The 144,179-nt window shown below is 40.4% G+C and overlaps 1 protein-coding gene across 5 annotated transcripts; it reads right to left on the bottom strand.

The window, feature by feature from the left end:
• Nucleotides 1-83,092: 83,092 nt before the first annotated feature.
• pbx3b (pre-B-cell leukemia homeobox 3b) lies at nt 83,093-141,473 on the bottom strand. 5 transcript variants are annotated; one of them, XM_069178502.1, is made up of 11 exons: nt 140,052-141,473; nt 139,380-139,453; nt 95,939-96,180; nt 94,793-94,983; nt 93,615-93,750; nt 92,770-92,799; nt 88,655-88,820; nt 88,000-88,077; nt 87,408-87,520; nt 86,426-86,515; nt 83,093-84,802 (listed from the first exon to the last, which is right to left on the bottom strand). In XM_069178502.1, exons 1-11 carry the CDS (start codon nt 140,297-140,299, stop codon nt 84,710-84,712), a joined length of 1,461 nt encoding a protein of 486 aa, XP_069034603.1. In that variant the 5' UTR covers nt 140,300-141,473; the 3' UTR covers nt 83,093-84,709. The 5 variants fall into 5 exon arrangements, with proteins under 5 accessions (XP_069034603.1, XP_069034605.1, XP_069034606.1 ...); XM_069178504.1 differs by lacking the exon at nt 92,770-92,799; XM_069178505.1 differs by lacking the exon at nt 87,408-87,520 and having other exon boundaries at nt 84,711-84,802; nt 140,052-141,470.
• Nucleotides 141,474-144,179: the final 2,706 nt, after the last annotated feature.

Genomic DNA, 144,179 nt, shown 5'->3' with positions numbered 1-144,179 from the left:
TGAGGAGAAGAAGGAGGGTGATATGAGGTGCAGTGGTGGTGGTGGTGGTGGTGGTGGGGGGTTATATACAATAGTAAATACCTACAAATGCAGCACATTAGCAGTATGTGCAGAACCCGAGATAGCATTAGCATGCAGGATAAGGCTTTCTGTTGGACAGCCCATCTCCGAAACAAAATAAAGGTCCTATGTGTTGAATTTTCAAAGCCTATTTCTTGTGACCTGCGATGATTTGTTCCCTGTATGAAACAGACTGATGATAACAGCCCTTTTAAAAGTAATTTAGGAAATCAGAAAATCCCTAAGTCAAAGTTTGACACTTTATTCAATACTGTATACTGTAGATTCTTGACATTATAGGAGGCAAAACAAAATTATTATGTACAACAGATAGCTGAAATGATTGTGAGGAAGTGGTTTAGAAAATAATATAGGAGTGTCATCGCATTTGTTTTCCTGTTGAAGTGAGGTGCATAATGACTATGGAGCACGACCGACTCTGAACTGTTGCTGTCAATATGGTAATTGGGAAGTAAAAAGATTCTGAATATCTATATATTTGGCCATTTTGTTGCTTTCAAACACTTGTGACAAATGAAAAACTAAAACAATACATTACAAAGGGGAGGTAATGATTATTTAAAACTTTTGATAAAAAAAAATAAAAAAAAACACAAGCAGAAAAATGTCTAAATTGCCCAGAGCATCTGTTTCTGCATTATGTTCTGAAAAAAACCTGTTTCCATAACAGCACCTATTGGTCAACATGTCGCTACTGATACATCTGTGACGGGCAAACATCAGACGATTCAAAATGGCCAAACGATAAATGTGTGAGGCTCAAAATGACAGTTTGTCAGTCAAGAACTTGCTTTTCAGCTGTTAAGGTGTAGTTTGTCATTCATAGTCAGTTGTTGTGATGTTGCTGTCCTGTGAAATCCTTGTATCTCTAAAACTTTTCATGAGCTAAGAAAAGTGGCCTTGTTTCCAGATAATTCTTTGTCGGTTTTTGTTTTAATAAGGATTTGTTCAGCCTCAGAAGGAATACTATTCTCAACCCTTAAAGGGAACTTTTAATCTTTCACTTTTTCATATCATTATGTACTACAATAGTCATTGCTTGTCATTCCAAGGCAACTTCACAAAATACAACCTGCACTGACTACAAGTGTGCATCATTAGTCTGCTCATGTTTTACCACAACACTCGTAGTAATTGTTGTCAACATGCTGTTGTGGTAGAAAAACTCGAGACAGGCACTTGTTGGTGTATCGCAATGTATTTTTTTTTCCTTCATCTGAGAATATTCACAGCTGGGGTGTCTTACACACCGTATCCATACTAGAATATTAATGGCCAGTTTTCCTCCATGTCAGCAGCTTGTAATTTGATTTCTGGTTAAGTAATACCGTTTTGGGTGGCAGATCTCCCAGTGAACACTGGTCCCTAAGTTTCTCCTCATCTTGCTCCTTCGGGGTCCCGGGGGACGGTGGCTTGGGGAAAGTATTACATAGCGATGGTGCTCCTCCTTGGCCTGGTAAAGATTGGGGGGGGGGGGGGGACGCGCAGCGGGACAGGTGTTCTGAGCTGCACACAGGGGAGTCTCACCAGGCTGCAGTGCCTGGCCTACATCCATCTCTGTACCTGGGGAGATAAATGGAAAAATGTGACCCAAACAGTCCAACATCACAGCCATGGCAGGAGCATGTTCTAACAATGGGGAGTGGGGAGGGTTCCCCATATCATTACTAAAAATGAGGCACAGACTGCAATTAATTCCAGGCCTAAATGAATGTCTGCTGCTTGCAGCATACCTCTCTGTGGCAATAGAAATAGATTAATAGTCCAGAATAGAGGAAAATAATCTTTTTCTGGACGATGATGCACTGATATAAAATGGGCTTCAATGCTTGGCTCATTCCTTGATCAACATTTTTTTTTTGTTATCTTGCAAACCTACTTTTTCCAGCCTTTATTGTATAAAATGGTGTGATCTTTCGACTGCCCTTTGTCTTGGAAGAAAAATTAATTCTCATTTGCATTACCACGTCTAAATGTCAGCCACCGATATTTTGTTAGACATTAGTAAAGCTGGCAGCGAGAGGCGCTGGATAATTGCACTCAGCCTAGCAGAGGGATTTACATAATTTCAGATAGCAATTAAAGAATCCTTGGGAATTTTCTTGCTGGCCTCTCTCTCCGGCTCACTTCTACAACAGTACAAAAGAAGCATTCGTTTACATTAAGCTCCATGCTCCTTGCTGTTCATTTGCATGAAATTAAAGGTTTTCATGATCTCGAACAGCGGGGGTAACATTTAAAATGCTGTTTTAAAGCCTTCACCTTGGAATAATGAAACGCTCCTATTTTTTTTTTCCGAAGGCAGTGGGAGTTCAATGACTGCCTGTCCACAGCAAAACTTTCTCGTTTCCCATTCACTCATACCTTGATAATGCTTTCAATTAATTCAAAATACATCTTTTTTTCCCTTTTTCCAAGGTCCCCGTTCTCTTTAATCTGACCGTGCCTCATGACCATCATCCCACCTCACCTCTCACCAAGCCATTTTAAAATAGGATTTGATCAAAGAAGAATTGCCTGAAAAGAATACAAATTTGTCACTCATAATTCTCCTCCACACATTAAATAACAACTAAACATATATTTGAATCTGCATCTGGCCTTTTTTTTTTTTTCTAGGCTAAACCGTTGTGGGGATTTTAGCCAGTGCTGCAAAGATAAACGTCTCATGTACAGTATCTTTAATTAAGTCCCTGTGGGTCTCCATGTTATCTGCCATCCTGATTACAATGAACATTAACTTGCTTTAGCCCTCGGTCTGATAATATGCATCAACGTGTGGTGACAAGAGTGCTAAATCAGAAAGGACATCTTTTTGTACACAACATACTCTACTGTTTTTGAGCATACGATATTTTCTTGAGCTGTTACTATATTATTTTCGTGGTAGCAGCAAGCAAAGCCACATTGCTTTAAGTCCTTCATGCCTTATTGGCGTAGCCTGGATGACACATTTGATATGGGTATGGATCATCAGGATTAGTTAAACCAAAGCCTTCTCTTGGGAGGTCTGTGGCTCAGCAGTCCAATGTGCATAATATCACTGTACTTAAAAACATTGTGAGGTTGCCAGCTCTCACTTTTGTGTTTAATCACAATACTAGCCAATAAAACAGAAATGCTGTCATTATAATCTATAAAAAAAATTTTTTTTTAAAAAGAAGCCTGATGAATAGTAGAGCTTTGTTAAGACAATAAAGCTTTGTCACAGAGCTTAGAAATAAATACAAAGCCTCATCAGAACAATACCCTTCACACTTCTTCCTTGATTCCCTTTCCATCCTTAAAGGCATCACAGAACATTTTCACACTAGTCGTCCCACCGCTGTGAAATAAATTGTGACAGTAACTCAATATGAAGTGAAATAGCTGAGAAAGCCTTGAGTTCACTTGCGCTGACAGTGCTGTTTAATTCCATCTTGTGCCAGCCTGACATTTCTGCTGCCACTAAATATTAAACATGTGTACCCGTTTCATTTGCATCTGGTAATGAGGTGGGAGACAGCGCCCAACTGGTCAAGCCTCTCTCTCTCTCTCTCTCTCTCTCTCTCTCTCTCTCTCTCTCTCTCTCTCTCTCTCTCTCTCTCGCCGGATTGCATCTGTGCTACCTCCAACACAGTCACATGGACAAGGGTAAACCAACAGAAATATTTAGAGAGAAAGAGGGCTGAGACGGAATGGAATAGGAAAAAAAAAGGGTGGGTAGGTATGAGGGGGGATAGTGAAGCGTGTGCTTGTGTGTGTGTGTGTGTGTGTGTGTGTGTGTGTGTGTGTGTGTTCGTTCGTTCGTTCGTTCTCCAGAATTCTGAAATGACCCCGGCTCTCAAGCAGTGTCTGCTTTGGCTGACATTTCTCCCTGAATCTTTTAAGATGCATTCCTTGCTGCAAAATGCATTAGTGGAGAGAGGAGAAACAGAGGCACAAGAGGAGAGGGTTAAATGTGATTGCTCTAAATGTCATCACATCTTCATAATGCAATATATATTCATGATCTGGCAGTCCAGGAGGGCAGACATCACAGTTGTGTTCTGTAATTCAAATGTTTTATCCCAATTTTGATTCACCATACAATTCGGGGCAGACATTTCAAACCAGGATATGCATCCGTTTTTTTTCCCCGGCCTTATACATTTGGATGGACCGGTGGCATCTGAGGTGGACGCTGTGTGGTGCGGGTGTTATTGAAAAGGCATTAAGGTGCTCGCAGAATAAGCACGTTAGATCCACCAGTAGCCACATAGTGTCTGTTTTATTTCCAAAACGAACAGTGTTGAATTGTATTTCAATTTAAGAATTGTAATTGAAAGTAAACGAATAGAACTCACAGTTCTGTCTTAAAGTGGCGATAATAAATGCTCTTATTACCAAACCTGTATCGTCTTAGCTACATATAGTTTTCAAGGACTTTTTTAGCTAACTGCTTTGGTTTCCTGGCTGACAACTGAGCAGTTTTGTTTCCCTCTCAGTGCTCTAATGGTGTCGTTTGTGGTCACAGCAGGTAGCTTTTCTTTTGCTGAGAAGCTAGTAAAACCAGCTATACACTACATGGCAAGAAATAAATGGCACACAGTTAGCAACAAGCTAGTGAACACAGTTCAGGAGCTGGTGAAGATTCAAAGCAAAGTGAATATTGGACTTCCCTTCATCCTGTGTTTTTCTTTCTTGTTTGCGAACAAGCTATCCATTTCAACTTGCATTTTTAATGGGCTTTTTTTCTCTCTTTGTGATACTTTTAGGAAAATACAGACAAGTTGGTCAATTTTATTTAGTTTACTGTAAAAATAGTACACCGCAATTATTCCAGTATCACCTCTTATGTTATCAGGATCAATGAAGCAGCAATGAAGCAGATTGTTTCACTTCCACTCGTTACCTGCATAATATGTTAGTGAGCCGTGCTGCTGTCAGGACCATATACCTATCATCTGTTTACTTATTGGTGAAATAAAGACCCGGTCAGTCTGCACCTCACCTCTGACCCAAATCTCCTGCACTCATAATGCAGCTGCTGTGGTTCATCTTAATAAACTCACCAAAAAAAAAAAAATCAAGTCAGCTCTTTGTTTAGCTGTCTGTCTCACCATTTCTGGTTTTAGCAGCAGTAGGTGGCTGAGCTACAAAAAAAAAAAAAAAAAAAAAAAAAAAACACCTCATCTTGTCCTACCTGCATAAAAATGGCAAACAGACAAAATTAGCAACCATGCAGGGTTGGAGTTTAGTAACGAAATATTTATGTATATTTCCAGAAACAGAGCTAATAGAGACTTGCATGTGTCATGTAGCTGTAACTCCTTGATCTGTAAATTCACTATGTTGGTATGTCAGTGTTGTGTTCGCATGCTGGCAATCTGTGGCCAAAAACTATTGCAGGTTTACTGAGTATGAAGTAATATGATGGAAATATTCAGTTAAGTATAAGTACCTCCAAATTGTACGGTATTTAAGTAAATGTACTTGGTTACCTCCCACCAATACAAACAATAGAATATTAAAGGAAATATAGTTACCTGCACGCATATTCTTTTATTATATATATCTATAATATTTGTCTTTATTATTAGTACTATACCAGTATCATAAAGTGTTCAGCATAATTTCACAGTAATGTATTTATGAAATTGTACCTGTTAATCCGATTTGTGTCGATCACACTACGTGCCTCTGCAAATCGTCCCTCAGGGACAAATGAGCTTTTTTTTTTTAATTCAATTGAACACTAAATAAAAAAAATGTCTTTAGTGTGTATGCTATTCTGATTCTTTATTGTGCTGCCAAGTGTTTATGAACCCCATCTGATTTTTCTCAGACTATTGAATAGGCCACAAATAGCCAAAGTATATAGGCTATAATTGCGGCCTCTAGTCACTGTTGTAATCATGAAGGTAGTCAGGTGGAAGAAGTCAGGTAAAGTAGTTTATAAAGCGCAATGAAGCCTGTCTAAATAGGCAGGTTGGAGATGGTTGGATGCATCAAGTACAGGGCTTTCACCTTGGAGTCTGGTGTTTGTGTCCCATGTAAAAAAAAAAGAAAAGAAAAGAAAATCAATGTAAAACAAATGTCAACTTTGATTTATTATGAGTCACGTAAAGTTAACTTGCGTAATGTTTTGGTGCCTAAAGAAAACTGTGACCGTGCCACAATGTTTACCACGTGTTTATTAATGTTACTGTGACATCAAAGGGTCACCAATAGGATTAGTTGGCCCCTACAAGCCCAGATATTTGGGACAGCTGTGTGATGATAACCACCTATCGTCTGACATACCGGGTCAAACCGGGTGGTTTTGGTTAAAAAAGCCAGGTTCTTCTAATGTTGTTGAATGAAAGCACAATATTCCCTTTCCTCTGTCAGACTCTCATGACAGCGTGCAGCCACAACCACTTTGAAAAGAAATCAACATCAGTACAAGGAAACTTTATACATGCGTTTCGTTTGTATGACTTCTCAGGCATGGATTTACCTTCTTTTGCGGCGAGTGTGAAAAGGAGACGTATTTCTGTCGTTGCCCCGTTCAGCGTACTGCTCTGCAACAGTTAAAGTTTACAGACACCGTGCTTCTCTGAGGGCTTGTATTGCTTTCATAATATGTATCAGATATGTCACAAGAAATCAAACCTTGATCAAAACCAAAACTGACTGTCATGGAGCAACAGGGAAACATCAAAGAGCTTACAGTAGAAAGGCAGAGGTGGTTGGAGTTGGATGTATGTGTGTGTGTGTGTGTGTGTGTGTGTGTGTGTGTGTGTGTGTGTGTGTGTGTGGCGAGGAGGGGTGTGGGTGGGTGGGTGGGGGGGGTGTCTTCCCACTTCTTGTTAATTCTCTTCATGAGAGCCGTTAAGCACATTCAGCAGTCATAGAGAATCGTGTCCACTCGCAGGCCTCCGGTGGGACTGCGTGTCCTGAGGTTTACTGTTGCTAGCTTGTCATGTCCACGTCAACAGCACTTATCGCCTTCTGTCTGAGCGCTGAGACATTTCCCAGGCATTTAGCTGCCTGTTTGTCTTCTCTTGATTTCCCCTCCAAATCTGTCACACATAGTCTTCACCTGACACCTCACAGAGGGTTCTTCTCTCAAACACTGTCAAAACAGGGAGATCCAACAGGAAGAGATAGCAGCAGGGAACCACAGATTGCCAAATGTTATACACTGATCAGGCTCTGCAAATAATGACCTGTGTAGGCAAAACGGTCTGGGATCGTTTACTTCATCAACACGCTGACTGCCATCCAAATAAGAAAAAATGAGCAGTTTGTTTTCACAGTTTTGGTTTTGCAGTTCTGTTGGACTCCGAAATAAGTGCGGCTTTATGCTGCTCTCACATTGTCCTCTACATCAATAACACCGAGTCCAGAGTTTTCACATCACTAAGACTTTCTCCGTCCTTTTATTTTCTTGGAGTAAATTCACTGGCATGAAAACAATGCACTTCACAACGAAGGCCTGGCGAAGAATCAAACACTTCTTGTTGGTGCATTTTTCTTTCCTTGCCTTTCTTCCCTGGCGAAAACCCTTCTATTATTTCAATAAGCTCTCGGTTTTAATACATTATTGATCTTAAGGTTGAACTACGGGCCACTGCATTACCAGGATTCTAAAGCCCATCATGGCATGACACTCATGTACTTGTGAAAAATTATACCAATTATGAAATCAACCAACAACTACCTCAAAAAGCAATCAATTGTCACATTGGAAAGCATTTTGTCCCACAATACTATTGGCTTTGTGGTTACACAGAAGGAGTGGGCGTTGGATGTTTAATGACTTCCAAATACTGATTTCTCTCTCTTTTTTTTTTTCCCAAACACTTATTACTATTCACTCTGAAATGGTTTTGCTCTAAAGCAAAGCCTTCGATTATGTTTGATGCTCTACGTTGAGCGACTGCGTGCCAATAAGACAATAGCATTTGCAATTGATTAGCCTTTATGGGCACTGAAGGCTCAACACCACCATGTGCACTTAAAAGCCTACATTAAGGCTATGAATTATGATTAGTATACTACATACCAGTGCATTAGGAAAGGATATACTCATTTTAATTCTGCAAATGCCACAAAGCTATCTGGGATAGAGAAAGCCATTTCTGGAGCCTCTAAAGTGGTGGGGGCCAGACGCTGAGTGCTGGCGGGGTCAAGTGCAAGCCGTGTCTTTGACAGTGGCTGCCTGCCCGTGTTTCCATATCACAACATTCAATCATGCAGTGCCCTCATGCAGAAACCTTTAACTCAATGCTCATAAATGCAGGGAAGCAAAGCTTACTGTCTGCTCCAGCACCAACCAGCAACCTCTGTGCTTATATTTGCTGTGGTCAGTGGGTACACTTTATTGTTTTGGTTTTTTTGCTTAATGCAAGAAGATAGTGTTTTTCATCTGCTGAAGAAGAATCAGCCAACCACTGCTACTTACAGAGAACTAGATGTGGGTATGAAGAACTACAATTAAAGTCACCTTTATTGTTTCCAATCTAAATCATCGGTGTGACATCTAAATGACATTTTAATGAAAATTTTAGACAGGTTATTTTGAATAGTTTCCTAAAAGATGCAGAAGGTTGAGCAGTGGTGAATTGCAAGTGTCTTTGGGGGGGAGGACGGGTGGCTTGACGGGCGTACAAAATCTGAGCCAAATAAATGAAGTGGAGATGGTAATACAGTGTGTTATAGTGGAGAGTGACAAGCCCATTCCTCCCATGAAGCAGCTGAGCTGGCATTAAACAGACAAGACATCCCGTTCAGTCAGTTATCAGCCCAGGAATAATGAAGGAACAGGCCGGCAGACCAGGACGAGTCACCCTAGTCAGCCAAGTGGAGAATTTAATTTCGTGCAGGTTTCTCTGCAGCCAAGCATTTCCCCATCGCAGGTCCACTGGTGCTTGGGTGAGCATGGACAACTCAGTGCACCCGACTCCCGAGTCTCTCCGGCACTGACAGAGATGTGTGGTGATGGATTTTAGAGTGGCTGGGGGAAGAGGGTGGACTTAAGTTTGGGTAGGGCTGTTAAAGAGGAGAGAGAGCGATGACAAGCTAACTTCAGAGAAAACTAAGAAAGCGATCACTCGTGTTCCTCATTTTCCAGAGTATGGGTGCATTATTAAATCAAAGACAGTGAAATGAGAAATGGGTCCTGTCTGACCCAAAGATATGTACCAAGGAAATAATACTGTCTGTGCTTAATGTTACCTCTGCTCCACCGGCAGCCACTCTACCTAACATGGCCACCCGATTTAAATATCAGGACCTCCAAAGATCTAAACATTCTCAAGTTTTCACCATATACTTCCACCTTTTTATTTGAAGTCTGTATTGAATGTATATCAATCCTTTCCATTTGTCTGAAAGAGAAATTTAGGCAAATGCACTAAATGGATTGCATGTTGGCTTTGTTTCTTTTTCTCAATTGACATCATAATTTGTCCCCTGAGGTTTTAATCTTGCTTTGGCTTTTGTGGTCACATGAATGCGCGTCGTTTCCAAAGCATGTCAGCTGACAGCTGATGCCCTGAGCCTCTGCCCAACACCTTCAGATTGTTCATTCCCTGCAGCCATGGTACTGTGTCCCATCTATGTCTTTTCTTGCAGATGTGTGAGGTCTGTACATCACAATGGCCTCGCAGGCATGTTGAATACAATACAGATGGCTTATTTACTTGCCAATGCAGTGAAATTCTAAATTTCTGATTCTTATGTATACATCAATGGTATATTTGTTCACCAAAATACGAATGTTTTATTTAAGAGGGGGGGTACTCGAACAAATTGAAAAACACTTCCTGAGTATTTGGCTAGCATGAGATCAGTTGTGAAAGTATTGCTTTCGGTAGAGGATGCTGCTTTTTGCGAGGCAAATCTCTGGAATGTGAAACCCATTTATTCCCATTATCCAGTATACTGGTGCATTTAATCAACCTTTGTTTGAGCCTGGCAAAACTAGGTGTTTTTTTATGCAATGCTGTAAAAATTGAAATATGGCTTTGGCTGTTAAAATTAACATTTTGCCAACTTAGAATTTGCAAGCTGTCTCCTGGTAATAAGTACATTGAATGCTTTGTTATCCATGAGGCAGCTATTATCTGAGTAAAAAAACAAAACAACCTCTTCAATAAACAGACGTAGGCCAAATAAGCAGCCATGCTGTATCCCCCAGGGGGTGACTGATAGCCCAGTATAAGCCAAGCTAACAAAAACACACTGAAAAGTAAGTCTGCCCAAACTGGACATGTTTGCATGGCAGTATTTTGTTGAAAGCATGATGACACGTGTATTTATAGACCATAACCCAGCAATTTAACCAAAACTACAGTAGGCCTGCAATAGGTAATATGATCCAATCACCTAAAGCTCTCTAACTTACATAAGAAATATCCGTTTTTCTATCTGTAGTTGTGGAATTATTTGCTTCAGTGTGCCAAATACATAAAGAAAAAAGCCAGAGTATTTATAACTCTGTCATGTGACAGCTTATTTTCAAGCACTGGATGTAAATCTCGTCATTCACTCTTCTCCACAGTAGCATATTTACACAGAGTGGGACTTTGATGTCTTTTATACAACTTTCTTTTTTTCACTGATATGATTTGGCAATTGCAAATTTATGGGCATTTTCAAGCAAAAATACAATTCCATATGAAAATTCTATTTTCTGTGGAGTTGCACTTCGAATTGACATCTAATGTCACATGTAAAACATGTTTTACCAACGCCTACTTGCAACAAGTTCTTCTTTTCCTAATGTTGTTTAATAACAGATGGCATTAATGCATTACCGCCACCTTCTGGTGGTAGTTTCGCATAAGATATATAATTTATTTTTTATTTTTTAATGACTGAAAATGTGAAAATAATGACCTATTCCTAGTAAATTCCCAAGCATCTAGCCATTTTCACTGAGGATAGTAACGGCAATTAACTTGGAGTTTAGTCTCTAGTTATTCTATCCTCTAAAACCTGACATCACTTAACTCAAATGACTTTTATACATTGCTATTCAGTGTGTATATAATATACATGGTTTTGAATGAAAGTTGCCTTAAGGATTGTTTGGTAGAAAACCAAATGAGAGTAATTGTGAAGAAATAGTGAACCATATACAGTACAGGTACAATGGTGTCCAAGATATGTTAAATCATACTGTGGTGCCTGATGCTGTGCCAGATAACTGACAGATGTAGCTCTTTATCTCACACTTTTACCTGACTGTGGGTCATTTCCACACTTTCACTTGCGGATTTTTGATTGAGAGGTTGTAGAAAGATTATCGCGGAATTTAAACATTTGCATGTGACCATATGAGGTTTTTGGATATACAGCATGTCTCAGTTTATTCATATGTATAGATAGAAGTCAAAATGAAGAGAAATTTGGCTCTGAATCTTCCTTTACTGCACTTGCAATATTGTAAGAGGCTTTCTGTCTTATGTTTGATCATGTGGGATTTCCATCTTTCTGCTATCAGGGAAAGTATCTTCTCAGACAACAGCAGAATCTTCCATAAATGATCCCATAATCTGGGATCGTGCTTGGCTTTAGAAAATGACTATGACTAACATTATCACCTCTTTCATACGTTCAATATTTCATCACACTGTGTGGATAAGGGAACTGTTCTGGCAAATATTGATCCTATCAGAGAAAAATATCACAGGATTAGGGAAGTTACACAGATTTGTTCTATTAGTAGTTATTAGACTTCTTTTTTTAAACTTGCAGAACAGCCATAATACTTGAAAGGGCCTTCTGTGCTGTGAATCTGTTGCTGCCAGGCTCAAGTCACGGCCAAGCATTTGTGGATAAACTGTGTTTTTAATTGTTGCGCACAGTATGGGTATTCACAAATCTTTGCTTAAATATGTTTCCTTATTAGTCCGGTATTAGTGTATGTTTTTGTTGCAGGTGAAAGGCTGACTTTGCACCAACAGCCACCGCTCTTTTGGAAGCAAACCAAATGCCTGTGGCTGTAAAGACCTGCCCAGGGTTCAGGTTCTTAAAGCGGAAATAATTGCAGAGGTGCACGCTCCATTAAAAGCAACTATTTAATACAATAATCATTCAATTAAAAATCCCTTGTAGCAGCTGCCATAGTTGATTTGGATCAAAGGAACATGTTATTTGTGGTATGAGGCAAACTGTTAGACCAAGGGCCACAAAACAGTCTTTTTGCTGAGATTTATAAATGTACCTGCAGATTGCTTCGCTGGAAAGATGCTCTGAATGATTCTTTGCTTTACTTTTTTATTGGTAATTCATGTTTTTTTTGTCCACACTCACCTCTGATTTAAGTGCATCTCACTGTATTCTATAGACTAAAGCCAGGAGACTGCAGACTGCAGTTTCAGATATAAACTGTAGGAGACAGAGCTGTGTTGGGGACTGAAAGGCTCTTGTTTTTTTTTTTGTGGTCATACAAGTCTGTGCTTGTATGAACACAAGCAGATCTGTTTCCTCTGCAGTGAAGCATTCTCTTCTACTTCCTGGCAAATCTGCTGGTATATTAACAATCCCACAAGATGCAAGAGCACCTGGTTTTAAAGGGAATGGGAGTCGACACACTGGTTTATTTCATGTTGCGACCAACGCACAGCTATTACTAATTAGATGACTAAATATAACCCCTTCGAAACATGCATCTTAGTTTGCGCTCAGTTTATTTTCCATTAAACTAGAAAAAAATGGATACGCCTTAAATGCACTCGCATCAAGTGCTTAAAATTATATCAAATGTCCAAAAAGTTGATTTTGCCGGCAGTTTTTAACTTTTGTATCGTGAGCACTCTGCCTTCAAATGTCAAACAATATTGTTGTACTTTAACATAAAGTTTTTGCTTTTGAATTTCAACTTGATGTATGCTCCAGTCTTATCTGTATATAATGCAGTAAATATTTGGGTTTACAATGTAATTCATGGCATGAATATGGATGATTTTGAAGAGGGAGATAAATACACCCAAAAAAAGTTTTAGAAACAATAGGAGCCGTTTTACAGTTACTAACCAAATGGCCTTTCAAATTGGAAACATCAGACACCATCCTGCTGGTGTGCATCCTAGCCCATTCTTCATTATGGAGAGATGGCTTTGTGTTTTTATCTTGTTGAGTGCCTTTTGAGCAAAGGAGCACATTACGTGGAGTCTTTGTTTTATTGTGTTCAGCAAATTAATAAATGGGAAGCACAGTGGGAAAAATAGATATGAAAATGTGTACTTTGCATTATTGAAAAGCCCATCCACTAAAGGTTACCAGCAGCTATTGTAGTACAATCTGTGAAATGTAATTAGAGTGTGTGTGAGAGCAGCACAGATAAAGCTGCCTCTGCCATTATGGACTCCCTCATAACATTTTGCTTCCCTCTGAAACTTATTCTCTCTGAACTAATTTTGCATGACATATTGCATTTCTGCTTCAGCTATCATGAGGCTACCTGTGAATTAAACTGGGTTTGCAATACAGCAAATTTCCAGATTACATTTTTGACATGCAGATATTTTATATTTTCTCTGACTTATTAATTCAAACCAGACAAAACTCACAACATTACTTACAGTTGTTATTGCTGCTGCCCTGTAAATATGTAGGATACACGGTGGATAGATGTGTGGAAGAGGAGTTAGAAGATTGGGGACTTCTTTATATGAGGGAATATGGAAACAATGGAAAAAAATCTGAAGGTTTCAAAAGCAGACATGCTTTTGGACTTAATTAGCAACAATATAAATGCAAACTCCAGACATTCACTGGCATTTCATGAAGTGCTGTTTGATCGGGCAAACATTCAGCCAACATAAGTATACAGTTTGATTTGTAAAGCTAACCTATCATCATAATTGGTGGTTGTGTTTCTCAACTTTGATTTGATTAAAGCCTCAATTTGTGTTGGAATAACAAGTGTATAGAACTGAATTGTCAATTGAGTGGAGGGACTTTTTAAATGGACAACTATTTGCTGGATGTCACTTATTGTAACAGCTATGCATTTCTTCTTAAATGTATTAATCACTTTTGTGTTGTAAAGTATTTTAACCTCCAGACGACTGCAGTATACATACGAGACAAAATGATGCAACTCTTGATGGAAAAGAACTACAGACACTGACACTGGGGGAAATTAGGTTACCTGCCACTTAACAACATTTTTATAGTGAATGAATATCCTTGTTAATTTTATTTTTAACTGCATATAGCCTATTATTTTCCCAGTTATGTTTTATGGGAAAACATAATTGCAGCCTGTATTTTGTTCCCTGGCAATGGTTTTCCTCGTGTATAGGACTAAATAGTGACCTGGTTCACATCCTGACTTCAATGTATGGTTAGGCAGCAAATCTACTTATGTAATGGAAGGTTTGTGATTTTAGTTCAAGTTTAAGAAAACTGTCATATCCTTTTGTCTTAAACCTGCAGTGCGGAACTTTTGTCTCCCCCTACTGCCACTGAGAGTCATTACAAAAACACTCTCCACACATGCGTGTGTCATGAGCTCTGCCATATAGCCTTTTACGTCGCTGTTGTTGCAGCAGCTGTAAAACGGTCAATAAATTGTTTTGAGTGACTCAACCCCAGCGAAAGGACTTGTCTATAAACTTGATTCCTTTGGTCCAGTAACATCCCCAACAAGTCTAGAGAAGCCTAACCGGAAGCCAGCCGGCTCATTGGCGTGCTTGGTCAGATGAATACCCAGGATGCATTCATCTGGCCTGTGTGATGATGGTCTTAATCTGCATTGTGTGAACTCCTTTGCCAAAGGCTTGAATGTAACAACGTTAATGTATAAATCGCACTATAGCTTTAAGTTACTGTTGACTTTTCAGTATTTTACAAATATTGCGATTTTACTCCAGTCTTAACCAAGTTTTGTGATTGCTGTGATTTTTATGATGAGGTTTTGGCACTTGTGAGGAGCCAGTGCTTTAGTAATAATATTTTAGCTGCTACAAACAGTTGTTGTATTTGGAAATATAAATAGAATGGATTGTCACTTAATATTTTGCAAATACATTCAATATCAGTATTTTGTCATTTGGTATGTACATTAATAAACACCATTTTATTATGTTGATAGAAAACAAACACATTTGTTGTTGAAAATTTGTTATAAATAAACGCAATTTCTGATTGCTGTTTACTAATGGGAGCTGTTAATGCTTTAACAATTTAAATGCTTGAGTGGATTTTGACCACAGCACATGCAATGTAAAATTATGTGATTGGTTTCCTTTAAACTTTGTTTGCATCAAATATTAAAGTACTTACTTCCAGACCTTTTTTAACTGCTGATAAGTGCTACTAAGTGCTATGCAATGAAATATGACTCGCAGTCGTAATTGTCGTTTTGATCGTTGTTAAATTATATCGTGGTTCCTTTCAGTCAGAGGTTTTTATAGTTTTTTTTTTTTTGGAGTGGGGCAGAAAGACTTATTTTCCTGTTTGGAGCAGCTCATTTTTAATTCAAAGGCCAAAGCACTGTTATATGATTTAAAAAATTCTTCCTGTCTTTCAAAGATTAGCTTCTCTAATTTACAATATTTTAGCAGTCATTAGAGTTAAAAATAAGAAAACAGTATGCGTTTACATTTCCACGTAGGTTATTGACGGTCATGGGAAATTTCTATCATAATGACCCAATGAATTTCTTTTGCATGCTTCCTGTTCATAGATAAGCCAGCTCTTCTTTTAATGGCGCCTCTCCATGAAAAGAGTGATAATAGAAGCCAACCAGGCCAAAAGTTGAGCAAAAAGGAGAAATGATTAAGGAACCTTATTAAAAGCAACCTTGTAGATTCAGACGCGTGATGGAGAGCACATTATGAGGCCTGATCCTTTTCAAATGACACCACGGTTTCCCGAACACGCTGAAAAACCTGATTAGGGTGACAAGCACTGAGTGATACTGCAAACCTGTTAATAACATGAAAATTAGAAGGGGCTCATGCAAAGAAAGGAGATTAATTTAGCTGGAGTCCATCTTGTGCAAATTGCGAAGTTGTGAATATGTTTTCAGATAATGAGCCTTCCTACTTGTCAGCTCACTTGTCATTTTCTGTAATTAATGTTAAGGAAGACTCCTTCCTGATGGTTCATATTACTCATGTACCAGGAAAATTTCTCCCCAGAAATAATTTACATTTATTATCATCAGTCTGTTTGTGTGGTTTATTTCACAGTGGAGTAATTTATTGCAGCACCATTTCGCTCGCCTTGATTAGTCACTCGTCAGACTGAGATGTAATTTTTTTTCTTGGTATGTCTGGTCCATGGAAATTGAAAGTGTTTTTGGCTCAGCGTGGGCACCTTCGCAGCTCTACCTTTTACTTCTTGTTTTATGTTTGTCTGTTTTTTACTGTCATTGTTATTTGAAAAGCATGTTTTTTTTGCAAAACAATTCTAGTTCTTATTTAATGTAAATAAGCAATATACAAGGCACAGATAGACTAGATGTAAAAGTTTATTGAACACTGATTATTGCAGTGACTTATGAATGGGAATTCTTCCCTTGGTGGACTTGATAGAAAATACAGTCAAGATAGAAGATATTTCCTCCACAGAACTTAGTCAAGTAGTAGGAATTTGTTCAGAATGACATAAGTTTTATATATGATTACATTGGCAAGTAATATTTTAATTTATCTCGCAGCATCTACATACAGTGTTGAGGATAATGAAATTACACATTTGATTTCTTTACACAGTGAAGTTTATTCCCCCGAGTCTTCACAGACACCAACTGAACAGATTTACCCCTCTGTGGTGCGTCCATAACTCAAAGAAATATTCAGTTAAGACAGATATTTAAATCAGCCTTGCTTAGCTACTAAGCTTTGCTTTTCTTTGTGCCAGTAAATTTATAAGGCCACTTCTTAAATGTATTATTCATCCAAGCATGTAAATAATGCATGCCTACTTCCACAGTAAATTAACCCTTTACCTTACCAGGGATACAGGAGTCATTGTTTTGAAAGGCAATTATGTCATTTAATTAATGTTGTAATTAATACTGTAATTAGCTTAAACACCCTGCAACCGGGTGCCACTACTAAGCTGTCTTAATTAAATAGATTGAACGGTTTCATATCTTTTTGCACTGTCACGTTGCAGGGTGCTGAGAAATATGCCATCTTATTTACACATTTCAACTTTTTTTTTTTTTTGTTTTGTTTTTTTTTAAAGTAAAACAAGGTGAGATAGCTCATATGCGCGTGTGTTTACTTAAAGGGAACGTTTGAAGAGTTCTGTCTTTAGAGCTTCTCTTCACAAAGAAAATTCCTACTTTTTGGACAATGACTTTTTTTAAACTACCTCTGTAAATCTCCTCTGCGTTCTGTATAACCCGCTTGGTCACAATTTGATATGCTATCACAGTGGGAGTCATTGTCTGCAAAAATTATGAAACAAAATAAATCTGATTCCTTCTTCAGCTTTCAAACTAAAGGTAAGGGAGCTGTGCAGGCCTGTGTGTTTTATTGCTGCAGCACGGCGGCGAGGAACAAGCAGACAGCTAATCCGCTAGTAGAGTTTTTTTTTTTTTTTTTTTTTTTTTTTTTTTTTATCCTCGCCCAACCTGACAGTGATAGAAAGTGTTTTCCCCAAACTAGAAAAATAGTTGAGAGAGGATGAAATAGCAAAGAGGTCAGTGAATACTGAAGTGTTTCCAGTCCACTCAACTCCGCTGGCTGCAGGTCCGGCTTTGTATTCATGGGCTGCGAGCATCCGTACAGCTCATCTATTGTGCATGTGTATGTCAGGATCATTTTTGAAGCCAGACGCCTCGGCACTAGCAGGAAGCAATAAGGAGGAACTCCCTGCTTGTAAAATTAATTCCCCTCAGTATGTCAAGAGTGTGGCTGAAGACCCCGGGAGTTAGCGGGGAGATATAAGCTGCTTTAATGCACGGGGATTTCTTTCTTTCTGTGGGGGTTGCTCACAATATATTCCCTCAACATGTAAAAAAAACAAAAAAAAAACATGAATAACTGCAAACATTTTAAGTGAATTTGTCCTCTGTATCATACGTGCATTAGTGGAGCACACTGGCTTTCTATTTGGTCGCAAGTGATTTTATCAATGTCATTAGACCATTCATTGAACTAAGTGAGGAATCCATCAAAAGCTGACAGGAAGCTGTAGACTAATGGCGGTTAGACCGTAATATTCTTTAATATGATTTTTATTTGCCTTAATTTCATCTTCTTTTACACAGGTCCCAAATCGGTAGATGGCTGCTGAACACCTGAGCACCGGGCACATTTTCTACAGCTCACAAAGCTTTACTCTCCATATGGATATATTCTGGCAAAAATAACTTCAGCACTTAGTAAACTGGAGTGAGAAGCACATTTTGTGACAATTGCGTTTCACTGCAGGGACACATGAAGCAAATTAGGAGGAGTATATATTATGTCTATGGTGGGATGCGGGGCGGCAATTTGTGCACACGCCGAGGCTCTGCAACCCTGTTTTTATCTCTTCATACTCCCCTGCTTTTGGGGGCCACCTTCATCATACACTCCAACACTCTAAATTAAAAATAGCTCAGCGGGTTTCAATTTTTGTGCTGACACAAACCTAATTTTACACCTCCTTTCAGTAGTTTCCCCGTGTTCTTACACTTCATATCCTCCGAAACAATCAACCGCGGCCCTGAAATTGCCTGAAACATAACAAAACAAATGAAATGGAAATTAATTTTTTGCAACAGGATTATCTACCCGTGTGACTATTATCTTTCCCTGCTGTTTATCTGGAGCAAAAGGAGGAGATAATTTTACAATTAATGGCAGAGGATTCAGAACCTTACTGTAATCATTAGATGACACATCTTGAAGAAATAGCCCTTCATATTGCCTTACCCTGGGCTTCAATAATCTTGACCCTGGGTATTAATGGATGAGTTAATGGCCTGCAGAAATCCTTTAATTTATGCCAGGGTGAATTAAGAATAAGTAATGGATTCTGCTTTTCAAAATGTCCAGACAAGGCATTTCCGTTCAGCCTATCTGAGAAATCAAATTATCATATTATCTCTTTGAATGGGTCTTCTGAACCCATATTTCACAATATCTGATGGAAATAGTTTTGACATTCATTACATGACTCCTGCTTTATTGTGGCTTGCTAGTACATGCTATGACAAAGGAGGATAATGATTTTCCGGCTGGCAGTGAAGAGAAGGGACAGTGGAAAAAAAAAAAGGAGAGGGATCAGAAATGACAAATCAAACTTTCAGCGTCCTAATGTAAATACAAATGTAATTATGAAAGTGTAAATTGGTTTGACTCTCTGGAGACAGGGCCACTACCCTCTTACCCCTGTCTTCATAATAAATTCACAAAACATGTGACACTTCTTGATAATAATATCTTAACAATAGGCACTCAGACTTTTCATTGGGTTTGTTACCTTATGTTTGTGTTTTTAGATTCACAGCTCCACTATGATATTTTAGAGACACTGCACTGCATGGTTATGAAGCTTTGATGATTACAGAGACTTGGTTGCATTTAGTGGAAGCACTTTCACACATTTAACTTATATCAGTTTTTATATGTAAAGAAGATTCCAAATGGGACTAGCTTCTCCATCATATTTCAGAGTGAAGTAAATCTTCAATTGAAGTCAATGCAGTTCATTGTTGTAATAGTTGTGTGTCCGTTTTCTCCTCATCTTGCATGTGTGTATGTACCCCACAATTGCTTTGTTACTGTCATTATGTACCAAATGTCCATACTATTGCTACGCTGCGCAGGATTAAACCTGCGTCGGTGAGCTACAACATTCGCCATGTGGCCTTTATTGGGGTGGCCCACCCACATACATACAATGTTTGGGTTTTAACTTTGGTAAATCGTGCATTAGAATGCATTATTTCACTCTTTTCGAAGTCAATTTTGTCTGAGTTGTGTGTGCTGTCGTAACAGGAGGCTTCGACTCGCTAGCATCTACTGACGGCGTGTCAAGTGTTTAAAGGAACATCAGTAAATTGGAATGTCTCGAGAGTTTCCACGCGAGGTGTTCAGGGGACATCTGAATTACAGCCACAGAAAACAACCATGGTTACATTCTTTCATTCTAAGCTGTATGAAAACTAAAGATTTGTAACTTAAAGTTTAGTGTAATTTCCTTTTTCTTAGAATACATTTTGTAAAATTTGTAAGTCAAGCTATCGGTACAGATACTGGTATTAAACATTTTTGAACAATACATATCCAGAGACATAAAATAAAAACGAACCTCATAAATGTCCACAAATGGAAATTAGCTTTAAATAAATATTCACATCCATCCATTCGAGTGTTTGCTGGTTAGTGTAAACCATCTTCAGTCTGTGTTTACTAATATTCTATCCATTCTCTGTATGCAAACAGAGGGGGGACAAAAGTCTAGACAAAGAAAACAACAAACAAATAAAATGACTCAAACAAAGCTGAGTCAACATGTCTTTGACACAACATTAAAAAAAATTAAGCATCACTATTACTACTAAGCTTCACAAAGGCACAGTAGGATTTATTATGGGGCTGTTCTAATGGATTGCATTACTGAACTGATAGCTCACATTAATATGCTTTAACTTTTACAGGCACAGAAGTACATCTCCGCACATCTCCTCCATTACTGCTCTGCCTGCTGTGCCTTGTGGATTGAAGACACTCTTGGGGGGGCCAGGCCTGCATTTTTATTGGATGATCTCATGCGCGTGTCAAAAGTTTGACGCGGGGCGCAACACCGTCGCTGGGAGTCGTCCTGCAATGATGAAGTCACCCATACACTCAGGTGAGACACATATCACTTGACTCCTCAGGTTGTACAACATCCGGTAAGTGAATTTGAGCCTCCTCGACCCCCAAACCCTACACACACACACACACACGCGCGCGCGCGCGCACACACACACACACACACACACAGACAGCAAAATCACACATACTCTCCTGTCACACACCAACACAACACTGGCAGTTATTTGGGGTTTGTTTGTAATCTTTTCGGGCGCTTTGTCAGGCAGGCGCAGTGATATTAGTGTGAGTGCACAAAAGCCCCCGAGTGGTGTCACGCACAATTAATGTCCCCAGGTAGCAACTCCATTAGTCTTATGAACTCAAGTCGCAGTGGGGAATGCTAATGGTGGAGGTGCCGTGGGGCATTAGGAAGGAGTGCAGCCAAAGCTCCCACTTTACCCTTCGATTTGACCAGTGTGCACCTCCGTCTCACTTTGGAGCCCAACAACCAACACCCCCAACCTCGACACTTTAGTGAGACACACTGTCAAGTAGCAAGCAGCCACCGAAGAGTCCACTGGCAATGCGTGCCACTCACTCACACAGCTGTGCGCCCTTTCCTTTTTTAATGATCATTTATATGTCCCAGGCATCTTATCCAAATGTCTCCAATTACATAACGGCGCCATTTATTGTGTCACTCCAATGGACCCTTTGAAAGTCCATATTTTTCAGTTTTATGTGAAAACACCCCTGCGTGGTTAATCATTGTCAGCTTTCATAAACGTTGACTTCAATCTCTGCAGCCTCAAATCCCACACGGTCACGTGACCTCCTCCACTACAGATCCCCAGCCTGACCTTGCTGGTGTAGAAGCATGGAGCGGTTCATTTGATCTAACAGGCCTACAGCTGAGCTAAACCCAGCGGTGAAGCCTGCCTGCCTGCTCCCCTGCTCCATGCCCGCTCTACCATGGATGTATTTAGGAAGCCTGGTAGCTACCTTTACATCACAGCTCAATAGCATCATGTTGCCTCCAAACCTACATGTCAATTCCGTGTCACACAGTCCGCGGAGCGAAAAAAGAGGTAGAGGTGGTCTGTGATAAAGAGTGAACTGACAGAAAGCAGAGAGATAGAAAGAGAAACGCTGGTAATTTTGGTAGAATGAACTCCGCATCGCCAAGCAACCTCCATCCAGGCATGAAAAACACACGCCTGCCATGACAGTGACTGCGAACGGCAAAAAGTCACTCTGAGCCTATTCACAGCCTTTATTACATTATCAATTACAGATTATAAATGTACTCCACACGGTCTGGTTCTCTAAGCCTTACTCCATCATGTTGTGCCGTCATCACTCAAACTGAGGCCCACACGGGAAGGCCGGCGGAGCTCTCAGGTTCCTAGGCGCCCTCTCACCGTTGCTATGGAATGCAGTGGCTGTTTTATTGCTTGTGGCAGTAATTGCACTTACATTTGACGGTCTTTTGTTGAGATAAACCCACCGCTGGCTCTCCGTTAGCCCCCGTTTGCAACCAGTAGAGTCACAATCCTCTTAAACAACTGTTAACCGAAAGCCAAATGCACATCTTTTACCTTCTTTGTGTATAGTGTGAAGATAATAGTTTGCTGAAGTGTGTGTTTTTCATGTAAGCCTGATTCGTTAAATGATTCCTGATTTGTTTCTATTCGTCAACACGAGCCTTTAACAACTGCATTAAAGCGCCTGCTGCGTTCATTTACTGGAAGGATCAGAAAGTGTCCACAGCTGTTTGAAGTCCACATCTTTGATTTTTACGGCCTGCCTATGAATGAGCCAAGCAAGTGTTCATATTGATTTGCACATTAAATATATTAGTAATAAAACAACATCCTGCTGCAAACCAATTGTAAAATCAATAGTAATTGGAACCAAAATATTATGAGTTCTTGGGCTGCAGTCTTATTGTCTCTGTAACTGACCGGTGAAATCCTGTACGTTTGCACGATAAATGCGATAAATATTGATAACGGTGTCAAATGAATGTATGGCTGTAATTCTGAGGGCCCAAATATAAATTGAATAAACTCTGTAAAGATGGTCTGTGATGGAAAAACTGGAGGTTAGCAAACCAAAGCAGAGCTGAACTTGATGAACTTGTACAGAAACTGCTATTGATTCACAAAAAATGCGAAAATGTGAAAGGGCAATGCGCTTCGGAAACCATGTGAGGTCACACTTTATATGAATCGATGTAAAAATCCCTGAACATAATATTGTAAAATTTGATGTTATTGGTTCCCAGGCTTGGCTTAAACCTGACTTATGTCAGCTACTACTATTGTATACCCCTGAGCTATGTCTATTTACAAAGGAACATTTTTCCAAATATAGTAACTTGCTCACGTGTGTCACGCAATGTTTAGACTCTGCGTAATCACTTCCTCTTTTATTTTGGCATCCTCCCCCGTTTGTGTTTATGCGTGCTTTATTTCCTGCCATTGTTCAGCTTCTCGCTGGTTTTTGTTCTTGCTTCCCCATCAGGTAGTTGTGTTTGTATAGCCCGGCCTCTTCACATCCCAGTTGCCAGACCATTATGTTGGCTTGTATTTGCAGTTCACTACTTTATCTTCATGTTTATTTCCGGTTGTGTTTCTGGACATTGATGATTTGCCTCATGGGAGTAAAATGTGTTTTTTTTGGTGTTTTTTTTCCTCCTTGTCTTCCCCCCCCTCAGTGTCATGCTGTTGGGTCTTCCTCCTTTTTGTGAATCTTCACAACGCACCCCCGCGAGGAACTCGTGCCAATAAACTGCTTATCCTTAAACCTGCAATACAACTTTAGTTGCGAACACAACAATGGCACTGGCAGTGACACTTTGTAAGTTGATATATAAACTTGGCAAAGAGTTGCTTATTTACATATCCGTCAATGAATTCACACTCACTTAAAGTCTGTCTTTTTGTCCAACTTGCAAATCTAACTCCCGTATTCGCTTTCTGTCAGGTGGTGACCGACCCCGCTGGGAGGATCTGGCTCTTCAGCTGCTAAATGCGCCACTATGTTGACCAGCTCGGGGCTCACTTTGTTTGTCTCAGCTTTTTTTGTTGTTGCTAAAAACAGTTACCTGCTGTGGCTGAAGAGACAACACTATGAGAGCGATGAACTAAAACATACTATCCTTCAATCTCCACGGTAAATATCAGTAAATGTAGGCCTTAGTTTAGCTTAGCTTCGATTATTTCAGCAAGGCAACCGGTTGTGAAGAGAAGAATGAGCTTGAGGCATGCTTAAAATGTTTTTTATTTGTCAACATATAAACATGTTAATTACTGAGCTTCAGAGGTGTAGGTAAGTTGATTTGGACAGAGACAGACTAGCTGTTGCTCGTCTTTGCTAATGCTAGTGCTTTGCTAAGCTAACAGGCCGATAGACATGAGAATTGTAAAGATCTTGACACCTAATTCTCATATTTCCAAATTCTTGAATACCTCCTGTAAGCTATTACTGAGGTTACCTGTGTTATATACAAACTGCAGTCAATTATGCACACATTTATTAGACAAATTGTTTCCTGTCAGAAGCAATTAACAGGAATGATCTTTCTAATAAAGTATTTTTTTTTTGTATATTCTCTCGCACAGAAACAGTGAACGACAGGTTTCTTCACCTAACAGAAGGTGCAGGCAGAGGTATACTTAAAATAGAAAAAACTGAGACACTGCTCCTTTTCTACACTTGGCGCTCCTCTGGTGTGGGATCCCATGGAGCAGGAAAACAAAGCATGAGGTGCGTGTTATTCTCCACAGAGTGCCCTGGGGCCAAGGAGTGAGCTTGCTGCCATCCTGGAGGCTTTGAGTGCTTTATAACAGCGTACACAAAGGACTAGCTTCCCACAGCCCAGTCATTAACAAGTGGGCAGTGGCGAAGGCAAAGCCGGTGAGGGGCTTCCCACTGTCCTGCCACCGCACCTGCTTCCACATTCACAGAGCCTGGCTGGCCCGGCATGAAGGATGACTTGTAGTGCGCTGAACTCCAGGGAAAGCAAGCCAGGGCTCTTGTCTTATTTGTTTGATATTTCAAGAATTTCTGACAACAGTCTACAGCTCAGGACCACAAAAACAGCAGAATTCTGCAGCTTAATCATCATTAGTCCCATCAGAAAGACAAACACGAGGGCTGCAACACGATCACAAATAATTTACACTTAGTACTGTCACTTATGTGAGCGGAGAACAGTGCAGCTCTGTCTATATATCTGATCTGTCCAACTCAGTATTTTGACAAACCTTCATTTTACAACCTTGCATAACATAAACTTTCACGTACTAACCAGAGTTTGTTGCCTTCATCCCAAAAACCAGTTGGCAGACACAACACAGGATTTGTGGATAACTTTGATCTTCCGTCTGTGTTTGGGCGCCATTGAAGGGAAGCATGTACAACTCAAAGCGCCTCCAAAGTCTAACAGCAACTACTTTAGTCACAAATGGATCTACTCCATTGTTCTCATTGCTGCATGTGATGAACATTGTGGCTTAACAATGGTGGATGTGGAGGCCTACGGTTGTGAAAGTGATGGTGTCATTTTCAGGGAGTGGTTCCACCAGGATTCTAACGCCTTCTGTGTGTCTGTGAATTTTAAATGAGCTGTGAATGTTCTTGCACAGCCACGCCTCAAAATAAATATTATTTTTTTTTTTTTCTTCTTCCTGGTGCATATCAGTGTGCTTGCGTTGTATACAGTCTGCGTGGTTTAACATGTTGTATTCCACGTGTACATCTGCAGAGGGGTCCTTGTGGACTCAATCAGATGACAAAATTTATTTCGCACAGATCCTTGCGGTCATACGAGGTGGAATTGTCCTTAACTGTCCCAAAGTAAAGCAGTTGACGTCCCTCCGAAGAATTACATACTTTACATGCCTTTAACTGTGAATACTAAATCTTTATTGTCTGTATTTTGCCAGGTCAGATTTACCACTACAATATTTTTCTACATACCGGGTCAGAAGAATAGGTTGATTCTGCAACTGTTATTGTTTATTTTTGAACAAACAGCAGTGAGGTCTGTGGCACTGCAGCCGATGAGGAAGTGACACCTTTGTCCAAAAAAAAGGGTTTAAAGGGTTAATTTATTTATATATTTCCCCTCTAGTCATAGGAATATGACTCATTTGCACACATATATACATAATTATACACACAGCCCTGAGTTACTGTTAGTTTAACAAGTCACACAGACATTATGGCATATAGGATGAGAAAAGAAATAACCTTATATTTCACACCTCCTTCTGCATAGCGAATGTAGATTTCAGTAGTTTAAGTTCTCTTCAGAATGACATATAAAAGGAAACATTTAATTCTGACCACTCTGGATCAAATACCAAACCTGCTATTTACTCAGCATACAGGGTCAGCGGACGCAGACACATCACAGACTGGGCCGAACTCAAATTTTGACGCATGTCAGGTGGAACTGCTTGACTTCAAGTGAAAGTGGATATGTGACATTTACTTACAGAGACCGCTCGGCAGCAAGTCACACTGTTATGTAAATAGCACACCTGTCCACCCGTTGACGAGCCCGACTTATGGAAAAACCTGTCTTTTAGGGTCGAAATACTCTATAAGCACAGCATTCTGTACCATCTGTGAGAATATTCAGAGAGGGGCTGTGTGAAAATGATGAGGAGGGGGGGCTGAGGTTTTTGTTTCACTTAAAAGTAAATAACATTTTAAAAAGGCCCTCCCTTTAAGAGCTAATGCGCAAATACAATAATTTTTGCAAAAGCCATTAACACGTTAGAAAAGAAATATTGTACTTTTTGAATAAAAAGTGTCTAGATATATAGTTTTTACTGTCAATGAATAAACATGCAGATGACTGCTCTGTGCTGCTAATAAATTAAAGCCCCATATTTTGTACTACACACGGGTCACAAATAATAAGAAACTGATAAAAAAAAAAAGATTGAAAATGAGCCTCAAAATACAAAAAATATTGCAATTCTGGCCCTCTCGTTCCCCGCTTATAATTTTCCAAAAATCCCCCAAAAAGTCAAACAAACATAGAGAAGTTTGAAAATGTTATTTATTTATTTATTTTTCTAATAAATCCATTTTTTTGAATCATTATCTTGCAGTTGACAGTGTTAAATCGTCAACAGTCCATCAGCCCTCGTAGCACCTCTTGTGATTAACGTATAATGGCCTCCAAACTGTCGTGGCACTGCTCGATTTTACCCGTGCCGTCTATAGCTGTAATAATGTCTACTGTCATGCCACCATGGTATTAACAAAGACAAATGCTGTCATTGTCTATCATAGTCAGGTTTTGACTCTCGCTTTTCCAGGTTCATCGTGTCTTTGAGGAACAGTGAAATATGAAAAGCGCTGACAAGATGAGATGGATCACAAGACCATCAATTTCATGAAGAGGGTCCTCACAAGCGAGCCAGTCAGAGGCATTTACTTTGTTAATATAGGGTAATAATGGACAGACAGCACAGACATGGGACAGCAGCTCAAACAAGAATTCAACTTTTCTAACCCTTGAAGCTGTATTGGCTTTACCCGATAAACAATGAGCTCTCTTTGCGGCAATGCCTCTTAGGTGCCCCACTTGTGTCTCTCTAATTACTTTGGTTTCATCAGGTCCTACAGAAATGTGGTGAAGAGGAAAATCCATACTCGATAACAATGAAAAATTCATATTGTTGTTCCCCCCCACCCCCATCCCTCTCTGTCTCTCCTTCTCCCCTCCTCTCACTCACTCACTCACATCCTGCTCTCTCTTATTCTGTGATATATTTAAATGTTAATAACCATTCATTCCTGACACCCTATCTACAAAGCCCCAAGTTTAACAGGAAATCTATTTAATCTGAAGAATCTCATTACATGATCATGGCAGCAGCTAAAGCCCTGACTATTGTCGATAGATGGGAGGTAGGAGGGAGGGAGAGAGAGAGAGAGAGAGAGAGAAAAGAGACTTGCAGAGAAAGACGACGATGCACAAAAAAAAATGAATTCAGGAATGGATATTTAATTTAATCATTGTGCATGAAGCAACATAAAGGAGGCATAAAGAGTCTTATTTCATTTGAGAAGATCATGATTAAATGTTTTCTATTGTGCTGTACAGCGCAGAGGTTTAATCATTCCCAGCGCCAAAGAGAGGAGGCTGGAAAACTAAAAGCATCACACCCTTTAGTGCATTTGACAGAATTCAAAATATGAACTTCTTTTAAGGCCATTAAAAGATTATCACTGATTTAACAAAATGCCTGTTCAGAGCATTAGCCACAGACGGTTCCCCAAACCCCTCCGAACACCATTCTCTGAGCTTCTATTATCTCATCCACCCAGCACTATTTAATTTCATTTCCATGAATATGCAATGAATTTAATTTTGAGCACTATTTTCATCTGCTCCTGTAATCACAAAAAAATGCCAGTGTAATTAGTTTCTAATTACTTGGTGTAATTGTTGTAGTAATCATTTTAATTACCCAAATGCACAGACATTAGATGCTAAAAGGAAAATAATCTGCTTGTACCTCCTACTGTGTCTCTCATTCTCCGGAGTTTGATATCTAGATTTTGACATGGACTGCTTCACAGTCAAAGACAGAGGCAATAGAGGGCTGCTGTGTGTGTGGATGTTTTATAGCACTTGATAGGGGAATCATGTACTGTATAAGAGGGAATGTGGGGGAGAGAGGGAGGGAGAGGCAGAGGCAGACAGACGGGACCAGACTTACATTGTAGCATCTCTGCAATCTGCTCTGTGGAAATTTGCATGCCCCGAAAAGCCATTAAGTTAAAATATACAGTTATTGTACCTTTCTGGGATCGGCGCCATACAAATGCTTATTGCATGTGCTTATAGCTCAGTCTACCAGATGGTAAATCATGAAATTTTATGAAATTATTGCACCAGTGAGGTGTTTTGAAAAGGAGCAGCTGTGAGGGAGATGGGACATTATAAACACTCACAGGTGTTCTGTCTTTCCCCACCGCCAGCCACAACATAAAAAATTAAATTATAAACAAACCAGCAAATGTTGTAATCTCCTTCACAGATACACTACTTACAAGAGAAATTGCTTAAACTAAGCAAAGAATTTAATTTGAATTTGTATAAAATATTTATTGTGGCTAAGAAATGTCATAGCAGGGGCTCGCTTACCTGCCAAGTTTTGAAATTGTTGAAATGTACATTCCACGAGCATCTCAGCGCCATGGATGAAGATCCATTAGGGAAAGCTCTAATGGGCACTTCACCCAAGCACATATGGGCAAGTACACCTAATAAGAGGGAGCTGGTCAGTGCCAAACACCACAACAAGCTTGTGTTTCTCATTAAGATTTTATTCCTTCCTTAGTATTTAATTAGCCAGTCCAGCACGGGGACCAAGGAAGATAGCTTCGCATCCACTATGTTGCCACCTTCCAAGTCTCCAAGATGTAAACTGGAGGTCTCCTGCTCCCCGGCTTACAACTAGTGTATTATACGAGTACTTGTTGCTTGGAATGGAGTCAGATTCTCTACAGAAACCATGTGGCTCTGAGGCACAATGTGCAAACTTGGCTGCTCTCAAAACAGCTCATTGCTGACATGCAGATACATCTTTGCTTAGTGTTCAAGTGGGAGTTGAGTCAATGGCCATGCTGACGTATACTCACCAAGGCATGACCTTAATAAACTGGAAATGATCAAAACACAGAAATGGCAGTGCCGGCAAAAAAGCATTATTGGAATGGAGGATGTTTTGACTTTGGAGTCATTATTCTGTGAGTATTCCCGACACCTTTGGTCAACTACGACTTTGTAAAGCAATCTTAAAGCATCACATTAATGGCAAGTCATTTCATTGAATACGGTGGGATTTTAAGGCTATCACTGATTGTTGACGCACCGGAAGAGGCTGCTGCAATTGTTTGTGTCGTCAGCTCTTTTCTTTTCTTTTTTTTGACATTTGCGTTAATGCTTAGAGTTGCAGACTGATACCATCCTTCAGCTGCACGGTAAGCATGAAGCTGTTGCCAGCCGCTAGTTAGCTAAACCTCATTGCCAAACAATAGCAAACAGAGTGCAAACTGTTAGCCTGGATTTGTTCTAAAATAATCTCAATAACCCCCCAGAAAGCTTACTTATTAACATGCTGTTTTGTAATAGCCGGCACACAAGATGCACACAAGTTGCTCTTTGGTTTTGGATCTGCGGCCACCTGATTTGTAGAAGCATGTCAGGTGTCTCCCTCGGGAGGTGGTTAGGGGTGGTCAGACAGAGGACTTTCACCCAGGAGGCCGATGTTTAAATCTATGAGACAGCAAACGTCAACATTGACTCATCATACGTAGCATCAGCAGCTAAACTTTGGTAATGAATGTAAATGAAGCAACGTATTTATTTTTATTTGAACCAAAACCTCAATCTTATCCTAAACCTAACCCCGTGGTTTTTGGTGTTTAGAAATAAGACACCCTTACAGTTGTCTGAGAGACCACAAGCTGAGACCAAATGTCGCTATTTGACGCCCTGAGATGAGAAGGGGTTACCTAAACACAAGGCTTTCAGCATTTTCAGAAAAGTGGCTGAAAAACACATTTTCTCCATGTTTAAAAACTCTTAAACATGAAATTATTGTTGATGGCAATCATTCACTGCTGTGCTCTGAGAACTCGGTGTCACTTGGTGTAGTTTTGGGTTATTTCATCATCATTTACCCAACCAAATATATTTCATGGACATGTATTTATTATGTATGACAGGGCCTGTAACATATTCAAATGAGATGCATGTGTATTCTTTCTCCGAAAAGAGGCTGGTGCCTGGACACAGAGTTGTGCTGCAAGGGTAGCTGGGATAGTCATGCATATTCAAATCCACTGCTGGACATGGCTGCCCTAAATAGGCGAAGAGCGTGCAACACTCAAGGGTGGTTTGTTTTCCATGTGGTTTTTTTTTGTGGTTTTTTTTTCGTCGTCTTCTTTCAAGCACCTCCAGCACATACTGATCAAGGCCCTTCCAGGCATTTATCCCACATTAGCTGTAGGCACTTCATGGCCCTGGTACCCATCAACATCACAGTTGAATGGAGCAGTGCGTGAAAACCAAACTCATCTATTTGTCTATCATGAACAAATATTAATGAATTATTCTTATGTGAACAGATGCACTCTGAATTAATGGGAACATCTACCAAATTTCTGCAGTGCAATTCATTGTCGTCCTCCCTTACTGTCGGCAATTGACACTTTGTCAGAGATCACACTACTTGTTCCAAGAGTCATATGTCATTCATATTGAAACAGACATCGTCCATGAATACATTTAACAATCAAAGAATTAGCTCATAATCATGAATTTCAGACCTTCTCCCTTATTACTGCAAGTAATCCAGCAAATCTGTCAATCTGTCTGTCAGTCGGTTACTGTTTATATATTGTCGTTTGTTTTTGACAAAATTTCTTCTTAACTTGAGGGATGAAAAACAACGCAAAGAACAGATAAAGAGTCATCGTGCCCCAAACCAGAAGTTTAAGAGGGTTTAACATGGAATGATTACTTCATTCGAATCCAAACCAGCGTATTGTTGATTTAATTGCAGCCACATAATTTTACTCCCCAGACAGTAAACAAGGACACAATTATGGTCTAAATAAACAAGTTGGAATGATGTATAGAATAGTAGAGTGTGCGGCTGATCCTTTAGGAGCAAAAAAGCACATTGTGGCATTTTGTTTATGAGGCTTTAAAACAGAGCAGCTTCTCACCCCTCCAACCGAAGCCTCTCACCAGGAGAATCTCATTATGATTCGTAATGACAAATTCACCCTTTGCAATTATTTGCTGCCATTTCAAAGCTCTATCTTGTGAGGAAGAGGATTCAGTTTGTGCATGGTTGGCCATAAACCTGGTGAGGTAGTGCACCAGGCAGGACAGTGATATACCTTCTCACAGCAACACTGCTGACAAATGAAATGTCATACATTGGGAATCGGTGCTGTTCTTGTCTTTACTGTACAAACCAGTTTCTACATTGCGTTGCACATATTTTGAGGTGTATAGTTTAAGGAATATTTAGTGGGATAATCCCATTTTTATCACACACACAGACCAAAGAAAATCAACTAAACCTATGGAACATGGTAATAGCAATGCAGAGTATGGTAATCAAACGTGCTTGCAAATTACCTCAAACTCATCAACAAGAGCTTTTAATGAAATAACATCCTTAAATGAACACTGGGAGAGAGTGAAAAGTGAGCAATGGCTTTTCAGGGTAGTTTGAATTTTTAATTGCCTGTCGGGAGAATATTAGATAAAGCTTGATTAGAAATAAATTGAAAATCTCTGCTGAATGCATCTACTGATAGACACACTAAAGGAGACAGGCGAGGAAGGCAGGACATCCATAAAGAAGCCTTGGAAGATTTTAGAAGTTGATTGATTTACTAACTATTAATGTTTTGTTTTTTTTCCTCCACTTATATAATATCTTAATAACCAGCTCCCTCATACATACAGACATGACAACTTACATTTTAAAATGAGTAATTTAATTCAAGAATGATGGCTCCCTAATGTCAAGTATCGACAGGAGATTTTCTTGCACTCAGATCTGAAACCTATTTCTGAGCATTTAATGGTGCAAATTACTCCACTGTGTCGAAATGTCTAGTGCTGTTGTAACCTGATGATTTTGCTGGACAGTGATGGCAGTTCACTGGTCCTCTGCTCTCCTCCTCTACATATGTCTCTCTCATGCAGGTTCCTGACCTTTGACTTCTCAGTCTGATTTATCCTGCTTGTCTGTAGTAGCTTCCCGGAGCACTTTTAATACCCAATTAAACATCCACCAGATGATTCAGAGTGTGGAAATATATTAGACCTCCAGTTATGTTATTTCCACTTCTGCTTCATGTGAATTTAAGGATTTTATTTAATGGTAAAATTCCTCAAAAATGTATTCTTTTACATTCTATTAACTCTCCTATTGATAACAAGAATATAATACATTCTGCTTCCCATTACTATCTGTTCCATTTAATTTTGTTCTCTCTTTTTGATTTTAAAATTGTGGCAGTTTAGTTTTTGGCAAATATTATACATGGATTTATGATGAAAATATTGCTTAAACCTATAGTTTGGGAGTTTTACAAATCAATGAACATCTGTTATATTCAAGCCCTTGCGGAGTGAATTCACAAAATGCTGATTGAACCTATCACTGCTAGATAAATTAATATTGTATTTATATATGTTTTTAGATCTGGTGTCTGGTGAGACATTCCCGCACCTGGCGAATGAATGAATACTTGCCATGCTTTATGGGTAGAACACCAAAGACTTACACCTGCCGAGCTGGCAAACTTTGATTTAGCCCTGTGCTACCTTGAATAGGGACAAAACAAGTCACTTGTGTGGCTCTTCTAGACTTTTTTTTAACAGAATAGATGGGTCAAATTCTGATCGTGAAACGAGTAATTGTAGGCGAGTTGTGCCACTCAAAATAATATCCACCATTTTATAAAAACAGCAGCGAACGAGCAGGTTACAGTGGAGCCTATGACGTAAGCATGCGTCCACAGTGTTTTTGTAATTACCGTCACTGGTAGAAATGGGAGACAAAAGTTCCGCAGTGCAACTTTAAGTTAACAAACAGTGACTTCCAAATAGCTTTTTGTAAAGTAACACCATAACAGTGTTTCAGAATGAGCAACAAATCATGTTGGTCTGACAATAAAGTTGTTGTTCATGTTGACGTTTTGAACTCTGCTTCGAAGCTTCGAAACCACAGATATCAAAGATCAACGGCTGGCAAATACACCTAAAATTACATAATGAGTAAATATATAGGTTAAGAAAATGAATATTCTGGTGGTGAGTTTGCTGAATAAGTTCAGTAAATAGATTTTTGCCAATTCCTGTCATGAAATGTATTTAAATAGGTCATTGTACAAATGTTGCTTTAAAGTATCAAATGTGTTCTGTAGTTTATGAATGAACCAAAAAAAAAATCTGTTACTTTAAAAAAAACAAAAATAATTATTATTTGTTAGCTTTCCAAGGTAAATAGTGATATCATAAATTCACCCTCTGATCATTTAGTCACAGCTGAATAAAAACAAAAATAAAGCTTTGGCACACTGTCCTGCTTACCACAACATTTTGGTCTCTAGGTAGACAGAACAATAAACCCTGTATACACACACATTGTCATCCAGGTAATTACGTTAAAAAAAAAAACTACCAACAATATAGACCACTGCATCAGTAGACAAGGGCAAAAGTACAGATGTTCATCCAGAGAGCACCTCGAGACTATTGATATAACAACCCCAAACTGTCTAAAGGTCAAAGAATTAATAATCAGTAGGTCAATGAGGACAAACAACCACTACTCTTACAACGATTTAGTGTGTGTTCATTTTATTTGTACAATTGAAAAACTTGTAAAATGGGGAATTTGTCCTCAATAGAAAGTAGATGTAAGAAAATTTAAAAAAAAAATCATTGCCCATTATCACTAATTTCCATCTGCACTGATAGTGATAGGGATTTATCAGAGTGTATAGAAAATAAAAAGCCTCAGTGTAAATAAAGTAAATTGCTCAAACTCCTCCCGGGGTAATTTTTCTAATGATTATTTTCAATAAAAGAGCAGCGGTGAGGGAGACCATCTATATATATGAAATAACTACTTCCAGATAACAGAGGCCATCACAGTGACAGGCGGGTCAAGAGGTCGGCAGACTGCAGAGCATGTGCAGTGGGCTGTGTGAAATAAAGGACACAGGGGACAGTGAGCTCGGCTCATCTGACCAGCCTCAAAATATAGGCTGTTCTTTACTCACAGCAAAGAGAGCAGCATAAACAAACCTGAGAAGACAATATCTACACTCTGTCTTTCACGGACAACATGGCACCGACACTGTTCCTGGTCAGGGTTGAAGCAGCAAGAAAATACTTCATATTTTTTACAATGGTGTTTATTTTTTTATTTTTTTTTAAATTAGCCAGAACTGTGCAAGTGAAGGCACCACTTTCAGGGCCATCACTGCTGAAGAAAGTCCCCTGAAAAAAGGCATCAGTTTCTGGTGTTTGGATCATTGCAGGTACACTGTTTATTGCTTGTTTTCCATCTATATTGAATTCTGCCTGCATCCAGACAGCCAGGTAAAAAACGCTGCAAAAAAATATTCAGCTACTTATTTAATCCAAGCCATCGCAGCAGTTGCATGAACAGAAATCAAGCATGGTGGACTATGTGTGGAGAAAAAAAAAGATCTATTGTTGAAATGTGTCTGTGTTGTTTCATATATCATTGATTAGAGAAAATAAAAAAGCCATAACATTGGGTCAGGAGAACACAGGGCATGGGTGCTGACATTCTATCACAGCAGACACATATTGACTGGTGCTCTGAAAGTAGTCACTCACTCATCAGTGTGAGGCAGGCTGATTGAGTTGCCAGCAGCCACTAAATGAGGCCTCTATCCACTGTGGGTCGAAATGAACTGCAATCTTTTCAGACCTAGTTGCAGCCAAGAGACCGAGGGAGTGAGAGAGTGAGAGAGTGAGTGAGAGAGTGAGAGAGAGAGAGAGAGAATGAAGAGAGAGAGGGAGAGAGGTTTAAAACCCAGGAGGATTTCAAATAAGTTTACTGAGGAAAAAAAAAAAAAAAAGAGAGAAGGGAGAAGAAAGCCATCAAAACAAAGCAAGCACACTTCTGAGTCCAGATGCTCCGAGTGTATTATTTCAACTGTATTACGCTCTCTTTGTAATCTTACAGATTATTCTTGAACTGCATCACTCATTAAACCATACAAAGACTGAAGACAACAATCGGTCACTATCTAAGCGCTCTTTCCTATTTCTTCCCCACATCCTTCCCCTCATTCTTAACTTGGACAGTCTTGGTATGGCAAAGACAGAAAGCATGCAGTTAATTATGGCTAATGAAAGCTTGTTTGAGCAGAAGAGGAGGGGTGTACATTAGGGGAGAGAGAGTCAAGCGGCTTGAACCAGAGGGTTCCACGCACAATTTGTTTGAACCTGGGTCCTCCTCACTCTCTGCATGCTAATTTACCTTGGGGCTGCACCGCCTGTTTTTAAATATCGTTAATTGACTTAAGAGCTCATCAACGTGCTTCGTCTTCATTAGGTTAATGAAAAGGCCCAGTGTTTATTTTTCGTAACAGATTGTGGCAATGACATAATCTAATCGGTTACTTCCACTTCCTGAAGGATTGAGTCCTTCTGATGTGAGCTGTGGAGTCGTTCAGATGTTCTGTGTTTGTGGGTGTCTGTCTCTGACAAAGTAGAGACGGGGGAGGAATTAGAATAAACACATTTAGCCCTTGGCATGAATCTATGTTGCCCTTCTCTAATCGACAGTGTGAACTAACAAGAACGTAATGGTAGTTTTGATGTGTGGGTTGTCGGTTGAGGCTGGGTGAAAAAGAGGGGACAGCGTCTGAAAATAGGGAGGGTTTCAGATTTGTCTCTGTAATCCTAATGGGTTGAAATAAATCAGACTTAGTGGAATGCCCATGACCCATGTCATGAACCAAAGGAGCCTTAATTCTGATTTGAAAAAATGAACATATTTCCTGCACTTCTCGGCGTCACTACCGTATGCATTTCAATACGTCTGTTTTTTTTTATCAACGGATGTAGCTTATGCTACACGTTTCAACCCTATCGTTAGACAATAACGTTGATATGAGGCGTCCTAGAGCTGAAATGATTCTTCGATTCGTCGATGCCCCAAACATTATTTGGCAGTTAATTTGATAACTTTTAAATTGTTAAAAAAAAAAAAAAAAAAAAACACTTTTCCAAATGGCATACATTTTTTTATGTTTTCATAATGTGGTTAAAGTAACTAAAACACTGAGGTGAAGATTCAGGACACTTCTGGACAACATGTGATCGCTGGTGTTCCACATTGAGGGCATGTATATTTTATAATCTGCAATCTTCTGGCTACAAGCAACAGATTCGCTCACCCGGTCTGGTGGGTGGATCAATCAGCAACCGGTGGCTTAATGTGATGACGCTGAAGTCATTTGTTTCTAAATGTAGTTACAACAATGTGATAGTAGAGCTAGATGAAGTGATATGAACTGCTGTAGCAAAGCTAGCAAATATCGAGGAATTTAAGCTGGTGCATGAACAATGCCTCAAATTTTCAAGGTCTCCAAAGGTCATTTAGCGACATGGTGTTGCACTCTTGTTTAGAGTTTGGTGAGTTTCATTGCACAATGTACATCATGTAGTGACCAATGCCAAATGGTTAAAGGCTACTCCAAATATTTTCAAAATGAACCCAAGGTCTATGCCCAGTCCAATCCAAGGACTGGAAACAAACCTGTGTGGGAGGGGCCAGACCCATATGTTCATGCAGTGAATTTGGTTGCGGGAATACCAGGCTAATGCATAGCTACGTAAAGTGCACACTATACTACCTGCATTGGTTCTAAACATTAGCATCAGTCACGTGGTGTGGAATTGTCCAATATGGATTTAGTACCAAAGGATATACAGGCCTAATAAATCCTCCACCTTTTGAGGTCATTAAAAGTGATGTTCATTAGAAATTGGACAGGGAATTGTCAGATCATAGGCACACCCTCTGTTTCTGTCCCTTTTCTTTACGACAACAGATCTAAAGATTTCAATGTAATGCTGAAATTTGACCTTTGACATTGTGGCAGTTACGCTTAAATGGGGAACTCGGGCTGATGTAAACATAGAGTCCAAAGTCAGGAGGAGCACACAATAAGTCTGAGCTGCTGTAACACTTAGGCAAAGCACGCTGATCTTACTCCTGAGGACAGTAACATTTGAGGCCATCTCTTGTGTTGTGGCCCATAAAGACTGACATGGTGGTAAAATAAATCACTCCCTCGACCCCGGACCTCCCCCGCCCACTCCCCTCCCCACACCCCACTGCTCTAGTACTGTCTGGGCCATGTGGCCATCAGAGGGCCACAAAAGCTCATCAGTGAGAACTTGAGAATCCTCTCAGGAGCTGTTCTGAGGTCAGCTCGGCTTCTCCACACCATAAACAGCTTCCGTCACAGTCAGGTTCATCACTGTTTCACCCACCCCCCACTCTTTTGCTCACTGTCCATCCTTGCACTCCCTTTCCGTAACACCCAATAGCAGACGTTTCCAATAAATCATTTGACCCCCTCCTCTTGCCTCTTGTCTAGAACCCCATGTCTGTCCCCGACTTGGCCCGAGATGATGCGTTCTGCTGAAGTCACTTAAATAAAAAGATCGCAGTGGGAGACATAATGTGTTAAAGTAATAAGATGGTCTCGGGCAGGTCACGGCCCCTTTCCCTGCTCCAGTGCTCCTGTGGAGGCTCTTTGAGTTAATGGGCTGTGGTCAGTGCACTGGTGAGCCATAAAGGCTGCCCTCCGAAACTGCAGCCCTATTCAGAACAGGGGATCCTCCAAAAGCCACTAACTGGCCCATCTAGATAACAGCACACCCAGCACTATTTCCACAGTGCATCTGACACTCCCAGGACCTGTAAATCTCTTGTATTTATCATCTCCTCTTGTACCTCTCCCTGCTGACTGCCATCTTTACACAACTGTCCTTCAGTGTCAGCTGTTAGCTACATTTCACAGTTTGTCTGTTGAAATGCAGGAACATGACTTTTTTTCCCCAGCACTTCTTTCAGCTTGTCTCCCGATTCGAGTGGGATCCAAGCCATGCCATATCCCCTTTTCATTTAAATCTTTTAACAGTGTGTGCAGCAACTGTGTTTACCAATTAATTAAAAGGGAAGTATTAGGATCGGGAAGCTATAATAGATTATCTTATTGCGTTTCCGCAGCAGGTTATTTTTGTGATGGCTAGTGTGACTTCACTCGGGTGTGCAGGCTTGCTGAATGGAGGGAGTGACCGTTAATGAATGTAGCTTAGGGGATTAATGAGAAGAAGCAGGGGACGTGTCATGGAGAAGTGTTCTGGCATCGTGACGACGACACCGCAGCCCCCATCTTCGTCTCCACTTACAGTGATTACATGTGAGCCCCTGTCATGTGCTATAAGTGGTTTTATGAAATTGTATTAAATGCCATTGTTTATGCCTCACTTTTCACTTGCTCATTGGTCTTCCACTGTCTTTCTGTTGCCTGCCTTTAGCATGCTTCATTTGAGTCTCACTTCTGGTTTCATCATCAAGGCGTTAGCATGCTAAGTCAAATTAACCAATTTTTCCTCATGCCAGATTTGTGGAACCTCACATTTTTTAGCCCACTGAATCGCTTTGCTTGTGAATGATTAATTTGTATGGTCCCCTATCAGTAACAACAGCAGGGAATAACTAGCTTCAGCAACCCATTTGCTGAAGCAGGTGGATTTTCCACAACAAAAACTTGTACCAACAAAGTTTCAATTCATTTAAGCCTGCAGAACAATCCAATTGTTGGTTTACTGGTGACTAGTATTAGAGCAGTAGAAAATGAGTACATATAATATCTTTTAATATGTGCTTCAAGTTTTAGGCTGATACAAAGCATCTTTAGGGCCCAAGTAAAACATTTATAGCTTCACAGGTGTAATCAATGTTTTTTTTTTTTTTTTTTTTTTTTGCATTAGTAAATGCAATTTTATTTAAAATCACTGAATGTAAAGAACAATCTATAAATGCTAAAAATGCAACAGAAAAATTTGCAACAATAAAAACCACATTTTATATTAGTGCCTTACCAATTTGATCGGCCAATATTGATCCATCACAGATAGACCTGTGTATCTGTTGTGCATTCTGATTTTTTTTATTTTTTGTTTTGTATTTGTTTTATAGAACATAATGAAGAAAGAGATGCTTGGGGTACATTAGAAATTCTTATTTGTGTGATTTTTAAAAAATTCATTTATAGAAGTATTACATGCAGTTTGTGCTTTATAACCAGATTTTGGCCAATGTATCATAAAAAAAAAAAAATCAGTTCCCCAATATCAGCAGTGGCCCCAAAAATCACCCCAAAAAACTGCCAGTCGGGCTCAATTTTATATCTATTAAACACGTTTAATTAGATTCAAATTTTTTAATAATTATGTACCAAATTTAATTAGATCCAACAATAAATGAGTGAAACATTATGTAAAAAGTGATCTACCTTGAAGTTGCTCATAATTGTCATGCTCATGAAGTCAGCCCTACCTGATATGGCCACATCTGATTGACTGTTCGCAACAGCAAAAAAAAAAAAAAAAAAATCACAATTGTTATTTATTAAGCTCACTTGGCATCAACCCAACCCTGCAAACCTTCTCTTTCAATCTACATTGTGTGTCTTTAAAGGCTTTCCCTCAGTAACTCCCCCTATCTGTGCAACATACAGACACATACAGAGAGAGGGAGAGAGCAGCGCTCCAGACACACCGCCTCCCCCCAGCATGGCTGTAATAACCTCCTGGTGTTGGAGCAGGCTCTCTGAGAGATATCCTTGAGCCTCACCTCCATCTCTCTAACAGGTCACGCCGAGATCCAGCAGATAGTGAGCTATAGTTAAGGTCCAGATCTGCTATCTAGACTTGAATGATGGAGGAAACCATGTGGCGACATGTTTATTGTCACCCAGATGGTCCACAATGCAGTGGCTTGGTGAGCCACATCCCTCCCTAATATAATTCATGGGGTGGCACCATTGTGGGGTGACTGATAAGGCCTTCACTTTGCCCTGCACTGGTCACTTGTCTCAAGGAGAGTCCAAAGAAACTTCACTCTGTACAAATGGTGGCCAAAATATCTAATCCCACCAAGGGTTGCACTTTAGTGCTAAAACTCGGAGCGAGGTTACGCGGCTGAGAAAGGCCATTTATAATAGGAGATTTCTCTCTTTACCATTTGGCTCCTTGGAAGAATTCTTATTTAGAAGGAAAAAAGCAATTTGTCGTGAGAAAACAGTGCAGGAATTGTAGAGTAGATGAGAGAGACGAGAATAACTCGGTGCAAACCCACCCAGAGTGGGACTCGTAGGCAGTCGTGGATGTCCACACAAAATTAGGCCTCCAGAGGCTTTTGCCTTGGCATGTCAAAACATTGTGGCACCTTCAACTTAAAGATTTTTTTTTTTCTTCTGCTTAGAGCTGAGAAAATATTATTCTTACAAATGATTAAATTGCAGTGTGTTTGTGTGTGGGACATTTGGATAGCTGAGGACGCCATCAAACACGCATTTCAGCAGGGGAGGTTAAATGGAACCAAATGCACAGTTGTTCCAGAAGAGAGCAAGCTGGTCACTGATGAGTAAGATCAGAGCAGATCAGCTTGGTGCTGTGTTGACTCTTCAAATCTGTTTTTCTTCAAACCATTGTGGTTCACATTCTCCAGAGAAATTTTCCCTGACAAGGAAAATGTCTGTAACTGCATAAAGATATTTAGAAATGTGTTTGCCATTATCAAAGCCTGTTATCATTCTCTGACGCTATTCATAATGATGTTATTTCACTTTGTTTATGCTCACAGATCTATGTCTTCATCACTTGGTAATTTTGTAGGCATTAAATGTTCAGCACTTTTGTTAAATTTCCACCAATGCATTATTTTCCCCTGCTTATGAAAGATGAGGATTATAAAACTGACATTAATGTGTTTTATTTGGATTTGGACATTTGTGACAAATCTTTACTGCAGATTACTCTTTTTCTTTATAAATCAATGAAATAAAAAAAATATAACTATTTCTCAATGATGATATATAACACATAAAACAGGAAAAAACATTAAAACCTTGCCTCCCTCTAATTAAAACATACTCTTTTTAAAATATTGATATAACTATCTGTTATTTGAATACCAGCCATATATGTGTCTGGGTAAGCGTATGTGTCCTCCAGGCTTACAACCGGCCCAAGTCCATATGTAAAGAGACATGGAAATAGTCAAATCCTTGATGGCAACAAATATTATTTCTGAATCCGAGTCTCCTCATTGTCATGTCAAAGAGTATACCTACTAAATATTTATATTTTCCTTGTCTTTCTTTTATCACCTTTTCAACCTTTCAGTATCACCTTTTCATTGTTTTCATGCGATTGCTGCATTAACAAAACACACTAAGCAGGGAAGCACAAACATCTGTATGATGCAATGCGATGCAATCCAGTTGTCCTGCAATGAATTCTTCCCCCACTTTAATTGCTTGTGTGTTTACTTACCTCTGTGGTGCTATATTTCATGTTGAGATTTGTTTTTTATAATTTTTGTACTTTGTTTACTCATATGGATGAGCAACGTGATCTTGTACACCTGGACGAGAACCCGGGTGATCAATGCAAATTTACATGTTAATGGTCCCACAAATTGAGGTTTCCAATTCTTTTTTGATTATAAAGCAGGTCTAGGGGCTGTGTACATACCGTGAAAGTACCAAACGCTCAGTCCATTGAGAAATGGACTTCTCTATGTTTGTGATGTCACAAACTCTTACTCGTATCACTCAGCACTGCCCACTGCCCAACCTGTTATGTAGAGGACAATACACAGAGTGGTCAATCCATCGCAGAGCTAGCAAGTTTCAAGACCACAGAGAACCTTTGGTTGGTGCATAAGTCAGAAAAGGGTTAGCCAATTAGAGGAGAGAGTCACAGGTATCGATTCGCCTTAATGACACAGACACAAAACAGCCTGTTCCTGGTAGAGCTCTCGGGAGAAGCTTGGGAATGACTATATTGGGATGTTTTTTGGAGCTTAAAACCACAGGAATTTCTTGTTATGGATATCGAGAGTCCAAATAACACACAAGAACAATTTTAAATATGGGACCTTTAAACTCAAGCTTGTTTGGAAAAAAGCATTGTTTATATTCATAGATTGTGAAAGTTACATTCAAACAAATTGAGCTTTGTTTGAAATACAGTGTCTCTCACTGTGCTTCTTCCTGTTTCTCTACAATGTTGCTTTCAATTTATCTCGACAAACAAGAGAACTCACCTGTGGCTTTCTGTTTAGATTTCTTTCTAGAGTTACTCAGTCCTAGAGTTTGATCTTGGATTTGACAGTAAGGGAAGGCAGAAAATTAAGTTCTGGATTTTGAATAACAATGCTATATTTTTAAAAGCGGGCATTAATGAATGATTGCTTACTAAGTGTGACTTGGAATTGAAATCCAAGTAAGTTTGCCGAATTCTTTAATATTGCGTATGAAATGAGTATGCAAAGAAACAAAATAAGGTCACTGTTAACACACAACAGCAGGTGCTCTATTCAGCTGCCCTGTCCTTGTATGCAGTGTAAGTGTAAATACAAAGAGCCGGAAGACAATACAAATGCATTTACACAAACAAAAACCCTGTTCATGCACTAAAAATTCAAAAGGCATTCATAAGTGGACTTCCAATCTACACCAGCAGCAGGGGCTTATTTTTCAGCAAGACCAATAGTTGGAGTTCTGCCTATCGAAGCAGCATCTTTATTCGGATGGAAAATGAATCCTCAAGGAACATGGCCAGGCGCTTTATTGTGTATGCAGTGTGTGGCCAGGTTCAAATTGGCAATCAATTATCCAATTAAGACTGACAGAAATGCACATCAGGAATTCCAGCCCATCAGTCCAAGCTTCTGATTGGAACACGATTAGAGGGACTTAATTAAACCCTAGGTGCTGGGTGTTTAAACATCATTTGTGCAGCGTCGGAGGGCTTGCAAAATAGAAATCTGGACTGTGGATTCTCCTCACCTTACAGGGCCAGAAAAGACATGATAACTGGTAAAAAAAACAACAACAAAAAAACGGTCCTTTGATTCCATCCTATATGTGACCATGGTGGTTATTCAACAAGGTGTGAGCACCATGTGATTGTACAATTAAAATACATGCCCTTGGGTAAATAGGAAGAAAGAGATAAATATTTGTGAAAATTGCACAGTACAATGCAATAACAATACCGGCCATGATATTGTGCCACATTAGTCTTAAAACCATTCCCACGTTTTAACGGGTTCTGAATAATTCAAGGACATCCCATACCGTGGAGAGCCGTATAAGTGTGATGTGTAGAATGAAATGCAGCTTGCTTTTGAGATTCTTAGGGGTATTTTCTTACTTGGCCAACCTCTCCTTCTCCTGTGTGGTTGTTTAGTGCCTGTATTGATTTCTGAGCTGTTTCTTCCTCCTATGTCAGACTGTGTGAAATGGAAGGCACTGCATTTTAATATTGGGTTGTGAATTAATCATTTTTCCTGATAGCAAAGCTCAGCTATGTCCCTGTAGGAGAACACCTTATCACAGCAAATAGGATTCAAAGGGAGAGGAGCAGTATAATCCACAGCTAATTGGATGAAATGGTTGCGCTCTCTCCCTCCTTCCAGGGGCTAGCGTCCATGCAGCCCCCTCCACAGGGATCTTGAAGCCACCGAAGAGGTTATTACAGTTTGTCCTAAGGGAGCATTAATACCTTAGCCCTTGTTCAGACATGCAAATAATCTAATTCAAGGTCTAGCTAATTAACAACTTAGCTACAGCAAAGATAAAGAGGCTCAATAATAAGCCGGAGATTTTTGTAGGAGGGCAATGTACCACCTACCTCAGATACACCAATGTCAGAAAGACACTGGGGCTGCACTTAGAAATTAGCAAACAACCTTGTATTATAATGAAAAAGAGGAGCTTTAAGCAAAACAGAGAACAATTAATACTAAAGGCGGATGTGAAACTGGTCACCGAAGGGACCGTATGAAAATTATTGAGGGAGGGTAGTCTACATTTCTTCCGGGAGTGGTGGAGGGTCTTCAATGATTGAACCTCTTCTCTCCAGAGAGCACGTCATTCGTCACCATCCTTCAGCAGCATCCACATTCACTTTAGCCTGCATCTTAACAGAAAGCTGAGCTACAGTAAAATAAAATGTGTCAAAACAAGGAAATGGTCCTGTAAAATTTAGCTGACAGCACAAATTGTTTGATTATATTTCAATTCTATTTTAGTTCAACTTGTGGCAACTATGTCAGAATAATTATCTTATTAACATCTTATAGTTCAAATTCTCCAATTCTTTGTGAACTTTGTGAACTGGCTAAATGATCTCAACCAATAAAAATGTGTATTATTCTGAGATGTCATAAGGTTTCAGTGAGAAAGTCCAATCAAAATACATTTGATACTGGTCATTATGGTATAAATCTTTATTTTTCATGCAGTTTGGTTTCTATAGTTATAATTAACAGATGTCCCCTAAACGCCTCACATGCAAGTCATTGCTGGATAATGAAACACACGGAACTCGGACAGATATGTTGCCAAAATTTAGTTTGAAAAGAGTGAAATAAGGTGTTGTGATGTAAGATTTACCAAATTTTAAATCCAGGTTTCAAAGTTTGGTACCGAATGTCAAGGCATTTTTTTGATAGTAGATAGTATAGAAACGATTTGGTCAGTGCCAAGTTCGGTACCCAGCCCTACAGGGTTGGTGTTTTTTGATAAACTGAAGCATAATGTTTTGTTCCCCTTTCCACCGCAATCATTTTCATACAGTCCCTAACAACAGAATAAAATACAGTAAAACCTAAAACACGCAGCTACAAAACTAAATATCAAAAATCTAGAACGAGTGCAATTTCATATTTATACAAGTTTATTAGAGCACTGTTTATTTCATGAATGTTTAAGTTGTGTATTAGGTCCGGCCGTTAACCCCTGAGACTCGCATGTCCCAACATGTAAAGCAATATGCAATGTGATGTTTTCAGTGAGTGATCAGATGGCTATGTCAAGATTTTTTTGACACTTAGCATGCTTAAGTCTAATAAGAGTTTCTCCTTGAGTGCTCATGCAGCATACTATGGGCACTTATTTGAATAGCCTCTTTGGGCTGTTGTTTCATAATAAGCAACAGAAAAATGGAACATGTTTTAAGGCATCTCTGGCTTTTCCAGGGTAAAATGTTAATCCAGCTTTAGCAAGGTTACATGGTCAAGGTTGCCAAATTACCGACAAGCACTAATCACCCTGCCTTGGAGCGAGTCTGGCTCAGAAGCAAACACTGTGAAACATTGCTCCCAGCCCCCACTGAAATGCCTCGCCACACTCACAACCACACTCTGCGCCTTTCCTGTGTATGAAGCTGTGATTTACAACATCAATTTACATCTGCCAATACTAAATAACTTTTCCTTAAATACACAAAGTTTCTGCTCCAGAGGGTCTGTGTTCTCCCTCTGAGGTTGTTTAAAACATTGTAAGCTCTTCAGACAAACACGAGGATCACTGACCTTTAGAAATTACAACATTACCATCAAGAGAATATCAGCATCAATTAACACAGAAACATTTTAGATGGGGAAATATGCACACATCTGTTACTTTGTTTAGACTCCTTTTAAACTGACCATGTACAGATTGTAAACATCTGCTCATCCAGAATAAGAGCTTGACATTTGTGAACAAATATAAAAAAGTCGTTGCACTAACATAACTTTGTCTCACAAAGGTTCAATAAAATTCAGTCTATTGAATTAACATGTAACATTTCCTCTAAAGTCCAACAGTGACCACTTTCAAAAGACTCATTGAATGTAGTCATGAGATGATGCACTTACAGACAAGACAATACACACCTTCTGCCCATATTAATTCGAGTTTATTGTGCTTAGTAGTGTGTCCTTTATTAAAATAAGTATTATTACAAAGGGTTAATGAAAGTATAGAGTAAAATATGGTATACCAAGTGTTAGAGTCCAATCACTCTTTTTAATAGCTTTGTAGCGGCCAGAAAATCAAGTATTCATGAAGATTGAGGAAGATGATCCAGTGAACTTCAATTTAATTGGTGCAAATTAAAACAATCCATCTTTTGCAGCTGTCTATCTATCTGCTATCACCACTTCATTGCTCGTCTTGCACCTTGATTACAATTATCTTTTAATATCAAAACTTGTCAGCAATTTCTCTCCCTTCTGATTTACGTCTCGGCCCAACAGACTGTTGTTCCACTCATATAATTCATGTTTTAGCGTAATGCAGACTAAGCCTCCACTGGGCAGACGCAAGATGTATTGACACCATCACCTCATATCTGCTGGGTGCTATGACATATGGCAAACTGTCTCTGCAGTGGAGGCTGCAATCCTTCCCCCATTCATACAAAAAGAGCATGTTTGCATGCCTGGACTTGGGTCCCGATAGGCTGTGCTCAGAGTGAGGTGCAACAATTGATTGCAAAATAAATGCATATGCAGACACTTTTTTTTTCAGTGTCCAATAATGGTTTCAGGCAATTAGACCGAAAGATGACACTCTGACTTTTAATTTGGGACAAAGTGATCTCTCTCTCTCTCTCTCATCTTTCCCCTGCCTCTCACCTGATATGCTGAGCTAAGGTCTTTCCAAAGATACATAGCTGTAGTCTTGTTTTATCATAAAATGGGATCTTGCCATTTCCTTGCAACGACTAGAAGTTGAAATGCTCATCTTAAGTGACTTAAGATTTCATAAATGACACCGGTGGCGGTGCTTTGGGAATGGACGGCATCAATAGCTGTTGAGCTAAGCAGAAAGTTATCATATTTGTAAGATCCAAGCAAAACAATAACTGAAACCACTATAAAATGCTGTGAGTAGCTGAGAACAAAAGCCCTTTTGTATGAACTGTGCTGCAAAACTGCTTGAACTTTCGGATATCAAACTTAACTATACCTCTGCACTAGCCTGTAATATCAAGTGAGGCTAGAGTGAGTGTCAGAGCAGCCTTCATTAGAAAAAAAAAATGATATTCTATATAACTCTTCCTTTCGAAGTATCAGCAGCAGACTCATTGCAACAGCAATAAAATATATCCAAGTCAAGAGTTTCAGCATTTGAAATTGCTGGACATTACGGCAAATGAGCCATGCATGGGCAATAATCAACATAGAGGTGGAGAAAAAACAGAGCAAATATTCAACTTCATATCAAGATATGTGATCAATGGGAGGAAAACCTTTGGTCTCCAATATTTTATTGCCGATAATTATTCACTTACCAGGGGTAATAGATGCATTATGCGGTTAGAATTTCTCATAAAAAAGCCAATTAAAAAAGGTTCTTTAGAGAGGTAAAATAGAGGGGGTGTGTGGGGGGGGGGATGTTGGGGTGGAGTGATACAAAACATGCTTTTTTTTAAAAAATTGTATTTACTATTGACAATGATTTTTACAGTAACTCTATTGGTGAATGTAAGTGTACCCTTTGCTTAGAAAAAGAAAAATCTACCAGTGCTTTAGGGAATTGTTCAGGCATTTCCACTATGCCCCAAATAAACTTGGATGTTCTCCATCCATCAGGTGACTACATGGAGAGCTGACCTGTCATAAATTCACTCGGTGGGGATGATGACAGGGCCGGAGCCAATCTTCATGAAAGAATAAAAAAAATGGCACAGGGTCCCCATCCCCCCCGCTCCCCGAGCCCCCTTCCAACCCCAACTCACCCTTTACCCTCACTACTGGAGCACCCTCGCTCCCTATCTTCCTGCCTATCTCTCTGTCTCTGCACCTACCAGGCTTTCTCGCTCTCTCTTGCTCTCTCTCGCTCGCTCTCTCTCTCTCTTTCTTTCTCTCTCTCTCTCACCCCCTTTTCTCTCCATGGGTAAGCAGGTAATCATGAGCTGTCACAGAAAGGTGACCCATTAATGTGATGGATACGGTGTGAAAAACAAATGGTGTGAAACGTGTGGATTGCTGTCCTTACTGCACCTTGGCCTTTTGTTCTGTCATATCAATATCCACACAGGGCCTCATTACACCGCTGCACTACACAATGAGTGGAGCGCCAGGGTCAAGACTGCGCCACGCTCCCTTTGACTGGCTCCAACTGGGCTTTTCAGCTCAACCTCACCACAAAGGACTCCCAGGTAAACAGGAAGAGGGGCAGCCTCTGGAGCCAGGGACAGCGCGCATCATCCCAGGCTAAATAAGCAACACCCCCCCCCCCCCACACACACACACACACACACACACACCCCACCAGCAGCTCTGTATCTATCAGGGGCCCTGACTCCTCTGTTGCTTGTATATGTTTACAGACAAAACTGACAATAGTCACATGGAGAAATCAATACGTTTTAGTTGATGCATGAACTGGTATTTTGGTCCAGTTTTGGTTTATTTTGAATTTTAGCTTTGCACCTAAAGAGTTGAAGTTTCCATTTCATGGGAGCCTGGACATCACCCGTGTGTCTAAAAAGTTACAAGCTCTTCTTAACTTGTGTCTGCAAGGTCAAAAACATCTCTTTATTGAAAACATGTTGGTTCTGTCGATGTTTCCCTGAGTCTTTTTGTATTTTTTTCCTGCAAACTTTCTGATTCCTTGGCTATAGATCACATTTTTCCCAGACAATGGCAGCTCACATAGAGATAATTGAAACTCTACATTGCCAGACTGTGTGTGAACAGCAGCAAAAGAATCAATAAGTAGGACTTATATGAATGTGTATGGACTTCTAAATTGCTTCGGGCATACTGTAAGATGGGCACTTAGACTTTCAAAGAGCCATACCGCCTGTCAAGGTCAGGAGGGGAAGCAGTGAGGAGCTATCACAGTCCTGGCCTAACCCTCCACTGTCCATTACACTTCTCCACTGTCTGGTCAAGCACTTATTAAAGACTGAGGCTAATTCCACTGCCAAGACCTGTGATCCACCAAGTAACAGCTAATCACCAATTAAGAAATATTATGGATTTCAATCAATTGGCTTTATGAGCAGGAGTCAGACTTATGGGCCCTGGAGAATTGTGCCTGAAGCTTTGAAATTTCTATGAAGGTTTGAGATATCCAGCATGCAGGCCAGCTTTGGCACTTGACGATCCATGCAAATTCTCATATTACAGACCAAAAGTGCTCATGATAGCAGAAAATGTTTTTTTTTTTTTAAACGGCAGACCTGCCTGCGGTTCCATGTCGGTTGTACAGTAGAGGCGAAATACACTCCACACGTAAGCCACTACAAGGGATGTCGATACACCCTGTGTGTTTCCCCCTGAGGTCTACAGTGGTGGTCTAGTGGACACCTCACATGAAACGCTGGAGACTCTATTAAGGACAGTGGTTACGGGCCACAGACTAATCTAGTATGACAAACTGGAGGTGTCCTGTTATTTCCAGACGCGGTGATGAATCGAGGGCTGTAGTCCCCCATGCTGTCATGTCAGAGTGGAGCTGAAACAGATTGAGAGGGAGCAGACAGCAGATTGATGTTCCAGGCTTCTTCCCTCTCCTCTAAAACCCACAGAATCAGTCCATTAGCCCTCCTCGCATTTGCCTATCACTTTACACAGGCAGCTGCACCCACAGTCAAATCTGAAACTCACAGCGGGGCTGAACCCAAGAAATACAAACTAACCTTTAGCTATTATTTTTGGAAATGTTTTATATTTTACAAATTTTTTTCAGGTAATTTTTTGACATTTTTACGTGAAATTGTGTTTGTCTGCAGATTTTTTTTTGCAGTCTATAGCTACCATGAACAGTTAGGCTCTTTATCAAACCTTACATTGTTTTTCCAAACACCTACTATATCTTCCCCATAAAATACCTAGCAAATAGGAAGAGCGGCTTTCTTTGATTTCTTGAATGTAAGTTATTTTAACCAAAACACAAGAAGAATTTAGTCGCTGATTTTGCAGCATTAGCCAGAATGGCTCGAGAAAAGAGTAGTTTGATATTTTGGGAAATACAGCACTTATTTTCCTTCTTGCCAAGAGTTAGAGGAGAGATACCACTCTAATAACTGTACAGGAATTTATGCTAACATGCCAAACTGCACAGTATAAACACATTTTCAAGTGATAGCCAAGAAACAGCCGAAGAGGAAAAGGTCAGAAGAATTTTTTTTTTTTTTTTTTTTTAAAGAGTTCTGCTATGATCTGGCAAGGGCTAAGAGTAGCGTTAACATCATTAAGTGTCACGTTTGTTGGTCATGTGATACTTCACGGTTTGCCAAGAACATGCTGCTGTTGTACCGTTATCTATAGCAGCAGGAGAGTTGTGAGTATTTCTGTCTGGAGCTCGTCTCCAGCGATGTAGCGCAATTGTAGCGTCAGTCCGCTAACCCACAACCGAGCTAACATGAGTTACTTTACTGCAGGGGTGTCAAACATACGGCCCGCGGGCCGGATCCGGCCCGCCAGGGGGTCCAGCTCGGCCTGCCGGATGACTTTGCTAAGTGTGAAAATTACAGAAAGACATAAATTGCATTTCTATGAGAAAATGGAGGTTTATGAGTACAAACGTTTTGTTATTTTATTTTATTTTTTTAATCGATCCAGTAATTGCTTCAAAAACAGTGTAAATGGGCTGATGTCTGAGTTTTTGGTCTTTATGTTTCTAGTTTATTGTAGAAAGACCTTAAAATAGGGTTTATCATCCAAAAACCTTCACCAATGATTTAAACAAAGATAAATATTGTCGTTATGTATGCGTTATTATGCTATGATTTTACTGGTCTGGCCCACTTGAGATCAAAGTGGGCAGTATGTGGCCCCTTAACTAAAATGAGTTTGACACCCCTGCTTTACTGTGTCGTTGTTCACTCCACATTATGGTTTTAGACTGGGGTTTTGTGGACATGAACACCTTAAAACACAAGGTTGTTAGAACAGTAGGACTGCTTAGATTAATAATGAAAAAAAAAAAGTAATGTTGCATTACCCTTCTTGTTAGCTTGGTAATAAACCAGCCCTCCACTCTTCAGTCACTGCAGTTTTATAACAATAATCTGAACTAACTTCTGCAAATTTGTACTCCATTGTTTGGTGGATGCTGTGTTTGTGTGTTTGCATGTTGTTTGTTTGATGACATTTTCATATAGTAAAGTTTCTTTTGATTTTGCTCTGAGAAAGAGACCTCAACTTCCACGCCAAATAAGGGAGGAGTGTCTACCTATCCCGGTTGTTATTTTCATTGCAGGCGATGCGTGACCTCTGAAGGAGCATTTGGTGTATATTTGGCTGCTGAGTTCAAATATCATTAGTCTTTCTCCAGAATCCCAGACTCAACACTTAACAGAAAAACAATTGAAAATGCTATACTGTCAAAAACATTTGAAATCCTTCTTTTTAAATTGAACTCGCCATATTTAGATGTCATGTTGTTAACTGTTTGTCCTGTGCACACTAATGACGCATACACAGTTAAGTTGTGACTCATTTCTAAGGTTGTGTGACTATTATGGTGGCAATTCTACATACAATCTTCAATAATATATATTTGTATCACTTTTATTTAATAAAGTCAACAATATAATTGTTCCGTTTTTAACAGTTGGTCTCGATTAATCAAAGTGTTATTGTCCAATTTCAATCACAACGTGTTCCTGCAAATATTTCACAATAAAAGCCTTGCTAAATAGTAATGGGTTTCTGTCTACTGAAATGCCAGAAGGCTTTTAATCTGAAACAGATACAGGAAGTGTTGCATTTGTAAAAACAGCCCAATGCAGTAACTTTAACAGTGGAAATGGTGGAAAAATACGAGTCTTCCAGTTGACATCATGAATCAATCAATTCACCCTACATGTCAATATGACAACTTTGACTATTCCATTTCTTTGTAATGGCTCTCTTGCGTGACATATGCTTTCAAGATGACTTCACGAATTAAAAAAATGTGAATGAATTTCAACCAGCTCAAGAGAGCTGTGAACATTACATTTTTTTCATTTGGAAAAAAAATAAGCGGTGAAGCTTCGTTCTGGTGATCAGCACTACACCGACGGTCCTAACTTTGAAAACTTTAAGACACAATGTTGAATTTCTAATACTAATAGTGGAGGGAACCTTCAGCCGTGGGTTAGCTGAGGTTATCATTAATGGAGGAATCAAGACAACAACACTGCTCCAGAGTGGGTCCTGTTGTGTCTATCTATAACCCCTCCCCCTCCCCACCACCACCACCACCACCACCCTCCTCACACCGCCCCCGCTCCCTTTACACACACCACATACACACACACACATGCTCACACCTCTGCCATCCCCCTCTCTTCACGATGACCGCATCCCCACTGTAATGTACCTGTATGTGTGTGAAGGACATCCCGACCGGCAGGGCTATCACAGACACAATCTCACAGCACTTTAATAACTTTGAGAGCGGTCAGCACCCTGCGCTTTAATAACACTCGCTGTCAGCTCACCCCACACTGCGCAAAATTGTCTCGTTGGAATTCTTTATGGTGGAGGCCAAAGAACTCTGGTGATGGGGATGGAATATAGCCACACTCAAGCCGCTTCTACCTCTAAATGGCTTTCCAAGAGTATGTTTTTATCTTTGGCTCAAAACAAACAGCAGAGAAGACAGGCACTTGCCTTATGACGCAGCAATAAGCTTTAAAAATCAGCACTGTCGACTTTTAGTGTGCCCAAAGTTCACTCACTCATGATGATAAACATTTCAAAGCTGGAATAACTTAACTGCGAAAAGGCTCACAGAGAAAAACTTAAATTGTATCATGTGGTTAAAAAACATGTATGCTGTGGCAGAGAGTTGTCTCATCCAAACTAATTAGGACATAATATTTGCCCCCTAAAAATTCCGATAGAGGCACAGTCTGAACAACCACCACCATAAGCTGACACATATAAATTGAATGAATATACAAATGAATCGAAGAAATGTGTACTTTTTCCAAGTGGTAGACCCTCAAATGATCATCTCGTTGTTTTGCTTTGTAATTCGCCATCAGGCATAGCTGGTAATATAAGCAGTAGCATTAGATGATTTCCAGATATGGAAGTTTATTTCAGTTTTCTCTCGCTGCCATTTGGAGCTGCCAACATACAGAGTTGCCTGGTGTAGCTTCAGTGTTCTTATCATTATGCAAATATTTGATTATCTGTTAAGGGCGATCACAGCTAGTAGCTTCACAAATGCAGCATGTTTATCTCCAGTATACATATTAAAGCAAAAATTCAAGCTGAGCATGTGAAGTGTAAATCGCCCAGTGCTGCACACAGTGTGCAGTGGCTGTGTTTCAGAGCTAATGATGGGCTTGGGCTGTGTTTTTGTGATGCGTCTGAGATTATAGCTCTCTCCTGGAGCAGTGGTGCTGCGTTCCTGGTCATCACTGCCTAGTACTACTGATTAACATAATCAGCCAACATTAGTTATTCATGTGATGTGCAGAAGCGCTCGGGGGTCAAATCTTTGCCCTGTCTAATAACCTATGTTAAATATTAAAGAAGTACATGGGCTGCCTGATTTACATGCCTCTCATCCTGCCTTTAGATGCACAAGTAGTTAGAAAAAAAAAATCGCTCTAGGCCTGTGGTCCATTACTTGTATGCAGAATAAATATATGTAGTGTGCTGGAAATGCATTGCTTTGAAGATCTGATGATGTGCTGTTGTAATATTACAAGTACAACAACTGTATGGAGTACTAGTTTGTGTGCAAGAGCTTCTTATGCTTATGCTAAAGTGAGCATGTGATCATCCCACAACCAAACCAGCCAGTGCTAGCCGCCATTGCCCTGCAGAATTACTGTGTGAGCGTGTGTGAGTGTGTGCGAGTGGGTGCGTGTGCGTGTGTACAGTATAAGAGACCACTTTTTTCCACTCGGCTTCATCTGACTGTCTGACAAAAAGGACCCCACTGGGCATGCATGAACTGACTTACTGCATCTTTATGCCTCACATTTCTTGATTAGGAACAATGAGAGAGGCTAGCCAAGCGTTGAGCTGTCCGTGTTGGGTGAGCAGCACTGGTTGGAGGGGAGGGGAGGGAGTGGGGGGGCTATGGGCTGCAGAGAAGGGGGCCGACTATGAACCCTGAGGAAGTCATTAGGAGACCAGTGACCTCACTGGTGCAGAGCTCAAAAAAAAGCTGCCCACTGGCATGATGTCATACTTCACATGTCATCCTTCATCATCAGCGACACAATGAAGAGTCCAAAACTGTGAAAACTACATCATGTACCTGCCAGCTTTAGCTCCACTTGATGTACATTAGTGGCTTTACCTATTGATAAAGCAGATGAGCATCATTTAACATACTTTATCTGCAAGTAGTCTCAATGAGTAATACTGCATTAAACCAGAAACATGGTGCAAAGTGTACTTCACACATATGGTACACAAAGAGTATAGAAAGAAACCTGCCTGTTCCTCTTGAAAATAGCATGACTCAAAAAAAATAAAAATCAATTTTTCCTTTGTTTATCAACTTTATAAAGCTAAATCATTCTAGCTTCAAAATACATTTAAAGGCTATTACATACCCAGTAGTCTTTATTTCAGGAACTCAGTCTCTCTCTGGGAGTTATAAAAGTCTCTAGCCCCACAAAATAAATACAAACACAGCCACAGCAGCAGGTGGATCTCAAAGGTGGCACTATATTCCAATTCCAGGTTGGGCCTTTAATGACAACTTGCACAGTGGAAGTGAATGGATGCACAATTTATCACCCATATTCCCTCACCCTGTAGGAAAGGAGGACCAAGACTAATGAACTGCAAACTCTCCTCTAGGCTTCCTTTTGTAATGATGGAACTACTCACGATTTTTTTTCTTTCCTTTCTTTCTTTTTTTTTTAATTTGGTCCTTAAGAAAATAACAATCCTCCTTGGCCCTGCTCATTACTACTTGGCTGTGGTGACCATTAGGAAATGAAAATAACTTTGCTCATTTTGTGCGAAGCAAAGGCCTGTAGGCTGAGGGTCTGAGTAAAGAATTGGATTTCTAAATATAACTTCAGTGCTCACAGGCCACTATGCTCCCATACAAAGAAATGGTGTGATGGGCTAGTTTACAAGACCACTAAATTGCAAATGGAATCATTGTATTGTGCAGAGCGATGAATAAGAGATTGAAATCAAAACATAAAAAACTCCAGAATGCATTTCCTTATTACCTTCTCGTGGGTAGAACACAAGTTGCAGTGCGTGACTATGCATGTGAGATATGCTGTGTTGGAAGCATGGCTGACATCACCCCAAATGCTTTCAGTCATTTTTAGCCCATTGGACGCAAGCTACACAATCTTCATTTTTATCCTGATGCTCTGCTTAACTAATTAACTTTAACTTTGGTCAAACATCGTCATTAGTCCCAAACTCCTTTTCTACTAAAAAAAGGTCTGGGATATTAAGTTGGAATATTGTAAGCATATTGTAAGTATTGTTTTGAAAAGAATCTGTCTTTATCAGGAGGCAACCAACCGTGACGTCACCAATTGGTTTGTGAGTTTCAAAGCCTCAACGGGCATTTTGGCCGTCGCCATCTTGTTTTTTTGGGGCCAGAAGTGACCATATTTGGACGAGCCGAGGAGAAGTGAGGGGTGGATCTTACTAGTTATGGAAACCTGACTGCACCTCAGACATGTCAATCAAACCAGACACACCCCCAAATACACCAGGCCTAATATCTAATTAATCATAGAGATGCCCTCAGTGATGTTGCACTTTTAAGGCACTTCTGCATTAGCTTCACTTTTCAGACCCAGAGATTACGTCCGTTTCTATACACAGTCTATGGTCTTTACTCAGTTTACTTGGACTGCTGGGATACATTGATGTATTGTGAAATTTAATGTATTGTATCATTCAATACAAGGATACACATTTTATTTATTACTTTGAAAAGATATTGGCCTAAATGGTCCACATCAGGGTCACATACCAAACAAATCCATCCATTTTGTAAATCTTAACGTTATTTATTAAAAAAAAAAAATGTTTTTTTTTAATTGTAAAACAGCTTGTAGTAAAAGAGTATATTGTAAATTATAAATGTAGTTCAACTATTTGACAAGGTACTTTTGTGACTAAACCAAGTTTACAACATGCAACTTTTGCTAAACAGGAGATCAGTAATGTCAGTTATGCAGCAATGTATATCCCATGCTAATATAAACCAATATTAACTACCATACTCTGCTGGTCACTTCATACAAAGTCAGGCATGGCGTTGCGCTTCATTGCTTATGATTTACCTTTTATATCAGTAACAAAGAAGTAACAAAGTGTTATTTCTTAGTCTCCCATCTCAGGGCTTTTTAATTTCCTTTTTCTAAGGAAAATACACTGGGTAGATTGCCCAACAAAGTGACAGATACGTTTTATTCATTGGATTTAACACTGTGACACTGCACAGAATCTGCTCTTGTCAAGATTTGTGTAGCAATGTGTTCCTTGCAGTGTTAAGGGAACATGGCACACAAGCACAAAGTCTCATGGCGCTCGTACAGCATCAATTCACTCACTCCAAACACAAATGTGGTGGCAAGCTCGATGTATTTGGCAGAGACCAATGTCCAGTGGTTACTGGATGAATGGCCCACAATATTGCACTGAGTGAGAGCACTCCCACATCGAGGCTGGACTGCTGTTTAAATCAAGCGGGCGGTCACACTCGATGTGTACATCACCACTGAGGCATGGTGAGCAATGAGACGCCTGTACAAGGCCCCTGCCGGCCCATTGCAGGGCTGGACTGCTGAGGCCCCTGGGCTGCCTAATCAAATCTGAAACCATCACATTCACTAGGCTCTCAGGCAAGGATGCATGCAAAAAAAAAAAAAAAAAAAAAAAACACATCAACAATCATACCCATCCCCCACTGCTCTTAAATACCACCATTAGGAAGACATTATAAAGGAATATGTAAGTAATTGAAGTATAGCATTTCATTTGTTCTTGCTGGTTTCCTTTTTAAAGTAGGTTTGTGGTTAAACAAAGGTTACAGAAGTCCATCCAGCCTGTGCAAAAGCACTTGTGATGTTCCCTTCAGTATCTGTACCATCAACCATATGCAACTGATAACTACAATCTCCCCTCAATCTCTAACTTTCCAGACCTATGAAATTGATGTGTTTATTTAGCGTGTCCAAGCCAAGGCAGAGCAGTAATAGCCTTGTCTAGAGGGTGAAGATGGAATCCCGTCGCTTTACCATTGATGCAGGATAATGGTTTCCTTTGATGGAGATTTGGGCCATCCAAAGATAATTAGGCAAGCGTGAACAATGATCTCCATGAAGTGCAGAGTACTAATTAAAACAGTTCAGCATTACAGCATTTCAAACATGACAATAAAAATAACAAGAGGACCCAAATGGATTGCCCACTGTGCTAGAATAGTTCCAAAGAAAAAACGGTATCAGATATTCAAAGGGCATTGGATTCACTCTAATGGAGATACAGCTGTGGAGAAAAAATATACAATTACCGAAAAATATATGTGTGCTAAATTAATCACTTCTCTATTTACCCTTTATATCTGGTCCCCTTCTCTAATGGCATGTGTAAAATGAAAACTAATTGTAAGGTTCAGTCACAAAGATCAGCTCTGAGCAAGAATGCAAAAAGTTATGATATTAGTCATTGTAAAATTTATTAAGTGTTAAATTGATAACAATAATAGACCAAAACTCTCAATAAATTGACTCTGAAAGTTCTAATTTAATTACATGTATTATGTTAAAGTTACAATATGTACAAATTAAGTCTGGTCCTGTAATACCACTTTCTATGATAGGAGATGATAGTGTGCCAGTGTTGCGTCCAGCCTGCCCTCAGTCTGGCTTTTTGAGTTTTGACTGTTTGATCAAACTTTGTGGACTCTTGCCATGCTGTTAGTTAGTAGTTTGCGTTTTGTATCACTAATTTTAGTAAAGTTAGCTTGTGTGGACGGTATCAACAAAACAATTGAGTTGGGTTAAGCCTATTGTTTACGTTATAGCCTGGGTATTTCAAATGTTTGTAAGACCAGAATAGAAGCAAAGCAAATTTTTAGGTCCAGTTTTTGTTGCCATTAGCTGCACACACACACACACACACACACACACACACACACACACACACACACACACACACACACACACACACACACACACACAAATCAATTTTGTATTATCCAAGTCATCCAAACACTATGCCTGGTTTGTTTGCTGCATGTAATGACCTCAGTAGGGTAGCTAGATTTCAAGCTCTAACTACTCTGAACCACCTATTTAGAACTGCATACTAACACTGTCAGTAACATTATATATTTAGCTACCTTTTAAAACTATCGTTTCGTCGTCGACATTGGCATTAACAGCTATTTACAGTTTTATTTACTTGCGTTGATCTGTCTCAAGCGATGGAGAGCAACAGTAATGTTAACTCTTGGTTTGTTTCTTTTTGTAACTTTTTTGTTTGCTGAACATGGTTTGTCACCAAGAGCTGGTGGTGGTGGTGATTAAGGTCCCTTGTCAAGAGCCTCCGCCATCATTGCAATAACTGTTCCACTCATTCGAGTAAGAGGTTAGAAAGCACTTCTTCCTCTCATGTTGGACTGAGGCCAGATTAAATGCCACAGTGACTCACTCTCGCCTCTTGAGGTGGGGAGTGGTATTACGAGACAGAGCAGCGGGGCTTGCTGGTTAGCATGCTGACTTAAATAGATATCACTGCTACATAACACACATGTATTTGACATATTGTCATAACCGTTATTTCTTCCCATTCTGTTAATATTTTTTGTTTGAATTTGTGATTTTTTTTTTTCCAGCTGAAACTCTTACTCACTATACCTTTAATGTCATGTTTTATTTACTGTCTTGACCTTAAATTTGTCTCCTAATTAGTAGCCTATGTCTAAAATGTCCAGCTAAGCATCATTACTGAGTACCTGCAATCCTTTCATGCTTACTGTCTCAAAAGCGTTTAAAACTCAGAAGATCAGAATAATAACAAAAGGCTTTCCAATTGTGTCCATGTGTGTGATTCAAATAGCCAGTCTCTGGAGAGGCGCATTGATTCCTAAATGAATGCAAGGCTAGAGAGAAATGGATTTTTTTTTCCTTAAGATGTGACTTTATATCTCTTCTTTAAATCCCTGCAGCACTGTGTGCATTTGATTACACTCTGTGAAGGAGGGAATCTTTGCATCTTTATAAAATATTCATCAGAGTGGATGGGTTAGGCAAGGCTCTGTAGATGGTTGCTTGGTGATGGAGGAAATCGTTGGAAGTTCAAGCGGCTAGAAACAGAATTTGGTGTCTTCTGTGTAAATCGCATAAGTAGGTCAGAGATTTTATGCCAAAACCGCAAAAAAAAAAATCAGCTGAGAGTTTGCATTCTTATTAAAGACATGGTTCAAAGTATTTAATGAAGTGCTCTTTTTTTAGTCTTTAATAAATGGTGTGCATCTAGTAAATGAGCTGATCAAGTGATTTACTGTTGTGAGGTGGCTTTTGTTACAGCATCTTTCATCCATTTTACACTGACAAAAGATTGATTTAAGATATGATCGTGATTCAATTACAGCTGGATCCTTTATTACCCACTTGGCAGTCTGTGCTCTGTGGTTCCCATACTGGTTGGGGCTTTTTTAGTAGTTATTTTTGAAAAAAAAAATGTTTATCCATGTGTTGACATTACTACTGTGATTACAAATCCCAGTTACATGAGTTGTCTTTTATGTCCTGTAACTGTATGCCACCTATAACTTCTGCCACTTGGCTTCTATATATAACTGTATATAACTTAAATAGGCTTACTGTTGATCTGATTATTAACCAAAAAAAGAACGGTTGTTAATGAGTTTTGAAAAACATGCAAAAAGCTCATGTTCTCTCAGGACTGCATGGTGTTTGGGTTTGTTTACTCTTTTACTATTGTGGATCTGCAGATATACAATGTCTCTGATAAAGTAAAGAATGAAAAAAGGCTAAACATTACATAAATGAATGGAATTCTACTGAACCAGCGTTAAGTAATTTAACCCACAATTACCAAAATTTCTAAAAATGTCTTTAGTATATTTTCATATAACTAACAAAGATGGTTAAAATTACAGCATAATGCACATGAAACTTAATGCCTTACCAATTGATAAAGTATGATCGCACTGCTGGAGCTCCAAAGTTAATCTTTATGATGAAGATACAAATGAACATATATTCATTTGCCGTTTTGTACCTCAACTATCTTATAATGATTTTTAATGCAGTCAGTGTTCCCTTATAAAGAATTGCATTCACATCTAACATACACACAGTACCTATAGAAGTGACTGAAATAAATGACTGGTTAGTAATAACCATTATTTAATTAGGAAATGATAATTATTACTAATACGAAGTAATGTACTCCTAATGCTGTATGTTTTCAAAGTGAAAAAGGCAGTGACTGAAAATTTGAATCCAGACATACTTGGCCTTTTCAGAATGCCAGAAGGTGTCACTGTTCATGCAAGACTTGCACACTTTATCCTGGAAAGTTGAAAGCACATCCCTGGTTGCATTATATTCAAGCAGTATAAAGAGGGTACTGGCTATTAATACATTATTTGGACATCAATTTTGAATTAATGAATTAACCATTTGAATAAATGCAGTAAATGCAAGGGCAAATTAATATTTAATAGAGTATTAAAAGGCATTCAATACTTGTAGTTTTATGCTTCAATAATACACATTGTACTGTATCTATAGACACAATAGCATATTCCAAGAGTTATTTCTACATTCGTTTAATGAATTGAGTTCTAATTTGATTGAGAAGCAAATAGCTGATGTGAAACAAAACCTGTGAAAGCAAATCACTGGAGAAAGTGTAGACAGCAGAAAAGACAGACAGACACACACACACACACACACACACACACACACACTCACAGACTGAGTGGAGGGGCTTGTCAAAGGAGTAATACCCCTTGCTTGGTATCTTCAAAACTGACTGGATGACAAACATGTCTGTCAGCGCTGTGCCAATATAGTTTAGGGCCTCTCGTGATGGGGCACACACCCAATGACAGAAGCAGGTCATTTCCGCTCCCTGGCATCATAAATCCACCGTCTGGCCCCTGTCCGGCTGCTGATGCTGCAGAACACCACACACAGTGGACCTGTCGGAGCACAATGAGCTACTGCACTGTCCCCGTGGCACACAAAAATACATACGCAGACACACGCAACAAACATTCTCTCCTTATGGAGCAGTCACTGTGGCTAGCACACTGTCCCATCTGCTGTTGTATGGCATCTCAGGTGAGGGGAAAAAAAAAAAAAAATCTATCTAGCTATCTAAGTATATATATATTTTTTTATCCCTTACAGAGCATCTTTCAGGATTTTTTTTTTTTTCCCCCCTCTTGTCAAGAAAGAAAGCAAAGCTGCCATGCTGTGGTTCACCTGTCCTTTGTGCAGAACCTGACAGCTCATATTCCTGTCTGCAGTTAAGACTGCACTTAATATACAGAAGCATTCCAAGAATACAGTGCAAGCGCGTCAGCTGGGGAATGAGGGATACTGCACGTAATATATTCATGTTTGCTTAAATCAGGCTCAAGGTTAAAACAACACCGATTTCTCTTGGCGTCACATCTCTTTGGCAGAACACAGAGTTCCGATGTGCCAAACATGACACCTCCGCTCACTAATACAAGAGAAATAAGGGATGAATGATAAATAAGTCTGCATTTTCACAGCCTTCCGCTATATGCCCCACCCTCCTGTTCTTCTCTTCTCCTAGACAGAAATGCAAATAGGTCATTGAGCTTCATCCCCTTTTGCCCTAACATGTAGTGACAGTCTTTAAATTCACATTTCAAGCAGGAAGCAAGAGGCAGGAAAAGAATTATGAAAAAAATAAAAACTATATATAGGAAACTTTCCCATTTAGCACGAAAGGTAGTAGTATTTCCTTATGTAAGGCTAGGGATCATAAGATGTGCTTTAGGGAAGCCATGACCGTTTCCAGGATGCCATGACCGAGGTTGAGCGGAATGCTAAATGCCATACATCCTCAAGGTTATCTCTGAAGACAGAGCCCTTTTGGAATCTGCTCCTGCTTTATTTTCTTGAATGCATGCATCAAGTCAGCTGAACAGAAAAAGATGAAGGTGACTCCTAGAACGAGTTGAACGCTCTCTCTTTGTGCACCCTGCATGGTGGTTTTAGGGTGTACACCTTGCTGTGTTTGCAATGAATGGTTATAATTTGGGTTGTGTGTGTGTGTGTGTGTGTGTGTGTGTGTGTGTGTGTGTGTGTGTGTGCGTGTGTGTAGGGGGGGGTTCATACCAGCCAGTGCAGTCTCTCTTTGCAGCGTGCGGTTCAGTCTGTGGACTGGGATTAGGCAGAGGTACAGTGAGCCAGGGGCTAATACAAAGCACTTAAATGTGAAAAGTGTCATTTCCATCCCCAAGTCCCTGAATATTGAAATTAGGTCATCAGTGCAGCAGAGGCCAATTTTCACCCTCATATATCATGGCTGCCCCTGCACCCAAGGTCTCATTACACCATACATGGTCAATAAGCCATTAACATGCAGCAGACAATGTGTAATGTTCACACAAAGACAGTGTATCTACTGTACAGTAAGAGTAGTGAGTCAGTGTTTGTGCTGTACAATAATTCAGGGCAAAAAAACTCCATTTCACGATGCGGACAGACAGAACTAACAACCATCACTTGAAGTATTTGGGATTGTTTTGATGCTGGTGGTCGTTTGGCAAGGAAGGGAAAAGCTTTTGTATGCAGAGTCCCTTTTTATTTTTTCCAACATCAGTTTGCCAGTGTGATATTCATTTGTTGGAAGCTGTGCTGCATAAACAAACAACGCCCAAGGCTACCACTGGCTGGTTAAACAACCACAGGCTGTTTTCTCTTTTCTCCACCATAGCACATTGTAAATTCCTTGTTGGACCACAACATGCTCGGCTATGTTTATTTAACAAATAGCCTACATGTACTGACAATTTCACCTTTACAATATTTACACCTTGCATCCTGGAGGAGTGTTGTGTATATTTTATAGTCAGGCTTTATTTAATTAATCAAAAATGGCAAACATAAAAAGATCTCTGAGTGTGGTAGTCGTTTTAGTAATGATTGACTGGTTTACACTACACATCCTCCCTAAGTTGTAATGATATAAACATTCTTTTATTTGTCTGCATTCCTTCATTTCTTCTTGCCATTAGCCCGCAATAAACTGAAGGCATCAACATCCTTCTAACAAACCAAAGGCAGATTGAGGCTCCTGGCTGCCACTGCTGTAACAAATGGGCCAAATCATTGTCACAACCCATGTTTCTTTCTCCTTTTAACGTGGTTACATGACTGTGCTGGGACATTTATGGACTGCCTCATCCAGTACTGGCAGATTAAAGCAAAATCAAGCCAAACCGGTTTAAACCTCTTCTGTGAGGAGTCTCCCAGCATATTGTACAGCAGAAAACAAACGTTTTATTAACAATAAAACATTGTTTTATTTTATTTTCTCGCTCTGATTCAATCTATTTCCCTCAACGTTTTTTTTTCCGGAGTACCTTCTTCCTGCTTGTGAAAATGGGGTTTGTATTGATGAGCTGGGCCCAATATTGATTTCCCATCATTCCTGGTGTGGACATTTTCTGGTCTATTATACTACAGTCGCAGCATATTCCCCGAGCAGCCGTAAAGTGGATATATGGACAACCTGACCTTGGCAATATGGAGATAATGAAATATCCTTAATGACCCTTCCTGAAAGATTTTACAGGCTGGACTATAGACTGCCAACCCATGTACAATAATAGTTAGCAGAGGAGGGTTTTAGAGGCCCAACTAAATCTAAAGCTCACTACAGATAGTGGGAGGATTGTTAACTTGTCTATTTTACTAGGTTAATGTAACCATTAAGGGCTCACAGTTATATGATGGTAGCTAAAATGAACGAGTGCTCCATACTTAAGGGCAGTGTCGGCCATTGCTCTCTGACTCACAGGATTATGAAAAAAAAAGAAGAGGAAAACACATCATGTTTTCAGCCAAGGACTGCATGTGCATAATATGTAGTATGATGCGACAGTGATGGCAAGAATGTCCAACTACAATAGATGTTTTAGAGTAGAAGAAATTTAAACCTGCAGTATGTAACTTTTGTCTCCCCCCTTCTGCCTTTGAGAGTAATTACAAAAAAACACATTGACATGTGCTCCTCCGTAACATATACCACCGCTACTGTTCTGGCTGTTAAACTGCAGATACATTCAATAAAAGGCGTCACAACCTTCGCAAAAGACTTGTGTCACTATCAGAATTCCATCCAATCAGTTCAATAACATTTGGAAAGTTTAGGAAAGCTGCATGATTCCATTTGCTTTATCGCCATTCAAGTTAGCATAGGGCTGAAATGGTAGTTATTACGCTCAACCGGCTGAAGTCTCTGGTGCGCATGCCCGGCCTTCATTCATCCAGCCAGCGCGGGAACGTCTCACCAGACGACAGATGTAAAAACTCACTATACTGTGAAATACGGAGCGATCCATCCGGCGGTAGTAGATTTAAAGAGCATTGTGTGAACTCATTTGACAAAGACGTTCATTGTATATGTATTTAGCCCCGTGCTAGACGTGTCTGTAAATAGATAGATAGATTCATCATGTTATCATACATTTATTAAGTGTTCATACACCAGCTGTAATTGCTTCATAAGTGATATTATTATTTACAAATGCATAACACATGCAATGTCCTTACAAGAAGACTCCAAAAAAAAAACATTTTCACCTGGTATTACCGTGCAGTGTGTGCCTTATATGGATTACGATGTTTAACGTCATAATCTGTTAAAGTGTGTAATAAAACTACGTATTAATTGTTTACATAGTGCGTATGAGAGCAAAGTGGCAGGGTTGGCTGAAATAACGTCTTCCCATAATTTCCACAAATTGTCTGAAGCTGCAGCCAAAGAAAAAGGAAGAAAGGAATGTCTGAACTCGAGTAGTACTGTAGGTATTTAGGTGTCAGAGTTGGTTTGGCATCAGCAGGTGGAAAAGGAAGATCATTATTCACATGTCATGCTGACAGTTGTTTCAGAGATTCGTGCCGATAGCAGCTGATAATCATCCTCAGAGTGAAGCAACAATGAACTTGCCCTACCACTCCACTGTCTTCAGAACACTTCAAACATGCTCCACTTCAAACACAAAAGCAGCCATCTCCTTTGATGTCATTGTCAAAAAATGAGTTTTGTTCCATCGCATTTAAACTCCACCCCCTCCACTGAAACCTAGACGGAGACGTGCGAGAAACAGATTTTGAACATGAAAAGAGCAGCTGTGTTGTCTGATACAGCCCTTTATCCCCGGGCTGCCATACTTCTCCCTTTGCCTCACCAGAATAGGAAATAGTCAGAGCCGTGCATTGCCACGGTGCATAACCTTTATGGTTTTAGATGGAGCCACTCGGGCTAATGTGATGTTTACAGAATATAAGGCACCAGAAATATAATTATTTGTAATCTGCTCTCCTGTTAAGTGATGACCACAAGAATCAAATGGTAAACCAAGGAGTAGCTGAAATATCCAGCTCACTCCTTGTAAAGCTCCTTTACTAAATGAGACCTGGTTGCAGAGGCAGCTGGCAGAGCATGTCTGCTCCTGATGAAATCTCACTACAGACACGGCCGCTTCATAATGACTATAATCACAGCAGATAAGCAACTAGTGCATGGGAAGGGTGGAGATCAGAGGGTGAAAGAAATAGAAGGAGAGAAAAAGTAATTGAATCTTTTGGAGGCACATTCAGATGAAAGCCATTGGCTGTGTGGGAGATGCTTTTCAGTGAATGACATTTAGATTACAGAGGTGCCCTGTTCACCATCACGGTCAATACCTCCTCCTTCACAATAGCACTCCTAAGTCTCTGCAACACTGCTCTCAGAATAAAGAATGTATTGGAGCAGTGATGTGGATTTTGAGGACACAGAGTTTTCTGTGTGGATGTTCTCAGGATTTAGGAGGGAAACGCTGCCACTGCATTAAAATACAACAGCCTCTTATCATTTTTACAGTAGATTATCTGGTTAGATTGCACCGCGTCTAAATCATCATCATTATGACTATTATCATTGATGCACCGCCACCAGACCAACTGTTACACTTAAATATAAGGACATCCAGCTCTTGGTGTGTATGGTCATTTTTAAATATTCATTGAACCGCCTTATCAAAATGTAATCCTCGTGAACTTTCTCCCCCAGCACATGCACCCGCTTTTATCCTTTCAATCTCCAGTATTGACACAGACCAGCATATTCCTAATATTAGAGGGATCACATATTGCCCCGGTGACACACTTCAAATGTATCTCAGATTAATGATATATCACGGTAAAGGATCTACAAAAACCATTAGTAAGCCTGACACTTTGACGTCAGATTTTAAAAAATTTCCAAGTAATCTTTTTGATTTATGAAAGTGTGTCCAGGTTCATCGGGAGTGATTCCAGATTTATCACATCCTGGTTAGAATTATTAATGATTTTCAATTTGTAAATCTGATGCTGCCATGTTCAGAGGAGCTCCGCAGAATCACCAAAGGCTGATATCGGAGTCCGAGGTTTGCTCCTGAAGCATGATTACTTTATCAAAATATTGCTCCCTATGACTTACATTTCACTTATTTTCCACTCTTGCAGTGCCTTTCCCGCTGCCTTCATTTCTCTCTCCTCACGTACGAGTGCCACACACATTTTTCAAAAATGGCTTCTAAACACCAGAGCAGCCACAGCTTATGTCATTGCTTGGCTAATCTTCTGAAGTTAGACATTGCACTATTAGTTCCGAGTTCCTGACACATGCACTTTTAAGGACCTACTATGTCAACATGTCAAATGGGATGTAGCGCGCAGACGGCTGTACATTGCAATCTTTCTCACCGTTGATGAGAAGCACAGCTAAGATCATCATCACTTTCCAAAGATAGCCAGCTCCGTGTTGATGTTGAGTTTTGCTTTGATGTCACGTCAATGCATCAGCGCAACTACTTTACTTGTGCTTACCGTGTGCGCTCACAATGACTGGGATCCTTTCTGCGTGAGGTGCTCTTTGTGTGGCATATGCCCACTCCGACATGAATAAGAATGTCACTTTGCAAGTAAGCACTATGAACACATGTCAAGATGTACGGGTGTGACACCTTTTGCTGAAATGTGCTTTTCCACTGGAGCCATTCAAACCAGTTGACAATAAAAAAAAATAAAAAAAAGTAAAGACCTCACAGGCTGCCTTGTTTTGTCGGAGCACCTCAGTAATTACTTTAAATGCTGCACACCATAAATAATTACAGGATGACAATTCTGCAAACATTCCTCGCTATTGTTCCCGTTCTTACGCCTGTATGGTGCATCTCACTTCAGAGGGAATCAGCGAATGTGTGAAACTGTTGATAACCCTCTACAGTCCCTGTCCTGTTCTCAGATAAATGCAGTCCTTCACCACATCCATGATTCATTGCTGATAGTGCCAACAGGAATGTGTTGGTAACAGTGTCTCTTTACTTATTCAAAAGACTGCTGCATTGTTTCCTCTGCTGAATAACACAGACACTGGTAATATTATTACTTGTAAACCACGTTAAAGGTGGAGCCTGCCATGAGAAAGACGAGTGATATTTGAACTTAACAAATACACCCCTCACTCCTTCAGAAACCTAGACCCCAAATTCACGGACGAGGACAGTAGTAGGCTTTAAGTTCCAGTCTCAAGCCGGAGAAATATTTGCTCCAGTTTAAGACTTAAGATGCAACACGGCAGCTTTTGCGTCTGTTTGGAGCATTTGTTGTGCACATCTTCAGAAATGAACGCAGTGCGTACGCAAGATGCAATATACACAAAAACGTGGTGGGGTCAGCAATGATTGGTGCGTCGTGAAACCCTCGATCGTCGCCGTGCTTATTGTTTACATCAGGCAAATGTGGATGTTCTAATCATAGCCTTGTTTCTCTGGTGTGCCCCCTGGTGGAGCCCTCCGGGAACACAGAGCACGAGAGGCAAGAACGTGAGCGGGAACGTTCATGACGCAAGCGGTTGTCAACGTGAACACGTTCAAAAGCGAGTACGTCTCTGGCCTCTGTTGTCGTGAAGGATGAGGTCTCCTCGTCATAGATAAAACAGACACCTGCGGGCCTGCAGCAAAGCTATGAGGGCTGGGAACGATAGCTGGCATAGCATTTCAAATGATGCATCAGTTCAAATAATCCTACTGGTTAGGTTAGGTTAGGTTAGGTTAGGTTAGGTTAGGTTAGGTTAGGTTAGGTAGTTACTTTATTAATCCCCGAGGGGAATTTTTTTGTTGCTACAGCAGCATACAGAAGCAATAAGATAATAATAGAATAATAGAAAGGCAATAAAATAGCAGTAAATAACAGTAAAAAAATATAAAATATAAAATGCACAGTATATACAGTACAGTATATATCTATATATATTATATACAAAACTACTGTGCTGGGAAATTTGTGATTTTAGGTTATTGTGGCTAAAAACAAAAACAAACAAACAAGGTAAACGTTGCACGGACAAATATCCTGATATAGAGTGAACGACACGACACGTTTTGAAACTTGCGTTCGCTCCGTCGTGGTTTAGCAAGGCGGCGCTGTAGTTCCAGCAAAGCTAACACGCAGAGAAGACGAGACGTCTCCCAGAGCCGGTCCACCGGCTCCGCACACAACTACCCTGAGACCTCCCACCGTTGGAAAGTCTCGCTGATGTTGACGTAGCTCTCAGCCGTGCCAGACAGTAGCACTTCTTACATTTTCTTTTTTTTTGTCGAAGCTCCCGATCTTTAGCTGTCTCTCGGCCATCTCTCCGTCTCGACAGCGTGAATATGCAGCGCCGTTCAACAATATTGGCACGTAGCAGATTTACAGTCCCTCTCGCTCCCACTGTCCCGCGTCCCCGTGCCCGTCTCCGCTTCACCCCCTCCCCGTCCCGCGCACGAACATAAATTTCCCTCGTTGCTGACCGGCTGGAATCGTGTTCTGCGTTCTCCGTCCGAGCCGCTCGGATCCCCATTTACATCCAGCGTACAAAACACTTCTTTTTCCTTCAGCGCTCGAGAACAGCTCACAAACTATGAGGAGGTATTTGCTGGATTTTACATAAAGTGCAGTGAATTAGAATCGCTGCTTCGAAGCTAGACATAGACAAACCTGATTTTAAAGAAATAATAACAAAAAAATAATATTTAAATGGATTATTTACCTTCTGATACTTGAATGTGGAGATTCTCAGGTCTGCAGGTTGCTACAGCCGGCAGCTGGTTATCTTAGCTAAGCATAAAGACCGGAAACAGGGGGAAAGACCTCGGTGTAAAAACCACCGGTTTGTTCGGCCAGTTGTTTGCCCCAGTTTTGATGCTAAGCTAAAACTGGCTCTGTCTAAAGATAGGAAGAAATATACCTGTACGAGCACCTCTCTGAAGTTCTGACTATTTCTTGACAGGGCGTGGTGACTTTCTGAAACAACGTTTGGTTGACAGGCAATCGGCGGAGACCAGAGTGCTAACTAGTAAACAGACAACTTGGTATTTATTTCTGAGAATGACATGGTGCATGTTGTAGTTACGCAACTTAACTTGCAGGCCAAGAGTGTGAAAATATTCTGCGTATTAGTCCTAACAATGTCTGCAGGGCGGCTGGTTGTGTTTTGTGTAAATCTGCCGTTTACTTGCTGCCTCATTCCACATCCTTGTATTCTCATTTCACGTGGCTGTTATCTACTTGATCTGGTTGGCAAAAATAAAGAATGCATGTACCTGAACTTGATTTAAAAATGAGCAAATTAACTATTATCAAAAATATAGAACATTCATTTACAACTGAAGGCAGATACACGCAACACTGAATGTGTCTTATTGCTCAAGAACCAATTTTCCCCGATGTAATAAATAAAGCCTTTATTTATTGTAGAGACTTTGCATGAGTCAGAGTGGCAAACTGTGCTCTGTAAAAAAAATGAATCTCGTGTTTTCTCTAATGCTTCTGCATTCAATTACCTAAATCTAAGAAAAACAGCAACCACAAACTGTAACTGAACAACTGAATAATCTAAAACCAAATGGTTGAAAAAAGTCTTTTTAGAAAACATTATAATTGTCATGTTGCAATTTAGATGCCTTATGAGTACAATTACTAGCCTCAGATTACAAAGCTGTTGATAAGAACAGTGATTAGGAGAGATAAAACCAACCAATATGGTGGGAACAAATTGCAGAGTTGATAGAGTTCTCTAGTATGTGAAAGTTAGACGCCTGTGTTGAAGCTGAGGACTTCAAAAAATACCCACCATAAATAAATAGTTAACTTCTCTGGAAATGTTTATTTGAGATAAAAAGTTAGATTAAACATATTGATATCCTGTTTATACATGTCCATTAAATATAATAGCGTATTCACACTCGAAAGGTCAGTTTATTTTCCTTCTATTGTTGAATGTGTGATCGTAGCCTGCCTCAATTTCCTGTCATTGTTTTCACATTGCAAACAAACCAAAGCATGCGTCGCTTTGATCTGGACAGAGACCACCTCTTTTCATCTGATAAAATGTTGGTCCTTTGGTCTGGACCATGGCCTGTGGCAGGCTATTTTTATTCTTAGTGTGCTGCTGCTATTTTGGTTCCGACCAAACTAATCTAACCAGCAGCTCCCTGTAACCACATATCTATTGTGAAGATATAAGAATGGTGTCAAAGTTTTTCACTGAATTTTTGGATTTTCCCAAAATGTCAAAAACTTTTAAGGATGTTTCCTATTGTCCATAATAATGGTGAAATTGACCCCAATGAGAGCATACAAATCTGTAAAATAAAGTTTGAAGACATGATATAGTACATGGATATACTTATAAGCAGCCAATATCCATTCTAGCATGTAGTATTTTAAGTGAAAATGACGGTAGTCAAGCATTTATTCAGTGGCTTGAGGTAAAAAATAGTCAGAAAATAAAAATTTGAATAAACTGTTAGCAGTCAGGGCAAATGGATTTTCCGTTAAATTGGTAACTTTTATTCTTGTTTCTTTTTTAATGTTTGCCAATTGGTGAGTCAGTGTGATACGATGTTTATTGCTTTTTGGTAAAGAGCCCAGGGGGATTTGTGTATTGCTGTGGAAGTAATTAACAGAGATGCAGGGGTGGCAGCAAAGGGATTTCAAGTGAAATGACAGCTGACTCCCCACTATTGTACAGTCCAATTTTTCTTCTCTTCTGCTAATTTTTGTGACTTCTGCTAAATGTTGTCATGGAGTGCCGAGTAATTTAGAGTCTGCGTGACTCTTTTGTTTATTATATATTGCCCAGTGTCAGTTCTTTGTTTGAAGTACAGAAGAGGATGGTTCCCCAACCCTCTCATCCCATTTCCATTATATGTGCTTCACTCGGGGCATAAGGCTGTTAACCCCCAACAGCTCCCCAAAAGAAAGGTAATCATATGTCTAGCTTTGTTCCACTGTGTAAGAGCTTAAAGATGATCTAGACGTGCTTAAGAGAATTTATATCTGTTCGTTATTATCCTGGTAAACTGAAAAGAGAGAGTGTGACTTACTAGTCACACCTAAATCTGTGTTTTTCTGTTGCCAATCATAACTCATAAAGTATTGTTTGGCATCTGCAACCCTCATTCAATTTAACTTAATTGGTAAGCATCAAAGTTACATTTAATTTGAAAACGGATATGTTTTAAAAAGCCAGATGCTCTGAAAAGAAACAGAGACATGTTGTTTCCTCCTGGGGGAGGTGAAAAATGAAAAATGCTCTCACCAGTGGTAAAACCCAGTTTAGAAATAGGTGTTCAAATCCAAAACAACATCATCTTACACTTTGGACTGTGTCGATGTCTATCTCCTGCGGTATAGGCTTTCCTCGATGATGTCACACTTTGTGAAAAATGTATGTGAAGGGAGACAAGCACTTGCAAGGACTATATTTTACGTTCTGGCTCAGAGGCAAACAAGGGTTTTGTAGACATTCTAGGTGGGATCAGAGTGTGAAAATCGTGTCGCTCTCTCCCTGCCAGTCTGTGCAGTCCTGACAGGCTTTGACAAAAGGAGCTGCAAGCTAACAGACTTGACAACAAGTGCCTGTGACAACCATACAAATTAAGGATGACTTATGATGAAGTATTGTGGTCTGAGAGGCAAGACAGAAAGTACCAGGACTTAATTTGTGTCAGACTAGCAATGATGGTAATGAATTCCTGCGGTTGGGTTGGAATCAGTGCCAAGGTCTTGAAATTCATGCAGTGAAGATCCTGCATGTAGAGTCCAAGTACACCGTGCAATCATTTATTGTTAAGCCACTTTTTAAATGTATTCCTCTCCTTTCTTAATGTGAATCATTTCTTCGATTATATGTCCTTGTCAATTTTGTAAATAACTTACTATTTTTGGTCATAGCTCTGACCACAATTTTCAAGTATATTTGAAGCTGTAAGGTTTCTCAGGCAATGGAGGCTGATCATTTTATCCATACAGTAAATGACCTTTTATTGAGAATGTCAATAGGAGGATCTGGTTACCTATGTTGAGAGAGAGGGAGGAACTTAATTGCTCCCAGTGAGTGCAGTCTGAAGACTTGATTAGACCTTGAACCACTTCTCATGTTTTTCATTTGTGTGGTGACGACCTTCCTCCTGACTGAAATCAGCCTGAGCTCATTCCATGTCCACGGCTCTCTGGAGATTCATGCCCCAGTGACTCCAACTGACTGCTGACTTCATTCTAGTAACTCTGAAGATAATCTGTTAACTCTTTAAAAAGCACAGAGCTCATTATATTCATTTTGAAAAACATCTTTTATTATTTATCTTATGATCAGCACTGAGTCCAGTACAGTACAGATAGAATCTAAATTCCACTGATGGGCTTAAATGACCTAAAATTCGACTCTAATTTGGGACAACTTAAATTTTTTTTAACAAAATATAAATCTTAAAATCTTTATATTTAATCTAACAATCAAATGTGGATAATGTGAAAGGTCAGAAATGAATTGAATTTCTAATCGGACCTTTCTATTTTATAAGATCAACATACTACAGCCGCAAAAATGGCAAAAAACAGATTTCACAATTATCACAATGCTCAACTGACCTACCTGCCATTAGCAAGATGAATTAGCTCGGTCCACGCTAGTGACAACAGCTACAGAGGGAAAGTGATCCTGGTGCCTCGTAGACCTGGGCTCCCAGACACCACCAGGAAGCAGACAGGGGCCGCTCGGACCCCAGAGACCCAGAGAGAGAGAGAGAGAGCGAAATAAACAAGATAAACACATTTACTAAGGCTGCATTTGTGTGGAAGAGTGATACGGGTGTACTTCTTGTGCAATAAAATAAATTATGCAGCACAGTGGTGCATAGTAGCCACACTGGTTACACTGCTTTCAGTGGTGATTTTTAAAGCACACTGAAGCTTAGTGCAGAGAAATGTGAAAAGTCTCAGGGGGTTTTGCTGAATGCAAATGTCCACCGTGTTGTTTCAGTGATTTTACCAGTGTGACCACCTTTATTCTTTGTTAAATCATCTGGTTTAATTAATCAAAAGGCTCTTGTATTGTTCTGTAGGCTACTGCTGTGCGCAACATATAACGTGTGTGGCTATACTTTAAGTTTGAACCAAGCTTGCTAGAGCACCCTTGTCTGATACAAATAAGATATACAAACTGTAAAAAAAAAAAATAGGTATATATAGATCATATTTGATGCAAGTTGTGGAAAGAAACACAATCTTTAACTCTTGTTTTGCCTCTTTTCAGCCATTGTTGGCGTTACTGTTCCATTCATTATACTGAGAGGTTAGAACACTATATTCATCTTCTCATGTTGGACTGAGGGCAAACTAGATGATACAGTGACTCACTATCGCCTCTTGAGGTTGCGGGACAGACTAGCTGGTTAGCATGCTAACTTCAGTAGACATCTGTGCAACACAATAGTACATTTTTTCTTTCATTGTTTTAAACTAAAACTCGTACAAATTGGACCTTTTAAACCCAAGCATCACCCATAATGCAATTCAAGTATGAACACCTGTCATGATTATTACATATGTAGTTAGAAACAACCTGTCTGATAAATGCTCATGTCCAGTTTTTTTAACACAGGCTTTGGGTTAAATGTTTTGTGTTCCATGCGCAAGATAATTGAACCATGATGACTCCCCCCCACAGAAGAATAAAATTATAATAGGTTGAATTGCACGCCTCATAACATGTAGACTGAACTTCATGTGTAAAATCAGTTCAGGTGCCAGTAACATCCAGTAATATCAGTGATCATAACAGGCCTCAGATGGCTGTTGTGATTCAAGGGACAGTGTCTCCAATTCTTCTTCATGACAATATTCTTAAATGGTCAATATCTGTATGCTCAGATCACATTTGGCCAGGGGTGGTAGAATGACTGATGGCATGTAAAACATGACATCATGCTAATGGCCATCTTTCTTGAGCTCTGCACCAGTGAGGTCACTGGTCTCCTAATGACTTCCTCAGGGTTCAGATTCAGCCTGCTTCTCTACAGCTCAGGGTCGTCCCCCCCCCCATACCGAATGCCTGGCTCTTAACGCTTGGCTACAGCCTTTCTCGTACTCTCCTTAATCAATATTTGAAGACAGATGCAGAATAAATGCAGAACACACAATATTTTGCTATTTCCTCTCCAAATACCTTATACGTTTTTAATATTTTGCTCCGAGATATAGTCGAAAACATTGAGTGTGTTTCTAGGTGCACATGGATGTTATTTAAAAATGTACTCGATGTGGCATAAAAGATGTATTATTTCTGAATTAGTTCTGTAATAAATGATTAGATTGCATCATTTACACCATATTTAAATAATTTTAATGTGAAATTGGAATACTATATATTTATGCCTTTATTTTGATAATTATACAGACATCCTGGTGACTTCAGTTAGATTACAAGTTCCATTCAAGTGTCTGTGAGAGAAATCTGTGTGATGGTGTTTGCCAGCTAAAGCTTGAGTTGCTGGACAAATATGTCCTCAGTATAACCGCCTCACATCTGTATTTGTTCTGCTCTGAATCATAGGTGGCCCAAAGCTGTCTTGATAAATAGCTACTCCAGGCAAGTATGGTGTATGCTCTCTGACACTATAGGTCACATAACCTTGTTGTCGGGACTAAGACTAATGCAATGTGAAGTGTCAAGTTATTATACTGAAACTAGACTGTGGAGCGGAACCTGAGCCACTGTGGTGATAGCAAGTAGGTGAAACAAGGCAAGGTGAATGTAAAAAGGTCATAAAAGGAGGAGATACTGAGCAAATGAGAAGGTATTGAAGGGAAAATATTCGACACTAAGTGGGTCTTGTTGGAGGTGAAAAGGGGCACTGAGGTTCTTGCTAGTCATCGTAAATCATAATTGGCTGCTCCGAACTGGAGCGATGCAAAACACAATGCTGACTTGCTAGTCGCACATGATGCCAGGAAGGGAATGTGTTTGTTTATTTCAGGAGAACTAAATAATGCAGTAATAATCCTCCTCACTATGTCTCCTGAGCAAATGCCTCAGCACCTGTCAAGAATTTGCAGTATGTTGTCTATTGAGAGAGTTGCAAGAAGAAAACATGTTATTATTACAAAGCCAAGTAAACTAAAGTAATTGTCTGCAGATGGCAAAAACAAGCCACAGCTGTTAATACAGTGTGAAACATAAGATATGAAATATAAATGTAGCAGCGAGGGACTGAGAACAAACTGCATCAGACCAAAAGCTAATGACTTCCCATTACACAATGTAGCCTATAGCCACACTGCACTAGACAGTACATGGAGGATAGACAATGTGCTGTAAAAATGTGTTCTTATTTCTAGTAATTACCAGAATCAAAGCAGCTGGCTGGTTGATTTCAGGTCTGAATCCATTTCTGTAACATTAACATTTCACCAACTTGTAATGAAACGGAACACAGTGGTGTGTGTATGGCCCACATATTTTGCAATAATGTTGTTTTATTTAAATAATCTTAATAAACACAACAGCATCTCAGCGAAGCTATAAAAGTCAAAGGATTTCTCAGATGAATTGATGATTGATGAAAAAAAAAAAAAAATAACCCTCAAAGCTTGCGTATTCAATAACGTGTATACATTTGTTGAATTACTTAAAGTGTAAAAATTACCATGTTGCTGGCTCGTTGTTTCAACCTGTTGGCTTCATGCTAAGCTAACCAGCTACTTGCTGGAGCCTTATATTCAGTGTACAAGTGAGAGTGGTGTCAGTCGTTATTCACATAAAGTTGACCTCTCAACTGTTTGTGCGGTTTCTTTTCCTCAAAAGCGTATGATACTGAATTCACAGATATTACCTGTAAGCGAACTAGCAAACAGCTTGGCGTGTTTGGATGTGCGTCTTGGTGTGTTTGTGTTCAGCTAAACCAATTCTTCTCATTCTTTGTCGCCTCATTTGGTGATCAACTTTCTATCTCTGATCACGGTAGATTCACCTTTAAATGAAATGAATGGGTCCGTTGTATCCTCAGACCGAAGTTTCACCATCAAGCTGTTCACACCGAACTGAGCTGACAGCAGTTATGACCTCACGGTGCCGCCGCAGTCGGACCAGGAGGCAACGCCGCACCGCATGGCTCGCACAGACGAAGAGGCACAGGAGAACACAGGGAGCATTCAGAAGCAGGAGAGTAGACTGTAAGCAATGATCTGTATCTGTGCTGCTGGAGAGGAGCAGTACGATGGGTTTGGTACAACTCCACGGTGAATTCAGCTCTGAGTCTAGTTGCACTTGGAACAAACGACTGCTCCAGTCTCACAGAATCATGGAGAGGTAAAACTATTGATGGAACAACTCCCGCTTTGCAGCAACAAACAGTGACGAAGGTAAACAATAAGGTTCATCCAGGGTAGAAACCTCAAATGTAAATCTGACTGCGGAGTTACTTTAGTAGCTCGACATGACTCTGAATACTTGAATGGGCTTTTGATAATCTTCCTCAGCGTGTTGCCATCCTTCTTTTGAATCTTCCCACCTCCGGCATGTGCAAATGTAGCAAAGGATATTTGGCGGACCATTTTATGTTTTAGAAAAAAGAACGAATAAAAACATCAGAGGCATCTAGTCACAAAAATGTTATCACTGTATGTAGACTTGTCATTTTGTAGGTTGTTGTTTTTTTTTAAAGCTTGCAAATGAATTTAGTTTGTTGTCTGGTTTGCCTTTTCATTGACCCACTTGCCTAATCCTGAATAACAAATTGGTTCAGTTACTTTCTCTTTTTTCTGAAAGTTGACAACATCAGGCTTGTTCGTTTTTGGATGTCAGGACGTACGTCCTCGTAAAGACTGGGAGACAGAGACACGACGTGAGACTAAATCCTGGATGGAATTTGACCAGAGGATATTTACATGTTATAATTCATCTTTGAGCCACTTCAAAAGCAAGATGTTAGCCTTATGTGCCACCAGTCACAATAGTTTTCTAAAATGTATTATCGATCAAAATTTTGTATCTGGTATATCGTGTATGAAATATGAAGGAGGAAAAAAATCACCAGGTATCAAGACAATAAAATCCAAATTCCCACAGCACATGCCTTATTTTCTGTGGTATTAGGTATTGTTTTTTCCATTAGTCAAGTCTCAATATACAAATATCTGTGCTCCGTTCCCATAAATCAAGGGATTATTCTTCTTGCTATAGCCACTGCCCAAGCACAAATTTAGGTTGCGCTCTTCCACATCTTTTGTGTTCCTTTGCCTTGCCAATCTAACCTTAACATTTTCTCGACCCCTTAACAGCTGTAATAGTCCGTTGGCATGCCCTGCCAACTCCCCACTCACAATGCACCAATACCAAAGATTTGCATTTAGTATTGACAGCCGTTCCAGAAATGTTGTCCTTGAATTTTCTATCCTTAGAGTTTGCATAGTGTTTTACATACAGGTAGTTGAGGTTTATATCTTAAACAACCTTTTGTAAGGTATTTGTTTTACTGATGTCTACTAAACGAGACCTTTTGTGTTGCGATTTACGATTTGAAATTTGTGAAAATTAGTAGCTTGCATTGCCAAGATATATACGCTAAAGGCTAAATACAATTTTGAATTGTAAGTGATGAAAAATATGACTTAGATTTAATGTTTCTCACTAAAATGCACTGTGCATGCTTTAAGTCTAACAATTGCACTGAATTAGTTTCCATAGTTACGTTTACGAGCTTGAAGCCTTCTTTTTCATTACCATTGTTGGCCAGTTGCTCTGTTTTGTTTGCTTTGCTGTTGAGTGTGCGTGTGCATTCCCACGAATACATCTTCATGTGGTGAATGTTCCAGTCATATCCGTGTAGGTGTTATGTGTGACAGGCACATGAACCATGTACTGTGGCACATTTTGGGGTTGCGTCGTGTTAATATGATACTTATGCCTCTGAAACGCATCTTCAATCACTTGTTTTATTTGTAGAAATAACACATACGTTAACATATTTGTTGATTAGGTATAAGTGAGGTCACAAAGGGCCTATTTCAATCAAAAGCAGATGCTACACTTCCATAGATCAAAGAAATTTAAGAGCGGTCACCTCGAAGGATTTTATATGATGGTGCTTGAGCCTTTTGTGGCTTCATATAAAACGTTATGCTACATCCATCATCTGCCTTGGTGACTTGCTTTGTAAGTTTTGCAAGTTGTGTGAATGTTGGTGTGTGCGGCTGAGTAATGACATCTTTATGAAGTCGAATTAATAACGTCCAACCCTAAAATAAAAGCAGCAACTGCGTTGATAAAGTTGTGATGTTACGGAATTTTCCGTCTGCTATGTGTCAGACAGAGAAAAGAAAGGTACAGATCCTGTTTGTTTTTTTTAATTATTATTATTATTATTTTTTTCCTGTTTTCTATTTTTCGTGACTTGGTGTCAGTATATTTGAGCAGCACAAAGGCAGCCCTTGCTCGCTGACACGCGTCTGCTTAGAGGTAAGGCAAACATCTGTCTCTTGTCACAAGCCTTCACGTGCCTGCTTTTGCCCAACTTGCTTTGATAAGCCACCAGCAGTTCAGCGACAAGACTACATGCGATCTTTAAGCAATCTTCCAGCACCAAAATGGGTGAATGGGTTGAGATGAAATTGAAAATGAACTTCTGAAGATGTAGGGAGAGGTAGGATCAAATGTTAATTAACTCCACTGTTTTAAGCTCAAAGGCCACTCAGGACTCATCTCTTAATAGAAGTCAGTGCTGCTGAAAAGATCAGTGCAGGCAGTCTATGGTCCATTATACCCCTGCTCAGTAAATCAAACTACTGTACACCACACTCAAGCTCTTGTCTCTGTCTTGATAAGCATCTCCCAAAGGAAGGTCTAATGAAGCAAAATCGTTATCCAAGGATGGGGATTAGTAAATTAACCCAATATAATCAACCAGAATTCAGAATGTTTTTCATGGAAACCCTTTGCAGAACTAACTTGTTGGAAAATGACTTATTTGTATTTTTCTAACATACTTAGATTGCCAATTGACATATAGCTTGTAAAGATCATTTTCAGTAAAGGGATAATTGTTAAAATAACATGTTTCCATTAACTCTCATTTCCGATGCCATTTGAGCGTATTGAAAAAATGAAACCTGTACATTTAAAATGTCTCTAAAAGTAGATGTTCAAAGGCACAGACAACCAGTCCCAGGGGTTTTATTTACGTAATTTCCATTACTAGATCACATCAATTTTAAAGAATAGTTCTGCTCCTATAGAAATATATACTTTTTATGTATCTTTCTGGACAAATAGTTTTGTTTTTTTATTTGAAATTGTTGATACTTAAACCTCCATTGTTTAACTTTCTTCTCCCCATTCTGCCGGTTAAAGTAATTACGAAAACCCGGTTGACACATGCTGATGTCAAAGGCTCCATGTACCCTATTTGTGTTGTGATGGTGGAAAACGGTGGATAAAAATCACTCGTTTCACTTTCAGAATTCGATCCATTTAGTCCGTTAACATTTGAAAAGTCCAGAGCCACACTTCAGAATTATTATTATCCCCATTCAAGTTAGCATGGGGCTAAACCAGAAGTTAGCCACTCATGCGGTTCAAGTTTTTGTTGAGCATGGTAATAATAATGTAAAATATGTTGGTAGAGATTGTATTATGGTTGATGAATGTTGTACACATACACTTCAAGATGCCCTTTATATCTGACTACGACTACATTATAGTGGACTTTTGATTAAACTTTAAACTGCTAAACAGAGGGGTAAAAGTAAAAGGTTTTCAGTGTATTTGAAACCTGCAAGTTAAATCTTGTCACTTCCACTACACACAATCCACATTACTGAACCCAGGACTTTGGAAGAAGTGCATCGCCACAGCTCACTAGTCTGAGTTTTCTTCTGTTATGTCACACTGCTGATCCAGGATAGAAAACATGACGGCGGCTGTAAACACTGACTCTGCCTCTTATAATCTCCTCACCGGATGGCACTGGTTTGTACTCGACACCGCAGATACAGTTTTAAATGCACGTGCAGGCGCGCTTAATTATTCTTTATGCATGTTGTTTGTTGGGTTTGTAAATACACATTAAATCTATAAGCCGTTGTTTATGAACTGAAATCAGCTTTCACAATATGTTTCGCTCTGGAAAATTCTCCTCTTGTAAATTCCCAAAAATTACAGTCGGTTTACATGTTCCCTCATATTGCTGCAATGTTTGATCAAGGATCAAAGCTAATATCAAAACATATTGCATATTGTCTTAGACTCAGATCAGACTAGTTCATTTTATTCTGTGAAATCACATTTCTGAGTCCTACAGAAAGCATTAATTATTGCACTGAACCTAAAGTGTAAAATATAATGCTTTCAAACAGAGCTTATGTTTTGGGGCAGTTGTGTGTAAAGCTGCATAGAGTCACATTTATGAATACATTTAGATATAGGCCAATTTCTGAATTTCTGTTTCAACCTCTCACCAATATAATTCAGCGAAGGTGTGATGCAATTACATCTTTTTATATTTTAATATAAACAGTCACTCTGTTTAAATACAGGATAACATGGGTCTGTGAACAATACACCATAAGCAATAAATCAAACCGTGACAAAATTACATTTTATATTTAATCTAATGTGAACCCTACCTTAATAATATAAATGATATCTTTCTCTAATTTAATTGGCACTAGCTTGGTGCATATTGCTAATATAATTCAGAATTTCCATATTTAATGATGCATGCTTTTCATGGTGAATTTTACTTGGAAAATGTCGTCTTTAATGAACCTTAGAAAAACCTCTAATAGGCATAATCTCGGAAAATGTAACTTCTTTATTTAAAAGGTTCTGAGACCAATTTTACTGAGTGCAGTACTTAAAATCCAATAGTTGAAGTCTTAAGGAAGCAAATGTATCTATTTGTAAAGGTAGAATGAGCAAATAGAGTATAATCCAAATGGCAGCGTAACAGCACTGGACTGAACTCTACATGCTTTCATAATTCCTCAGACAAGATATATTTATGCATCAGGAAAGCTTATGTGGATGCACTAAATGTTAAACAACAGGGACATTTTCTAAAATCACCCTTGAGCTTTTTTCTTAATAATAAAAACAAAAATTAATGAAAAGGAAAGTAGTTTTGGAAATCCATAAAGCTTCTAATTTGATTTACCTTAAAGGCAACACTAATTTTTAATTAAAGGGTAAAGAAGTATCTCTGGCATGGGTGTGTAAAATCAGGGTAAAGATATGATTTCCAGAGAAAGGTGTTCAATGAAGTTCTGCACTGGTTGAGTGGACAAATGTGCTCTCCCGGGAAACCGTCTGTGCATTGCGCTTGAATTAAACTCGAGCTGCGCTGTTACATCTCTTTTCTCTTTTTCCCTGTCTATCCACACTCATATGTTCAAAACAAAAACCACGTGCATGCTTGCTGTTGTGCACACGGAAGCTTTTAAAGTGGCTGCTCATCACGTGCGGTGATTTTCCCCACTTACACACTGTGCTTCAGGGGTATTTACAATGCATAGTTCATGACTGAGAGACAAACACTGGACACAAGCTTATAGGAGGGAGACGGGAATGAAGAACTCCGCTGAGAAAATGAGAATAAATGGATGTCAATTTCCATGTGGAATTGGTAACCAATGATCCATTAAGCTAGCCTTTCCACAACAGACAGACAAAATAGCCTGAATTAGAAGTGGCTGACATTTCAGTTAATTGCACTAACCATGTCAGCTCCACAGTCGCTGCAAACCAGGTTAAGTCCTCACCTTCTGCAGCTCACCTCATGAAAAGCATATTCATGCATGCTGAATAAATCACATTTAATATTAGCCTGAATTTGTATTTGATTTGAAGCATTCTTAAATGAAAATGTTTTATCATTGATGAGAGGAAAGAAACGGCTTCAATGACTCTGAAGTTAATATTGATAGACAGGTGCAGCAACCCTCCATTAAAATGCATCCTTTGCTGGTAGTTTATAGAGAAAAGTTGCAAGCCGCTCCTACTTGCTCAACAAACGTGAAAATTAAAAAATATGAAAAACAAAAACACACACCTTGCTGTCATGAAAGCAAAAGGTTTATTCATGTTTGAAATTACACAACTACCACAAGGAAGACTTTTCAGTCCAGGGTGTAGTCTGGTTAGAAAGTAACACTAAACATCTTTAATACATTAGAATCACTGCCACAAATCATTTGTCATGACTTTTCAGTTTCAGAATCACATACAATAGAAAAAAGAGAAAAGAAGTCTTGAACCCTGTTGAACAGAGTTGGAAATGTACAGTTCTGAATACTGAAACCTCTATGCATTACAGTTTTTAGTGATTTTTTTTTTCCTTTTTTTTCTTTTTTGCATGATTTAGTAACAAGATGAGCAACATTCAAAATGTTTTTTTTTCTTCAGTATTTACAACAGTTTTACTGTTTGGTGTTAATTTATCAACAATGTTCATCGCACCCATTCGTAAAAGCCACAGACTAACAACATCTTCGTCCTCCTTCCCCGTCGTATTTTCCACGGTATTAATATTGTTATCATTTTCATTTTTTTACATTTTTGTCATTTTAAGTTGCAGTACAGCAACATCATTTTATTAAAAGATTAAAATATACATTAGATTACATAGAGAATGAAGAGTGTACAGTGTTACAAGATGTAATCAAAATAAAAATAAAAATAAAAACATTAAATAAGGGCCAAAGAAACTATGGTGGTGGTATTGTTTAGAGGTAGTAAGTGAGCACTCTAAGCTACAGAAATGTGGTAAATTATTGGTTCCTATGAATGAGGTAATAAAGCTGTGTATTGATTGGTGGGGATGTATAATTACTCTTAAGCTATATTATGTACAACTTTTCCTGCAGAATGGGGCCTTGCTCCTGTGTGTCATGACGGAATGATCTACTGTGGGGGAGATTTGTTGATTTCCATAAGCAGTACAAAAAAAATGTTTACATATGTACATACTAAACATCAAATTATAAAATATGGAATGGTGTCATGTTATAGTCAAGCAATCAATTACACTTCTTTATGTTCGAGTTTGAATAGTCATTTCATGGTACTAATGTATACAGCTGTAAGGCAAAAATAAATCTTGAAAGTAACTACAAAGCTGCCATTGAGCTGTCAACAGCAGCATTGTTGAGGTGCCGGACAAGACTGCGAGCACATTACAGTCAAAGAAACAGCTGCTTTAATCTATGTATTGTAAGAACTGAAAGAGAAGCCAATTATCAAAATGGAAAGTAGCAATTAAATCAAGAATCAAACAAATGGGCATTTAAAATGTCATAAAATGTCACGGAAAATATGCAAGTGTCATCCAATACTTTGAGTTCAGAGCAGATAATTATTCTGAAAGTTTACAGAGTAACGTCTGAGGGCTGTTTCTATTTGTACATGTGTATGTGTTTACCCCTATACAACAAACAAATAAAAGCATGGCGATTACACTTGATTTATGAAGACAGAAAGAAAACACTGAGCGATCAGGAAACACTTGGTGTTCATAATGGAGGATGTCATTTGCATGTGAGAGGCATGGTTGTGGGAGATTTTAAGGTACAGGAAAACCAATCTGTTGTGAAAAGTTTTTTGTTTTTTTTCAGTTGGTCAGCCAGTTAAAAAGTCCATGCCCAGCTTTATAGGCGAAGATGCATTAGTAGCGGATCAATTCGAGGTATCGGAGTGCACACTTCCAGGTCCTTCTGTTGGAGATATTACAGAAGACGGAGTCGTTGCATCTTGCCATCCCCCATTAGCCTAGGACAGAAAAGGGAAAGGTTGAGATTACAATCACACACTCTGTAATACGAGCTCTGTAAACTCTAGACGCTCCGAAAATGGAAGGGAAACTAAAAAAAGATGAGATTCTGGTTGCACTACGGTGTCAGCTGATATTAAAATGTTGCAGACACAGTGATGCTTTGTGATTAGTCCCGTCTTTGCATTACAGTGGCATCAGCAAAGAGGCTCTCAAAAACAAATTTGTCTTGTGTCCCGACCAATGGGAGCAGTCCCTGAAATCAGTGTCTAAGCAGATTTCAGCAGCGACCGACAGCTTGTCGCTACATATTCTCCTGTCAGTCAGGAAGAGGGAGGGCTCGGGCCGGGTGAGGTGGGGAGAGCTGAGTGAAAGTGACAAGGCAGGGCCTCTCCAAGAGAGCCAGTCTTAGCCAGCCTGACTTTGCTTTGCCCCAGGCGTGACCTAGCCTTTACTGGATCCCTCTACGTCACCACCAACAAAGCTAAAGGTTAGTCTATGCGAATATTTTAGCCAATTTCTGCATTTTTGCTCAAAAACCCCCCAAAAATAGGAGCTTTGCTATTATTTGTTGTTCAGAGCATATTTTATTCCTGTGTTCCTCTTTTGTTCTGCTTCTCTGTTTTCATGTTATTCAGTGCTGTCAGTTAGTGTTTCAGGAGGGATCACACTGAGCTCCGGGGAGCCACTAGGCACAGGTCTACACTGCACATGGAAGTGAGAAACCTTGTGAGAAAGTGAAAAACACTTGATCCTGCTCGGAGTTGACGTGTCTAAAGAGCTTATAGCAATAAAGCTACAGCAAAGATAAAATGACACCAACAGCAACCGCCACCATTTGTTTACATAAAACATGTTAATTTTGTTTCACACAAATCTTTTTTTTTTTTTTTTTTTTTTTTTTTTTTTTTTTTATGTTTAGTAACCTTTCTGTAAATTTAATTCCTTATTTTGATGGTTAAGCTTTAAATAATATTAAACGGTGAATATGCGTGCAATTTACCCAACAGGCATAACAATATAAAGAGAGCAAATGCTGTGGTTCTGATATAGTGCAGAGAGAGCTGTCTGATACTATTTCTCTTTCTCTCTCTCTTTCTCCTTCAGTCTTCATCCTCTCTCATCAACGAAATTAATCTTTACTCTGATAGCTTCAGATTATGTGCTGCTTTACAAAAAGGCGCCATATCAAACCTCATCAGGGAAGATGGAATTCATGGCTGCGGGCGATCACATGTTCATATTTTATCATGAAGATAAGTCTATGGAAAATTCCGTGATGCATTTCAAACAGCTGAAAATGCAACAGATACGGCGCAGAGAAAGATCCCTTTTTTAATTCTCTTTTTCAGTTTTAGTTTTCTTAAAGTGTTTCTAAAGGTAAAGAAGCTGATCATATTCCCCCTAATGTGCTTTAATAAATGCGACCTGTGTTGATGTCAGGTGACAAAGTGGCAATGACTAGTTTTATGGGTCATGCACAGGCTGTCAAGCAATATAATAAACTGAAATTCAATTAAATAGAATTAAACTACAGCATATTTTGATGGGGAAAAACTGCAAGAGCAAATTTTTACACTGCCTTTGTCTCAACAATCTACACCAATAAAAATCAGACTTACGTTTAAGCTATGTGGACTGTACATGGTGTTTCCCCCCGGAGCATCATTGTATCCTGCCGTCTGACTGATAACATGGCGCAGGGTATCCACCTGAAGGGACAGACAAGGTGGACAAACTGGTCAACTGGGTGTCTCGCAGCGGTCCAACGCTAACTGTGAACATGCTCAGTGAAGCAAAAGACACTAACTAGTGTGAAATCAAAAAAGGACTCCTGAGACAGCAAAAGGTACTAAACATATAGCACAGCTCATAGAGTTTCTAATGAGAAAAAAAACAAAAACATACTAATTATGAGCATGCTCAAATCTATTATTTTATATAGTGACTATGGATTTGTAAATAAAAAAACAAACATAAAAGCATAAGTGAAAATAACAGCACATACACTATGGCTCTTTTAAATGAATTTTTATTTCTACCTTAATCATAAATAGGCATTAATTTTTTTTTCTATTTTTTTTTTTTTTTTTTTTCAAAAGTGCATGGTAGTGAGTGTGCGGAGAGTGTGTAACTGCATTAAACTCACAAAATGGAAGACATCAACAACAAACAATAACAAGATGAGACAGGAAGATAGCAATATAGAGTACAGAAAAAAAAAAGGGGAAAAAAAAACGTAGTCCCAAAAACCCAATACCAACCCAAGAGCTCAAGTCAAAGCCAAATGCATTCACAAAATGTTTGGAATAGTAACCAGGATATTGCTTTGTGGCATGGTAGCAGTGGGGTGGGATTATATTTTGGCTGCCAAAATATTCCATCCAAAGCGAAATAGTCAGTAAACACTTCAGTCAATCAGATGTTACTTGAGGCCTCGCCTGGTAATTTGAACTGCCCTCGCATGAGCAGCGTGTATTTCTTATTTTCTATTTTTTGGTTGAATGTGCTTCAGACTGCACTGTGGATGGCTCAGTACACAGGCAAGACAAGGACAGCTCTCTGCACTGGTTGTCAGGAACTGTCCCTGATTGTTGATCCTACCTGTGACTGTACATTGGCTCCAACTTGTGCCCCTTGGTAAGAATCCCCATTCAGACTCTGCATGCTCAAGAACATGTCCCCAGAGTTTGGGAGGTTAAAAGAACCTGAAGAACCTGGAAAGGGAAGATGTAAGTAGCTGAATACATGAGAAGGGCTATAAAGGGAAAACACGCGCACACACACACACACACACACACACACAGAACGCAGACACACACACCACACACACAGAACGCAGACACACACACCACGCACATGTCTGCATAAACAGACCCGACTCAAGCAGACGAATACACCGAAGAAACACTCCCATGAAGCAAGCAACTACAAGGGTGAAGGAAGGAAAGCAAGGAACCAAACAGAGGAGGGCGATATGCAGGAGGACTGAAGATCTTTTCTTTTTTTTTTACGAATGCGGTGAACACAAATGAAATGAATATCACATGACACAAGGGGACCGGTTCTATCTATATGTGGTTGGTCGCTTAAGCTCCCAATTGTTCCACATCACCTACTTCCAATCTAAAATTGGCAGGGAGGTTTCACATGGTAAATGACAAGGACAATAAGAAGCTTATGAAAAGACCAGTACCAGTAAACATGTTGCTTAAAAGAGTGTTTTTGCTCTCTGCAGAATCCAGCTGAAACTCTTCATCTTTCATCTGGAATCCTGGGTGCAAGAAAAAGGGACCACTTCATAAGCTTACCACATCCCGATGCAGGTCAACCTAGCCCAAACTCAGCATGACATTACTAGTTAAACTGGACTAAACATGCCCTTTTAGGCTTCCTGTTTTAATATGATTCAATACGATATAATGATATTTTGGTATAATACTATTAATGTAGGTAAAATGCTCCCAGCAATTAAGTTTCACTTTATTTTGCATCAAAAGCTCTACCATTGTGGGACTACATACCATTACATTACAAATGACAGGAAGTTGACAGAAAGTCAAGGGAAAACAAATCCCATGGCAATATTTTGAAATTCTCCTTTTTTATATATATTTTGCCAAAAATACATGTGTTCTCGGTTCACAAGTCAGGAACGCTGTCTTTATGCATGAGTTTGCTTGGCATCAACTGTCTTATAGACAGGAGACACTGTGATCCCCAAGCTGGGAGCAGAGCCTGTCACTCTTGCCTGTGTGAATGGTGCATGAGAGAGTGAGGCAGGCAGCAGGTTAAGGGCTGAGGCAGAGGGCAGATCTTTTTGTTTTTTGTGTATATGCAGGAGTGCCTACCGGAGTTAGGTGTGGTAGGGGAGTTGGCCTGGCTGTTCTGCACTGCAGCGGCTACAGCGTGTGCTGCATTTACAGCAGTCTTGGCGGCATACAGGTTGGCTTCTTCCTGAAACTTGCCGATATTTTTCTTGTACCGGATCCTTTTGTTGCCAAACCAGTTGGATACCTGTGTGGGAGAGCAGAGGGAGGAGGAGCAGAGGAGTCAGACGTCAAGCAGCCACAGCACCGTGCACTGAGCAGTGTGATTGTTTCAAGATGTCATGTTTGGGTCCATCAAGTACCCAATTCCCAGCCCCTGCAGTAATGTCCGCCGGGTACACAAGCTAATTAAGCCATAATCGGGAGCCACTTGTGTCTTCTCATGGATGGGAGCATGACATGCTCTCAGATCTGTCTCCTGACAAAACTAAAACACAAGGGGCTCCGTTTGCTCAGACACTAAAGTCAGTGTACTATATATATATATTTCTCATATCAGGACTGGTTGTTAAGGATACAGACTCTGACATTTCCCTTAGTTAAATCATATAAATGTTCACATTTAATCCTCTAAAGAATGCTCACTGATTCCACTGAGCAGTGACTCTCGGTGATTGACACCTTTTGTAAATATGTGGACAATTAGTACATTTAAATGATTAAATTACAAATTCCAAATACAGCTGCAAGTTGTTGGTTATTTGTGAGTCTTCAAGTCAGATTTCTCATAAACATTGTAAATATTGGAAAACATGGCATAGTTTTGTTAAATATTGATATTTGACTAAGAATTCTTATTCAAGCATGTATACCACCTTATAATCTAATGAACAGTCACCTCAGTTAACAGTGTGTGTGTGTGTGTGTGTGTGTGTGTGTGTGTGTGTGTGTGTGTGTGCGTGTGTGCGTGTGCGTGCGTGTGTACGTGTACGCATGCATGCTCATTGATTTGGAAAGCAACTTTTGTTTCCAATTGTCAAAAACAAGAGAGGAAGAGGAAGAAGACCTGCAGACATGTGGAGCAGTAAACAGATTGTTGGAGCAGTCAATGTTAACTGGTGTGTTTAAAAAAAAAACAACTTTGTATGTTTTACTGAAGTTAACTGGAACACTAAAGGCACACATTGAGATCAAATTAATGTTAATAAAAACTGGGTACATTCAGATTTAGAGCAGTTGGAAATGTTAATTCTGTTGAATTGAAATGATGACGTCCAACATCAGACACTGAAAAGTTGTATGAGAGGTGAACCTTATGTGTGAATGCTGCCTCTGCAATAACAGTGGAATAATAATGAGATGATGCTTGTTTTTAATGGTCCTATAAATTAGAGTGTCTTGTCACTGTGCTGCAGCCCCCCTCTCAGGCCCTGCAGCCCACGGCTGGACCAGCCAAAGAGCAGCTGCCCCTAATGACGCTTTATTTAATTTCCACCCATGTGCTTAAATTTTAATATCCCCAGCAGCCCGCCAATGCTGTGGCGTAAAAACTGACTGGATTTGCAGGACATCAGATCATTTCTATCCTGCACGTCTCTGTGCTCTAAATCTTTAATATCTAGGCAATTAAAATTAATGACCATTCAGGCGAGGCCCACTGTTGGCAGGGTTTCCTTGACATCAATTGTTTGATGGGTTTACCTAGAGGTTAAACTAACAAGCAAGGTTTAATTGGAAGCAATGAAAGCCCTGGCCATCATCCTTTTTACTTAACCTGCTTATAGTGGATTGTAGAGCCAAAGACGATACAATATTCTCGCTCTTTCAGACAGCTCACAATTTGCCCACAAACCCGAAAACCACAGAAAATGTTTTCTAAAGCTCATCACGCCGTTTAATTTAACAGAATGTTCATACAAACAGTGTATTAAACAGATCTACATTTATTAGATTGTCAGTTGTGCTGTTTCCTCATGAAGACATATCTTTATCATTAAGTGTGACTTAATGGATACAGAATATACATTTGTTTACTGATTAACACAGTATGCAGGACTGAGGCGAGCAAACTCTTAAGTTAAATGTGACAGATTATTTCATCAAATATAAACAACTGAAACATCAACTTTTTACAACTTTTTCTACTCTGTTCTCCTCCCTCATAATGAAGTGTGTTCTGACTAAAGTCTACAACTTCATGGGGTTACAAGCCTGAACAGACTCAGCAGTGTTGGCGTCAAATCTTTGCTCGACACACACATTTCTCTCCTGCCCACTGAACTCCGGCTTTAGTGAAGCTCGGGTTCAGCTAAATATTGAACAAATGCACAACACTGGAAGGTGTGTAGCACAACCCAATCTACACAACTAATTCCCCTTTTATTTCGTGGCAGGCCATGCATTCAATTGACTCCTGTGTTTGGTGAGAACCAGGTTGTGAGGCTGAATTACCTGACATCAGCTGCCTCAAAGGCAGCGATTGTATAATGACCATGCAGACTCCTGGCAAGGACATGATACCGGTGCCTTCATCGCTGCCCACTAGACAGACCGTGGAGCTGTAGTTAATAATTCAAACTATGTATTTCACCCTATTTCAAGTCAATCCTACTCTCTGGTGCATGTAAGGCAATGCATGATCCCTCTGTGATCATATCTGGGGTTATAATGCCCTAATGTAAGCCTTAAATCCAAACACAAAGCTGTCAGTACGCTGTATTTATAATGAATAGTCGAAATATTGAAAAGTGTCACTCAGAAGAAAATGCCTATAAATTTTGACAATGTAAATTTGTCTCTGCTCTGGAGTCAGGTTTTAAATGGTGAGCGGTGTTCCAGTCGCACAGATTACATAAAATATCTGAAAACCCTCCAACCAAACTACAACCATGTAATCCCATGCCTTCATTACAATGCACATGCAAAGTGACAGAGAAAATAGGACAGGCCTCTGCATTTAGAGACCCACTTAGGTAATATTAGCAACGTCAATATATCAATGCACTTCAGCTATTTGCTTTAAACAAACAGGATATAGTAATCAAATCAGACACAGAACAGTCAGATAATAATGTAATCATTCAAATTTTGTTAGTTTGACGTTATCACTGCAGCAATTTAAGGACATTTGAAATTAAAAAAAAAGAAAAAAGAAAGAAAACACTGCATAGAGTTCGCAGTCATGGAGGATGACTGTGCATCACATGCATTTTAAATGATCCCCGCTAAAATGATGCAGGGTATTTCATCAGCGATGATGTATTGAGCAAAGCTGCGGAGCAATATTGGCATACCATTCACAACGGATGGTGTTTACTTAATGAACTACTTGTGCAATCAACAAAGCACCGCAAAAAGAGTTTGGGGGTGTTTGATAAATGACTCGGCCGAGCCCTCGGTGTGACCACAGCGAGCCGTTTGTGACTCTGAAAGGTTCGGCCACGGTGAGGGATAACATACTTACAGAGCACCCGGCATTATGTCAAGCCTCCGACTTTGTTACTCACTTAAAATGAGCCAAAGCACTAAGAATAAGTCAATAAGAATGTCTGCCATGGTCTCCGCTTGTCGAGGAGTCCGCCACTAATGGGGCCTGAGATGAGTTGAAGTGAATTTTTAAAAGCCCCTCTAATTTCTGGATAGACTGATTTTGTTCTCATGGTAACTGGTACAGTGGCCAGTTTTGGGAGGCACTCGGTAAACAGAGTGGAGCTCCATTTCTTTAAACTGCTGTAAAGTACATGATGATCACCAGGTGGGAGGGGGGTAAATAAATTGAGAACGCAGTCTGAAGATTCAAAACCAATTCAACGACCAAAAACGAACAGATAATGTGGTAAACAATAGTCAAAAAGTAAAGTTACATGTGACACATTTGTACACATAATATGGTGATAACATGGGTGTAGTGTAAAAAATATGAATCAATCAAAAATAGGCTGTGGTCTTGTGTGATTTAAAGGTGGGATGTAAATGCTGAAAATTCGTATCCACTTTTTTTTTTTTTTTTTTTTTTTTTTTTTTTTTTATAAAGATAAATTCAAACTTCAAACACTGTATTATAACATTAGCATTGATCCAGTAGTGTGAGGGAGGGAGGTTCTGTGCAGTGGAAAACTGTGAGGCTATTACATACATAAACAGAGGAGGTACAAAAAAAAAATGAAAACAGTGGATCAGGAGAAGTTATGACATACCTGTGATACTGTGATGGTGCTTCCCACCCCCTGAAGGCAAAAAAGAATGGGCTTTTACAGTATCTGACTCTTCATGACTACACTCAATATACCCCTCATCACCCCCTCCCCACACAGAAAAAAACACTGCAGATTATTGTATAGATTCATGTTTCTCTGATATCGTGTCTCATGAGGACAACCATAGAACAATAGAGAATAAAGAATCTAGATAGTAGTCACAATCCTAGCAGGAAAAGAGAGCACAGGATAATAATACTTTGGATGTGGGGGTTAGGTGTGAGAGATATTGCCTTCAGGTTTACCCAACGAGGAGGCTATGATATATATAAAGTGGGAAAGTCGCATCTTTAAGTGTAAAATATAACTGTGAATTAGCAGACTCCTGCAAGGTCACTTGAAGAGCAAACATACAAGTAAATACCCAGTATCATCCAGTGTTTTCAAGCACCAGACTTTAGCTGCTTTTCTTAAAGTAATGGATGATGCCATTTTTTTTTTCCTTCCCAGCTTATGACCTGAGCGACTGACCAGGCAACAGAGAGAGCACACATGGTGGATGGGAATGAGAGGGAAAAATGGCAGGGGAGCCAGCATTGGGGCGGCTAAGGAAGGACAGCATAGTGCTTTGATTGAGGCTGAGATGATATAGGCCTCCCTTCCCTGTGGCCCTGCTCTGACTGACTGGGACCAGCCTTGACTGAAGCATCATTAGGCAGTCACAATGTCAAGGTTAGCAAAGGACATTGTGTCTTGGTGGTGTGACCTACGGTAACTATCCCTCTAGGCTTTAGCCTTTCCCACCTTGATTACCTACCAGCTACTGTTAGATGAGAACTACCCACCTGGGAAACTGTGATGCTGCACTTCTTGGCCAGCTCCTCTTTCGCCTCCTCGCTCGGATACGGGTTGCTGAGGTGCGAGTAGAAGTATTCGTTCAAAATTTCTGTCGCCTGCTTGCTGAAGTTTCTCCTTTTCCGCCTGAGTGAGGAGCAAAACGAGAGAAAGGCCGAGTGAGCCTATTAGTGAGACTAGCATTAACTCATCCATTTGGATTGCACAAATTGCACAATCAATCTCACACATAAATGGTGAAAATAATGAGGAATGGGCTCTAAGGGCCCTCAGGAGCGGGATATCGTGTCCTGCTCCAAGAGTCTTGTCAACACAGAAGAAAAGACCCCAACCAATAAACTGACAAGCACACACAGACACACAAACAAACACACACAGCCACAAAACACATACAATGTTTAATTTGGTCTGTTGGTCTCCAATCTCCAGTCCAAGCGTGTAATGTGCAGAGTTTAGTGCAGCGGATGGGTGGGCTTCGTGATGGAGCGCAAAGCCCAGTCGGAGTGCATCTCGGTACATTATAGAAATCATAGCATGCCCAGTTGAGCATTGTTCCTGAAGTGCCACAGCCCCAGGGATCTCCACTAGAAACAAGCAAGCTCTAACTATATCTGGGTCCCCTTCCCTCCCAAGGGCAGTACTTATCATGTTGTTGAGCATTTGCTTATTTTGCCTTGTTTACTGCGCTTCACACAGGCAGTGGGCAGCAAATGTGCTTCCACTTGGCCTGTTTGGCCCGAACTTGTGCCGCTCTCCGCGGCGCACCACACTGCAGCACGTTGTCAGTGATTAGTGTAATCCAAAACACCTGCTGATGACCTCCCATCTATCCATTGCACATGCCGCCGTGTCATTTGGTCTTAACTGCTCTCAGGTGTGAAGGCAGGATTGTCTTGAAAATGGATAACGCATGGAGCACGAACGCAATTAAAATAATGCATCTCTGTAGTGCTCACACTGTGTGCTGTGCCAGAAAAGTAAGAGAAACTTCAGACCTGCCCACAGTCTAAAAATGACCTCGCCCAATGGATTTGCTTATGTGGGTCATACAGAAGCAATAAAAGTTTCTAGATACCAAACACACGCGCGCGCGCACACACACACACACACACACACACACACACCTATACACGTACACGTATATAGTAAACACGCATGATGCACTGACCTGGCATCAAGGAATCTGGAGCGCAGGATCATGACAGCCTCACAGGTGCTTTGCTTCAGCTGCATCTGGATGGAGCTGAACTTACGGTGGATGATTCCCACCATGCGCTCGATCTCTTTGGGAGAGATGGGCCGCGTGCGAGACTGTTCTCTCAGCAGGTTCATCACGTGCGTAGTGAATTCGTTACACGCCTGCCAAAAGACAGAGTTCTGTAAATGACATGACTCGCTGCAATCAGTTTGTGACAACTTCCAAAAGACTAATTTTTCTAAATTTGTATGAATGTTTCTTATATTAAATTAGTTAATTTCATACGACTTCAACAAAGTGCACTGTTTGACTGAGATGACATAATAGCTGAAGTCATCTTTGAATAAATGCAGATTTGCAGTTTGGCTTGGCCCTAATGCAGAGTGAATTTAAACAGCTTTTCACTAAACCAGTAGTTCATACATGATTAATTAGAATAACTCATTTACGTAGTGCACACTTTAGCTCATTACTCTGAGTAAAATTCGTTAAGTATTTACATTTAGATAATTAAAACCTGGAAACACCCTTAAGAAAGATGCATTTACTCCAGGCGAAGTGTTGTGTGCCCCCACATGCCCACCTCGTTTCTCGGAGAGCGCAGAGTAAATTAGTCTAATTTACCTCGCTGGCTTGCTGAGGCATCACTGTTACACCTTCTATTTTCGCCCATAATGCCTCTGTGTTTAATGGCAGGCTCAAAGTGCTAGGTGAAGGAGCTGATCATACTTTCATTTAACACAGAGGACTGGGGCACTCCTTTGGATCTCTCGATAATCAACTACAGCACAGTGAATAATGCTGCAATTTTTTTTCCGAGCTGATAATACATTCTCTCTCATTATACATATTCACTTCAATATTCTAGATGATGTAAGAAATACGTTGTTCTGGGTGAAGGGAAGCAGACAACTCAATAGGTCCATTCCAATATACAGTGACATTTAAAATAGCTGGTAGTTACATGGTTATTTAAACCTTTCAATAGTGCAAAAATAATATTTATGCTGTTGTTCTTTATCTGGATGTAGAGCGAAGGAGCATGAAGAAGCGTGCAGTGTTAATACCGAAGCAGTACTTGGGAAGCTCTTAACCTTGTGAAGACCCCGTCCTCACCTGTTCGTATTTCTCCAGCTCCGTGTGGTAGATCTGTCTGATCTGGGTGAGTTTGGCTCTGTAGTCGGAATGTTCGATGGAGTTGTCGGCCGCCCCGCCCGAGGCCGCAGCAGCAGCTGCAGCAGCAGCAGATCCACCACCTTTCTCTGGTCCCGCCACTCCCTCTGCCAGCAGCATGTTGTCTAAACGCATGAGCTGCGGGTCTGGGGGATCCTCCTCCTGGGCACCACGAATGCTGAGACCTGCAGCAACACATAAACGGGGACAGTTTCAGATAATGCCATCCAGGGACATTTTAGGACTGGAAAAAATAACACAATTAATTAAAAAAAATACTGATTAAATAGACTCACTGAATTTGTGAGTGCATTTTGAAAGCATTGTGTTTACCTAGTGTGCTTTAGTGTGATGTTTCCCATGCAGGTATGAACTGAGTGCCTCCTGTGTATGTGCTGTGCTCCTGTCGCCCATGTCTATGCCTGTTGTCTTTTATTTACACTGCGCTGCACACTGTGTGTACGGGAAGGCTGACATGACAGGCAACATCCATAAACTGACAAATGCTCAATGGTGAAGTGGCACTTCTACTCTGTGAAAGGATGCTAAACAGAAAACTATACCTCTAGTGAGTGTCTCTGTCTTTGACACAGTGAATGCGGGGAACTCCAGAAAGTATCTGCTGCTTTTCCTCATATCTATTTGCTTATAAGTCTCGAATCTTTTGTTATCTTACAGTCCTGATCTGGCAGTATTCAAAGATGCAATAACAATCTGCATTAAGGCGAAATGAGTGCCGAGGCGATTCTCTGCAAAGTGCTCATTCCTGACTTCTGTTTTTGTTCTCGGATCCCGCTGTTTATTTCCTCCGGTTTTCTGTCTCGCCAGCCTGTCAGCAAGTCGTAATCACACAGCAGATAGCGTACATGCACACCTGGATGCACGCGCAATGCAGCCACAATGCCCGGCCTTTCAGAGAATAAACAGGAACACTGAGGGTCAGAATTACAGCAAAAAAACAAGCTCAAGTGATCCAGGCTAATAAGTGGATAAAAATGTGGCTCAATGGGCAGTAAATACTGAGTGGCTACTCGAACGTTATGATTACCCGAGTTGTTTCAATTCAATAATCCCTCCCGCAATTCAGGGGTTTTCAACAGCTCATTACAGCTTCATTAAGATATGGCCGCCTCTGGATTCTAAATAAGAAGATTAGTGGCTCTATTGTGTCAGCCAGTAGGCATGCAATCAGAGAATCCCTTTTAGCATGCGGTGACCGACTGACCCTGCACACCATCCACAGGAGTAAATACTAAAGAAAAAAACACTCCTTTTGCTCTTTATATCTTTCATATAAACACAATCCTGGATAAAGGGGAAAAAAAAAAAAAAAATGTAGCCACTACTGTGATGTTTTCATCTCTGTTGGTGTTTTGTTCAGCTGCAGTGCCATTGAAAAACAAATTTGCCTCTATTTATGGATCGGCTGGCTTTGAGTCTTTTAGGTGTAATGGTGTGAGAGGAGTGGATGAATGTGGCTATTTGTGTTGGAGACATTGAGATGCTGGACAAGGCTCCATCAGGCTCGCAGGAGCCAAGCCATCCATGTGGACAATATGCCGCTGCTCCACTAACCCTCATCCACATCACACTGCATTTGCACGGCTCCACCCAAAGCGATCATTCTGGACGGACTCGACTGTTTCTATTCCAGTTTGTGCAGCATGAAGCCGAATGGCACATGACTCAAATGTTGACTGACCAGATGCCTGGCAACATATCTCAACATGCTCTAATAGCTGGTGGTTTGTCTGCCACAACGGTTCATATTTCCCTAATTCAGTATTTACTCCCACTCTCTGATTCAACACGAGCTCAGCAGGCTGCACTTTCTTTTGTGCTGCGGGTGGTGGTAAGTAGGTAGGCACGTTTTTCATGTCAGGTATATTAAATATAACTCTGGGACGCAGCGTGCATTTCCACACCAAACCCAGTTGTCACTTTCACTCGGCTCACTCTATATCCACTATATCCAGGGGAAATGCAGCTGAGGGAATTTACAGGGCTTTTCAGCTAAATGGGCATAAATCACTGGTTTCATTCAAACTAAATAATCACAGGCCATAAAGAGCTACTTGTCTCTTACCGTATATTACCACAAAGTTCCTGTGTGCAATACTGTGGCCATTCACACCAAAGGAAAACAGAGCGAGACGTTAGAAAGTGACATGTAATCCTGTTAGTCCGCTGACATGTGGAGTGGCCGTGACATTTTTATCATACGTGTCCATTTCTATTTGGGAAATCAGCAGGATAAAAATGATTACTGTGCTGCTCCGAGAAGCACGCGGCCCTGCAGGAGTCCACCAGGGTGTATTTGTGCCACAGCAGCTCTGGCTGGTCATTCATAACGTGTTGGGAGGGATGGCGCGTACGTCACGAGCACATATATAGTACAAAAATAAAAAATAAATAAAAAATAAACCATATCTCTGTCTCGGCGTCTCTTGCCGTGCGCCTTTTGTTGGAGGAGCTAAAGATTGCGGATTCACGGCCTGAGCTCGGCATCATCACGCAACTTCCACAATATAAGCTGGAAGTGAGATAATATCTTTAATTTGCTGTGTGGTTGACAAATCTGTATAGTAAGTTACAATTCCACAGTCACATTCTAGAACCGCAATGCTGCTTTTCCTGCTCAAATCTTTATCCTGTTTTTGTCTGATGATATGGGTATTAAAACAAGTTTGGGCGCCCGAGTTTAGCTTTAATCCACCTCCACAGTCAAAGTGGGATTAATCTCAGCGCAAAGAGAAAGTGCAGGAGTCGTGTCACCTTGGTAAAGCCTGCGAGGAACAGGAATTTAAGAATGAAAAATCTATGTGTTCCAGTTATTTCGCATTGGCCTGATGATGCTGCTGCTCACTCGCTTAATTACCAGAATTTATTTAATGATGTAAAACAAAAACAAAATCTGAAATTGTAACGATAATAATAGTGTCACATGTCCTTAATCGGCCTCATTTGTCATTCAACAATACAGGTGGGGAAGCCAGGGGGGGAAAAAAGCATATGCATGTATGATTGTTCCTCATTTCTCTTCTGTGGCCGAGACAAAAGGAGACACAGTGATTAATCCATCCCTATCAGTCAGGGGTGGTTCTTCTTTTCACTTTTTACAGGTTTCACTGCCGTTATCGGATCCGTGCAAGTAACAAATTTGACAGATAAAGACAATGAAGCCCTTTTTCTCTCATAGACTCTCCCCTGTTCTCTGTTTATAATCATTTCTGGTTCGGGGCTGTTGTCTCGTACATCATTCCCTGCTTGAAGCCCTGACAGTGATCTGAGCACTGCCTCGGGCCGCTCTCCTTTTCCTCCCACCTCTTTTCCCCTTGTGCCCTCTTTTATTCTGTGGGCTTAGCTGACCTTTGGCCCGCTGCTTGTTTACTCTCATCACTGAAGTGTGAGCAGGAGAGCCATAAAGGCAGAGCCCTGCTGGGTTAATGTGGCCTGCTGAAGAGGAGGGAAGGGGTGGCTCTGGGCTTCTCCACCTCATTCTGCTGCACCGACTGCACTGTCAGACGCGAGAAGAGCAGCGCTTCTTGCAGATACAGCCGGAGATTTTAGTCATTTTTTTTTTCTTTTTTTTTTTTTTTCAAGAACTCGATTCTTTTTTTTTAAGACTGTAAATGTGCTGTGTAGCAGTAACATGATCTCACCTGTGTTTGACGATACACACTGTGACTCTGTTACTTCCGCCTGTTTCCAAAACACCCTGTTCATTACAAGTAACCCTGACCTCCTGTAGCTACTCTCCCACCCAGCACCTCCAGTGAACGGCTCCGGCCACATATCGGCACTCTGTTCATCTAATTGCATTGATCCGCAAAGGTCTCCCAAAGCTAACTAATCGAAACAGAATTTATTTTCTGTCAATATTTGCAAAGGTCATCTCTCTTAAAGCCGTGGAGTAGACTCTGGGAGGTGGAGGAGGAGGAGGAAGAGGAGGAGGAGGAGGAGGAGGACAGTGGCATCTAGCCTGTTACTGAAGCTCGTCCAAGGTGAGCTTTCACTCGGGCTTGGCACTCAGGATCCAGGGCTTCTAATCCACCGTGTTATTAAAACCCGCTGCCAAAGCAACACACTAGAGACTACAGAGGGCTTAGAGTATCCATTTCACAAAGAGGCCAGTGTCACTACAGCCGCGTTCCACGTCTCCTTTGACTTCATATCATCTCCTTTGTCGTGGCGCCTGGATCAGTAACCTTCAGCTCCAGAAGCGGGGAGCTGGATCAAATTACCATTGAAAATCTTTTGTTCTGACAAATGAAACATAAGGATCCTCTTTCATCGATGTTCTTTAAGTTTTTTTTTTTTTAAAGGTTGGCCTACATCCACATGGCACAAAGAATCTGAGAGAATGCCTGCAGGCTCTCTGTAGCATGTACAGTAATTAACATGCCATTAACACATTAATACACATTAACTATTCCCAATGTTAATGGCAGAGTAATTACCATACCTGATACCGCACTGTGGGGAAGCCAAAGCACATTCGCCACTTTGTGTTTCACTTTCTTTGTTGAGTGAGTTGAAAAGAATAATTTGGGAGGATGGCTCAGTCTGTTTTACTTCACACAGACGATATCTGTGTCCATGCATGTGTCTTGTCCTTCCTCTCCATCCCAAATACTAAAAAGTACTTTCACACAACTAAAGTAGCTGCTCTGACTAAATACACACCGGAAAGGAGGATAAGTTGTAGAGGTGAGGCTGAAATACTGGAGGGCACAAAGAGCCTGGTGATTAAATGCGGAGTAAAAGAAGGCAGGAAACGGACCCTAAACTGGGGAATCCCTGTCTGGAATGATGATGTATTTCCTCCCAGTGCGGTGAGTGATAAGCTAATCAGCCGCGCTGACAGTGAAGTGTTACAGCCCCCCAGTGCTGGGTCAAGACTTCTCCCATCATACTCCACCAGCACACTCTGAACAGACAGCGCGTGGAGGTGGAGGTGGAGGTGGTGGGGAGTGACAAAAAGTAGCTCTGGTCAGAAAAGAAGATCTCTGTCAGTTCAGGTAGCCTTTGTCCCTCGATGATGATGATGATGATGATGATGATGATGATGAGGCACAGCCCCCACCCCCCACCCCACCCACTTCCTTTAAAGAGGAGGCTGTGACAGCGGTGGGGGGGCGAGGGGCGTAAGGGGAGGAGGGAGGAGGGGGCTTGCCACTCTCGACCCACGACTCCAAGACATGCGGGGAGTGGGGGTGGGCAAGGGGGTGGGAAAAGACAACCCAAACAAACATCTTGAAGACATTTTGCCAGGCACACCAAAATTAATCACTGTCCCACGGTGGCACTGACATTTGTGGGAAGTGACACACAACATGACAGACTAAAGGGAGAGGATGAAAGGAGACGGAGGGAGGGTGGGAGGGCTGGGTAAACAAGAGCCACTGTCACTCGCTGCGATCATGTGTGCGTGTTTGTGTGTGTGTGTGTGTGTGTGCGCGCCTGCGCGTGTGTGTGCGTGCGTGTGTGCGTGCGTGCGTGCGTGTGTGTGTGTGTGTGTGTGTGTGTGTGTGTGTGTGTGTGTGAGATGTGTGAGATGTGTGCTCTTCTGTGTTTATATGTGGACATGTGAGTGCCCACTTTGTTTCCTGCCCTCTAAGACTCGATATGGGCAAACGGCCAAGTGGTGTAGTGATGGCTGACCGGGCCTGGCGGTGGCGGCCGCACGCAGCGGTTGGGGAGACTGGCCAAATGAGTGGACAGGACCTCCGCTACAGATCAGCACACTGACTGACCCGACAGGACACGTACAGCATGGGGCTCCAACATAGGGGCTCACATGGTTCACATGGTCTGCTAGTCACAGAATGAGCCACAAACACAGTGACACTCGTGTTATTCAGGCAGACGTCCCAAATCTATGATGAGCATAAAGGCAAATATACTCAATGTATTAGTCAAAGAATATTAGAATTCCTGCCCGAGACGAGGACTCCGAGTTTACATCAGTCTGAGACCGTTATTGCATCTCATGTTTCAATATTTCATTTTATCCCCCCCAATATTGTGTTAGCATGTTTTGCTTATTTCTTTTCTACAGTTTCATTTTATATTTCATGTATTGATGGTCTTTAGCTTCTAGCCTCAATTTGCTGCAAAGGTAGGCTGATTTGTTATTCAGACCCCAAGCAAATAATGCAAATGTGGCACTGAAAGCCACTTATGAAATACCCAAAGGCAACTAATCACTCCTCCTCTCGTTCCAGCCTTTCTGCAGCCTCCTAATTAGAAGATGGAGATTGCATGAAACCAGGTCACACAGCAGGTCTCGTACACACCGATAACCAGGCAAACATGCAGGCAAAACTTCATCCAGACACCAAGCCAAGCATGCATTATTTTAAAGGCTAGAGGTGAAAAAAAATAATGCTATTCAGGTTATTAATCCCATATATTTCACTGTATGTTTCCAAAGAAGGATTTCGGCTTGAAGCACTGTGTGTATGTGCTCCGTATTCGTGTGTTTCCCGGTGTGTGTGTGTGTGTGTGTGTGTGTGTGTGTGTGTGTGTGTGTGTGTTGGTGCATGTGCATACGTTCACGTCTATATGTGTGCATGTGAAAGCTACATGCTCACATAAACAAAGAAACGGCATTGGTAGCATACAGCCAACCATGATCCACTGCCAGAGAGATTATTCTTTGCAGTGCCATTTCTGCAAGAGAGTTGACAGTCCATCATTTAGATTTTGCAGTGTATCCACGAAAAGGCTGCATTGCCTGAAGCAGAAGGAGCTGCTCTTTCCTTCAGTGTCTTTTATAGAAGAGAATTCAGCTCCAAATTGTAAAGCCAGAATCCTTTGCTAACCGTGCTAGCGTGTAAGGACTCTGCTACGAGGCAACTGAGGTTACAGCAGTGGAATAAGACTGCGCTTGACGTGCTGATTCTCAGAGCGTCTCTTGCTGAGGACTGATAAAGCTCACAAAAAGTCATCCACCTCCGGTATCCCGGCCAGAATGTACCTGAACAACAGTACTGAAGCATCCTGAGTCTGAGCCATGATGCAGGTTATTGCTAGGTCTGCAGAGTGCAGTGCGAGGAGTAGCTGGGCAGATCAGGTCCGGGCCAAACAACAGCTTGTGACAGAAGCAGGCCAAAGAGGATGTTGAAACACGCAGAGACTTAACAGGCAGCCGGCCTGCCATCCCCTCTTTTTCAGCTCTCCTTATACTCAACACATCACTTCGGATCCATCGCAAGTGTCTCTCAAAGAACACGGCAAGAATAGAGCTTTTGCATTACCATAAGAAAGGAGTGAAATAACTGTGGCATGTTCGTAGCAAATGAGTGAATGATTGCCGGGAGAATATCGTGTCCCTCATTTCATTTGACCGGCTGAATAGTTTTATTGTACACCTACAGATGATACTCTGCATTTCGTTGTTGCGCAATACACTGTGAAGAAGGTAGCAAAAAAAAAAAAAAAGGTTATTTGGTGCTAATTATTCCCAGCATGTACTTTACACACCATTTAATGAGTTAGACTGGAGGTGTGGCCATTGGCTGTGACTTGCTTGCCCAGTTATCCAAGATGAACCATGCAATCTCCCTCACGTCACCCCTGTCATGTGTACCAAGTCCCCCTCCGCATCCAATTCCCTGCTAGGGCTTCACTGGAGCAGAGACAAGGCGCCACTGAAGCAACACAACAGCTCCCGTAGCGTCTGCACACACCGGCGAGGGAGGGGTTTGAGGGGGAGGTTGGGGGGGTGGAGAGGGGGTTAGATCTGGGAGCTCACTCTCATAATTACAATAATTAACAGTTGCAGATTTAATTGGAAGGGAAGGCATTAACAGGAGGAACATTGTGGTGGCGCGTGCAGAGGGAACCTTTGCTGGGAGAAGCTTTTGTCTTCTACCTTGGCTGCGGTTGGCGGGTGCTGACACAACACAACGCAACGCAACACAACGCAACACAACGCAACACAATGCAACGCAATGCAACACAACACAACGCAACACAACACAACACAACACAACCAAGCTGAGGGTTCAGACGGTGGGGCTTGTCAGGACTCAGACTGGAGGCAGATAATTAGGTGCCAGGTTAATGAGAGCACAGGCTCTTGATGGCATTTGGTTACTGTATGTGGGCAATTAATGACTTTGTTTTTGTGTTTTTATTGCCCACTTGAGTGGAAAACATAATACATTATTCACCTCAGGCCTGTGAGTGCTGTTTGATGGAGTAGCAGTGACTCTGGCTACAGAATCCCTTTCATTCACTGTGGTTAATTCAAAACAATACATATTATATGGAGTAGTAAAATATAATCTCAGTATGACCTTTTCAGAGTCTACTGCCTCGTGTCGTCCGCAATGATGTTAAAAGCTCCAAAGATGTCAAGCAAACGTCGACGCTGCAGGTCAGGCGCAGGACAATGTAACCACAAAACACACCAGAACAAAGAAACCAAACCCCGCAGCCATAAGTGTTCAGTTAATTCAGCGTATCACATTTCATAATGTATTTGTGAAATTCCATACCCCCCAGAAAAGCCCTGCTTTCATTCCAGGGGATTTATTGGCAGTGAATCCACTGAGAGGTCTTCAGACATCCTCTTCTTTAGCCCAACCACTCGACGCCTCCTATTTTGGAGTTAGTTGTTCTCTAGCCTGTGGTGGCCAATTAGAGTGCTATAAGATAAATGGGCACCCACAACTTTGATGTCCATCTTTTTAATAAGCTTTGGTTAAGATGACATCTGTGTGAAAGAGTTCAATATCTTCACAGTGGGAGAGAAAAGAGGTTTATTCTAAAATGAAATATCATGTAAATACTGCTGGAGGTTTAGGCTGGGTGGGGGGGATCATGGTGTCGGCTGTGACTCTTATGTTGGCATTCATTATCTTCCGCTGCAGTTGTGCAGATTAGTCAGCGAAAGATGATTTTGAGAGCCTCGTGAAATCTATGCTTTTATACTACTGAATGTTAATGCCTCAGCATTAACAGAAAAAAAAGTGTTTCTTATGCAGTATTCAAATATAGAGTCTGAAGTTGTTATATACATTTAAAACATATATATATAATTCACCTAAATACATCTGCTGGGGACTGAAAGAAACCAGCAGTAATAAGAGAAAAGTACAGTGTAACAATATCTAAAATGGAGGGGTAATAAAATGGTGCATGAGTCTGTATGAATGTAAGGGAGAAGGAGAGGTGGAAAAAGAGCATATATCTAACCTAGCCTGCGGACGTGCTCCTTTATATGTGTGTGTAACTCAGTCAGGAATAATGTAAATGTCTGGAGAGTCTTAAGACTGAGCAGGCCCGTATAAAAGCACCCTGTTTCAGGCTAGTAAAACAAGTCAATAAATACAGCGGAGAAGCCCGTGCTGTCTGCTGCACTCTCCTGAATGAAAACAGAGGTGAACTGCTTATTTTCAGTCTGGCACCAGAGGTTGACAGCAGCATTATCGGCGCTCATACATTCTGACTATCACTCGTCACAAGCTATATCTGTCAACATCACACTCAAGTGCATTTTAGATGTAAAACAAGCGTTCCCCGGGAGGAGTATTTATGACTTGATGTGGTCAGCTGCTAAATGAAGGAAGCGCTTCCTGCAGCAGCAGCTGACCGCAGTTCTGATGTTTTCGAAGGACTTCTCTTTCTCACCCAATTCATCAGTTTGTCTTTTTTTTTTTTGTGGTTTACTCTGCAGGTTGGCACTTACTGTGGGAGAAGACAGATCCAAATGGGAAGCCAATGACACGGACTCAGAAAATGGAAACACCATTAGGTAGGCAAACACTTCACTGCGATAACTGCTACCTGATTACAGCAGGAAAGCGCAGCCGAGGTTCTCCTTTTTTTTTTTTTTTTTTTTTTTTCCCCCATACTGTGTCAACACTTTGGGAAAGCAAATATTTCAGTGACTACCCTCCCTGCGCTTTAATCCATATGGTGCATTCAGTTTGTCACTACAGATGTTACACTCCCAGGGATGGGTTTCAGAATAGGAAGAACTACTCTCCACAAGCAATGCTCACCTGCTCGGCGCTACACAATGAATACACAGAGGTCACACACCATATCACAGCGGGGCCAGCGTCAATCCTTTATTAAATTACCTAGCTATCTTATTTTCTGTCACCACACTGATATGAGGGTTATCTTTTTCATTTATGTAGCGGATTTTCAGGGGATTATGCATTAAAGATTAAGGGTGTGTATACCCAACACCTCAGCACAACAAAATGCAATACCTCAGACGCTGCATGGCTGATGTGTGTAAGGAAAAGGAGGTGCTATAAAACAAATCTTCAGCAGCCAGAACCGGACAGGGTTTATTCTCCTCAGACAATACAAGCTGTGACTATACAGAATGTTTCAACCCTAAAATACTGTGGTAAGCAATACAAATCCCTTGGACAAAATGAAATGTATTAAACATGTGGATTTCATAAATCTCCCTCTCCTCGGTCTGGGTCAGAGGTATATTCACTGTAGAGCTCAGCAGGCATTTTTTTTCCCCAGCATTGTTACTCAGAGTCGCAAGTGCTCCGAGTGGTTTCAAAATGAATGTCAGCAAAAGCTGCACGTGTACGGCAAACAGCAGATTCTCCCAGTAAAATGGTTCAAATCACTTACCCCTGCTACTTTATAAGAGCATTACAGCAGTGCGGGGATTTAAAGGTCTGCTATGGAAATATTACAGCTGGAATAGTGAAGTAGGATCTACATTATGGATGTAAAATGCTGCAACGATGAACAGTTCTGGATAGTTCTGCAGGCTCACTCTACACAGTACAGATAATGAAAAAAAAAAAAAAAAAAAAAGCCATTCAGATCCGAGCACAACACTGTTAAACACCCAACTGGGATCACTTTAACCTTGAGTAGCATACCAAAGGTAGAAGCAGCCTGGGGCTGTGGGGGGAACTGGCTACCACAACTCCCAGTGCCATGCTGCTCCACAGTGGGGGCCCAACATGGCCAGATTGCCAAAGAGGCCAGCAGAGGTGGCACCACCGAGTTAGCAGGGAGCAGATCATTCATCTGCTGCAACATTCGTTTAAGTTGCTCCATTATCTATTTGTTTTGTTTTCCAAACAATTCTGTTGCGGTAAACTCGCTGAGGAGAAAGTGAAGCTGCGTTCACCTTGTGGATGTTGGAGCATCTGTTGGTGGTGAGTTCATGACACAATCCTGCTAATTATTTAGCTAGCTTGATGAATAATATGTGATCATTAAAGATCAGACGAGCTAAGGACAGAGAGCTTTTATCATCGTTCTTTGGCTCATGCTAGTAAAAAAAATATTTTGAACATTGAGTAGCATGGATGCACAATTAACTACTCTTTTTATTAACGCACAAACAGGATGTAGGATTTCCATTTGTTTCCCATTAAAAGCTTGTAAACAAAGTATGAATGATGTATACACACTGTACTTCTGCTTTGTGTGGGGGGACCAGGAAGAAAAGATGAATAAAGATGGAGGATAAATTAGTGTGTGAAAGGGATATTCTTTCCCTCAAGCTCACTTTACAGCTCAAGCAAAACAAATAATGAAGCCTGCAACTTATGAGTCACTTCAGTCGCATTGTATAATTCAATCATTTTTGTGACAGTTGACGATTACTTCATCATCGCATAAAGACAGATTAAAAAGTTGTCAAATTAAATATTAAAGAGGGACTGCAGGCAGTGGTGAATTTTTAAAGGAATAACACAGATTGGAGATGAAATGAGGCACCTATATGCATATTTTATGCCATAAGGAACAAATGCATATATTTTCCTCTAGGCCACCTACTTTGTAATAAAGCATGGCGAGTGTATAGATGTGGTAATGCAGCCCAGCGGAAATGATATGAAAGAGAAATTGGTTTTACATAATGATGTCAAAAGGAATATGGCTCTGCATGGTCATGTGGAATAAAGATAAGATTCTCTTTCTCCGTGAGTGAATATTTTGCTAATGGTTTCTTCATTTCCTTAAAGAATAAAGAAGCCAGCTCTGTATGAACCTTGAATGAGGTTTCAATTGAATGAAGTTAACATTTATCTTTCAATAGCAGAGGAGATCTGTTGAAAATACCCACGTGTGGAGCAGAATGCTGAATGTAAAAGCTTTGTCATCTGTTGAAATAAAGAGAAAGTGACAAGTGACAGTAAGCGCTATCACACGTTGAGCAGGAGGAAGGTTTGAAGAGGAGAACAAAGCCACGATATGCAATGCAGAGAGGGTTAAATCTCTATAAAGAACAGAGAGGAGGCTGCATTTCACTAAGTCAGCATCGATTGGGGTAAACAATGACTGATCAATACGCATACAAAAGACTCCTTCTAACAAAGACTCACATGTAGATTTTACATATCATATCGCACAAACAGAGACTGTTTTCTGGAGCCTGTTGAATTAGCAGCATTACAGCCTTTTTTTAATGCACTATTTTCTATTCAGCACAATTACATGAATACGCTCCTGTGTCCATACGCACTTACTCATGCAATAAGCATCATTGTCACAGAGGCTTCCTTTCCAAATGGTTCAGTCTCCACCATCTGCAGGCGTTCCCAGACACACCGCTTTGAGTCTGCCATAATGATGCATGACTAAGTACAGTTAAAGTGTTGCAGTCTGTTGGCAAAAAGCAGTCAAGCACTTTGCTATAGTGTCACTACGGATAAACCATACAGCTGAAGGTTGACGATGGATAAAAGGCAGTGACAGGCCAAGTGATGTGACTCTGGGTGTGTGTGTTTGTGTGGATTCACATGTGTATGAGAGGTTAGAAACCATGGCACAGCAGGTTTGTAAGTGTACTTAACTAGGATGTGAAATAGGGTTGGACACAGTGAAATAAAATGCTGTGCTGGAGTCTGTTGAAACTGGGACACGGTTTAAAAGTTATTCTCTCTGCCAATAAACAGGCATCTCCCTCCACTACTGCGCATTTACGGGAAGCGCAGCCTCATGGGTTTGCTAATACCTTTTGTTACACACGTTTCTCCAAATTGTTGTTAGCCAGCACAACATCAAATTGTCAAATGCAATCCCAGAATACTATTTCAACAACTTTCCTTGATGCACTTGGACTGTCTACTGAGGATTATTTTAGAATTTTTGCTTTATTATAACGGGTTAGAACGACCAGCCTTTGCAGAGCGCTGTATATTTAGCTCATTTTGGCCCTGCACACCCTGCTCCTTTGGTGAATTTAGCAATAAGGCACTCAAATCCCTCTCTCAGCTCTCAGCCAGTCTCCCTCCTCATTTCACTGTCTCCTTCAGTAGGCTTCAGAGTAGATATTCAGCGTACAGTGAATACAGAGGAGACAAAGAACTCTCCATTATACTGTACTCTGTTTGCCAAAGTCTTTAGTGTCAAAACGCTCCGCAGACTTTGTTGCTGCTTTGTCGAGTTCACCGCTGCAGCCCGCTTTCATGTAAATGATCTTGAATGTTATTTTCTAAAGAATGCATTTTAAAGAGAAATTCTCATTTCTGCCTCTGCATCTTGTCACAAACCCTTTTCTCTTTCTATCTACTCCCCTCTCTCCCTCTTCCTCCCGCCTCAGCCGTAGACTGCATAATTGATGCAAATACTGTCACATGTGTCAGGAGTGGAGGCTCTTCTAGTTTACTTCTGCGCTACACTTTATCGGGGAACATTAAGTGGAGAAAGCAGCCTCATGCCAGGGGTGGAAAATCAGCTTGTCAGTGGTCTCATTCACGAAGCCATTTCTTCGGAATTGTTTCATCAAGGTGATTGAGAACAAAAAGTACGGCAGCAAATTCCAGCTTATGTTTAGGGAGCCCTTCCACATACATTATTTATATTTGCTGCCCACCGTAGTCTCTACTGCCATCTGACATCATTGCCTAATTCTCAAATATTTCTTCAGATTTCCTCCTATTTGCGCAATATCCTTTCCACATCAACCACGCCACCCCGTTAGGCTTGTAAAGAATGATTTTTGTGTGTGACACAGACCTGAAATTATAGATAGCTGCTTTCGAAAAGTGCCAGGGCATGATGGCAGCGCTGTAATGGCTGTTGAATGACTGGAGTGCAGTCAGAGACAGGAACAGGATTTCATTTACAACAACGATACAGGAGGAATTATGTAAAATGGTAACATTCCATGCCATTTAATGAGCCACATTCACTAATGTCTAAGTCTTACAGTAATAAAACGCACCGCCTGCCAAAGCTCTGCCACTACACTGTTTCTGTCTATTTCCAGCTCCGTATGAAACAATGGTGCATAACAGAACAGGCAGACATTTGCAGTTCTTTACCCTGCGTGCTGAATACTCTGCCTTCAGACAGAGTGAGGCGCTTGTCTGCTACCCGTTCCCCTCCTCCTCTTCCTCCCTCCTCCTCCTCCCCCTCCTCCTCCTCCTGCTCCCGTGCTCTCCTTGTCCTCTTTTTTTTTTTTTTTCCTGGCCCTAGTCTGTGCCACAGATTAAGTGACTTGATCCTGCAAACATCTGAAGAATTCAGCTCCACAAAGAGGTCAGACAAAGGCCAGGGGATAGCCTTACAGGTCCTCCTCCATTAGCAGATCCACAGAGGTGTCATCAGGAGGGCTCTGCAGGCAACAAAGAAGCCCCCAAAAGAGTAGATTGCCAATTGATGTTTATCTCTGCGCCATTATTACACCCTTCACAGCCTGCGTCTGCTCGGCCATTATGACAACTGAAATTAATGGCAGACATTGATTATCATCACACTCTGCAAATGTTGTGTGATGAGTTGTAATCGAAAATAATATATTTTTGGACCAGTAAACGGAATCCTACATCTCTTGCTCTTTGTCAAATCTTCCGTTTTTTTTTTTTTTTTTTTTTTGCAAAACAATTTTTTTTTGCACAAACAAGTTTTCACTTGTGAACTGAAGCCAAGTAAGCTGCAAGTGCTGACTGTCTCTTTGTTTACATGTCTCTTGATATAGACAAACAAAAAAAATACCCCATATTTTTCAGGCAATAGCATTCACAAAGAATATCTGGGGCTCCTAGAAAAACATTTCAGCTGTAATAAGCTTTCTCCATGAGAGTCTGAAACATTTCAGAGGGCTCCTTTGAAGCTCTCACTATGTTGACTGTTCACATATAGACAGTGCTTGGAAAGCCTGAGCGCCATATCGCTGTAACCTCTCACTGCTTCTGCATTAATAATTAATTGCCGATGTGAGTAAACACTACTGTAGATACAAGAATGCCCCTAACAACACAAACTGTGCTGCTCCCACTTAAAGCTGTATGCTCAACAAATTTAGCCAAGTTTGCGGAAACATGGTAAGCACTACCTTCTGTGTATATATTCGGATGTGCAGTTGAGCCACGTTTGGCACATTTCACTCGGTGTGACTGGGATTTGCTCAATTCGGCAAAAACCTTCCCAGAGGATTTCTAGCAGGTGGCTCCATCTTCCACGCCTCAGACTCCCGCGTGCAGTCAGACCTGCTCAAGAGGTGTTGCTCTTGCGCAGTTACCCTTTAGCTTACAGGCAACACGCTGTGAGTTTACAGCTAACACAACCTCATTTATATTACTTATAGTGAGGAATGTATGTGCGGGGCCTGTAGAACATGCTGACCTTGTCACTGTTAGCAGCATCTCCCAGCGCTAGGGAAGAGCCTGCTCAGGTGTTGTTACCCAACCACTCAGCGGCTTCCTGTTCGTGTTATACATAAAGGAGAAGCTAAGGACCTCTGAGTGTGGCTGCAGAACAGTTGCTTATTGAATGGCTGAGCAGCATAACATGCCCATTGAGCTCGGATTAAAAGATTTTATTCCACGCACAGCATAAGCTCATATCACAGCAAAGTGTAATATCTGGTTTTCAACACCCAGCTTGTTTCTGAATACAAGAGAAATGAGAGGCTCTGTAATATTTAATACAATGCCCACACTAATCATATTACAATGGCTGTGTATGCATCACCAACGAGCCTTATTTGGCTTTTGGTGGTGGAATATGACCAGCTATTCAAAATTCAGGAGCAAGGAGAGCGTCTTTTAACTTACTATAAATCCTCATTATTTCTAATAGCACTTCTGAAGGCTAAAGAGTAGAGCAGAGCATGTTCTCTTTATTCTTCAGTCACTGACAGACATGGCCAAGCACTATGGGTTAATGTAATATCACAGTTGGATGCCTCCTCAACTCACTTACATTCCCTGTTAGCTTAAAAGTCTTTCCGCAGGAAAAAAAAAAAAAAGAAAGAAAAAGTATGCAATGCATGAAAGAAAGTGACGATTGTGGGCGCCCATAGCGACAGAGGGCCCATGAATTACACCCACCAAAAAAACAAATCTTTCAAAGGCCCCTCAAGAGAATAAGTCTGATAGATTAAAAGCATATTATGTTTTAATTTTGAATAATGCAATACATCATTATGATGTTTTAAAATAACATCTGAAGAAAACAAAAGACAAAAAAAAAAAAAAAAAAAATCACATCTGTGATATCCATAGTCCCATTTCGGTGAGGGGAAAAACGTTGGTCTAAGAATAGAAAAATGGACTGTAAAAAGTCCATGGTTCATCTACTGAGACTGGCATATCAATTAGGATTGTGAATAAGAGTGTAATTGAAAGCAACAGGAGCAGAAAGAAGCGGAAATTCATCAAGGCAAGCATGGAAAAGCACAAATGAGTTCCGAGCGAGACGCAGAGAGCCTCGTCCCTATTCTTCTGCTCTGTCTTTGCCCAGAACGGATCCACCTAATCTCCCCCACCATTACCAAACAATGAAATCAGCAACCAAACAACTCTGCCGGCTGTAGTTTCCTTTAGTAATTCCAGGCAGGCTAATTGTTTTATTAGAGGTACAAATAAATATTTCTCAGACCGTCTCTCTTTGCAGCCACAGTAGATTCATAAAGCTTGTGTTAACTGCACATTGGGTGCTCAAGTCTGCCGCCTCGGGGGCCCCAATAAGTGGTAAATCTAGTTTTATAAAAGTGAGAAAAAAGGAGCTCACTGTGCAGCATTAAGCAATTACTGTTCGCTCATCAGTCACAACCTGTTGAAGTGGCTCATCACCCCTTAGCGTGTAATTTTCAGCAAACTGAGAAATATATGTGCTGTAGAGGTCAAAGGTCACGTTGCTGGGACTTTTATAGGTGGGTTTTATTAGGTGTGTCGGTGCTCGGTGCCTGTGATTGCTTTGCAGAGTCTGGCTTACTGGCCAGTAGCATCTGTGTCTTCCTATAGTCTTATCTCTACTGGCAAGCGAGCACGCTGGAGCAGGCCTGCCACACAATCATTGTACCATGGCTCCACTGTCACTAAATGGCACGTTCTCTGAGCCCCAGTCCTCCCTTTCCTCGGTACGGGCTTCTCCAGCTGCAGCCTAATTTCCTGTGACTTGCCTAATTACTGTAATTAAGGATTAATTGCCATTAATTATTCACACATAAGCTCATCGCAAATCATGGGGTAAATGTCTTATGAAAGCTGCCATACAAGCCATGTATAAACACACTAGGATGCTCCAGGCTGCTGAATCGATCACTCAGCCCTCCAGCAAATCTCCACGCCACACTTAGGAAAACAGCGATAACTCTCCCCAAAATCAACAGCCCATCCAGGTGATAGAGGAATCAATTCACATGCTTTATTCATCTCAGCTACATTTGGTTGCTTCCAGTAGTGCTTCCAAGGTATGAAGCAGGCAGAGAAAAATGTCTGTGAAATATTCTGTAAACACTAACTTTTAATAAAAGGCTGTGATGTCGCGAAAGACAAGATAGTGTAAGTAATTGTGGTGGTGGGGGGGTAAGGGTAAGTAGTGGCTAATTCTGCTTTAATCTACCTCTGTCATCTCATCCTTGATGTCAGCAGCATAAGAATCAGTCCATTAAATCTGCTATCTCAGAAAAGAGGTGAGGGACGTGAAACTGTAGTAGAATTTGTCATGATTAAGGTCACTCCTTGAAAACCTGTGGGAAATTTATTGACGTCGCACTTTATTTTTCATTGTTTCTCTAAATTTGAGGAAGTTCCCTTTAGACCTGAGGGATTGATTTATGGGTGAAGGAGAAATGTGTCATTAACTGCTCTTTGGGGGAAGCTTTTATCTCCCGTGACCGGTGATGTCTGGGACCTTCTGGCTTTTGATTGGAGAGAAGCTCTGACGTAGCTTGGGCAAATATTTACACTCGTCAAATACTCGGACGATTCCCAAGCGTTTTTGGGGAAATAGTTTTTAAGACTTCAGCATCATAAAATCATACTAATGGCTGTAATGTAAATCTGCTGAGCACAAAATGTCTTCCAGGGACCTGCATGCAAACAGTATTTAAAATGAGACATTTTTACAAGGCTTTAAATCAGCAGTGGAGCCATGTGTTGATAGAGAGAGAAAAAAAAAGAACACTGTCTGGTGCGTCACACCGGGTCTGCGAGACCTCACAGCGATGCCACAAACTCTATCGTAATATACAAGACTGACAATTATTTTCTGTATCCTGGTGAGCTCTCTGGAAGCTGCTGCCTCAGCAGTGACATTGCACACCCCATACTGGCTCCTCTGTGTCTTTTCTTCCATAAACACCGGTCACTGAGTGAGAGGCGGATGGGATGAGAGGGGACTAATTGCTGGACCAAAGGCAGATGTGGCAGATTAATGCAGGAAACGGCTTCATTTTGGGCGCATAAGTTTGTGTATTTGATTTAAACATTTATGTTAATGGACCTTCTGGCAGCTCTTTAATGCTCTACACTCTGTGGTAAACAGCTACTTTGCAAATCCATCATTGGGCCATCCTGCAAAAACAAAAACGGGGGGAAAAAAAACCCAAGCTGCACAAGGAGAGGGGAATAGATAACAGCATTGCAGATCAAAACAAGGGGATAACAAGACTTCAGACATACACAGGCAGCTTGAGCCAGTGCTGGCAAAATTTCTCCTGATCAGCATTATTGCAGCCAGAGTTTAATTTATAGAGCTGAGCCAGTCCTGTTTTATGCGTTTGTTAGATTAATGTGCAGCGCCATACTTTTTTACTGCCATAGTCTTTGATCAAGTTCAATTTATTGGGATTAACCTGAGGTTCAAGCGTAGTCTATGATCCATTTCAAGTCATTATTTGAAGCCTCCACTTTCTCCAGCTGTGATTGGGTTTTCTCGTCCTTATAATTAAACACAAGTTTAAGCTGTCAAATCTGTCCTCCAACCATGACAGTTCTTTAATGACCCTCTGCTATAACATATCAATTTCTTCTTATTTTTATAGCTTTTGACTTTGCAACGTGCCTCTTAAATTAGTATGTGTTAATTGTTACCTTATAAGTAGTGCGGCGCTGTGATAAATACTACTTTTCATCGAGACACAGGAGAAGTGCCTGCTTGTGCCGTGGTGTTAATGTGGAGAAGTGCTGCACGGTGAACGTGTCACCGCTCTGTGTGTCGGCATGTGAGTTACAAGACCCCACAGCCTGTGCAACTTTCTGTGGACCCTGCTGCCCCCACGCATTTCACACTCCCACCTCCCCCTGTGTGACACCTCCCAGCAAGCACATGCATCATCGCGTCATTGATGCCTAATTGATACTTCCCTATTTATTGTCACCTTCCCTCTCTGTCAGCTGACTTGGCTCTCCGTGTCGCTTTGCATTTATGGACTCCCGGTTGCCTTGATCTCAGTAATTAGAGTTTATGTGCTAATTGGTGTAAATACAAAGATGGGAGTTGCAGGCGAACACTTCACGCCGCGGCTATAAATTGTGGCTCTGATAAGTGTGGGCTGTAGTGCTGAGGGGATAGCAGAAGTGTCTCTACCAAACTGATATTTCTGTCACCAGTCCTCGTCCCTCTTTTCACATTCAAAGTGCTGCGCGGCTTGAATAATATTTAGACAGCTTAAGACATCTTCGTATCTCCTGGCTTTGAAAGTCTCATTTACCTTTGGATGCCAAATGTCACATTTATTATTTCAAGACCAAGTTGTCAACTTAATTGTCAAGACATGACAGTTTTCCAATCTGGATTATATATAGACATATGGTTCTGCATTTCTATCAGATTTGCAGCCACTTCATTCAAACCGAGTAAGATTCAATCAAACACAATATATAGGCTACTGTATATATTTAGAAATACATAGTGTGCAATTACTCGTGGAATCTAGCAATATCTAACACAACCAGAAACATGGCAACTTGATTTCTAGTTCTATTTTTCAGTGTGGTGTCTTTGGGAATAAAAACATGACGGTTTGCCTCTTTAATGTAACATGTGCTGTTACTTTACAGCAAAACCAGAGTCTCAGAATTACCATTAGTAAACAATAAAATGTAAATTCATTGCAGCATTGCTGAAGGGAAAACCTGAAAATAACAAACAATGGGTGATGTAATGACATGATGAGATTTAACATCAGAGAACTAAAGATGTCTGTAACATGTAACTTTAATAATAAGAAGAAGAATCAATTTCATATTTATGGTTGGACAATGCGCGCTGTGGGCAGCTAATTGTACTATAAAACCAACAATAAGTAATAACTTGTGTATTAGTATGGGTTTTTGTTTGTATTGATTATGTGGTCATGAAAAATGTAATCATAAATAGTGACCACTAAGTCACTCTGGATAAAAAGACAAAAATGTTGTCGCTAATAATGGTGATTACACAGCCATAGATTTCCATCATTGTATGTTTTATATATTTCTGTTCTAACAAAAGGTAAACTGTAAGTGTGAATAAAAGTAATTCATTATCTTAAAAGTATAATAACCCTGACAACAGCACAACAGAGGGTTTGTACTTCAGAGGGCTTTGAAATGAGATATGGGTGGAGCACTGTAGCTGCTTAGGAAATTTAAAAAAAAAAAAAATACCAGAGGGTTATGATTGTAATCTGTTTAACTCAAAGCTACCTGCTTTTAATGTTCAGTGATGAAATCATTTGACAGTTAAGATAGCTCAAGTTCAAAGCTATAACATTAAAAAACAATATGAGTGAGTTTTCCCACTACTATATAAGAAAGCCATCTGCTTCAAAATGCTCAATTTCCCTGAAATGTAAAACAATTATGCAGATATCAAATAGCAAACTTTCACACTGATTAAAAACGCGGTTCAGCCATGTGCTTTTCACATGGAAACACAGATGTATGTTTCTTCAGCCCCTTTTCATTTTCAACTTGGTTCTTTTAAAACTCTGTGTTGTCAGCAGATGTCCTTCTAACGGAGACAAAGAAAATGAGAGGGGGCTGGATATCATCAGCATAGAAATGAGCCTCCTCCATGCCCCTTCTAAGGCACAGCCACAGCGCCGCTCCAGCCACTACACTACCTTTTCAACTTGCAAATGACAGTGTCACCAAATGCTATCCTTCCATCAATCAAGTCGGGGGGGTCATGAATATACAAAAGGCAAAGCGGAGACTGGCTGCCTCCCGCAGCTCTACTTGGCCCAATTATACGGGCTCAGCTTTCTCCTGTGAGCTCCCACTTTTTGTTTCAGTCTAAAGGGTACAGTCCAAGGCAGCCCCAGGCTTAATCAAGGTAGGTCACGCATACTGGACCTCTCAAGTGGACTGCAAATGCAAGTTAAATGTGGACACCAAATGTCATCTTTCTTTTACATCATTACTGCTAGGGGGCAAAGACAGCAGGGGTCAGTTCCGCACCCCTTTTTTTTTTTCCCGTGCACACTCTGCCACATCCCATGAAGTCCTCCTCTTTACCCAAACATGAGACCAGACCACTAGACCGCTGCGGCTCCCTCCTCTCCTCTCTCTGCAGCAGCCTGCTTGCCCCTTTCTTTACCCCAGCTGTCAGATCATAGTTGTGAATTAGCATTCTAACGGATACGCCTCAACCCGGGGATGAATTAGCACACAGGAGTAACTAATGACCTCCCTGCTGAAAGTGGACCTTATAGTCGATGGCACAGCTGATCAATACCACCGCCTCAGCTCGGCTTACCCTCTCTTCTCTCTTTTTAGCGTCTGCTGACATCCCTTCACAGCCTTAGAAAAGATATTCAAGACAGTATGACACAAATTAAACCAGCGAGTCACAAGAGTCACTTGAGTTCATGTTTATTTGAATAAAAAAAAATGAGGATAAAACTCATCAATACACCTGAATGCAGACTGCTGAGCACAAAGCGCTTTGGTCAATAATGTCTCATTGTTACATATTCATTATGATAGAGAATGTAAACAAGACAAATCCATGTGTTAATGTAAGTAATGGTAATGTTTGCAGATAGCATCAATCACTGAATACAGCGATTGTGTTGTTGCTCTGTGTTGACAAAGTGTTGCAAGAGCTGACCGATCAATCATCTCGTTTAAACTGATGATTCAAATCGTTTTTGATGAGTGTGACTCTGATGCAAAGGTTAAGATCATTTTGTTACTTTGAAAGCCGGCTGGTTCAATGAATACGTTATAAATGTTGTCACGTAAATGATGAAGCAGAACAGTAACTTCTTTCGGAATAAACTAGCCCCACAATAATCAACCGTTTCTACCCAAGAGGAGCCAGTGACAGTGTATAATGTAAAAACAGGAAAAGAAAAAAAAAAAAGGTAGCTGTCAATTTTGTTTATCAGGATTTAAAACCTTTTAAAAACAAATTCACAGATAAGAGTCTTAAAAAAAAAAAACCTGCAACAAGCAGTTTGGAAGGTGCTTTGATCAGCTGTTTTGATGTGTTAATGTGTCAGCGGAGGCGCAGCAATCAAGCCACAATAAGTCTCAGAGGAGTATGAGAAAGCAAAGGGTTAATGTGGGCCTACGGCTGCGAAAATAAATTACTCTAAATATGTAAGTGGACGTTGGAATGGGCCCTGTAAGAGCAGAGTGAGTTTGGGTAAACCAACAGTCTGTCTGCTGTAATTTATAGACAGCTATGATAAATACTATTTGTCCATGACAGTCACATGAAATAATAAACCATGGCTGCCTATAAACATTACTAAATCCTGACACTATTGATTTATAATGTCTAACAGTGACATCAAACCAAACAACTGACAGAAACAATGCCAGGGCTTTAGGAGCAGTTTGTCAACTATTAATTCTGTCAAAGGGGGTTTTGCTCTAAGCCGAGGGAGCTTGTCTTGCAGTTGTCAATCCCTTTGCTGGAAATGACTGCAGCACGTCCGCGGGTAAAGGCCCTAGGCGCTGCTCCGTTAGCCCTAATTACCCCCATCCCTGCTTTGGCAACGACAAGACCAGCCTCTATTTAAAATGCATGTTAATTATGCAAATTATTAATTGGGCTGGTGCTCGAGGATTTGTGTTTATGCCCGGATTAGAGTTAATAACTGTATCAAGCTACGTTTTAAGCCTGACCTATGACAAGTAATGCTGAGGTGCTGAAAGGGATATTTTCCAATACATTACCCTCTCTTCTCTTCCAAGTCCATTCCCCATTACAGGAGGCTGAATAAATGACACACAGATTCTCCTTCCTCGCAACGGCACCCAGTTTAGATCCGAGCAGTGTGCTGTATAACATCATCTAACACTGCTTCACCGTGGTGCTTTGTTAAGGGATCGTGTAGAAGTGCCGCGGTTTATATATCCTGGTAACTATTATGCCCACATACAAAAGCAGACACCTAAACACACACACGCGGTCACATAAACAGTCCAGGGTCTTATTTCACAGCAATCCAGGACTAGCTGTCAGGCTAATTGCACACACCTGTGATGGGGACCACACATGTTTCTGTCACCACCTGCCTCGGAAAACGGTCAACACCAGTCTGAACTCTGGTCACCCTGTTCTCATCAAGCTCAAGTAGGGATCACGAAGCAAACCCAAACGTCTTGCCCCGCGTTCCGGTCATAAAACGCTTTCAACAACGCGCACGGCCGTCACGAGTGTTTGCTGAGATTTCCTGAGTAAATAGTAACATTAGTTCATTCAAGAACAACTAAGGAAAAAGTTGCAACGCATCGTTGATGTACTCGTCTTGAATCTCTCCTTTTATGTGCATATGTCCCATGAAGCCGTGACTACATGCTCATTATGGATTTGCCTCAGCTCCACTCAGCCCTTCACATCCTGCCCGAGCTTGCCAAACCTTCGGGAGCTCAGGGAGCGCTCCCTCAATATAGGGTTAAGCTTAAGTTTGTGTGCCGACAGTCATGCATGAACAAGGAGCTGCTCCACGATACCCGAGAGGTATGAAAGCAATATCGACTGCCTAAACTTTAGCATTAAAAGACCCACTTCATTTGTCATTGTATTTTCTCTTCTTCTTTTTTTTTTTTTTTTTCGTAGGCGAAGACCTATTGTATTGTTATTTGACACTGATTTAAAAACTGAGGAGTTGTGTGATTGTGCGTAAAAGATTAGTCTCGCACTGTCGGGAGTTTTAGCGTTATGAGTATAATCCGATTTTTAAGGATAGTGAAATTTTGTCTTCTTTTAACATACTGTAGGTTGGCTATCTATATTTATTCTAAAATATACCCAAATTTTATGTTGACAATTTGGACCCCAGCCCTTGAAATCATGAAAAACATTTAGAATGTTGTCCTGTTGTCCCATACAGACAGTAAGCTTTACCATTACCATGAGGTTAGCTAGTTGTTTGAGCCAAAAATATACTCCGTTTCAAGCTCTTGATGGTTATTCTAATACATTTTCCAGAAAATCAGACCCACTTTATGATTAAACAATAAACAGACTGCAAAGTGTCGGGCCCCCGTGTCAGCCAGTCAGCAGTCTTTCCACTTCCTGCCATGACTGAAACGGTTAAGGGCGCATTAAGCTGTTTTGCTCAATGGCCCTTGACCAATATAAAGAAGTACTGAAATAGCATGTTCTGATTTATGCCCTGTGAAGACATTATCAATGCATGCGAGCACATGCATGAACAGCAACACTCGCAGTTGCTGAAAAATAAGGAAATGTTAGAAAAAGATCAATTGCAGGCAAAAAAAATATGAAAAACATAAAATAAGGGAGACTATGGAAAACTAAATAAACATAATAAAAAAGGGAATCTGTAAAATTGAAAATACACTTTCCATTTGTTTTCTAGAGAACCCTTTGTTTGTTGGATCTAAATTATAGCTTGATTAAAGTCTAACAGAGGTCTACAGTAAATCCTGTGTGAATGTTTGCTGCATTTCCTCTCAAATGGGAAATATTGATCAGCGTGATTTCCCTGGGTACTGGGGAGCTGTAGAGGAAGAGTGAGAGACATTATTTAAGGGGCATGGAGCCTAAGTAGAAAAAAAAGAAAGGAGGAAAAATGTGACATTATTGTATGCCATGAAACATGACTTAGCCTGAGTGGCCTTTGATGGTAAGGCAAAAAGGTACTTCATCATTGTCTGCGTGGAAACCGGGGGGGTGGTTGTCTTGTGTTGATTTTACATTATTAATTTGAGCCACACAAGGTCATTGGGGCCGGTATAGTCATGAGAACTAGTTGTTATCTTAACACAGCTGTCGGGCTGAATCTGCATTGACTGATTATGCCATTGATTGGTAACGCTGAGAAGGAGAGCCTTTAGGATATTGCTCCAAATTCAGAGCCATGACTGCATTGTACCAAAAACATCCCCTAAAAACTGGCCTTATTTTTCAATCTCTACTGCAGTAACCAGCACTGCAGCTCTGAGAGCATTGTGTAATCATGCCTCAGACACCTTCAATCTGCTGTAAGCAAATCAAATGTAAATGTCTAAATGTTGCAAACATATGCTAATGCAGGAAAAACCTTGTGTGTGAGGGAGGGTGGGGGTGGGGGACGAAATAGAAAATAAACATTACAAAAACTGTGAAATCTTAAACAAAAGGGGGTTGAATCCTGAGCAGCTGGCATGGAATGAACTCTTCTGGAGAGGGAATGCCAGTTTCAGAGCGCCCCGAGCATCGATTTGGAGCCAAGGCAGTAAACAGCTTTTATCAGCAATAATGATGGCATAATCCCAGCTAAAGAGGAAAGTAGCATATGGTGCAAAGCTTACAACTGCAATCCCAACAAAGTAGGGGGGATTTTCATCACTTTGTCCACTTGAAAGACATTCTGCCAATTCATTTCTTTTTTTTTTTCTTCTTTCCAAGGATGATAATCCACACAGTAAAATTAACACAACTTGGGTACAATACTGAGCTTTTTTTTTTTTTTTTTTTTTTTTTTTCTTCATCTGTTGACTCGAGGCCAGTTGGATTTATGGAGCAATGCTGTTACGTATCTCCAAAATGTAAAACTGCAAACACTGTGATGTACACATAGTACCCCTGTGTTTTACAAGATGAGGACTATCGCTTCCCAAGCATAGGAGGGAGTCCCATTACAACCCCTCATATACATATGAAGCATGGATATAGAAAGTCATCCAGCAGTAGTGAATTGAAAATGAATTTCAAACAACGCATGTAGCTGCCACCTACACTGAAGGCAAAGCATCTCTGCTCTAGTGTCTCTACTTCAGCTGTCAGTTTTATCGTATCCTCCATCATTAAAACGATCAAGTTTTCCTTTTGATCAGACAACCAAGGCCAGAAGACAGCTCTTTTCCAGGAACAGTGTAATGCTGCCAAGTAGCACTCCAGACTGGCTTCAACCTCTTGTCATTGATTTTCCTCCAAGCTGTGACCATTCATTGTTTGTGACATTCTCCTGTCGGCTCTTTAACACCCTTCAACCAAATCAATTTCATATTTTTGTCAATGCCTTGCAACTGGATGAGTCAGATGGGAAGGGACGTCACATGATTTAAGATGTCGATTTTCTGGCAACAGTTTTATCTGCAGTTTTTACAAGACCTGGAAAGCTGGCACAATGTGTTTATTTAAAGATATATAATGGAGGAGTCGCAAACATAAGCTGGCATGCTCTGAGCTGAAACAATTAGTCATTCATTGATTAGTTGATCAGCATTGACTTACTGCAACTTGTCAAGTGTGAGGATTTTTTTGACATTCTTTGTTGTTTTTGTTTTTGCATGTTGGTAAACTAAATAGCTTTGAAGTTCAGACTGTAACATAAAAAGCATTGGTTGTAGAACTATTGTTTGAGACTGGGTATCGCTCAAGAGGTTTGATACCTTGTCTTTAATGTCGTTTCCGGAGTGATACTTTTTTCGATACCAATTTTTAAGGATTCATTTTAAGAAAAGTAAAATTACGTCAAACATTATAGTACAAATCTTTTTTCAATTGTTTTTATGCCGTTTAGAAGGGCAGAGTGTAGCCCCGGTTGTTTTCCGTAACTGCAATTTACCGATTCCTTAAACGCATCACATGGAAGCTATTATCAGATGCTAAAATTAACATGTTACAAAAGCACTGCTCATGCAGGCTATTGCTAGATGCTACAATTTATCGGTATTCCCTAAGCATTTCACATGCTATTGGTAGACACTAGCTAGCCGGCCGCACACAGAGAAGCCGTTTGTTTAGTAATTCGGTTGGTGTCATAAAAGTATCGAGGTTTGCTCCCGGCCCTACTTTTGACTAAGAATTCTCCCTCCAAAGACATCAATCAAGAATTAAAGTCTCCAGACTTGAACAGTCAGAGGAATTTTAGTTCACTATCAAATTATTTGTGTCAATTATTTGTTGACAGGGTTATTAATTTATTTACAGTATTTAAATGTATTCCATCTTTCTTTACATTAACCTACCAGACAGTGCCACAAACATTTACACTTTGACCATGAAACATTCTTGTTGAATTTCATATTTTCATAGCAGCAGTAGTAATGATCACATCAGAAGGAAACCGCAACAAACCACTTTCCTCAACTCTAACAAATGACAACATTTATTCTTTGCCTCTTCATAAGCCTAGCAGACCATATGGCATTGCCCTCCATTATACTTTCAATATCACACTAACAATGACAACAATAATAGCGTGGGTGACCTTGACTTCCCGTCTGGACTCTAAGAATAATATTTGATAGCAATATTAAGTGCAACAATAATGAGATGAATATTCCCCATTTAGTGTAGACAGCTTTAGGACAAATTTTGAAGGGAGAGCTGCCTGCTGCAGCTACATGCTGGTCACTCTTAGTTGTCAGGGCTGATTTATTGCCTCCTAGCTGTTCAATTTCACATTTTGTCCTCGTCATATCCCCGACTCATGATCATTCTGCACTGACCCTTGTAGGGCAGGCAGGGAATATTGATAAAACAATTATCTGCTTGCCGTTCATTTGATTTTCTATTTCAATTACGGATTGGAGGAGGCAAAAAGAAAAGATTGCGGCATTGATTTTTTTCCTACCTTACAACAGGAAGGAGGCAGGCTTTGATGGGATGCTTTGGTGACATGGAGAAGGCAAAGGAGAAGTGCGCACTAGCTTTAGGTGCTTTGCTTCTCTCCTGCTGTTGTACATGCTTTATGGCCTGTTTGTGAATTAAGGTTGATGCAGTATGGCCAAATAATGATTCAAAATGTAAAAACACATACAGATGCACCACCCCCTCCTTTTTCAAATCATATTTCAGACACATCCACTTTGACTACAGGTTATCTGAGTGATTATTGATGTTGACAATCCAAATGTGATGAGTGCAATAGGCTTTTCTCCATGGGGGACCAGCATGTTCATGCTGCTGCTGACCTGAGGTAAACACTGTATGTGCCATGCACTCTGGAGGCCAAAGGACCTTAAGGTCATAGCAGTTTGTCAGCGACACCATTCCACTCTCTTCCCCTTTCTGATGGTCTGCCACTGTCTATTTGTCACTCTAAAATGACAACACAGTTGCATCATACTTGTTTTTCCTGCAGCAGTGACACAATGCTCCACCACCTCTACATTGTGCGACATCGCGCTGTGATGGAAAGCATAGTGTGGGGATGATTTGAGGCACATACGAAACAATCACTGCTGCAACAGATAAAAATAAACCAAACGTACAGGAAGTGATTGAACTGGAAGAAGGTGCATGTTAAAAGCAGTTTCATTACAGAGAGCCATGTCAAAATGAATCCACTGCTGCATAAAATAAATAGATTCTTCTGTAAATGATTTGGAACATTGGTAATGGGCAAAGACCTAATGGGAATCCTGGTAAAATAGCCTTTGGGGAGCCTGGGAAAATCTGCCTCAGTGAAGTGGCCGGCTCTTGGCCAAAACCCTGTGTAGAGGGGAAGGGGAGGGGAGGGGAGGCAGAGACTTCACAGAGATGACAGAAAAGTGAGAGGGAGAGATAGACAGTCAGAGAAGGGTAAGAGAGGGAGTGAGAACGCACTCTCAAGGAATCTCCAGCCGTGGATGATGTTAAGTTCCACTGTTGAGCATAATCGCGTAAAAATGCTGAAGACTTGAAAGGGCTGATGATAATGCTATTGCTGTCCAGTGATCCAGCACGGTCACAGGCAGCAGCAGCAAGGCACAGTGCTGTACTACTTCCTATATCACAGTGCGCTTCGGCGCACACGGTAGCTCCCAGGAGATTTCACATGGCTGACCTTAAATAAGTTTGGCTTTGATCAAAGTTTAGCGTTAGCATGATCAGCCTGCTTACTGCAGATCAGGGGATCAGGGAGATGAGACCTGGGCTAGAAGGTCCTGGCAAAGACTCCTTCCCAAAGCTCCAGTGCACCCTTCCAACACTGGATTATGTTGGGCAATTAAGGTAATGAACTGGCTAACGTAACAGCGCATAATGATCCTTTTTATCCTTGTTCTCTAAGGTGCCTCTTGTACTTTATCTGACACATCTTTCTCTGTATCGCTTAAAAACAGCTTTGCTTTCTGTTTTGTATCCTGATGGTTGGTTCTCCAAATGCAGGAATTGATATCACAGGTAATTCAAGACAAAAGAAAACCTCCCCTAAGCATGTCTGTGAGTAATACAGTGTCCAGTAGCAAAGTCGAACAGTGGAGCTGTTGTTCATGGGGCAGCAAGGAGATGGAGTGCAGATGCACCTGTGTGGACATGCATTCGCCTGCACTGGTGTACATCGGACTGAGCGGTCAGGCCTCATGTCTCTGTGTGGCAGTGAAAACCTGCATTCCAGTTCCCCCAATCAACCTCCCACCCTATCAGTGCGCGACTTGTCTGCCTGCTCCCTTTTCATTTGAACACATTTTCTAGCCAAAAATTTCACTTCAATCTCACCTCATCTCTCCATACTACATTAACCCCTGGCAATTGCCTTCCAAATGACCCCATTAAGCTGTAATTGCCTCAGCAGGCCTGCTCCCTCGCTTGTAATTCTGTGCAGCGAACCCACCAGACGTTCCCCCGGCATTGTTTCATGTTCTGGCTCCCATCAGCCAGTTCAGATGCTGACCCCCCCCCCCCCCCCCCCCCCCCACACACACACACACACACACACCACCACCACCACCACCACTCACCCACCACTCCCCACCTCCTCCAGGTTGTGGCCGGAGCTGTTGGTGTTCACCACTAGCAGTGCCACTGGCAGGCTCTCCTCGTCTCCACAGTGAGCTCACACAGGAGGTGTCGTGCCCTCACTTCCTCCTCAACAGCCAAACTCACTGCCATTACACAAGCACATTCCCTACGAGAGGCCCTAAACAAAATATACCTCCGCCTGGCTTTTCATTATGTCATTCCCTTCATTCTAAAGATACCATACACGCAGTGTTCTGTCTAAGGTGTGATGAAGAGCAGCGACAAAAACAAGATGTTTTCTTTTGCCAGTCTGAATCTCTCCTCACGTGTCAATGGCAGAATTAATTGTGGCATAATATTTGTATGTTAAACCATCATTTCTCCCTTCAGTTGTCATTACAATGTTGTTGGGTGCAGGGAGCACAGCCGGCGATGACACCCGCCATGGCACCTCCCAGCACAACTTCACCTTTTCTGTTCCCACTAGGGAGCTGGTGTCAACACTGCTCAACTTTTTGACGAAGGCCTCCGCGGATAACTAACGCGCAAATGTGGATAGGTTGAGAAAGCGATCCTGACAGTGATGTATTGCAACTAGTTGCAGGTGTCAAAAAGAAGATGCTCTGCCAGCCATTGGTGTGCATGCACTGTACTGTATATATGCATGCATGCTCACATCTGGGCCCCTGCGTGTTTTTCTGAACGTGTCCCTTTGCACATCATGTGTATTTGTGCATGTATTCACAGACAATTGATGTGTGCTCATAACTGTTCATGAAGTGTTTACATGTGACCAGGTATGGGGTGGACTTGTGCTAATAATCCATTCAACACTCCCTCCATCTCAAGCAGCACATCCTCCCTTCCACACATACTGCTAAGACACCGCCTCTGTCTGCTCACCAAACCATAGTATAATCAACCGTCGTCCTACTGTACATTATATTTGTTTAAAAGGTTGTTGTTGTTGTTTAAATGTGAAACAACATAACTAAAAACACAGGTGCATTCATTTCCTTTTTTTTTTTTTTTTTTTTTTTTTACACTGCAGCGCTTCACTTTGATTTGAAAAGTGGTTTCAAAATTAATTCTAAACCTGAGCTACACAAGCTTTCTCTGAACACGCAAACCTTCAAAAATGCTTTAGATCATTTCGTTCTCTCGTTGCCCGTTTATTTAAATTCTTTCTTTTTCCTAAGCAAATGTTCCCAGGAATATCAAGGTGTTTTTGTTGCAAAGCTCTAACTGATCCGGGGGGATTTGCTTCCAACAGCCTGTCTCTCCCTCGCCTTTCAACACAAAACTCCGCGCTCCAATCAAAATGAACCACCAGGGACCCCCCTTCCCTCCCCCCTGAGCTACGCCTGCTCTGAGTGCTGTGATAGCAGCCTCTCTGCCATTGATCGCGGAGTTTAGCACAGAGCATGTATGCCACCGTTAGCAGAAAACAAAGACCTCGCTCCCTTTAATAGTGGCGCACACCGTTAATGCACCTAACGTCTTCTGTTTCCCTACGCCCCGAACAATGAATGAAAGAAAGCAGATAGCAATTAAAAAGGTTAACTAGGGTCCACGTCTAGTCACAAGTCATCTCTTTCACACAAATCTTTTTAGCTCATAAACAGACTGATATCTTTTGGGGGCGCACATTCACTTGCCACAAGAGATGAAAACACACATTCATGTCTTACTCATAATTGTGTTCCACGTTGCAAATCTAATTGTAGACACTGAATTCAAAAAGGAAACACAGCTTTATTGATCCACCTAACACAAACCAGGAGGATCTCATGAATTAGGAATGAGATAAATCACCATTAACCCCAGAGAACCCAGCTTGTGGTCGACCACTGACATACCGCACTGATTCCTTTTTTTTTTCTTCTTTCTTTTTTTTAATAATCGGGATAATTCTTTCTGGCAAAGTATAAATATAATTCTTCAATGAATACAGCATGTGTCTGTTTATTTAATCAAGGGCTGATTTACTTGTGACAGAGAATAAATTCTTCTATTTTCTGTGAGCCTCTATAAAATTGCCATCATTTTTAATTAATTCTTAATTAAAATATATTACACCACAGCTTCTACCCATCTCTCTTGATATTCTAACATAATCAATTCAGAACCATTTACATATCATTAATTAAAAGCTTTCCTCTCTCATCCTTAAAATCATAATGAGGGCCGATTCCTCATTAGTAACCTATAAGGGAGAAAATAACAATACAGTAGAGAATGGATGGCACATTCCACAGTGAGTCCTTTGTCTCTGAGTTTCTAAAAAGCATTTTTTTCTAATGCTTCTCAATTGGATTTAAGAATTACTGAGTCAATTGTGTAGACTCAATGAAAATAAGTGAAGCAACACAGACTCTCTTAGTATTTATCTGTGCCTCCATGCTGCTTGGAACAGGAAAACAAAGTAAATCAGTGTCATCAGGCAGGTTGATTTTGCACTAAATTACATTTAAACTGCCAAGAACTAAAAAGCAGAATTTATCATTCCAGATGTTTTGGCACAAATTATAATAATTTTTTTTAAGAAGTTTTGCAAATATATATATATATATATTCTTTTTCAGATTGCAAAACTGTAAACATACAGGTATATTTAAATGATCCAAATGTTCCTATTGTGGATATGTATTTGATTGTGCTCATTTGTGAATATTGATGCTGGACTAGAAAAAATAAATGCCCTAACTTTTAGACTTTTTACAGTGAACCTGCTGCAGTTCAGACAAATAACACGGCACATTTCTTTGAACAATAAACAACTCTATGTAAATACAAAAGCCAGTTTAATACTTGTTGATATGCCCTTAGATTGCATAATTCAATTGAACCGTAAATTTGTGTGCATCTATGCAAACAACAGGCTAAGATCATTTATTATCCACGTTCATACTATCTTTCCATCTTGAGCTCTCTTTTAAAGAAGAGTAATAATATCAAGTAATGATAGGTATTGTTATGCCGAGGATCAGGCACATCCTGATTTTTATCGCTCGTCTCTCACAGGTGCTCCGGCGTTACTTGTCAGGACTGCATGTCTGGGTCTTCCACATGTCAGATAAAAATCGCTGCACTTGGTGTTTCGGCAGCCTGACAGCAATTTATTTGAATGTTTTGTCACACTGGTGTTGGTGCATTTTGTGTGTGGGCTGCTCACCGGAATGGCAACAGCTCGTAGCTGCCTGACACTCTCACACACACACACACACACACACACACACACACACACACACACACACACACACACACACACACACACACACACACACACACACACACACACACACACGTGGTCTGGCATAAAAAAAAATAATTACAGATGCATACAACATGTGCTGAATGTCTACTTTAGATAATTAAAACCTGTGTATTTAAAAAAAAAAAAAAAAAAAAGACAAATGGCTGTAAGTGTACTGAATGTCCTCATTTATATCTAACACCCCATAAAGCAGGTGACACCACGTCATTAACACTCGCTATTCTTTTTAAAAAAATGTACTTTTTCATTTACACCTCCATGACCTACACACTTCCCCACATGAACCCAAAATAAAAATGTCACACCAGCTGGTAAACAAGCTACACTGAGGTGAATCCACAAATGCAGCCATGAAAAAAAAAATAGACTGCATATTAACATGTAAACCTAATCATTTTGTTTTTACTCTTCTCGTAATTGTAAATAGCATCAAAGTAAGTCACACTCTTGATTCCGAGCATGTTTAACACAGACCTCTCTAAAATCTTGTGATTCTCTGAGCTGACATGGAATATTGAGTAAGTTAATGAAATCCTCTCAAAGACAGGAACTCTATTTTTACACCATGATAATTAAAGTACGGCACAGTTATAATTTACAGCCCTCGCTTAATTGCATAGGAAAAGTAAAATGGGAGAGGTCTGCAGTATGAGAGGAGATTAAATATGTGTGTGTGTGTGTGTGTGTGTGTGTGTGTGTGTGTGTGTGTGTGTGTGTGTGTGTGTGTGTGTGTGTGTGTGTGTGTGTGTGTGTGTGTGCACCTCTTCACTCAGAAAGAGTGAATATAAAAGAGCTTCCTGTGCATCTAAACAACAGGATTGTATCTTTTAGCATCATGGAACGTATCAAAGATTAGGTAATGAAATATACACTGTTCTGTTTTTCTGCTACCGGGTCCTTTGACAAATCGAGTACAATCCAAAATCTCCATAAATCACTATTAAAGACAAGTATATCATCACCGGCGCATATATCTTCCCCAGCCTGACCCGTAGACTAATGAGAAAAGGCCCAGACTATCTTGTCTGATTAATTAATTCAAAATGTCGGCTGTTATTCAAATGTGAGGCTGGTGTTATTTGAATAACACTTGACAGCGACGCCTGAAGAAATAATTTCTGGTTTGTGAGGCTGCTGCGGCATTACTGATGATGGCTCATGGAAATGTTAGAAGCCGCGGAGTATTTTTCCCCCTCTTTGCTAGTCCTCTCGCTTTCCCTCCCTCACCTTCTCAGTCATGATAGCTCCAAGAAGTATTTCATTACTTCACCCCCCCCCCCCCCCTTTCTTCACAATTATGGCTCTTACCGTTTTTTTCCACTGTCTGTCCTTTCTCTGTGTTTGTATTCCCTCCCACAGCCAGCCCAGATCTACAGGGCAGCGCTTTGGCTCTGCAAGAGACATGCTGGCAAAGAGGAAGGTCATGGTTTTTACAACTGCAGCTCCCCAATGCTGACAGCCCGTGCTGCCAAAGTGACACACTCTGTTTGGCTTTCCCACGTTCATAGAGCTCCACGGCACTTCGTCTTTATCACAGAGCATGCCACACACACATACACACACAGACACACACACACACACACACACACACACACACACACACACACACACACACACACACACACACACACACACACACAACAAACACGCACATTTAATCAGCCTCAGAGCTCTGCATTTGCTGTCAGTATACAACAAAATGATCACACGTACAGACATAATCACAAAATATCACCACAGACAGAAGTTGGAATTATCCTATTTGGTCGCTCACTTTTTCCTTTTTCTGTCTTCCTTTTTTTTTTTTTTTTATTTTTTTTTTTTATTATTACGAACCACAGTGGATTGGGGGAAGGGAAAATAGGCACTGGAGAAAGAAAACCGTGAACGTACGTGCGAGGGCCTGGGGGCAGCGCACACCCCTCTATCGCTTCCCTCATCAAGCATGGATTCTAATCAGGGCTGGGGAGATATAAGACGCTCAGTCATTAAATAAATTAACTCTGCCACTCCATGCTCTCCTTCAGCACCCGTGCGAGGCCCGCCGTGCTCTGCATACTTACAGAGGCTCACCTTCACACCATAACCTAGCATTCCTGCCAACACACACACACACACACACACACACACACACACACACACACACACACAGGTTAAGAACTAAAGTTGAATATTTAAAGAAGGAGAGGAACCACACCTACTGTCCCTCATCAACTGATGTTCCCAGTCATAGAAAGCTTTTACTTAATTGCATTAATAGACCTAAAAGCAACCCTCTGGACATGTTTTAGGTATGTGCTGCAATTCTGCATTAAAAAAAAAAATCTCGGTGTGATAAATAATCTCTGAGATCCGGTGTTGATTCACAGGGTTGGAGAGACAGCATAGAGTTTTTTTTGAGGATATGTGCAGTGCACTGCCATTCATCAAGAGGAAGCAAGTGAGGTGACGAACAGTAAGAGAGCTCAGTGTCGGCTCGGATCACTGACACAAACAATCAAAGCTGACACAGTCTTCGTATAGCACCTGCCACTCCGGCAACACAAATAGATCAATATGAGGGGGGAATTCATTCACTGTTTAAAACTCATATCCTCGCACCCACATCATCTTGCAGAGTACTGTGATGTAAAAAGTGCATGCTTAATACATATCAATCACCCTGACAGAGGAAATGCTTATTTGAGGAGCCAACGTGAGGCAAATGCACGGCGTCAGCAGAATGTCCGTTGTCAAAACTTGCCATTTGAATTTTCAACCACATTGTGCGGAGACAAATGTCCTTAGAAATCCCTGACATTGCAATTTATATCATTTTAACGCGTGCTTTAATTCTCCATTACTTAGAGAGGAAGTACCTGGGAGGGTGGAAACGCATTAGAGAAAGTAAGAAATGAACAGAAGGGTCTGGGGATCTCTCTAGCAGACACAATTAAATATTCATGTGTCTCCTCCTAGGACACAACAGATACAGATCATTATCATGGCAACAGCACACCACCATTTTGTTCACACGTTTGGCTCTGAATCAATGGGTGTGTATAAAATTCCATATAAAAAGGAGACACATCAGTTATTAACCCCATTATTAAAATCAGAGGTGCTTCTTTTTTTAGTACAAATTATCACTTCAAATGATCCTGCACAGATTACAAAAAATGTTAATCATCAGTGGGATGTTCAGACTCTTAATTCTCAGTTAAAATTATGAGCAGCGGATGAACATCTTTGCAAAGGTATGTGTCTTGTCTTGTCTTTGAGCCACATGCCATGGGACAATACACTGGCCCACAATATGAGGGAATCATTCCAAAATTCATTCCAAGTCCTTTCCTGCTTCCTGCTTGAGGAAAAAGCCGGAGAAGAATAGCAGTAATGTACTCTGGATGACCTCCACTTTCTAAAGAGAGGAGAAACCAGCCTTTTTTTTTTACTTTTCAATCCCTATCAAAGAGAAGCAAAAGGAGGGACAGCATTCCCCTGCTCGCCGTCATTAATCATAGCTTTCTGGGAGCAAGTGCATATTAATTTCTGTCATCCCAAACATCATTTGGTATTGTTATGCCACGGCTTAGTCCTCATTCACCAGCAGACGTCGGCCGTTCCTCCTGGTTTGAGGGAAGACAGGGCCTGTGTGGCTGTGTTTCAGAGCAAGAGGCCTTTATCCCTGGGGCTCTGACACCAATTAAGCCATTTCACCGGGAGACGAAAACAGGGCCCGCCGTTTCACTGTAACATGAGCCAGCACCTAAGCTGCTGGCCCCTCGCCATCTTTCCATTACTTCAGACACAAAAATGAACTTGAAGGACTTAAGAAAATAAAAGGATGGTCTGTTTAGCAAATGGCCGCACTTTACTGACCGCAGATGAAATTACAGAGAGGTATTTATGTTTTTGACACCAGCAGTAGCAGCAGCTCAGTTTCTCCCTCATTAGCTACAGTAACGCACTTTTTTATAAATTATTTTACATTTAAATTCACTGGCAATATCAAGATTTATGCCACAACTGATAAGAAAAGTGCTCAGTGTGCACTTCCTTTTTACATCTTCTTTCCCCCCATAGTTGCCTTTTAACAGGCAGCAGCGTGGAGCTTGTCTTAGGGCTAGAGCAGAATAATGCAAGGTTTGTTATGAATTAAATATTAGAAATCTTAACACAGCAGCCAATAAGAATTATTTGCCTTATTAAAGCAGCAGAAGACGCTGATTAAAATTTCATTGCATTGCAGTCTTTTTCCCATTTCTGCCTTCAATATATCATTCTAATGTATGAAACGTGGAACAATGGCATCTGGAACAATGGGAAGAGGGGCTTCATTTCCAAGCTTGCAAATGAGGAAAAGACAGCACGGATTAACTTTTTTTTCTGTTTTTGGAAAACAATCTTGTGTAAAGAAAACAAAGGTGACAATTATGTATCACTGCTTTTTTCAAGTAACAAGCAATAGACAGCTACACTGTCAAAACATAACAAATGAGATTTAAAATGTGTACATTTACCGACGTCAGTCTTCAATTCTTTTATAACTTTAGCGACAGAATCCCATCACCTGTAGGAGTAACACCTCCACACACTCAAAAGCAGTCTTAAAAGGATTGTTTTCAGTGTTCCTGCACTCACAACTGATAGGTCATTTAGTTGTCCACATGTAATGTGTACAGAGTAAATGAACATCATGGTGTCTATTGTCCCATGAGGAAAACTCTTCCCTGAAACACTAGAGCTAATGAAATAGGGACCTATAAATAGCGGAGTCATTACTGAGAGAGGACTTGCTTTGCACCAGTCTTTCACTCTAACCCTTTTTACACTAATAACCAGCTCTATGGCATTACATGGATTCGGCCATCGAGTGACACCGTAATGAACATCATGACACAGGAGACTCAGAGAAAAGTTCATGTGGAAAAAAAGTCTATGTGGTTTCCAATTTTTGGATGTAAATAAATACAAGTTAAAGGTAAAAGCATAAGTAAGATTCACTCTACTTCAAAAGTATTAAGAAAAAAATATGTACAATATGTATAATATGAGGTTTCATAATCACGGGCACGTTAGAAATAAACAAATTTTTTACAAATGTGTATTTTATTAACATATTTGTTGACTACTTTTACAAGTAAAAAAAATTACCTGTGAATTTGTCCATTTTGAAATAGTGAAAACTTCATAATGCAACTTTTGCAAAAGTAAAATCTGGTTCAAGACCACACATGCATGAAAACTTATCAACTCACGTCAACATGACACATCTATTTATATTTACATCAAGTATTTATTCAAATCAACATAAAAGGGGCAATCTATTTCTACAGAGGTCATAATTTGTCCCACCTTCCTCCTGTCTGCTTCAGGTTTATTGTTATTTTTACATTCAGCAAAAAACAAATGCCGCAAAGAGAGAAAAGAGTTTCCAACAGGCACGCTCCTACTGCTGTAAACTAATTTCAATCAATCCTTCCTTTTTGCATCCAAAGCAGCCTCTGCTGGCTGCCACCGCCTGAAGATAACTATTTCACCACCTCTGTCATGCCTAATTAACAACTCAGATGTACAATTCAGAAATTTTGCAATTAACCTACTAAAATATTGTTGGAGGATGCTAATTGTTATGCCAGTTGCCATAAAGACTCATTTGCATAACGTATGTGCAAAAAACAATTATGAGCTGTTGATCGTGCAGGAGCCCGCAGAAAACGCTTGGAGCGATAGAGGGGGAGAGAGGGAGACATGTGCAAGATGGGTGCTCGCGTGTGCAGATGGAGGGACAGCATTGGATCATTGTACAAAAAAAAAGCAGATCTGAGGCGCCGTACGTGCAGACACCAGCCAGCACCGCTGCAGAGGCATCTCTCTCCACAAAACAAAAGCCTTTTACCCTTCCAAATGAAACTGATATGTACACTCTCGTTTTTATTTTTTCCTCTGCTCTTTTTGTCTGGCTCTCCTTCTTTTCATCTTTGCTGATGGGGAAATGGACGGTATTTGGGAGCTACTTAGATAATAGCCACATCTTCCCCGGTCCCCCTCGTGCTTTAGAGGAGGAAGCACTAGTGGCCCTTCTATTGAGACAGTCAGGAACCCAGCTGTGCAAGAGCCATTCGGCACAACACTATCTAGTCACTGCAGCCGCATCACTGGGGCTCTCTGAGACAAAAAGCAGCCAAAGTCAATTGTCTCTGCTGCTGAATAGCTTTCTGTTCTCTGTCATGCATTTACTGGAGCTTTTTCAGGATGAAGAAAAACCCACAAGGTAGTAAAATAAAAGTAAAAATACACAGTAAATATATTTTAGTTTCCTAGCTTGTAAGTAGGATCCTTTTATTTCAGCTGCAGCTGCAATGATGATAATAATAATAATAATAATAATAATAATTCCGATAATAATGATAATAGATTAGTATTAATAATATTAACCCAATTGGAAAGAGAAGGCTCATTAACTTTGTCAGGGAACATTGAAATTATTGTTCCCTGTAGATTTAAAAAAAATGCTTACCTCTGTCCTAACTCTATTTACTCCAGGTAATGCTTTTAGTGTGCCTTGCATGTGGTTAATTACAGGCTCATCCTGAACTGTATTTAGTTAGCGCAGTCCTTCTTAGCTGAACACTATACAGGGTGGAATGTTGAGCTTTTTCAGAAGCCAAATGAAACATGTGCAACAAAACGGCGACACTGGCTCGACCTGTGAGTGTAGTCCCTCCCTAATCCACTGCTCTAAAGACTGGATCGCAGCATTTATCAGCCAGAATCTGCCACATTCTCTCCCCTCCCTTTCCTACCTCTCCAGACCCCCCCCCCCCCCCCCCCCCCTCGTTTCTGAACCTGATGAGTCAAAGGTCAGGAAAACAACAAGTCAATACGCAGCCAAAAGACGCGCCATGCAGCTGAGAGAGCTGTGGAGAGGGCTAAGCCTCTCTGTAGCACTCCATGATTTAGCCTGTAATAGTTTTCTGTAATCTCTTTCTATTGATTAAACCTCACATCAAAGAGGAGTCTTGCTACAGAACCTCTCTTTTGCTGGTCAGAAATACCATATGGAGGTAATCTTTCACCTTTGTTATTCTTGCCGCTCCCGCTGCTGCTGCTGCTGCTGCGAGCCTCTCTTCCAAGCATGAGAGCAAGACAAGGGAGTAGCCAGCAGGATAAAACAAACCCAGCACATAGGAATAACTGTTAAACTCATCTCATCTCACAAAAATTTTCACTCAATGCATTCATTGTCTTCTCATGCAGCCTGCAGAGAAAAAGGTACACTGTGAATGTATCCTTTGTCCTGAGACAGTTAGAAATACGAGAGAATTTGAACCGCCAATTTTTATGTTCGTACCAAAAGAAACACATCCCACACTGACGGACAAAGAACAACACTTGCCAACCGGATCTCACATTTAGCTTATCTAAATGCAAAACCAAGAAAATTTGGGGGGAGAAAAAAAAAAAAAGCCTCCTGCTAAAAACACTCAATTTAGTGACAGGCAAATGACTTCATGCTGCCACTTAATCTCATTTCTTGCATAATGCTCTCTAATTAGCATATCAAAGTGAATTAATACTTCTAGGGCATTAGCAATGCAGAAATATGCCATAGCTCTACAATAACAGTTAGAAGAGTGCCATAAACTTCTAAACACCCTGAAAAGTCTTCAAAATGTCTCGCTATTACTAGAAAATGTAACTTTATTACCGCTCTTTTTTCAAAAACCTAGAAAATCTCATTTAAAATCATTCTCGCTACCTTGATCACAGAATAATACAAAGCCAGACCTTAGTCTCACTATTCATCTGCACACTAGACAATCCCTGATAACATGATACATGCACACAGTAATTACACTGATGATTCTTGGACCGCTTTCAAATGTATTATTAAAAGTCATTTTCAGCCAGTGGTGGGTTGCATGGCTAAAAGACAGCAGTCCCATGTGCAATGTGAACAGACATGAAAGGGCCAAGAGAAAGCCCTGTGAATGATGCTTCAGGAACCAGTGAAAGGCTCACTGTGTGCTGGAAAAACAGGCCGGTCAACAAGGCCACCAGACCAGCTGAGCTCTGTCAATGGCTAAGAGGGGGAGGCTGTGACTCTAAACCACAGGTTAACCATGCACACACGCACACACACAAAAACACACACACACACACACACACACACACACACACACACACACACACAAAAGCTTGTTCTCCCTCTCCTCCTATATCTCCTCTCTTTCTTACACACACTTCTTCCCAGGCACGTATAATCTCTCACAGACGTACGTGTATGCATATTAATTTAAAATGATCTGTCATTTTCGCTTACGTTTTTATGATACTTTGAGTGCCTTTTTAAACCTGAGAAACCTAAACATTCAAACCAGAGCCATCATAAGTTTCCACACACAAACGCGTCTGATTAAAGGAACTTGAAGAGTTACCTAATATAACCCAAGTTTCAAATTAAAATCACCTATCTAAATATTTCTTTCCACATTCTACAAACTCAGCAATGCTTTCACATCAAAGCTGGAACTTTGTGTGATGTGTGTCTTCTGCTTTTCTTGCTCTAGCTCTTTTATTGTCTGAACTAAATAAACATAGCAGAACACCTCGGCTACAGACTGTGGACTCTCTGCCTGCCCCTGTGGACGCCACCTGTGTTGAGGAAGTTCATAAACTTTTATGATCTCCTCCAAGCTAATTTCCCCATAAACTGCACAAAGGTCACAAATCTGACAAGGCATCGGGTTCCCTCAATTGTTTTTGTTTTTCCTATATTGTTATTTTTCTTTGACTGAGAAATATCCACTTGGAAAATAAATAGTGACGTACAGCAGTTTTGATAATAAGCCATCTATTTCAAAAGCACTTTGTTTTACTTTCAAGAATATAAAATACAGGACATAATAAAACATGGTATATAAAAAAAAAACTAAAAAAAAAAACTATTGTTACTAAAAATCTATTATGTCTTAATTTAAGAAATAAAAGGGATGCTGTTTATTGTATGTCACTTAAACATTGTGTAATAAGTGTAGAAACATTGATCTGTCTGGACAAAGGTGACTTAGAAAAAAAATAATATGCCAAAGTTTGAGCTATTAGTTATATAACACAAAAATATCACCTATATTTCAACTGCCGCTCATATATGTGTGTATACGTGTGCACGCACATGAAGACTTTTAGACTCTGGTTGTGAAAATACCACAGACCTGATGCTTTTTTTCTATTTTAAATTTTAACAAAATTATAATTTTCTACAATCGGTTTCTGTGATTTGCATTTTACTAGGGTTAACTATCCACATTTGTAGAAAAGCTGTCCGCATGAATTTGAGATCTAATTGTTGATTGAGAGCGTAGTCCCCTTATTTGTGGAAAGCCTTGGCAATTGTTGTCAGGTTATAAAGCATGAATTCTGTGTGATCTTAGCTATGTAGAGCATATGCTGCGGGATTTCCCCATCCTGCTCTGTGCCAGAGTGCTGAGGGTGAAAGCTGGAGCGCACTTTCTGTTTAAATCCAAGCAACCAGTGCTGGAAAAGACACTCCTCCAGAAACAAGAGCATCTTCAGTGGAAAAAAGAATCTACCTACATTACCGTGACAACCGTACTTTTTCTGTATGGGGCAATGACATATTTTAAAACGTGATTGATTAATTTGGGCAGAGGTCCCCTGTAACCTGGATGCAGGCTGCCATCCGATCACTGGGAGGTAAAAAAAAAAAAAAAATACCTGTGTGCTATTGTGGTGAGTCTCCAGTACTATTTTTCTTTGAGTTTATAGACAAACAATAATATTTTTACACAAAGATCTTACCTGTCTTTTCTTTGATTTCACAGAGAACGCTGAAGAGTGCTGGTTTCATTCTGTGACAGTTCAGTCCATGTTTCCTGTTTCAGTATAAGAAAAAATAAAATATTGAAATAAGTTCACTGATAAATCACATTAGACATTATAATTATAATTATTTAAGGTTCTAAGTTTAGTTATCACTGTATTATGCCTTGAAATATTCCAACCTACACATGTCTGTCAAAAGTTTGCATTTTCTACTATATTTGCAAAGTTAAAAGAAAATAATATAAAATAATGCAAATGATAATAATCCATTATGAATATTACTTTCAATGGCAGTTTCTTCACACAATGGGTATAATGGCGTGAATTGTATTTTTTAACAACAGTTCTAGTTTTGCAGATGTATGAACATTTATAAAGGACGTGTGCACACAAACTTTTTGTCCAACACAACCTCACTCAGGTTCACGTTGGCTGTTCAAATAAAATACTGTTGTTCCCTCAGTGACAACTTTCTCGTGTTAAAATGCTCTGCGAGGCAATAAAAACACCTCACTGTAAGATTATCATTAAAGCCACTCCAGCCTATTGTTATGCATTGGGGAGTTCAGTTAAGCGGGCCACATCTCAATAATGATGCGTTCAGCGTTTTGGTGGGGCGAAGTTAATAAAACATATAAATCAACCAACTTTGCTTGCGCCTCGTCCAGACTTTGATCAGTTATGGTCATTATTTGATGCAGAATGTCACCAATGTCTTGTTTTCTTCCGTCTCCGTCTGTCCCATCGTGTCCATGTGGAGGCGGCAGTGCCATGCCTCCTTGTACCGAGTGGCCGGCCAGACTGACACCGGCGATCGACTGCATGATCCGGGCTTGATCGTCCATAGTAGCCGCTAAAGAGTCTGTGCACTGAGCCACACAAATTGAAAAACTCATATACGAAATCGGCTACAACATGTACCGCAGACTAGAGGGTTACACGACTGTGTGATTTCTCAGCGATATAGGAGCACACACGATTTCTTTTTTAAAATGAAGACGATAGCAGTGGTGTTTTAGCGTAAATCTTGTGTCCAAGTTCTCGCTGTCCTCTCGCTGTTTTTACGCGCGATCCAAAGTGCCAAAACGCGTGGCTATGTTTGTAGAAAAACGCATAAATCTTTTTTCCTCTTCTCAAAACTTCTTTGTCAAAATTGAAGGTCCATCGTATCCCGCACGAATCCTCATACCAATCTGTCTTTTCTCTGGGATCTGACGGCTGATACAGACAGAAACGCTCCTTGGTGATCTCTCATTTATCAGCGCTCTTCATGGGATTCCCGGCGCATTTCCTCTCGAAAATGTCCAAATCCTCCTCGTGAAGCACCGGCAACAAAAATATCCAATGTGGAAACGTGTAAACAAATAAAACAATCTTAGGCTTGCAGGTGTTGCCAACTATAAATGTGCAGAAATGATTCCCGCGACAGCTGACAGTGTTAAAAAAAAAAAAAAAAAAACACAATCTGCAGAATAAGGTGTCCAAATGTGGCTATAAAAATATGAAATGTACAAAAAGTTGAGAGATTTCTGTTTAGAAAAAAAAATGCCACAGCGGAAAGAAATTAATTAGGATACAACGCTGTATAAAGGCGATGCGCGAAAAATATCTTGCCCTGCTGAAATTTATGAGCTCCAGCCTCTGCCTGTGTGTGTTTTATGTTGTTTGATGGTAGCGGTAGTGAGCGATTGACAGTGTGCCAATGCCACTCACTCAGTGCAGACGTGTCAGAGCAGGGAACAGGGGTAGAAAAAAAAAAAAATAATAAAAAAAATACAAAATACGAAATGAAAATGCACGCTCCGCCCTGCAGAGGAGGGGTCTATATTCTTGTCACTTCTCGCCTGAACACCGAAAAACAAAATGTTAAGAGCTAGTACTTAGGATGGTGATTATAATGATGAAAGCACGGCAGAGTCCCCTCTCTCTTTCTTGCAGCAGCGGCAGCAGGGTATCCTCGTTTCCTCACGCGTGCACGTGCAGCTATGTGCATATTCTCTAGCAATAATAAAGATTTGGCCCTGCTACAACACGGGCAAACACATAATGAGAGTTTTTATACAGTTTGATGTAGAACTGCATAGTCTCTTGTACGCCTTGGTTCAAGCCAGGCAAGCAGTAGACATGTTTATATTATTGGAAAGTAAAGCTCCTCGACCAATCCCGTGCGAGAATGACGAAGACTGACGATCCGCGTGTCCTATTACTGGCAGATGCATGATACCGAAAGCCCACCCACTTCATCCCTCCATCTTCACACTGCTCCTACAAAAGGATGGGAACTTCTGATTGGTCGTTGCTACGAGTGACATCCATTGCACAAGCAGGCGGCGCTGCTCGGTGCTCCTCCGCAGTTGCTATGGCAGCAGACAAGTTGTTGAGCTGGATGCATGGCAGCAAATATACTGTGCACTTCTCCAAAAGGCATCTAGATCATGGATTCATGAGAAAAAAACAAAACAAAAAAAACAAAACAAACAGGGGATTGCCTTCAGATTAAGGGAATTTCATGATAAGAGTGCAGAAATAAATAAATAAAAAAAGTGGCGTCACAGACAGGTTCCTTTTTCCTACATTGGCGTTTTAAAGACTGCACATTTTTCAAAGAGGGTTTCTGCAGTACAAGGCCTTACCGAACTTTTGACAGACGGGGTTTGTATGTTGATGATGACCCTGTAAATAGGCCACAAAGGAACACAAACAGTATTTAAGAGCAATTCTGCTGCTCCATATTGTTTGCTCACTTAAAATTTAATATTTTCCAGGAGTGAAGATCATCACTGAGGCTGTCACTTTTCATAAAACTAGACATCAGAGATTCAATAAATGGCCTCCAAATAGTTTGAAGTTTAGCAATTTCACTAAAGATTAATATGCAGTTAAGATAAAAGCGGGAAAGGAAGGGGAAAAATGCCTAAAATTTCATTTATTAAATGTGAAGAAAAGTGCAGTGATCAGCAAAGTATCCTGGAAAAATCCAGATGGTAACTATCTGCAACCCTTCTTGCTTTTATGTTGTTAATGTGAGCTCCATTAGTATCTTTTTGAAGTTGTACGCTTCATCCTCGGGGAGTACAGTTTATTCTGAGGTACCTAATCTGCTACTGAGAAGATAACTTTGCAGTCGTGCGGCTGAATATTTGTGTGAAAATCCTTCCAATGATTCAGAGGTTTTGTAGTTGAGGGTCAGTTTGTTCAGCCTGTAACACTCAAAGATGTTGTGTTTTCACTTTTAAATGCAATTTATAGCATGTTGAGTGATCAGCACATATAGTTGTTTTTTTTTACACGATTGATACTGTAACAAACACACAGACCATACTGGGTATTCTGCATCACTCTCAGCCTGTAACTCTCTCTGAATTCTTGCAATGAGTACCTTTGTGTCAGATACCATTTGGAATCTGTTGACTGATAAAAACTCAAATGTAGAAAATTTCATGACATTATTGTCAAAAAGTCAAAGAGAAATTAAAATTCTTGCTACACTGCAGCATATATATTACCTTCTTTAACAAAATTAAAAATTAGAATGACTTGCAGGGTGACACTGAGATTAAGTGCAAGTAGAGTGTCATATTTCCCACAGAAAATTTGTGTTATGGAAAATCTGAATTTGATCGAACATCAGCAGCATCTCTGACATTGAAGCCCACCGTCTTATTTCTTTGTGGTAATTCAAACTATATTGTGTTTTGACAGCGATATTACAGCATTTAGTTGAATCTTATGGCACTTTAACTCTCTTCTGTTAAATATAGAAGAGATGGATTATTGCTGTTGATAATTAAACACAATATTCACCGCATTCTGTTATATTACATTGTGTGTTACTCATTATCACAAACATCTTAGATCGTCAGAATACTAAATTAAGTTCACCCTTTGAAATATTCTCGGTGTTTGTGAGTGATGCTCTGAAGTACTGTATGTTCTTCAGGGTCAAAAGAAAGTGAATAGTCTTAGGAAATGATTCATGGTCATGAGTCAGAAGAGAAGAGAGAAGGAAGTAACTTTTATTAAAAAAACATTTTTATTTGAAGTTGTGATACAGTGAGTCACTACTTAAAATAACTGTTCAGCTTCTGATTATCTTACACGAATAGGAGATGACATTGCCCTGCTGTTCCCTGTCAGGTTTTCAATTTGAATTCCAGGAACGCGAAGAGGATGAGTCGAAGATGTCCCAAAATAAATTAGAATAACATGCTGTAATTATAATGTATATAATTTGATATAGAATGGAATCCAGCTTTCGCCCTTAGTTTAATTAATGAAATCTGAGCAGTACGATGTTTAATTTGAGGACATCACTGATGTTGAAATATCTTAAAATCTACATGACTTTATGTGTTAAATTCTAACATTAGAAATTTCAGTATCAAAATCAATTTCAACGTGTGACAAAACCGCAGATTGTCTTTAGTGGACTGTGTGGTTCTGCTCATTCATTTGACCTTGAAGTATCGGAGCAACACACTCTTGAGTTTAGTCAATGGGAGTCCCAGGACTACTGCATTTATCATTGAAATACTGAGCTGTCAAGTCACACTACATACCTGTCAAGAAGGGCTCAAAGGTACAGCTCCGGCTCCTCTCCTCTGTTGCAGTGCATGATTCTTCATTGCATTGCATAGCAGGGCCTATTCACCATTGTTTTCAGCCATATGTCAACATAATTCATTTCCGTATGTGACAGCTCCTTACAGTAAGACACTGTGGCGTTCACAAAACCGTGTTTACATAACCAAGGGTTTGTGCTAACCCCTTTTTCCG

Source organism: Embiotoca jacksoni, unplaced genomic scaffold (assembly GCF_022577435.1).
Source record: "Embiotoca jacksoni isolate LCO1_2020_lvr unplaced genomic scaffold, fEmbJac1.0.p SCAF_8, whole genome shotgun sequence".
Lineage (NCBI taxonomy): Eukaryota > Metazoa > Chordata > Actinopteri > Embiotocidae > Embiotoca > Embiotoca jacksoni.
This window is presented reverse-complemented; position numbering and strand designations above follow the sequence as displayed.

What these genes read in the sequence shown, in the direction of transcription:
- pbx3b (XM_069178502.1), bottom strand. Translation starts at nt 140,299, where the DNA reads ATGAGTTTTTCAATTTGTGTGGCTCAGTGCACAGACTCTTTAGCGGCT. An exon ending in GCAGCATCACAGTTTCCCAG is followed by an intron (nt 92,800 to 93,614) that starts GTGGGTAGTTCT and finishes TTTTGCCTTCAG; the next exon opens with GGGGTGGGAAGCACCATCAC. An exon ending in CCCTACCACACCTAACTCCG is followed by an intron (nt 88,078 to 88,654) that starts GTAGGCACTCCT and finishes TCTTGCACCCAG; the next exon opens with GATTCCAGATGAAAGATGAA.